Source organism: Peromyscus maniculatus, chromosome 7, assembly GCF_049852395.1.
Source record: "Peromyscus maniculatus bairdii isolate BWxNUB_F1_BW_parent chromosome 7, HU_Pman_BW_mat_3.1, whole genome shotgun sequence".
Taxonomy (NCBI): Eukaryota; Metazoa; Chordata; class Mammalia; order Rodentia; family Cricetidae; genus Peromyscus; species Peromyscus maniculatus.
The window spans coordinates 33,048,488-33,173,412 of NC_134858.1; the positions used below are offsets into that span (position 1 = coordinate 33,048,488).

The following is a 124,925-nucleotide window of genomic DNA, read 5'->3' on the forward strand; positions in this document are numbered from 1 at the left end:
TGAAGTCAGAGTGGGTGAGCTGGGGAATCAAAGGGAGCTACCTAAGGAACTAAATCTAGAGTTGTTTAAAGGCAAAGGGACTTGGTTGAATCACAATCGCAGGGTAAGAGCAAAACTAGGTGGTTCCTCCAAAGGTAGGCGGGCGGGGCGGGGCGGGGCCTGGGCGGGAACGGGGAACGTGCAGTGGGGTGCACCGGCTAGGAATGCCGCCTCTCCCGGGCGAGCGAAGGTGAGGGGAGAGTGAGTGCAGACCCGACGGGTGCCTCCGTGTCTCGCTTCGGCAGCTCGTCCTCACCGGGTCTGCAGCACCCGAGGCTTCCGCCGCACTTGCCCGCGGGGGTGTCGGTGCCGAGCGGGCGGACAGGTGGCGCGCAGGCGCCAGAGCGCGGAGCGTCCCCCCTCGGAGGAGTGGTACGGCCCTGCCCGCCGCTGATCTGGCAGGCTGCGCGCGCACCCCGCGGCGGGGCGCGGGCCGGGGAGTCCCGGCCTCTGCGGCCCGCCTCCGTCTCCGCCGGTGCCCTCCTCCCTCGGCTCTGGTGCCGGGCGTCCGCGCGCTCCGCGGGGGAGGAGCGCGGCCGCGGGGGCGCGCCCCGGGACTCCGCCCCCCAGCTCCCCTCCCGGAGCCCGGGTGCCCGGCTCGCGCGGCTCGGTACGAGACGGGGACCTCGCGCCGCCCCAGCGCCCCCGCCCCGCGTGCGAGGCGCCGCGCCCTCCGGCCGCCCTGCCCGGTGCATGGAGGGGCCCGTTCGGATCGCAGCCGCCGCCGCCGCCGCCAGCGCGCGGGGGGATGACCTGGGGGTGGCTCTCGGAGCCGGCTGCCGCGCAGGAGGTCTGGGGGCTTAGCCAGCCCCGCGGAGAGGTGCGGGGGTCCCGCGGCAGGGTCCCCGAGGGTGGCCCCGGGGTCGCGGGCTCGGAGCCGCACGGCTCGGGAGCGGGAGGTCCTGGGGAAGCGGCGGCCAGCTTGCCCTCAAGATGCAAAGGGTTTGAGGTGGAGGGGTAGCTGAGGGATGCCCGGCCACCGGCTCACCGCCGCGTCCTAGGACGCTTGGAGCCACCTCGCAGGAGGAGGCGGGGTGAGGTGTCAGTGACACGCTGAGGTCTTCTTCGGAGATCTGCCAGGGCAGGTGGGGTGCAGCGTAGCAGAGGGCGCCGGCGCTTTTCCCAGGGGAGCCGTCTCTGTCTCCCCTCTCCATCCCCGCAGAGTGCCGGGGAGAGACAGTGATTTATGTGTAGGGAGAAGCAAGAGAAATTTCCTGCACAATGTATCTTTCTCTGCCTTCACAGACTCAGTGACTTCCCAGCCCCAGGGAGTGTATTTTTTTCCTTCTCTTCTGTAAAGCTTTCTGTGGCTCGCATTATCATTTACTAAATACTTTAAATACATCGCTATTTATTTCAGCCTGCAGCTTCAGACCTTTGTTGCTTTCTCTCCACTTTTAGGAATTTCAGTAATAAATCACCGAGGGGGGATAGATAGACTCCCTTGCCCTTCGCTTCATTGTTCTCCCTAACCCCACCAAATCAGGTGGAAGGCCCTCGAGAAAAGAACTCGCCACAGAATGCCTGCCTTTCCTCACGGGGACCACAGAGGGTGGCAGGTGTTTTAAGGGCAGACTGCTCCCCAGTTGGGCTGTCGAATTTAGGGAACCTCATTAACAGAAAGCTAGCCTTTGTGTCCTTAATCAGACACCTTGGGAAACAGGAGGTTGGACTAAAAGGTAACGTGAGATTTGGTCTCAGGCCAATGCTAGGAATGATGAAGAGGCTAAGTGACTTAATTCAGAGTCCATGCCTCACTGACACCATACCCCTCAGATTCCCACTGAACGTTTGGCATAGCTCAAGGACTGTCTGCCAGGAGGAGGTGGGTAGGGGGCTGGAGAAGAGGTGCCTTATTTTTAATGTAATTCTAGACATTCTGTTACATTTTTATAACTCCTCCTTTCCAGTTTACTTATAGATGAAAATGTGGGATATGGATAGTTTAACTTTTAGGATAAGACGAGAGAAAAATATTCAGACATTTTCTGGGAATTTTAAATTAGTGTTGAACTGGAAAGAATTCTTAGAAACTCAGAGGCACTGAATACTGTAGCCTCTGTTATGCACATGTTGAAATAAATTGCTACATGCTTTAAGTTATATGAGAAGGATGGAGAAAACCTGTTTCATTTTGTAAAGACGTGCCTTGGGTGTATGTTTGGCAGTGTGTAAAGGAGAAACGTTTATATTTCCATAAAGCACACAAATGTATATTGTTTAACTTTCTTGCAAAAACTCGGGTACAGTATTTGGGAAGTCTTTCTTTGAACAGTTTAATCACCTAACCAAATCAGTCACTGGAGGTGCTGTGCTATTGTTTGTGTGTGTAGTAACTCACTTGGGATGCTGTGATTGACTGCTGTGGTTCTCATCAGCCTCTGCCGTGCAAAGTACTTAAACAGCACCGACTTTCAAGCAGAAGTAGGAAGAATCTGAGGACCTGGTGTACACTAGTCCAACTTGTGTAGGCTGGTTCCTGCATCTCCCTTGCTTCTGGCAGGGTTTGCAGGTGGCTTGACGTTTTGTGGAAGGCGTTAACTTCACTTTAAGATAGGACCCTCCCCCGTCATCAAGGCATATATAGAGGAGTGCCCAGGGATAGGAACTTGTGTCATAGGGTGGTGCTCCACAAAGTCAGGTAAAATTTAATAACTGTTTCTTACGATTTCCTCTTATTTTTCCTCTGTGTGCATACTCTTAAGGTTCGCTAGACAGTTTCTTTTTTCTCTCTCTTCTTTCTTTCCTTCTTTCTTCCTTCTTTCCTTCCTTCCTTTCTTTAATGACAGTAGGGTTTTTCTTCTCTGGAGATGTTTCTTTTGTGAACATATAGACAAAAATTTGATGAATGTTTCTAAGTAAAATACTAGGGAAGTGATTTCAGGAATTAACCATTATCTTTGTGAAATCAAGGAAGGAATCAAGATTATAAAAGATAAATGAATTGGAAATTTGTTGTTTTAATCTGTGTTATTAGTTAACATCATGTGATCAGCATCTCTACTGTGTAGAATTGTAGCTAGGACAGTACATTAGACGTGTAGATGAATTGTCTACAGGTAGGCTTTCTTTAGCTTAATGATCTTAATACAAACAAATTAAAATAGGAATCCTGAGTCTGGTTGCTAACTGTACTGCCGTGAAGGAGTTTCTTCTTTTTCTTCTTCTTCTTCTTCTTCTTCTTTTTTTTTTTTTAACATTGTGCTGTTTTATTTGTTTAGTTTTTGACTGGTGCTTTTTTTTCCCCCAAGAGATTTTTACTCACTTAGATTGAGTTAGAAAATGTTACATTGTTTTTTATTTACACTTTTACATTGTGTCCAAACACTCCAGGTGATAAATTTGTATTGTGTAGGTGGCATGCACCGGCTATGTGCAGGAAGGGAGGGGTGTATTTGTTTATTGTTAAAATTAAGGGGTAGTATACAATAATATACTTGTCACTTTTAAAATACTGGGTTACATTGAAATGAAAAGCTGTGGTGTGTTTTTTTTTCTCTCCTTAAAAAAAAAACAAAAAAAAACCCTTCAACTTTTCTCTCATTGTTTGTGCACTTTCCCTCCATTGTCAGGCTTAAAACATACAGTATCATTGTCATCTGGCCCCTGAATAATGGTCCTGAGGTGATATTATTAATGTGGCTTTTTAAAATCAAACTAATTATACTTGCCTAAAAGAGCCACATGTGTGTGATTCTAGATGCCTGGTGCCTTTTGAGAGCCCTGGAGACAAGCTAGTGAATAGAGCTGAAAATTCATTCTGTATTTGATTAAATGGAACAGACTCGCTGCTCCTTACCCCAGCAGGGGCTGTGAGATCTCTTGATCCCCGAAGCGGCTCCTAGACCCTGGGAATTCCATTAGCGAGCACCTGAGGAATTTCTGCCCTGCAGTGCCTTTTTTGTATGTGTGTATGTGTATGTGTGGAGAGGGAGTAGAGCTGAGTAGAGATGGGGAGGGGGAGTGGAGGGGGCGGAGAGCAGGCTGCATTAGAAGGCTCCATATGTTAGTAGATCTAAAATCAAGGCATGACTTAACAGCTTATCTTGTAAGAGAAAAGCCCAACCCAAAGGCGGGCTGCTGGTGGGGACTTAATATAGGCAGGGCTGTGGTGATGTGCTTTTAGCACTGAAGCGAACCCTAGTGTAAGTACAGAGAGCTGCGCTGCTCTCCCTCTGAACACAAGCATATACACGTTTGCAGCCGTGGTGAGTTTTCTTTGAATGATCTTTGGATAAATATGTGAGATTGTATTACAGTGTGCTCTTGCCTGTAAGGGCTGGTATGTTGTGTAATGACTTAAAATTTGAGAGCAGAGTCGGGCTTTTATGGCATGTCGATTGCCTGTGCAAAAATGAAATGCTTGCTTGAATTGGCATATTTTAGTTTATATCTTTGTTTCTATCTGATCTTGTTGTGTTTCTTCTTATTATAGAATTTAAATTCATTTTGTCTCTCTTTTCTGTTAGCATTTTAAGGAATTCTGTTGGCCCTCTAGTATTTTGAGCCATTGCTCGGCAGACTTGCCAGCAGCCCCAAGTAAATGAAAATGTAATTTGCAAAAACATTCTGTACAATTTCTGGAGCAGATTTGTGGAGAAGCATTGGTGTGTGTCTCCTTCTGCTCCTTCTTCCTCTGCCATCCGTATAGCTTGGAAACCTATTTTTTTTTTTTCAGAGTACTAGCCCCGTTCAGTTCTTGTGTACTTTTCACAGAGGACGGGTTGGGGTTTGTGGGTGGTATTGCTAATTGATTTTCATCTTCCGAGAATGTGAATCACAATGTGAGCAGTTTTCAGCTCGCATAGAATGCAACGGGATGTTTGATGGCTGCTGTAATATATTTTAATGTTAGCTAAAATCATGTAGCTAGTGCAGTTCTTTCTTTCCCATTCCCATGAAGTACTGTGCCAGGTTCTCACAATACATGTTTAGAATATAAAGAACCCCCTTTGAGAATATGTTTACTTATTTTCCTCCTTCACCCAGGGCATGTCTTCTAAGAAGTAGATTAAACTCTGAAGCCAGCTTCTGTCTGAATTAACAGTTTAGTTTCTGTGTAATATCTTTTGATGGCCAGAGATAATTAAAAACAAACAAGCAAAAAAACCTTTCTATAACATTTTGTTCTGCTGTATTTGAGTTGGAATATGAGTAGGAACTTCAATTCTTGGATGCCAAGGATGTGTCTTTTAATAGAGAAAAAAAAGTGTATGCTGCTTACATTATTGAACTTGCCTTGCATATTCTGCTCATTCCTTGCTTGAAGCTGTGTGTTGACTTTTATTTTTATGTTACTGTAATAGAAATTGAATTAAGAGGTTGACATAGAATTTGCTTTTCAGCTGCTCTTACTGTTTATGTGAGTTTGAACAATGATCTTGACCTAGCCTTGGATCCTTTATCTGTAAAATGGGGATTAAATGGATAGGATATCTCCCCACTGTGGGATTAAATGAGTTAATGAAAGTAAAACATTTGGCAGATAGTAAAACTTCTATAAATGTTAGCTGCTGTTATTTTTATTGATTCCTCCTGTGCCTGTTAGTGTGTTACTTTGGCTTAAAAGGGATTCCTTTCAAGTTCTAAATAAGGAGGAAGTCTTGGAAGTTTGTAACAATGTGTCCCATGTAATTGCTACAACTTGATCTGTTAAAATTTTCTTAAATTTCCAGTTGAAACTTAGAAAGCATTTGGAAACGATGTGTGGAGCCTTTTCCAATGTAGTTAAAGGTATGCACAAGGGTCCACCCCTGTTTGCAGTGAGCAGCAAATGAACGGTTAGGTAAGCACTCACCTGTGCAGTCATTAGCTAGTCCAGTTGCGTTTCCTTTGCCTGGGAAGGCTCCTTGGTGCTCTTCCTCAGCCTTCCTCTCTTCCTGCAGGCAGCAACTGTGCTGATCAGTCTTGCCATGGGATACTTGCCCCTGTTCTTGAACTTGGAGAAATAGTCATACAATGGCGGTATTCCTGCACAACTCCTTAGGCCCGTGCGGTTTGTCCATGCTATTGTGTGCAGTGCTTAGTCATGCTTTTAAAGTTGCTACAGAGTCTTTTGTGTGTTTTGAAATTTATTTTATTGCCTCTTGGGGTATATGGTCATTGACAGAGAAAAGAAAAAATAACATTTCTTCATGAATTTTTTAGAAAACCAGATCCCAGTGGCTATTTTAGAAAAAATAACCATGATGTCATTTTTTTTAATGTAAAACTGAATTGGAGGTAATTCTTTTACCTTCTTTCCAATTCCTTATGAATCCTCTGATAATACATTTATTTTCTGTTTGTTTTTTAGGAGGTAAAGGAAAGGGCTTCAAGATAGAGAGAAAGGAGGACGTGAGATAGTGTATTATCTTCATGTTCAGGACTAAGCACCTGATCAATACTTAGAATTTGGCAGAAATAACCACCAGCTCATCTATAGTGTCCTGTTTTTTGAGTTGAAAATGTAATTGCAGAATGCTTATATATACATACACATGTGTTTTTGTGGAGATAGTTTTTTTTTTTTTAATTTTAAAAAGGCCTATCAAAAATTGAGGAGCATAGAGCTAAGATGTTATGGTCTGGGTAGACTTTGAAGAACAAGGCCACACACTTTTGTTGTGGAGAGTTTTAGCCACTGTCTGAACAATCGCCGTACATTGAGAAACTGTTTGTGCTTTTTGAAATTCCTTAATATGGGGAATGAAATTTATCTCACAAGCAGTAAAACAAAAAACAAAGTGATAGCGATGGATATGAAGTTTTTCTTTTTCAAAATTTGTAGAAACTATAGTTGAGATGAATAGCTTATACTGTGTTATTAGAAATGTTGACTGAAGGTTTTCTGGATGTTTTGCTTGGACATTAGCCATTGTTTTTTCCTCAGGAGACATTGTATTTTTCAGCATTTGTGAGTTTATTAAATCTTTCTATTCATAGCTTCTTGACACAGGTCATTTTTCACAGACAGTCATGGGTAGGAAAGGGTCCCCCCTGACTCCCAAGGAGCCTGTTATGGCCAATATGTCATTAGATGTGGGGACAGCTGCAGTGGCCATTTGTGACTCATTTTTTAAAAATTATGTTTTAGATTAATTTTTGGGGTTATGAGTGTTCTGCTTGCATATGTGTGTGTGCTCTTAGAAGAGGTGATTAGATCTTTGAACTGGCCATCACCAGTGGTCGTGAACCACCATGTGGGTGCTGGGACAGACCCCGGTCCTCTGCAAGAGCAAGTGTTCTTCCTCCTGAGTGGTCTCTCCAGCCTGCATCTTTTTTTTTTTTTTTTTTCCCTGTAGGGGCACTTGTAGATGTAGATTGTATTCCAAATGAAAGACCTGTCCCATAAATGGATCCACCTCATGCAAGGTCATGCTGTTTGGAAGGCTGTGAGTCCTTCTGGACTATTCTAATGGCGTTTGCCAAGGATGATGTGTAAAGAATTTCATATGTGGGTGAGAGACTGGACCATTGACCTCTGAGGGCCTTTGTGGAAACGCCAAGGTTCCATGAAATAGATTTTCATGCTGTAGCTTGGCCACATACCCATCATAGCATAATTCTAAAGGAAGAAAATATGTCCTATTTCCAAATAAATACATTTTCCCAAACTAACCCTGTCTTAACATTGGAGCCTGCTACCTGAACTGCTCTTTGCATTTTAAGTATGATTCCTAATTTATTAGTAACCATTATGTCAGTTATTTTCTGTCTTTTGGCAATTTTTATTGTAGGGAGAATAGGGACCTGTAAGTAGGCCTAGGCTACATAGTGAACAAACCAAACCAAAATGGAGATACAGTGGGTTTTCTAACAGTTGGATTTATCAGTATCAGAAGTGATTACTTGGTAAGGATAGTGTTTCTGTCAGTCTAGTTAATATTCATTCTCTCCTACAAATTAAATGTAAAGAGTATCAAATATTCATATTGTCTTCCCATCATCCAAACTTTTCTAAACTTCAATTTCAAGAGAGAAAAAAAGGCCAACACCAGTGACTTAACAGCAAAACTAATTGGGATTGGTCTGGGGTCCACTTTTAGCTGTGTGCATAACTCCTCTCTACAAAATGGCATTTTATATTAATAATTGGTATTTAGAATAGTTGGCAGCACTGTGTGATCTTGAATCATCAAAGTAATATTTTTTCTCTCTTATAAAACAGGAAAGTATATTTAGTTTTTAACCATGTTTAAATTTAATTTATTATTATCATTAGTGTGTGTGTGTATGTGTGTGTGTGTATGTGTGTATGTGCGTGTGTACGTGTGTGTGTGTGTGTGTGTGTGTGTGTGTGTGTGTGATGATGTATGCAGCTGTGGATTCTGGGGCAGAACTTTGGTCAGGAGGCTTCCGTTGCCAGCCCTTTGACCTGCTGAGCCATCTCCAGCCCGAGTTCCTACTGTCCAGTATTTATGTTTGCACACAGCTGCCCAGCCCCCTCTCCTGGAAGCAGGTCCTGTTCATTGTCTTTTCTCTATGGCTGTTGCCTTATCCCTCCAGCTTCCATTTCAAAATTCAAGACAGGGGGAATGGGGAATAAAAAAGTGAGGGGACTCTCCTAAAAATTAAACCCCAAAAGAAATAAACTCCATGACCCTTTCCTAAACAGCTACTAGGTCATTCCCATGTTCCTGTCTTCCAAACATCATCATTTGCCTCAGTAATGATGATGTTCCTCAAACCTAAGTCTGATCATGTACCTGCTCCCCATAAAAATCCTCAAGTCTCCAGCATTTTTATAAGTTTTCCTTTGTTTTAATTATGAGTGAGTCTATGCATGTGAGTGCAAGTGGACAGAAGAAAACCTCAGATCTCCTGCAGCTGCAGTTACAGGTAATTGTGAGTTGCCTGACAAGTGCTGGGAACCCAACAGGTCGGTCCCGTGAGTTTTCTTAACTGCTGATCCAGCTCTCCAGCCCCTGAAAATTTTGTTTGTTGTACTAGGGATTGAACCTAGGGCCCCATATGCACTAAGCTAATGTTCTACCACTGAGCTAGGATCCCCAGTGCCTGGATCTTTCCGGGGAGTGCACAAGATCAGTTGCCTACCCAGTGCTTATGCCACCCCCAGATTTGCATTCTGTGAATGCACCATGCTTTAATTTCTTGCTCTCCCCATCTCCCCCCCACTCCCTTTTATGAGCTAGGGTCTCTTGTGGCCTAGGGTGGATTCAAACTCATAAACTTCTGATTTTCCTGCCTCTACCTCCCAGGTGGTAGAATTCCAGGTATGTGCTACTATGCCTGGGTTATGGGGTTCTAAGGATAGAAATTCGGGCTATATGTGTACTAGGTAAGCACTCTTCCAACTGAGCTACATTCCCAGCTTGGTGTTTCTCTCTTTCATGCTGGGAACATGACTCTCTTAACACTTAGGTCATAATTGAATCTACCTTTGTCAGACTTGTACTATTAAGGACAATGTAGGTTCCCCCCACCATCTCCCATTCTTACCCTACTGATTATCTAATAACTAAAATGTCTTGAAAACCCTGATATACATTTGAATGCTTGGGAGAATGTCAAAGTATAAATTCTAGTTTGGTAGGATGGCTGGAAGTCAAAAATTTCCCTTTCTAATAAGCTTACACATGTTGTTTGTTATGGTTGGGATCTAAAGTGTGCCCTCCACCCTAAATTCATGTGTTGAAGGTTTGGATCACGAGGAAGCTAACTTTATCAATGGGTTAATTCATTAATGGGTTCTTACCGATTGGGCTATGAGGAGGCAGGGCCTAGTTGGAGGAAAGTGGGTTGCTAGGACATGCCTTTGAAGAACGGAATTCTTGGGATCTACTTTTCTCTCTCCCTGCTTCCTAGCTGCGAGGAGGTCAGCAGCCTCCTGTGCCATGGGCGTCCACTGTCATGATGTCCTGCCTCACCTCAGGCCTGCGGAGGCTGGGCTGGCCACCATGGTCTGAAGTCAGTGTGCCAAAGTGAATCTTTCTCCCTTGTTTTCTCAAGTGTTTTGTCTTAGTGGTGAGGAACACAAGGTAGAGCGCCAGGAGTAGCGGGGTACTAGGCTCTTCCCTCTAGATCTTTGAGTGATCTCAACCCAGTTTTTCTTATAAGAATCAAGTGAAATCAGATTTTCAGTGTCAAGTCCAGGGAAAAATCACATAGCTGCTAATCATGAAGATGGAAGAGAGTTTCAGAAAAACAACAAAATATAGCTAAATGTTAGGAACTGTGGAATATCAACTCTTGGTACTCTGATGCATGTCAGGTATTTTGAATAGTTTAGCAATTTTATGTATTTAAAATCCGTTTTTGTTCTGTGTAACATCATTAGTGCCTAGGGAGCTGAGGTCATGTTTTGCTTGTTTGTGTGTTAACTGGTTATTATTACAGGGGTTCCCTTGAGTGTGTAAATACCAGGAAATACATCCTGGCTTCTGTCTCTTTGCCAGGGAAATTTCTGACAGTTACTGGGCTTTCGTGGCATCAGAATAACTGTAATTAGTAGTCTCTGTTTTATAATAATTCTGTATCTGTTCAGTGAGTAATTGTACACATTGCCTGGCTGGAGGTAAAATTGGCAAGGGAAATGAATGTTTAATGGATAAAATACTACCTTATCAGGCCATGAGATTACTGTAGTGACATCAGAACTTGGCAGCCCTTTTTAGTCCAGTAAAATGAAAAAAAGGCATCCTGATCTGGGAAGGAGACATTCCCCTGCCCATTTCTTTTGGCTGCTTTTCCTGCTTCTGGCCTCGGGGAGTATGTATAACAAATAACAACATGGTGAGTCACACACATAAGAAAGAACAAGGGGGGTGAACAGTTTTAGCTTGAACAGAAGTACTTATCACTCACCTATGTGTCCGTTGTACCCAGTTCCTGTCACATTGGAGGCCCAGAGGGCAGCCACGAGAAACCCCCACTCACACAAGGGCTTCCTCCTCATGGTTTAACATTCTGGAACTGGGGGTTTGGGAACGTGTGAGACGATGATGAGCTGGTGAAGGCTGAGGCCAGGGACGGAAATGGTTTTCAGTGGTTGGCCTTCTAGCGCCTCACCTTTAGCTTCAGTCAGCCTCGGGACTAGGAAATTCCAAAAAGAAAATGCTAAGTACTTAACAGCTTTAAAAATTAGGATGGAACCACATTGAAGGCTTTACTACTGTGCTGTGCCCATGACTTACCTCATAGGTACATCCTTCTGCAGGATTGCCATTTTATTATTTTTAGTATCAAAATGTTCATTTGGTGTGTGTGTGTGTGTGTGTTCAGGTATGCATGAGCCATGCCTGTGGCATGCATGGAGGCAGAGGGCAACTCAGGAGTCTATTGTCTTCTACCTTGTGGGATCTAGGATTGAACTCAGGTCTTCAGTCCTGTGTACAAACCCCTCCACTGGATGAACTGTTGGTGTCATTTTCCGGACCGGGTCTTGCTGTGTACCAGGTTAGCCTCTGACTTGCATCGGCTCGCCCATCTTCTCCCTGGGGTGGGGCTTCTGGAGGCTTTAGGACTCCATTTTAGAGTAGTTGTTGAGCCTTCCTTTAAGCCTTGGAGGCCATGCAGAAGGAAATGCGCGCTGCTCTGTACTGAAGCACACACATTTGTGCCGAGATGGCACAGATAGGTCAAATGTCTTTCTCACTCAGTTGTACACATGTACATCCCTTAATGTTTTCAAGCTATATTCTGATTGGATTGGCTCTAGTTTCTAAATTGGTGTAGCCTTATTTATATTTATTGAAAAAAAGGACTTTAAAAAGATAATGCAAGTCCTTTTTGAGGTTATAACAAAAATAAACAGATCCTTTTTCTCCCTGGGTCTGATTCCAAGCTCTAGTTGCCATATTTTAAATTATTTTGTAGTTTAGTTGGATTTCTTCCTTAAAATAAATTTTATTAGTCTTGCTTTGAATGTCATTATCTTGAGGACTTTCATATAAATTTCATCATGTGTTTGAGCTAAGTTCCTTTTCCTTCCTCTCCTGGCTAGCTGAAGTTCATTTCGAGTCATCTGAAGACTGGTTGTTACCCCTGGTCTCCTATGAAGCTGGCAAACACAGTTGTCATGATTGGTTATTCCTTTGGTGTTTGAGGATGTATTTTAAAAAGAGCTATTGTCATAGTGGTTAGGTCTTAGAATAATTTCCCATTTGTTGCTATGACAGCAGCCGCAGTGGGGTTTTCAATAATACAATGCAGCTTGTGGAGGTTTGCTATCTGGCCTTTGTGGCATCACATAAATTTTAGCTCAGGGATTTGACTATGTGCATATTACCAACGTTAACAGGAATCTTCCAGTTAACTCCCAAAGTAGGTTTCCTAAATGTGAACTTTGGGGAAGTCCAGACAAATGTGCTCTCCCTCATTCTTGGAAATGATCATAAATATTATTTCAAGGGCTCTCTCAGTGTGGTACTTCTTAGTTTGAGATTTTCTTCCCAATATATAGTAGATTACTAGAGAAAAGATAAGGAGGTGGCCAGCCCCATAAGCAAAGACTATAATATTTGTCTAGGTTCTTTTTTTCTTAGCTAGCTGTGTATATGTACACACACACACACACACACACACACAGAGAGAGAGAGAGAGAGAGAGAGAGAGAGAGAGAGAGAGAGAGAGAGAGAGAGAGAGAGAGCATATTTTACTAGTTCGAAACATTAGAGATGTTAGCAGGCATGGAATCAAACCAGGAGGTCCCACATATAAAATTCTACAGTTCTTCACCAACCGAGAGTGAGAAACTGTTTTGAGCTGTTCATTTGTACAAATGCAGTTCTTTTTTCTCTTCATGTTGAAATGTGAGTTTTCAGGGTGAGCCTGGGGAGGGGGGTGCTTTAACATTTAGTAGGCAAACAAGGTCCCCATTTGCTTGTAAAGGTTCTTTCTCATTCACTGAGAAAGACTAGCGTCTTTTGTGTGTTAATTCACCTAGAGTGAATGCTGCCTGTGCTCTTGGGGACTCCAGCAATAAATAATATGTGACAAAGAGTAAAGTATTGCTTTTGCAGAGCGAGGCTCTTGTCTGTTGGGGTGCCCTGCAGACTTAGGAGAATGGTGCCTCTAGGAGATTGGGAAAGAGAAGTCCTGACCTAGTCTGGGCATTGCATGCACACAGACAGACAGGCCGAGGAGGAGCTACAGACACCCTGTCCTCAGCCCCCCTGCTGAGCAAGTACAAACTCTTGTTTTCTAGTTCTTTTTGTTCCTTATATAGAATACATTTCTCCTGCCCCTTGTTTCTGATACTGATCATTTCTTAAATAACCTCTGCAGAGCCCCTTCTACTATACACAGTATCTCACAGCTGTCCTTTTCTTTTTCATTCTCTACTTCTAAGAAATGCTTGAGATGATAAAGTTTTTGGGAGCAAGGAGTCCTGAAGGCCATCTATGAGCACTGGTATCAGATGCAAAGGTTTTGATCTAGTTCAAAGTCAGGTGGCCTTTCAAAATCTCCCTGTTGAGTGCTGGAAAAGTGTTATTTGAAATTTCTAGCTTTCTTTTCAGACTTAATTTAGGTTGCAAGTGCAAATTTGTATGTGCTTAGTAATAGGTAAAAATTGTTAAATTCTATGCTTCTCTTTTGTCTTTGATAGTTCTAAACCACAATTTCTACATTCTAGAGTTGATTGACCTAATGGAAAACACTGAAATGAGTTTTGCTAAGCTAAAATTGACTCCTGGTGTCTTATATTTCATTTCCTTGCCTAGTTTTTGGATCCTGGCTTTCTAACTTTTTCTTTGAAACAGAGAAAATACTTGGACGCTTAGACACTTTTTTACACTGTTATCTTGGCTGAATGTGCAGCTTGAAAGGCTTTTCCAGTTAGAGTAAAAGCAAAAGCAAAGCGGACATTTTAGAAGTAAAGTTCATTTTTTTTCCTTTATGTTTTTGGTTATGGAACAAACGCAATCTCTAAATTCCTATGTTCTGTCTCTGATCTTACTGGTTATTCTCTGGTATTCCTTGTATCTGAAATGTGACTGGTGATATTGAGACCAAATTTTGCTTTTCATTTCTTGGTTATGTGAGGGGTTTCAAGCTTCGTAGATTTTAAGTAATTCAGTATTACTTTGGCCAGTTGTTAACAATTTCCGTTTTGTTTTTTATCACGGCAATGCTGGCTAAGACAAAAGTCAGTGTTGAAGCATCTCACCATGTCTAATTTGTGTTATTTTGGGGTAGATCATCAAAATACTCATTAACTGCTTAGTGACATGGTTTCGAATGGTTGGTGGCCAAATTGAGAAGAAGGGAAAAGCAGATATCCTTAGGGCTAGAAATTGCCCTTCTCCTCTATTGGAAAAGGCTGGGCTGTATCACAGCCCAGTGCGACTCCCAGAGCGAGGTGTGAGGTTGTTTATTTTCACTCCGGAGATGTATATACTGCAGAAGGAAAACTCTGGCCTGGCTTAACCTAAGCAAGTCATTACTTATCTACGATCTGGCAGGCAATTTGATTAAGGCTGACAGAGCTCATATAATATCAGAACCAGACCCTCCTGATGATTGATGATGCTGGGCTGTGAGGATTTTATGGTTTTTTGTTTTATTTTTTTTAACTTGAAAATAAAAAAAAAAAGCTGAACAAGAACTAATACTAATTCTGATTTGTATTTGCCAAGAATAAATTGTCTGATATAATTTTATCTATAGTAACTTGTATTAATCTGGTTGCTATTTCTTAGGTGGCAGTTAAACGTTTTTAGAATAGTGTCTTAGTTTTTGTCTGCAGGTTAGTGACTTTACACTGTTTCTGGTGCCTTGTGCATGGTAGGGCAGGCTTGTATTCTGCACTTCATGTAGCTTCAGTCTTTTACTTGAGATCCTGCTCCTAGCATAACATCTTTAACATGGATTGCTTTGCTATTATGTATTCCTTAGTGTAATGGGATTAACCTAAAAAAGAAAAAAAAATTCCTTCATTTTCTAATAAAATTAAATCAATTTGGGAGTGTTTAGCTTTAAGGCATTTTCAACTCTTTGCTTTCCAATTACAAGAAACCAACTTGACCTTTGTAATAGCATGTCTGGGCCATGGAGTGTAACTGCTGGATTCTGTGCTGGCCTCTGGGTTCCATGTCTCATTCCCATTGACACTGTGTGACAGGAATGTGCCGAATGTTCTACCTGCCTTCCTCTGCCTAGAGAGTTGGGTCCAGCTAAGGAAGACCCTCCCTCCATCCCCCATCCCCACCACACACAGGAATCCAGGCTTTCAGGGAAGCATAGTAATTTTTGTAGTGGTGTTGAACTTGTACTCTGGAGAAAACATTGTACCACAATCCTACCAATGCACAGGCTTTAAGATATCCCATTTGGGGCCTATAAAGGAGAGGATAAAGCTTGGCTGTATTGCATTTATAGAGTTTTCATAGGGTGGTGGTCTTGTGGCTTTGGAGTTGGGTAGCATTTACAAGATTATTTTAGAGTTTATAATCTCTGGGAATGCACATCTTGCATTTTTGAAAATGTAATTCTTGCTTCATCTCCTAACACCATTCTTAACCCAAATTTGTGAAGATGTGTGTGGTAGCCCTTCCCCCTCCATCAGTAACTTAGAGTTACCACTGGGGATGTGCCATAAAAACCAACCAGGAACTACTGACCAAAACAGTTGAGTCTTTCTTTTCTAACGCTGATCTAAATACAGCATTTTAACATCCTAATTTCATACTTACTAATGAAGATGAAGTTTGTTCATATAAATAGATCATCAGATTGATACTGCCTGTACCTACAGGAAATAACTAAATCTTCTCTTGTAGATGTATGTTAAGTTGGCAATGTGGCAGATTGTTTAATAAATGTACTTGATTTCCCTTAGATATTTACCACATTCAAGACTGAGAAGTAGGTGTTGGCAAGAAATAGACAGATGGACACGATGATTTTAGGATTTATTGTGGTTGGGATTTTACATGCTGAGTCATCTTCCTCCTGGGGGCTGGCATCATTACTCCACAGAGGACTTAACGCATCTTGATGCTTTGTGACTTGGACTACATACAGTTCGTTATTATCAGAAACCTGGCCATCGTGTGTGATCAAATCCTACTAGTTAGCCTGTACTGAACATCTCTGTCATAAATCTCTACACAAAGACAGTCACACCTGCACTGTGGCTACAAGGCCTTGTGGAGCAGTCCTGATGTTGGCGTGTCCATTTATCCGCTGCGGTTCCTTAGCCTCCTGGTGACTCGTTTGTAGACTAGTGATTCAGGTGCCTTATTGTTGAGTCTCTTCCTCAATGCCTTTTGATGACAGTTCCTCTTCAACCTGTTTTCACTCTGGCCTCTGGAATTTCTTCAGTATTATACGCTTCACTAATCAGTCATCTTGGCGCCCGTCTTAAATGATATGTAACGAAAATGTTGGCTATGAATTTTTAGAGATTGATGTAAAATAGACAAGGAAGCACTGGCATAAAAGTCAGTAAAGAGGAAAATATGGCTCCTCCCTGGAAGACAGAGTTCAGTGGTCAGAGCGTGAAGGCCACGGCTCTAAGGTCCCATGATGTTGGACCGTTCTTACTATTTCTTGTTGGCTTAGCAGAATGTTTTAGCATTGGAAATCAGTAGTGTGTCGACTGTGTCGTTTTCAGAGAACACTGCTGCGGGCGGTTCTTGCAGTCTAGGTTTATGCATTTGTCAAGTGTGTGAAGACTCCCTTTGTGACAGCTGCTTCCCTGTGTCGGAGTTCGTGGTGAGCAAAACAGACAGGAACTCCGTAGCGCGGAGCTGACAATGCGGTCAAACTGTGCCCACTAGAAAGTGGCTTTTAAAAGCTCTTTAGTTTTTAGAACAGGTTCATGGACAGGTGAGTGCAAGGGATAAGGACTTTTCACATACTCTCCTCCTCAGCCTTATTTGTGACCTGAAAATTGTCTGCCTAGGTTCTTCATTTCCTTGTAGCAGAGCAGGGCAGGTAAGAGGCCTCTACTTTCCCCTTGCGACGTATGTTCAGCTACATTTTTTTTTTCCCCCGAGACAGGGTTTCTTGGTGTAGCCTTGGCTGTCCTAGAACTTGCTCTGTAGGCCATGATGGCCTCGAACTCACTGAGATCTGCCTGCCTCTGCCTCCCAAGTGCTAGAATTAAAGGCGTGTGCCATCATTGCCCAGCTGTCAGCTACAATTTTTACACATGAAAAGTCAGATTAAAATGTAAGTCAAGGCCATGGTTGAGGAAAGAAAGTTTAAAACCCCCCAATTTTAGAGCAGTGTGTAGGGAGGGCCTTATTTGAGTTGAATGTAGGGTTGGGTGTGGTACATCCCTGCAGGTCCATGTCTGGCCGATTCGCTGGCAAAGGTAATCGTGAAGGTACAGGAGGGGCTTCGGGTATGGCAGGTTCTTCATGAGTGGCAGAGACCTGTCCTATCCAGGAAAGCAGTGGAGCTGACATGGGGCCGAAGGTCTGAGAGTCTAGAGGGAACCAGGGCAACTGGTCCATAAAGATGCTGTCTAGCGGTTCAAAGTGTACTGATTTTAGACAGTGGAAACCCAAGTCTTTAGTTGCTTCTTAACATTCATCTTCAAACCAGCTTGGTTTTTAGTGATAATTTTATACTGATCCGGAGTAAAATGAGGAACAAAGCAAATAGCCAAGACATAAAACGATTGCTTCTGAAGCTACGTTCTTTGTGAAATACTTCCCACTTGCTTTTTTTTTTTTTTTTTTGTCTTGTTTGGATGAAACAATCATAACAGGTAGCAGTTCTTAGTTTAAAAAACTGATACCGCCTGGCAGATTGTGACCCTCAATCACAGGACACAGGTGGTGTAACATTTCTCCCTGCCCCCACACTATCGTCATCTCCCGCAGTGCCCAGGATTGCACCCATGACCATGTTCATGTTAGACGACTGTCCCGAGACAGCCATAGCCTCAACATCCAGGCCTCTCCTTTTTTTTTTTTTTGGTTTTTCGAGACAGGGTTTCTCTGCGTAGCTTTGCGCCTTTCCTGGAGCTCACTTGGTAGCCCAGGCTGGCCTCGAACTCACAGAGATCCGCCTGGCTCTGCCTCCCGAGTGCTGGGATTAAAGGCGTGCGCCACCACCGCCCGGCCAGGCCTCTCCTTTTTAAATGTGATGATCAACATCCCAAACCCTGGGATGCATGGCTGTCATGTACGTTCAGAAGGTCATCGACACAGCTGATGTTAGGATATGGCTTCCTGGCTGGTTTGTAGGCCAGGTGTTTGTCCACGTAGGAGATGCATGTCAAGAATGTATGATGGCTCAGTGTCAAGTTTGATTCTGCTTGGCGCCAGGTTTAAGTTGCTTTTTATCCATTTCCAGCAGGAACTGCTGGAGAACTCGTCTAGTTTTAATGGCATGCTGGTTGTTCTGTATCCTGAGGTTAGGAGGCAAGCTCCTAAAAAGCCCCTCTCTATAAAATAGTTGCTTTTTAGATGTTTTATTAGTACTGCTGCTGGTTATTTTAATTAGCAGTATGTTTTATTTGCACCCCCCGGCCATTTGAGAAAGATTGTAATTCAGATAAACAAAACAATATCTGATGTTCTGGAACACCCACACCTGCCATCTGGGCTTCACCCCTGAGCTGCTTATGTTGGCAATGCAGCCAGCAGAGAGAAGGGAGGTGATGGTGGCGTGATGAGATGCTTCAGATGCTGATTCCTGGAGAGCTTGATCCCTGAGTGTTTTTCTCCCCTGCTCTTCATTCTAAAAAACTAATATCATTTGTTTTGATTTCTTTTATTAGCGTGTATTGGTTGCATATATTAATGTGGTTCTAGGTGTTACTTCCGTATACACATGTGGTGTACATGGATTAAATCCAGTTTGCTTTCTCCCACCTGAGTCGTTTTCAAATGGGTCGTGTTCTTTTATTCAGTAATTCCCTTTCTAAAGATAAGTACTACATCGCGAAAAGAGCTTTGTTTTCACTGTATACACATTTCTGACAGTGTTTGCAGAATTCTGTGAATGCTCATTGATGGTTTGACTGTGTAGGCACGCAGAACAAGGGAATCCTCCACTTAAGTTCTTGCAGTGAAACCAGGAACTTCGTGTCTCTTATTTAAAAAAAAAAAAAAAAAAGCAGAAAAACTATTATTTGTTTTATGAGTAGATACGTATACTCACTCCCTTGTCCGTGGAAGCACGGTGCTTCAGTTTTAGGGTTAATGTTTTGGTGGATTGGGCTTCTCTCCCCTTCTCCTTCTCTCCCCTTTTATAAGTGCAATGTCTGGCATGTGCCAAGGACGAGGCAAGATAGAATGTGAGAGGTGCATGCAGACTTCCGAGTTCTCTCTTCGTTTAAGTAGATGCTTGTTACAGAATTCTAAGGCTGGAAAAATGTGGAGCTTTTTTTTTTTTTTCCTTTGCAGAGAGAACTTAACGCCACACTAAGTTAGGGCATGTTCCCTCTGAAAAGTTTTTTTTTTTTTTTCCAGTAAAAAATCAAATCATTTGTGCCTGTGTGTGATGATGTATGCACATGGATGTGTGGGTGTGGATGTGTGGTTGTTGTCTCCTTCCACCTTTACTTAGGTTCCAGGAGCTGAACTCAGGTGGCCTGGCTGTGTAGCAACTGCCTTTACCCACTGAGGTATGTTACTGGTCCCTGCCTGAACATTTCTTTTGTTGTTTTGTTTAAGAAATTATTTTGCATTTCTCTCTCTCTCTCTCTCTCTCTCTCTCTCTCTCTCTCTCTCTCTCTCTCTCTCTCTCTCTCTCTCGGACAGCCTTTGGGAAGTCAGTTCTCTCCTTCCACTATGTGGGATCTGAGACCTGGGGATTGAATTCAAGTTATCAGGCTTGGTGGCAGATGCCTTTCCCCTCTGAGCCATCTTGCCAATCCCTGCCTGAACATAATTAAGGAAAGGGGAATATATCAGCTTAGATTACCAACCAATAATTTTGTTTTAAAATATTTACAAGTGAAATTCTGTCCTTTTTTTTTTTTTTTTTTTTTGAGACAGCGTTTCTCTGTGTAGCTTTGGTGCCTTTCCTGGATCTCACTCTGTAGCCCAGCTGGCCTCGAACTCACAGAGAACCGCCTGCCTCTGCCTCCTGAGTGCTGGGATTAAAGGTGTGCTCTACTGCCGCCTGGCTGATTTTTTTTTTTTTAAACACTAAAAATGTTTGAAATTCCACTGATTATACGAGTGTTAATGTGAGAGATGTAGCAGTTTAGGAAACAGGGTCTCTATTATGTTCTACTTTATTGCCCCATCCCTTTCCCATCCTTTATTTCTGAGGTCCTTTGACTACTTGATGGGGTTTAAATATGTGCTCAGAGCTCACTTGCTGGGAACCTAGTTTCCAGTGTAGTGGTGTTGAGAGTGGGCTCTCTAATGGGTGGTTGAGCTCTCACTAGTGGTTAGGTGTGTGAAAGCCCTGCCCTCATGGATGGACTAGAGTCACCCGAAGGTATGAGCTCTCACTAGTGGTTAGGTGTGTGAAAGCCCTGCCCTCATGGATGGACTAGGGCCACCCATAGGTGTGAGCTGCCACTAGTTTGGTTTTGGTTGACGCTGCAGAAGGCATCTGTTGCCCCCTGCTGTCTTGCTTTCTGTCACAGAATGATTCAGCACAAAGACCCCACCAGATACCACACTGATCTCTTGAACTTCTAGCCTTCATCACTGTGAGATCCAAATAGATCCCTGCTCTTTATGGCTTACCCAGTCTCAGGTATTTTGTTATAGCAGCAGAAACAGCCTTTTTGTTGTAAAAAAATATTGAAAATTGTTTTTTTGTTAAAAAAAATTTTAAATGTGTTGTGTTGTGTGTATGTGTTTGTGTGTGTCTGCACACATGATGTATTCATGCTGGGGCACACATGTCATGGTGTGCATGTAGAGGTCAGAGGGTGACTTTCTGGAGTCTCTTCTCTCCTTGGACCTTATGTGGGTTCCAGGGACCCATCACACTTAAGTTGTCATGTTTGTGTAGCCACCGCCTCTCCCTGCAGCGCCACCTCCCTTGCCCTGACCCTCTTTGTGGTTGTTAGTCTACAGATTGCTGCCCCATTCATGCCTGCGCTTAAAATAATGGGTTGTATCAAGAGATGTTGGAAAGGTTAAATTAGCAATCAAATCTATGGCTTTCTTGCCATTCTAAAAAACCAACCAAACAAAAAAAACGTTGTAAGTTAAAAAAAACTCACTATAAAACAAAAACCCTTCATGTTATACATGAAAGTCAAGAAAGTCAATGTGCACTGACATGTGAAAGTATATTCTACAAATGCACGGCATGCCTGATCCAGTACAACTGTGGAATACCAGTAGTGGATGATAATTTCAGAATTATATTTACTCTCATAAGTTCTAAGAAACTTAGAGTTTATTTATCATTCACTGGATATAGTATGTTAAAACCTTTTATATTCTTGATTGTGTTTGAAATATCCATTAATGAAAATATTGCATCATGATATCGAAGTTGAGACTTTATGGGGTTAAACACAGGTATAATAATGAGAATGATTTTTGTGCTTCGTTTATACATTGATGCTGAAAACAATAGAGAATTTTTAGAAAAGGTTTGCACCAAGTAGCATCATTGGAATGTTTGTCTTCCATGTTGGCCCCTGTGTCTGTATGTGTCTGTGTGCAACACGTATGTCTTGCCTCTGTATCCAGGCTTACATGCTTTGGCTACCCTGTGTATTGGTCCCCAGTGTAATGTTTCAGTGCAATAGCCCTTGGTTGGTTTAGGTTGAGCCTGACAGAGTTGTTCCAGCAAATTATGCCTCATTTCTTGTATACAGGCTGGTCCTATGTCATTGATGACTTCTCAGGCTTTTCTGGTTGGACCTGGGCTTCGTGGTCTACAGTGCTATATTTACAAAGACACTGTGAACTTTAATTGGCCTGTTTTCCTATTTTCTTGTTCATCAGTACATTATAGCCTGATCATTACTTTGTTTTTAACTGCCTGTGATGATGTAAGGTTTTCTGAAGTGCAGGTTTTCTTGGTATGGACCACTGTAGGCTTTTATTTATGTTTAGACTCATCAGTCACGTTGGGCCCGTTATATACTGACGAGGTGGTAATCTGTGATTGACTTGTATGTCAAGTTTTGAATGAACCTTGAGAGCCCTATTATCAGTGCACAGCTGCTCATCCGTGGTAGAATGGCAGGTTTGATGAAGCAGTGTCTGACCTAATTCTCATCACTAAATGGAGCAAAGAAATCTAGGGTGCTTCAGATGTCTTGCATAGTCAAGTTTAAAGGTGAATAGATAACCTGAAACTAAGATCAGTATGTTCTAGATTTTAGAAGACATATAACTCAACAGGTAGAGAGGCGTAAAAGTCACCGCGGCAGATCCATCATCCGTGGGCACTGATCCAAGTCTGTAAGCAGCCAAGGTACTTTTCTTGGAATTCTGACCCTGCCCCTCATTTGTTCTTTCATCAGTGCTTGTATACACTTCATGGAAAATAGTTTCTCCTTAAGCCCCTCCCCCCAGTTATTAAAATGAAATCTAAACCCAGTGAGGGTCGTGTTTTGTAACTGCCCAGGGAAATTCTTGGCTCAGTGCATCATTTGGTCTAAGTGAAGCTCTGGGCTTTTAAACAGCAATATTAATAATATTACCTAACCATTTCTTTTTCAACCCCTTCCATGTTCCTCCTTCTCATCCCCTACCAAGGAAGGCTAGCCAAGTGTCTGATGGCATCATTACCACAGCAGTCCGATCTAGTTTAGCTAGTTCTTAGCAAACTTAAAAAAGAAAAAAAAATCCCCTGCTCTTTGAGCATTTGTTTTGCGGTTACCATAATTCTGTTATTTTTTCCCACGAAGCCAATGCCAACAATAAACTCAAATCCACTGAGTGGTGCATTTGTGGCAAGTGTTGACTCTGTAGTATTGCACAGTAATTCCTTGGAATCTGCTGTGTTTTATCTTTTCAGCGATCTTTCCCAAGTTGCTTTCTTAGCATTCCACCATTTGTATGCAGCTTTGCTCTTAAATATTCATAACCACCCTGTGCAGTTCTTGGTGGTTGCTGGAATCATCTGCTCTCCATGATTCCTGGATTCCTTTGCTGAAGAGCCGGAAGAAGTCATCTGCTAGAAAGAGTGGAAAGGAACTCTTGATGTGTCTTTTTAAAAAACACACAAATATTGTGAACAGAGCCTAACCCTGCACTCAGAGCTTCTTTTGGTGTCTAATTAGGACCACATTGATGCCTGCTGCAGCTGGCAGCCCCTGGCTGTCGCCTTTTTTTTTTTTTTTATTGTGACCCTTGATCCCTGTGACCTTTCCTGGGGTTAGTCCTAGGCCCTTTCCATTGTGTCAGTGCTGGAGTGGCTCATGTGGAGTTGATTATTTCTTTGCTCACTTGGCCTTTTTGGTGCCACCACTCCCACGTCACTTCCATTTTTCTCCCTCCACTCTTGCTGGTCCTCGGTGAAAGGAAACACTTTGGCAGGCAGCAGGGCCGTTTGTGTGTTTGACTGGCCCTGCTGAAACCTGGGGGAGGTGGAGGGAAGGTTGAAAAACCTGTGGGTGCCAGCCTTTAAGAAGAAGGTGGACCTGAAGGATGGCAAGGTCATTGATAAGTGTGCAAGGATGGCACTGTATTTCATACTTGGGAGGGCTTGAGACTCTCCTCTGAGATTGACAGATTCCTTCTCTACGCTCCAGGCTAGGCAGCAGGTCAGAGGATAAATACATCATTGTGAGTTGCACACGGCTGTTTTAAGGGATGCTTTAGTTTGTAAGCAGACCCCCTCCCGCTCCCCAAGCCAGAACAGCAGACTGTTAGATCATGTATTTGTTGTGGCTAATAATGATGCTATGTTTTTTTGCTTCTTCTTGCCTCACCCTCCTTCAGTCCCTCTTGTAAAACTACTGAAAGATGAAGGCCAGCTGCTTTCTCATTTTGTGAGACCTCATGTACCCAGCAAGGAGACTCACCCATCGAAGCCTTTAGTCATTATGAATGAGTGACAGTTTGGGGATGTGGGACATGTTTGACTACCTAGCTCATAGCACCTTTTTAAAGTACATTAGAGGTTGGAGCCGGGGATTGAGCTTGATTTAGTGACATTTCAGGACTGATTTTTTCTTTTTAAATCAAGCCTGTTCAGTCTCATCCTTGGGTAATCGGTTCTGCCTCCTCTTTTTTAAGTACTCTTCCAGCAGTAGCCTTGCTGGGACTCTTAGTTTTGAAAAGGGAATTCCTGCTTCTTCAAATGTAATGCCCTCTCAGGATTCAGCCTGAGGTACCCTCCTCTATTGGGCCAGCAGTTTGCTGTTGGCCTCCACAGATCCCCGTTCTGCTGGGCCATCAGCTCTCTTTAGAGTCCTGCTTACATCCAACTCAGCATCTCCACAGGTACACCCCATTCCCCGCAGCACCTTCCAGACAGGAAGCACAAAGGCCTGCTGTTTCTCATGGATTTCCTGTCTGAGAGAATGCAGACCATCTCCACAGTCACTTGTCTCCGTCAGAACTGTAGACAGTCACTTCAGGTCCTTCTTTACTGTCTGAGCAGCCAGGAAACAGGAAGTGGATAGATAAATGGTTCCGGGGATGTCTGAGAGGCGCATTTTTTCCCAGGCCTGATCTCTTGTGGACTGTTTCCTATCAGCTTTATCTTTTACATCATTTAAATATGTCCAGGTCTTAGGGATTTTCAAATCCCTAAAATTTCTGACAGTTTCTCGAGTGCAAGTTCCTTTCTCTTTCATACCAGCCTCCCCTAACCCTTCCAGAGGTGCAGGTCTGAGCATGCCCTAACCCTTCCAGAGGTGCGGGTCTGAGCATCCATCCCCTAACCCTTCCAGAGGTGCAGGTCTGAGCATCCATCTCCTAACCCTTCCAGAGGTGCAGGTCTGAGCATCCATCCCCTAACCCTTCCAGAGGTGCAGGTCTGAGCATCCATCCCCTAACCCTTCCAGAGGTGCAGGTCTGAGCATGCCCTAACCCTTCCAGAGGTGCAGGTCTGAGCATGCCCTCTCCTGTAGAAAATACACCTTCTCTGTTGAATACCTTAATGTGATTTTTATATAATATAAAAATTATACATATATATATAATTTTTTGTTTTTTCTCTAGTTTCTGTGTACCTGGGTAACTTCCCTCTCTGGATATAGTACTCCACCCCCATGCTCCAGCCCATGTCTTTCCTTACTCTGTATGTAGATTCTGTACACACACTGTCCGTACTTTCTAGAACCCATCCTTTCATTCCTTCTCCCCACTTGACCGTTCTCTCCCCTGCCTTGCCTAATTTATTAATCTGATTTCATTTAACGTACCTTTTGCTTGTTGCGTGTCCAGCCTTTTTATTCTGGTGCTGTGTTCCTGCTCTTTTCTCAGCTGAGCTGCAGTTTACTTCGGTTCAGGGCTACTCCATCCTGGTCTTTGTGCTTCTCACAGCATCTCACCCAAGACGTCCTGTGTGTGGACTGATCAGTTCAAAGAATGCGGCTACAAGAGACGGCTTCATAGGAAACGATGTTAGTGTCTTCTCTAAGTTATTGAAGTATTTTAAATGAAGAAGACTTGTCAGGAGACTCGGAGTTGTATGTGATTACTATTCAGGTAGTTAATGTGCTCTCTTGGTTTATTTTTGTTTTCTAAATGGCTTCTGTGTGACTTCCCTGATTATAACTGTACTGGATTAAACTTACAGCACTTAACCAAGGTTTTTTTCTCTAAGCATATCCTAGATTTTAGTTACTGCAGAAAAATATTTTTTCTCAACAGTTGCTAAATGGCACGTTTTGAAATTGATTGAAAATAGGAATCAATTCTCTCTTTTTTAAAGGTCACATTTCCTGAAGATTAAGATTCCCTTTAAAATGCAAACCAATTTTAAAAATTTACTATTTTGAAGAACTATTACTGATCCCAAAGCCAAGTTTTTGTTCACAATTAGGGGAACAGAGGAAGGGAGGGCTAGAAAGAGAGCCTTGATCAGCCTTGGGGGAGATGGGGGGTTCTGGGGAGGGGGGTAATTCAGAAAGAGAGCCTTGATCAGCCTTGGGAAAGCAAAATTGATGCTTCAAAAACAAAGTAATCAAATCTAAAAACTCAGGAAGGGCTTTCCCCGAAGGACCATTCTGGCAGCATGTTGAGGAGGGTTATACAAGCAGTGAGTTCACAACCCGAACAATGAGCTAAGCAAGCGTTAGGGAAGTGTTTCCTTTCCGAGCTAAGACGAGACGGACCTTTAGCTCTCCACTGCCAGCAGGACCTCTGCCTAGCCCAGCACCGCCCAGAGAGTAGGCACCCACACAAATCACCTGTGCAGGGAAGGGGGCGGCTTCAATCCTGGTTACTTAGGAAACAGCAGCTCCTCTTTTAACCTCAAGATTCAAGGAGCAGAACTTTGTCAGATGGCATTACAGCTTTCTTCTGTGTGGAGGAAAGAGGCGACCTGATTTGTAGACAGATGGGCCTGTGCCTTGTAGCTGCCTTCCTTTGTTTTTGGTGCTCTGCTGTCTGTGGGAGCCTCTGTTTTACCAGAGCCTTCCCCAGGAGCACGGTGACTATGAAGCATCTTGTCGGGACTGCAGTGGAGGGGTATGATTACCTTGGAATGAATTTCACCTGAACGTATGAAAAATATAGAAGGACTTTCTCATAGTCCATGAGTTCCCTCTGAGACGAGTGAGTTAGAGAAACCTTAGCAGGTGTGTGTGTGTGTGTGTGTGTGTGTGTGTGTGTGTGTGTGTCTGTGTGTGTGTTAACTAACTAATTGAATCTAGTTTATTTCACTACCTCCATAAGTTAGGAAAAGAGGTGTGTGCGTGTATTTCTATTGTATATGTATATGTTTATATGGTAGATGGACCAAAAAAAGTGCCATGGTAGGGATATATCTATATATCTATATATATAATTTTATTGTATTTTATGGTCATTGGTGTTTTGCCTGCATGTATGTCTGTGTGAGGGTGTCAGAAACCCTGGAACTGGAGTTACAGACAGATGTGAGCTGCCATGTGGATGCTGGGAATTGAACCCAGGTCCTCTGGAAGAGCAGCCAGTGCTCTTAACCATTGAGCCATCCCTCTAGCCTGAGAGTATATTCTTGGACAGCAGTTTAAAGTTCTGAATGCCAGCAGACTTTTGCATATAAATTTAGTTTTAGAGAAATACACATTATAAATTAAAACCACATAGTAACTACAGTGTCTCTTTACCCTCCTTTATGATGGATTTAGGGCAAAAAGCAGATTTTTTGTACTTATGATCTTTTTTGTCATTGGAAGGTCAAAGGTAAACAGTGTGGTTAATATAGATGGAGTGTCATGTACTTGAATGAATTGAGCAGTTATACTTTATATCTGTATTTGGCTTACACAGTGCATGGATCTGCACCTTAAATGGAGGGGAGAGTCACCTTCCTGTGCTGATGGTGGTTGTTGGAAATGGTGCTGTACACTGTGGCTTCTTTTTAGAGAGTGCCTTGATGATATGTGTGTAAAAATCTTTAAAATGTTCATATTCTTCATGTAGGAATTCTACTTCCAAGAATATAGACTCAAGACATAAGTAAAAGAGTATCTAAAGATTTATGAATGATACTCATTCATACACATTCATACTTGGGATATATATACACACATATATGTATATATAATGCATGTATATATACATATTATATATATTTATATTAAAAAGTAACTTAAGTATCCCAAAAGGATAATTTAATTAGATTATATCCATATATTATATACATATATTTATGTATATCCACCCAATAGAGTATGTGGTGGTTTGAATGAAAATGGCCCCTAAAGGCTCATCGAGTGACATTATTTGAAAGGATTGGGATCTATGACCTTGTTGGAGGAAGTGTGTCACTGGAGGTGGGCTTTGAGGTTCAGAAGCTCAAGCCAGGCCCGGTCTCTCTCTCTCTTCTTGCTGCCTGCCAAATCCAGATGTAGAACTCTTGGCTCCTTCTCCAGCACCATGTCTGCCTGCACACTGCCATGCTTCACACCATAAGGACAATGGACTAAACTTCTGAACTTGTCAGTCAGCTCCGAATTTAATGTTTTCCTTTATCAGAGTTGCTGTGGTCATGGTGTCTCTTCACAGCAATAGAAACCCTAGCTAAGACAGAGTATCTGCTAGTGTTACATGTGATGGTCATGAAAGGTTTTAATAAGAAGAAAGATTAGTAGATAAGAGATTATTAAAAGGATTTAAAATTATTACACATTCCTATCTTAGTTATGTGTATATACACACATGTGCGGAGGATTGGGAAGACATGTATCAGAATGCTGGTGAGTTTTCACTGGGTGTTGGGACGTTCATCTTTATTTTTCCTCATGTGTTTTCTGCACATCCTATATATTCTGTGCTGAATGGTTGTGGTTTTTTTAAATGAATATTTATAGATGCTTTCTCTTAACCATTTTCTTTTTATAGAACTAACATATTCATTGTCAATTATGTGAGGAAAAGACACGGAACATTTTGTTTGACACAGCATTATGTTAACACTGAGTATTTTTGAAAAGTGTTAAAATGAGATAAATGATAAAGTTAAAAAAAAGTATGATTTTAATCAGAATTCTGTTCCATCTAATGTGATTAAAGTCTGAATTCTGGTTTTACGTTTTACAGGGAAATTCCTGAATGCTGTGTTTGCCACACTAGAGGTCAAAGAACCTCAGGCAGGTGATGTGTCCAGGTGTGTGGTGTAGGGGAGTGCTGCTTCTCTGGACCTTCATTCTGTTGGTCACTGTTTCCACATCAGCAGAGAGGGCGAGAGGAGCGTAGGATGAGCTGTGTTGAGGCAGGGAGGGCTGTTTTCTGCCCACGGTGGTGGTACACGTCTGCGGTGAGAGAGGTGGCATGCCTGGTAAGGCCACCTGTGTGTGACGTGGCAGGAGCCTTGTTTCGCTGGGATAAACTTGGTCAAGCAAAAATGTTCATCACCCAGGGGAACGCAGGGAAAATTGTGTGCATCTGTTTGTGGGCTCGGGGGAGAAAGAGGAGGAGAAATAACGCAAAGAGCAGTAACCCTAACATTAAGGGCATTGTATGTTTGACAAAGGAGATACTTTTGAAATGGACATAGCATTGAGCGACTTATTTCCGGTGTTGCTCATGGGTCTCCTTTGTACCCATCTGGCCTTCTGTGCTGTGAGCGATGTGTAGTGATGAGATTGTGAGATTCCATTGCTGCTGAGTCCAAGTCATCGGACCCATAGACAACACTACCCTTGCAGTCCTCCGACACGGAGCTCTCCTGCACAGAGGTCAAGCCCACAGATACTTAGTGAGTGCCCCTGATGGACATAGGTTCTTTCTAACTTCCAAGATCAGCCGAGATCATGTCTGTAATCCCAGCACCAAGGAGTTAGAGACAGCAGGATCGTTGCAAGTTTGAGGCTAGCCTGGGTTACATAGTTAGAGGCTAGCCACGAGTACTCAGTGAAACCCTGTCTGAAAGTGTCCAAGAGCGGCCCAGGAGGCTTTATCAAGGAGGCCTCTGTGTGGTCCATATTGAGGTAAAAATAATGAGCTGTGAACCTTCAAAGAGCAGCTGTAAAGTAGGTCACAAGTGAAGGTTAAAGTTCACTGTAAAATCCATGTCGCTGCCCTTTAATAAATAAATAGCTGGAGAAAGATTTGGCAAAAGGAAGAAGCAATCCTCCATGTCCATATTTTCTCACAAAGTGTCTCCTGTTACCAGGTCACAGGAATGTTTACTTTGCCTTCCCACCACTGCTGTGTCTGTCCTTAGCCTTAAACTAGGAGAATTCAAATAAATCCAAAGGGTTTTCACACAACTGACCCCTTCTGCCAACAAGTATGTTAGTATATCTACTCCCACTTCTGGAAGGGGTCACCAAGAAAAGAAAAAAAAAAAAAATGGAAAGGTTGACCTGATGTCAGTGACCTAGATAAGCTTAAGTTTGTAAGCTTTCAGACTCTGGAGTAGGAGAACAGACATGAGCACTTTCTGAGTCACAGTTTTGTATTATTATTATTATTATTATTATTATTATTATTATTATATTGTTTTGTTTTATATTACTGCCCAGTTACATTCCTAACATATTGTTAAGATAGCCTGTCATTCTGTTTTGTTTTGTTCCATCGTCATGGAATCTGTTTCCAGCCCTGGCCAAGCAGGAACACAGGGCAGGATCTGCAGAGGTTACTGATAACCTTGCCCAGCATAATACCTAGCATGGTGGGGGTGTTGTTGTTGGTGGTGGTGGTGGTTAATACACTTCTGCTGATTTTTATTTTTTACTTTTTTTTTTTTGAGACAGGGTTTCTCTGTGTAGTCTTGGTGCCTGTCCTGGATCTTGCTCTGTAGACCAGGCTGGCCTCCAACTGACAGAGATCCGCCTGCCTCTGTCTCCAGAGTGCTGGGATTAAAGGCATGCACCACCACCATCCGGCTCTGATTTTTAAAATTAGATGCACGAGTGAATAAATGAAGGAACAAATGGTGTAGCTAGAATATATTAAGTTCAGATGTCAGTTTTTATTAGCTATGATTGCACATATGGGAATTTCATTATATTAAAGTAGTCCTTTCATTTTAAGGGACATTGTAGAATGCTTCTGGAAAATAGAGTTTTACAGCATTGAAAATGCTTGCTCTTAAGGATGCACCATGTTCTGTGGAAAAGTGAGAGCAAAGAAGGATGTCTGGGGGCACTTAGCCAGATCTGGAGGATGCACAGACGTCCTTAAACTTACTCATTTTATTTATCTTGCTCATTGTCTACCACTTCCATTAGAATGTAAGGTTTAAACTTGGGTCTGTGTTATTTACTTTTATTTTTATAATGGAAACTGTCTAGCCTTTAGGATAGTATCTGCTATATAATAAATATTCAAAAATATTTGTTGCATGAATAAATTTTATATATATATAAATTGTCTCTAAAAAGAACTCATTGGTTCTACCCCTACCCATCATATACATGGTGATTTGTCTCCATGTTCTTGCCAGTCCTGGAATTTATGGACTGTCTCTAGCTAAAAACCAAAACCAAAACCAAAACCAAAAATCCAAAGCAAGCCAGAAACAACCTTTCCCTCAGGTGGCATCTGTCGGAGCCGTTCATCTGTCTGCTGCCATTTTCTTGCTGTTTTCCTGCTGCATGGCAAAATTGGAAAGTCTCTACCCTTCTTTCTCCCACTGTTGGCTGCTCTCTGTGATTCCCGTTAAGTTAGCCTTTCTCTGTTGACCCAATCTTGTCAACATCATCAGCGTCTGAGCTGCACCTTTTGGATAGCAGCTGGACTTGCTCTGCTTCTCACCTGGCCCGAGACAGCTGACGACTAGAGAGAGCTTTCTCCTGGATTCCACCCCTTCATTGTGTCTTTCTTACATTCCCATTGATCCTCTGTTCCATCTCTAAAGGTTCTTGGTGGGCACGTCTTGTTCTCTAAGCATACTTTCCACAGAAAAGCCTGAGCTGATGCCCGGCTTTCTTACCTCTGAAATCTGCATTTCCAGCTCTGACTTCTCCCTGTCTCTCCAGACTCATTGGAGCAACTTTGGACCTCATGGTAGCAGCTGGATGTCCAATAGACATCTTCACTGTTCCCCAGGCATGCGGAAGTGCTGACTCTCCCCTTCTTCACTTTGCATCCCCCCCACCCCCACGCTCTGGATTTTTAGAGTCAACAGGCATGCTTTTCTCTTTCCCACCAGCCCCGAGAGTTATCCTTGCCATGTCTCTGCATCTCATCTCCTTGAGTTCTTTGGTTCTGCTGTAGACTGTGTCCTGAGTCCACCTGCATTTCATTGTCACAGCTCACACTCATGTTTGCCACCCATCGTGCCCTCATCTGTCCCCCAAGGGCCCAGTGTTTCCGGATGGCTCTTCTTCTTCCATTCTTGACCCACTCCAGTGTGTTCTCCATCAGCTCGGAGTAGTTCCTAGTAAAAAGCATCCTAGCACCTTGGAAGAAGGAACAGAGCTTCTAAACTCAGTTTAGTGTCTAGATGCATGTGTGGGTTGAGAAGGTAGGGGTCATGAAGAGCCTAGGATAAGGTGTTCAGTTTAAAGATGTTAGCGGTTCTCATGGTTTAGATTCTCTTTCTTTTTTTAATGTTTTCTAGTGATCTGAGGCCTGGGCTTTCTCCGGAAGTCTTCCCTGCCTACTTCTGTAATTGGACGCTATGCATCCAGACCTCGGACCCTTATGGACACTGCTGTATGTTCTTGTTATTCCTTGTTCTTCTGCGAGTTCAGGTAAGAGGAGTATGATGGGGCTTTGGCTGAAGCCTTTCCTCATCTCAGTCTTTTGCTTTATACTTATGTGAAGGTGGATATGTATGTATAGTAATGTGTATTCACTGTGTAGCATTTATTACCTATTAAAAATACTGTGGGGGCCTGGCATAGCGGCACACCTTTAATCCCATCACTTGGGAGGCAGAGGTAGGAGGATCTCTGTGAGTTTGAGACCAAGGTGGGCTTATGAATTTTATGAGCATTAAGAACTAACACATATAGAGATAAGAAACTGCCGTATAGACTCAGATGAAATGTATTTAATGTACTTTCTCTCTCTGCTTTTCCCCCCCTTCCTCCTCCTTTCTTCTTTTGCACACGGGACTGTTCCCTTGCAGACTTGGCACCTTATTTTATTTCTGAGCCACACTCTGCTGTCCAGAAGCTTGGTAGACCCGTGGTCCTACATTGTTCTGCTAAACCCGTTACTGCCCGCATCTCATGGCTGCATAACGGGAAACGATTGGACAGAAACACGGAACAGATTAAGATTCATCGGGGGACTCTGACCATCCTGTCTCTTAACCCTTCCCTTTCTGGTTGCTACCAGTGCATTGCCAACAACAGCATTGGTGCCATTGTGAGCAGCCCTGCAACAGTGTCCGCTGCAGGTGAGTTCAGTTTGAGTCTTGTTTCTGTTGTTTTCTTGAAATCTATGGGTTTTCTATTTGTCCCTGCAATTTTCATAGTGGGATAAAGTTGGGCACTGATATGATCCATGCAGGGGTCTGAGAGTACTTAACCTTGTCTTGACTTCAAATAGCTGAGGAAAGATGTTGGAACCTCTGTAGCCCAGCCTCATAGCTTAATCTCTAGCAATAGTGTGAAAATTATTATTATTATTTTTAATTAGCACAGGACAGTTTTCTAGCGTGAATTCTGGCAATATCCTTGTGAATCTTTTAAAGTCCTTAACATCAGTACAGACAAAAAAAGGTGGCTTTTGACACTCCTTTATTTCATGCAGTCCTTTATCTTTCTTTCACATCTAATTGTTTTATTTCCCTTGATTACCAGGGGATTTTAATTTATGTAATTGAAACCAGGCTAAAGGAGCAGGGGGAAAGAAAAAACTGGCTGTAAAGAAAGGAATGTGAAGAATTGAACTTATGGAAAATCTGGAATGCGTGGTTTTCCTTAGTAAGTTTGAGCCATCTGCCTTTCGAATGGCGATGGCTTCCAGTAATGGAAACCGGCTTTGTGAGGGCACCCCTATTTACAGAACAAATCTGGATGCCCCTGGAGTAGAGTTTGTCATAACTGAGAAGAGTAAATGTTTTTGTAGAGCTCTGACCCATGCACAGCTCCAGGACACACACTGGAGGGTTGATTTCCTGGAGGCAGGCAGCTGGCTTCCTTGGGTGGAGGGGATAATAAAGGGGCTGCTCCGTCCACGGTGAACTGTCTAAACCGAAAGGCATGGGTACCAAGCCGGTGCATCTAGGCTCAGTGGGATGCTGTGTTTTATAATGTCCTAGGTTCATTCCCAGAAGCTGTTTTATTGCAGGGAAAGTGAGTTTTGATGAAGACCCCTCTGAATGGGGAAGAACTTATCTCGACAGAATGGGAGTAATTATGCTGTGCAGTTCTCTTTGGTGTTTCGGAGCAGCTTGTTTTCCTTACAGTTCCCTGGAGGCAGTGAGTGTGGAAACTGTGTGCCCTGACTTAGCTGCCAGCCCTCAACTTCTCGCCTCTGCCCCAGCGCCTCTTTCAGATTAAAAAACTCTTATTGCTGGCTGTGGTGGTACCTGTGATCCTAGCAGTTGGGAGGCTGAGGCAGGAGGATCACGAGTTCAAGGCCAGCTTGAGCTGTCTAATGTTGTATAATGAGACCTGTCAAAAAGCAAGCTTGGCTGGGCGCGTTGGTGCACGCTTTTAGTCCCAGGACTCGGGAAGCAGAGGCAGGTTGATCTCTGCATTTGAGGCCAGCCTGGTCTACAAAGCAGTTCCAGGACAGAGCTACACAGAAACCTTGTCTCAAAACAAATAAACAAATAAACAAAGTCTCCCCACCCCCCCCCCAAAAACAAAACAAAACAAAAAAAAAAACAAAAACCAAAAGATCCCGCTATTTCTGCTATCACTGGGAACTGGGATCCGCTGCCACAAAAGGCCATTCTGTGTGATTCTAAGTTTTAATTTCCTTTCAATTGTTTTGCACCCATTTGTTTACTTTTTTATTCCAGCCCTTGGTGATTTTGATTCATCAACAATGCATGTTATCACTGCCGAAGAGAAGAGCACGGGTTTCATTGGCTGTAGGGTACCAGAGAGCAACCCCAAAGCGGAGGTGCGCTATAAGATCCGGGGAAAGTGGCTGAACTACTCCACGGGTGAGTCCTGTGCTCTCAGAGGGCGGGGAGGGGTTTCATTAGACAACTGACCCCAGGGCTCGCTCCTCACCACTTAGGCCATATTTAAACTTCTTAGAGCAGATGGTCTGCATGGGCGTGTATAAGTAAGATGATCTGTCACACTCTTCCCCTTCCTGTGGCAGACCGTATCACACCTGGAGTGTGCCGTATAGATTTTTGTTTGTTAGGCACCCTTTATCTGCCACCTCATACTTCCGATTGGAATGTTAGGTGCATTAATGCAGGGACTTTGCTTCCTGCATCACCAGGCCGTGTGTGCCACATGTGTGCCAGGCTGTGTGTGCCAGGCCATGTGTGCCAGGTTGTGTGTGCCAGGCCGTGTGTGCCAGGCCATGTGTGCCAGGTTGTATGTGCCAGGCCATGTGTGCCATGTTGTGTGTGCCATGTTGTGTGTGCCATGTGTGTGTGCCAGGCTGTGTGTGCCAGGCCGTGTGTGCCAGGCCATGTGTGCCAGGCTGTGTGTGCCATGTGTGTATGCCAGCCCATGACTGGTGAAGAATAGCTACTCCATGTGTATTTATTGAGAAACGTGGTGAGCAGCCAATGACTAAACACCGCAGTGGCTGCAGGTCAAGACGTGTCCAGAAGGATGTGTGCTCATTTCATCTTGGTCCAGATGATGTTCTTGTGTTTCGCTCTGACCATCTGCTGAAGGTTTTGCTGTGTGAGCACTGCTGGGCTGGAAGCCCCTTTCTCTTGGGCAATAAAGCTTCTTTGCTGCTGGTCTTTGGTGTAAATCTCCGCAGTCTCTGCTAGTTCCAGTTGGGGGGGGGGGGTCTGCACAGCCTGGAACTCTGTGGGCGAGGATGGCCTTGGCCTTCTGGCCCTCCTTCCTCTCCCTCCCTCCTGCTGGGATTACAGACATGTGCCACTAGGCCTGATTTTATGTGGTGGATGCTGGGGCTGAGCCACAGGGCTTCGTGCTAGGCAAGGATTCTACCAACTGAGCTGCATCTCCAGCCCCTGATTACATCCCTCTGCCTTCCCCAGGAAACTACATAATCCTTCCTTCAGGAAATCTTCAGATTTTGAATGTCTCCTCGAAGGATAAAGGGTCATACAAATGTGCTGCTTATAACCCTGTCACCAGCGAACTGAAAGTTGAACCCACTGGCCGGAAGCTCCTTGTGAGTCGTAAGTATTTGGGAGAATGATGGTGGCTAGGGAAGGAAGGGTCCTCACAAGTATGGCTCATGAAGCCTTGGTAAAGGAGAGGTCAGCATGCTTTTCATTCCTGTCTTTATTTTAACATTATTATTATTATTATTATTATTATTATTATTATTATTGTGTTTGCCTGCATGTACATCTGTGCACCATATGCACACTGGTGTCCTCAGAGGCCAGAAGAGGGCATCTGGAAAAAGGGTTACAGATGGTTGTAAGCCTTAATGTGAGTGCTAGGAATAGAACTTGAGACCCCTGGGAAAGCAGCCAGAGCCCTTAACCACCAAGGCTCCTCCCCGTGCATCAGTGTGTTATAGAGTAGTACTGTACTTGTTTTTATTTTACTTTTTAAAGATTTATTTATTTTATGTATATGGGAGTTTTGCCTGCATATATGTATATGTACCGTATGTGCCTAGTGCCCGAGGACTATATCAGATCCCCTGGCACTGTATTTATGGATGGTTGTGGGCTGCCATGTGGGTGTTGAGAACCGAAACTGGATCTTCTGCAAAAATAACAAGTGCTCTTAGCTGCTGAGCCGTCTCTCTAGCCCCAATGAACATATTTTTTAAATGTATCAATTTTACAACAGTGATGTGATCAAGTGATTCTATCAGATATGATACAAATCATGACTGATTTTGGTTTATGACTGATAAGCTGAGGCAGAACATAGTAAAGGTGTGGCTTTAGGCTCGAAATTCTACATTTCCAAAATGCCAATTCAGAAAAAAATCTCAAAAAAAAAAAATCACAAAATATTTGTCTTTTGACTCTCAGAGAAAAATGGTTTTGCTATGCATAGGGCCTTGCCACATGAGGCAGAAATGGAAGCAGGTCCCCAGGTGTTCCCAGATCAGCTAAGGGAGAGGATGGATTTCTAATAGTCCTTTCTAATACTGTTTTGTGTTCCCTTCCTTTTTCAGGCCCTTCCTCAGATGGCTTCCACATTCTTCACCCTGCTCTCTCTCAGGCGTTAGCTGTCCTTCCTCACAGCCCCGTTACCTTGGAGTGTGTGGTTAGTGGGGTCCCGGCCTCACAAGTGTATTGGCTGAAGGACGGGCAGGATGCTGTGTCAGGAAGCAACTGGAGAAGGCTGTACTCTCATCTGGCCACATCTAGCATTGACCCAGCGGACTCTGGAAACTATTCCTGTGTGGTGGGCAACAAGTCTGGAGATGTAAAACATGTCACTTACATAGTTAATGTTTTGGGTAAGGTCTTACTTATTCAATATAAAGATTTCATTTCAAATCAGGTCATTTTCCTGGACTAATTGTTTGAAGGATATCTGTGAGCTAAAAATGAGACACAGAATGTCGAGAAATAACCACACCGATAGCCAGAACAGGGTTCATTTCTGTAAAGAGATGAAGAATGGGATGCATCTCTGGGTGGCATAGAACATTCGATATAATGTATTCTCGGGGCCTTATCCCTGCTACATGCCAAGCGGAGAGAGATTGGTGTGTGTGTGCGTGCACTCATGTGTGCCTGTATGCACGTGTGAGCGTGTGGTCCTTCAGCAGTAACTACGATGGAACTGACTAGAGATATCATCTCACAAAGACATCGAGCTGTTCACTTTTTGCCTTTTTGTTGTGTTTGGCTGACACAATCCACCTACATTTCTATAGATAGTCTTTATTTCAGTCAGGAGCTGGTATTGTTATCCTGTAGCACTGGAAAAATGTTTTCCTTTGTCAAAACAGATTTTTGTGAAAACTAGAAAGAATAGAAAATGGTCTCATTAAATAAGACTTTTGTAAAATTTTTATACATTTGATTTATACTCATAGCCTGATGTAGGTTAGTGATGCTGGGATTAATGTAAGTGAATGACAAGTGAGCTCTAAAAATCATTGGTGGGCCCGGGTGTATAGTTCAGTGTTAACAGTAACCTGCCAGGTGGTGGTGGTGCATGCCTTTAATCCCAGCACTTGGGAGGCAGAGCCAGGCGGATCTCTGTGAGTTCGAGGCCAGCCTGGGCTACAAGAATGAGTTCCAGGAAAGGTGCAAAGCTACACAGCGAAAGCTTGTCTTGAAAAACCAAAAAAAAAAAAAAAAAAAAGAAGAATAACCTAAGATATGCATGGCTCTGGGTTTGATTATCAGCACCAGTAAAAACCTACCAAACAAAAAAATTCCCCCAACTCCAAACCCAGTGATACCCAGAACTGGATTAATATGTATAACCACTTATTTTTGCCAGATACTGAAAGTGTTGGTAAATGAGGTACTTTCAAGAGTAAGAAGCCACTTCTTAAGCCAGGCATGCTGGCACACACCTTTAATCTAGCTGTGGAGCCAGTGACAGGCAGATCTTTGTGAAACCAGCCTAGTCTCCATAGCAAGTGCCAGGACAGAGAGGGACACTGTCTCAAAACAAAGCTTTGTGGAAACTAGAGTGTTTTGCCTGTCACACACATAGCCTCAAAGTTGTCTGTAAACAGAATTGGTTTATTTATGGATTTAGGCAGGATGGGTTCAGTCCTTGCTTAGTGTTTTCTCTCTTTCTTTTTTAAGATTTATTTATATAACAGCGTGTATTCCTGCAGGCCAGAAGAGGGCGCCAGATCTCATTACAGGTGGTTGTGAGCCACCATGTGGTTGCTGGGAATTGAATTCAGGACCTCTAGAAGAGCAACTAGTGCTCTTAACCTCTGAGCCATCTCTCCAGCCCCCAGTGTTTCCTCTTTATGTGGATATGCACCTCTACCCTCCTTTGAATGAACTTGAAAGCCTTGGCTTGTGGACCTTGGACAAGTTCATGGCCAGGCAGCTAATAGGATGTCACACACATCCTGGATAATGTGGGCTACAAAATGGTTGTGTTTGGTGAGGTCCCTGATGCACCAGCTATGGTTCAGCTTGCTGATGTTCTTCATCACCTTCTGGCTCTTTTTGAGGCTCACAACCAGAGGCTAACCTAGAGCCATGGCTACTGTTCTTTAGTGGCCACAACAGGCCTGTAAACAGAATTTAAAACAAACAGAGTATTTGATGCATATAAGATTCTCATTTTGAATAAAACCTTTTTGTCTCCTGTTTACAATAATCCAGAGAAACTATTACTTAATGTTGAATGTTAAAAGAAGAACAGGGTAGAAATATGTACGTGTGTGTGGTGTGTGTGTGTGTGTGTGTGTGTGTGTGTGTGTATGTGTATTCATAGGTGTTGGAGTATAAAATGGGTGGGTCAATATAAAAAGAAAAGACTCTAACTTAGTAGCTGCACATTTATTTCTGCTGGTGAAAGTTAATTATATTTCTCAGTGTTTCTTGATGAGCACACAGATGGAAGAATGGATGTAAGAAAGAACACAGAGAGATTCACTACTCAGTGCTAGAAACAGGTTCTCCCTGACTTGTGAGATAGTTAAATGTGCCTGCTTTCTTTTCAGAGCATGCTTCAATTTCTAAAGGGCTACAAGATCAGAAAGTGTCTCTGGGGGCCACCGTACATTTTACCTGTGACGTTCACGGGAACCCAGCCCCCAACCGCACCTGGTTTCATAATGCACAGCCTATTCACCCCTCCTCACGGCATCTAACGGAAGGAAATGGACTGAAGATCACTGGGGTTACCATGGAAGACGCTGGGCTCTATCAGTGTGTCGCAGACAATGGCATTGGATTTATGCAATCTACTGGAAGACTTCAAATTGAACAAGGTGTGCTTTTAGGTTATGTAATCACAAGAAATTTTACTTCATAGGTAGGCTTTTTCAGTAATTAGAAATGAAGTCATGTTTATTGAAAGAAAATAATCCTATCACCATATAAGAACTGTGTTTCCCATGATCTTTGTAGTGACAGACTGGCATTGCTATGATGAAGCCACTTTATTTAATCAAGCTCATTTAAAAAAATGTTTTGGGACAGAGAGATAGCTTAGTGGTTAACAGCACTGGCTGATCTTCCAGAGGACCCAGACTCAATTCTCAGTTACAAATGGTTATGAGCTGTGATAACCATTCCAGGCTCGGGGATCCAATGCCCTTTTCTGGGCTGTGTGGGCCTCAGGCACACAAGTGGTACACAGACATGCATGTAGACATAACACCCAAAAACATTAAAAAAAAAGTTGTTTCTGCCTGGTGGTGGTGGTGGTGGTGGTGGTGGTGGTGGTGGTGGTGGTGGTGCATGCCTTTAATCCCAGCACTAGGGAGGCAGAGGCAGGTGAGTTCAAGGACAGCCTGGTCTACAGAGTAAGTTTCAGGACAGCCAGGGCTACACAGAGAAACCCTGTCTCAACAAAACAAAACAAAACAAAACAAAACAAAACAAAACAAAACAAAACAAAACAAAACAAAACAAAACAAAACAAAACAACAAAAAAAAGTTGTTTCTAGGATGGAGATTTAGCTCAAGTGGAATAGCATATGTGATTTCCTGGGTTTCCATAGGGCCTAAGTAACAGACTGTTGGGAAACATTCATTTTCAATAGTTGCTACATAGTTTATAAAGGTATATGTTAAAACCCACAGTCTCTCTTGCCCTCCCCATCCATACCAGCATCTGTCAGCCAAGTCTTGTCTTTTGAACCAACTGGTTTTATTAGTTCTTGAATAACCTTCCATGTGCATATGCAAGCAGTTATACACCATAGGTGTGTATACATGTGTATACATGTATTTTTATTCCTTTTTAAAAACAAATGGTGACAGAATTCTTTCCTTTAAAATTTTTTATATAACCTATAGTTTGAATTTATTCTCATATGGTACACCAAAGCATATTTTTATTCTTTAAGAAAAATGGCTGCTTACTGTTGCATTTTTATAGTTGCAATAATTTGAGTGGAATCTGATGGTAGCTGTTTGAGATGTGATGAATGTCTCAAAATAATTGAATAACTGCATATGTGTATCTCTAAAAGAAATTCCTAGAAGTGGACTTGCAGAAAAAAGCTATATATGTATTGGAAATTTTAATATTTATTATCAAATTTATCCTCATAATTATGAATTCATATGTTCATGAGCATTTAGATTTCCTATTTCCTCACATTCTCACCAAGACAGAGTAGTAAGGTCAATGTGTGTGTGTGTGTGTGTGTGTGTGTGTGTGTGTGTGTGTGTGTATGTGTTTGTGTGTACATGTGTGTGTGCACACATGGGCTCATGGAGTCCAGAGATTGAAATTGGGTATCTTCCTGAATTCTTTTATGTTTTGAACCTGAAACTCATTGACTGGGCTAAGCTGGCTGGCCAGTGACCATTGGATCTGCCTCTCTGCCCATTTCCTGCACCAGGCTTGCAGATACTAAATACGTACTTCCATACCCAGCTTTTATGTGGGTGCTGGGAATCCAAAGTCATGCTTGTGTGGCAAGCATTTTACCAACTAGGCCGTCTCCCCAACCCACATATATAAAAATACGTAGTTTTCAGTTTGTATTACTTTTGTTGTGGGTGAAGTTAGGTATCTTTTCATATGCATGTGAGACATTTAGGTTTACTTCTTTATATGTTGGCCATCTTTTGCCTATTTAAAAATTTAAGTTTAGGGTATTTTTCTTATTGATTTATAAGAGGGAAATTGTTTATGATGTGAGTTATAAACATTTCAGTGTTCAGAGCATCAGTGTGAAACAGAACACCTCATTCACCGTGGCATGACAAATTTAAAAGTTAATAATAAAAACACACATTTTAAAGAAAATTGTCATACATTTGGAAACATTAAGTTATACTTTGAAATCATAGTGGAAGTTTAAAATACTTTGAGCTGAATGGCCATAAAAATGCCAAAGATCAATGTCTTAGGGTTATGATTGTTGCACTGGAACACAGTGTCTTAGTTAGGGTTACATATAATTGTTGCATTAAAACACAATGACCAAAAGCTAGTTGGGGAGGAAAGGGTTTATTTCACTCACAGTTCCATATAACAGTTCATCAAAAGCAGTGATGGCAGGAACTCAAGCAGGGCAGGATCCTGGGCATAGGAGCTGATGCAGAGGCCATGGAAGGATGCTGCTTACTGGCTTGCTTCCTATGGCTTGCTCAGGCCACCCTTTTATAGAACCCAGGACCACCAGCCCAGGAATGTCACCATCCCCAATGAGCTGGGCCCTCCCCACCAATCACTAATTAAGAAAATCCCTTACAGCTGGATATTTTGGAGGCATTTTCTCAATTGAGGTTCCCTCCTTTCAGCTAACTCCAGCTTGTGTCAAGTTGACATAAGACTAGCCAGCACAATCCATCATGTCCTGTGGGAAGATGGCCAACATGGAATTTCGGACTTTTATAGCCTCGTGTGCTTACCAAAGAAAGCCAGTAAGGTTGAAAATTATGGAGTAAATCAGAGAAACAGAGTAGGTTCAAAGAAAGCAGAAGATGAGAGAAACAAAGCCCAGAGCAGACAGCATTTAAGAACGGTAAAGCACAAGATTAATAAGCATAGAAATGGGTCCTTTGTAAAGTCTAATAAAGTGAACCAATCATTTGCAAAATTGATTAAGTAAAAAAGTAGATATAAGTGGACAGTTGTAAGGGGGAGGAGGAAGTTGTAAATCTCACTATAGAGATTAAAAGTAATAAAGTAATTGATAAGACAGTAAATTAAAAATATAAACAGAGCTGTGGTGTTAACCTCCTACCACTGTGACAGAATACTTGAGGTGATCAATTTAAAGACAAGGCGGCTCTATTTTAGCTCATAGCTGCAGACATGGTCACTTGGGCCTGTTGCTTTGGGCTTCCGGCAGACAGCACAGTCATGGCTAGAGGAAGTGCTAGACCTGCTTACCTCATGGCCCGGAAGCAGAGAGACAGAAAGGGGGCAGGTTCCCAGTCTTCCCTCAAAGGACACTCCCCAGCAACCTAACTTCTTTTCAACTAGGCCCCATCTTGTTCAGATTTCACTGTCACTCAGGAGCATGGCAGGCTGGTGACTAAGCTTTCAACTCATGGGCTTTTGTGAAGGAACTCCATATTCAAACTGTAAGATGGGTAAATTTTAAGGGAAAATAGAACTTAGCAAGGCTCTGACTTAAAGTAAATAAAAAGCCTGAGTAGTTCTCGAGCTATGACAGAAATTGAATTAGGAGTTAAATTTTTCCCACAAAGAAAACAACAGACCAGATGGTTTTGTAGAGTCTACCAAATTTGCAAGTAATAGACCTTTCCAGATATTACACAACTCTCCCAGAAAAAAGGGGAAATGCAAAGTCTCCAGTCAGTATACTCTTGAGTCCCAAATCACAGAAAGATGGGATAAGAAAGTGAGCTAAAAGCAGGTCTTATTTGTGAACATAGGTATAAGAATCATAACAAAACATCTGCCAGCCAGGAATGTACAAAAAACATGTATCTTGGTGAGGCAGCTTTCTCAGAAGTCTACCATAAAATGTATTGTTCACCCTGTTTACTGTACAAAGGAGAAAAACCGTGATTATTTCATAAGGAGTAGGAAAAACTAGACAAAACTGTGCTAGACAGTCAGAAAAAAAGGAACTAGAACTTGATAAAAGGCATCTAACAAGGACTTAGATGAAACATCTCTTACTAGGAAAATGGCAAAGGTACTCTCCTTAAAACTCACTCTAGGTATCCATGTATGAGAGAATCCAGCCAGTAGAGAAAGATACAAAAGAAATTAGAAGGAAATAATCCAAATAGTTATTAATTTATAACCAATATTGCCATTGTATGCTATCCAAAGTGCTTACTAGCTCTTATTATTGTTTTCTTAATAAAATACTAATATTTAACAAGAAGGTAGGTATAGGCCTAAATGAGCACAACTCATTTGCCTTTCTGTATACCAGCAACAAACAGAAAATACTATTTAAAAATCACTTTTTATATTAGTAACAAAGTTACACACAATGACATTTTAGGTCATGGGTAGCAAAATTTGGAATTATGCAGTTACCTGGTCTTCAAACTTTTTTATGCTATTGCAGTTGAAATCTTATCAGAATATTTTGAAGACTTTAGCTAGGCTTTAATGGCATCTGCCTATAACACTAGTATGTGGAAGGTAGAGGCAGGGGGATCAGGAATTCAAGGTCATCCTTGACTGCATAAGGAATTTGAGTTCAGCCTGGATTACATTAGAGTGTGTGTGTGTGTGTGTGTGTGTGTGTGTGTGTGTGTGTGTGTGTGTGCGTGCGCGCGCGCCCTTGAGAAAATGATTATAAAACATATAATCAGAGGCCCAGGAGTAACTAGAGTACTCTAAAAACATGAGGCACTGGCTATAAGCATAAAAAACTAGTAATATTTTCAAAAGCATTGGATCGCTACAGAAACAAATAGACTCCTGGATATGACAGAGGATGACAAAAATATATTTACATGGAAGGACCTGACTGAACTGGTACTGTACACCCCACAGGGAGGATATTAGTTTCAAGTTTTGACTTGAGATAATTAATTATCAAAATGAAAAAAAAAAAAAGCAAAAATTGAATCTCTAACTCACATGGTACATAAAGATAAATTTACCAGGGAAAGTTTTTGAGGAATATGTTGGAGGGTATTTGTATGATCTATGAGTCAAATGTTTTAGCAAGTCATGTAAAGCATTTATGAATGGCACATAAACCTGCCAGGAGATGTTCAGCTTCATCAGTCCTCAGGGACATGCATGTTACGGCTAGTTAGAGCGTTTTTACTCATTCACTTGGCAAAAATTCAGAAATCTGTGAAGACTGAGTGTCTTTAGTTTTATCAGACATGATAAATAGGTCTAGAGAAAAAGAAACACGCTGAAAATAATGTCTTCTGTGTTGATCAATATATCTTATTGTGGCCTCCCTTAAAAATCCCTTCAGGAAATACCAGAACTAGAAGAGAAGACTTGGTACCATTTTGATTTGGAAATAAAAATGGTGTTCATGTGGATGAACTTAAAATCGGTTTTCTCTAATCAGATTTCACCAGAACTGTCCACTTTCTTAAAGGAATAGTATCTAGTTTTTTTTTTTTTTTTTTTTTTTTTTTTTTTTTTTTTTTTTTTTTTTTTGATTTATTTATTTATTATGTATATACAGAAGCGGGCGCCAGATCTCATTACAGATGGTTGTGAGCCACCATGTGGGAGCTGGGAATTGAACTCAGGACCTCTGGAAGAGCAGTCGGTGCTCTTAACCTCTAAGCCATATCTCCAGGCCCTAGTATCTAGTTTTATACTTCTTTACCTTTTTCATGTTAGGGTCAGGTTCTGGCTTCACTTAGTCTGTATTTACTGCACTCAAGTAGGCACAGGATACCTATTGAAATCTTAGTAGATTTGTTTATGTATACTCCTTTCAGGAGGAACAGAGAACCTGTATAGGGAATTTGAGGAACCTACAATCATGAAAAATTATACTTTTTAAAAATTATATACTGCAAACCGGGTGTGATGGCTCATTCCTTTAATCCCAGCATTCAGAAGGTAGAGACAGGTGGATCCTTAAGTTTGAGGCCAACCTTGTCTACAGAGCAAGTTCCAGGACAGCCAGGGCTTTGCAGAGAAATCTGTCTCAAAACTGCGCCCCCCCGAAAAAAAAATCACACGCAACATCCTGCATGGCATGGTACTGGAAAGGTGATGGGTGATGGAATAAAGGAAGGGCAGATAGACAGACAGAAAAACTATCATTGGATGAGCTGTGTTCGCTCTGATAGAGGACCCCTAAAATGCAATAACCCAGAAACTCAGTGCTTTTATTTCTATAGCACAGGAGGAGGGGTTAGCTGGTCTCAGTAGGGGGATTTGTGGGGAGCAGTCTCAGGTTGCAGTCATACAGGAGGACAAAGCTGCAGTTGTTTGTTTTTTAAATATACTGTCAACCAGAGGAAGGCTTTGCCAGTTCCCTGAGCCTGACCCTCATCTGGGAAGGCTTTGCCAGTGCCTATGGGTTTGAGGCATTGAGGTTCTTGTCACTCAGGATTCCATCCTACCCTTACACATTTACTTGGGGCTTCCTCTGAGCCCCACAATTAAGTTGATGTGTGTGTGTGTGTGTGTGTGTGTGTGTGTGTTTGTGTGTTTGTGTGTGTGTGTGGTGTGTGTGTGTGTGTGTGTGTGTGTGTGTGTAGTTGTGTGTGTGTGGGTATACGTGTGTGGAGGTCAGAGGACAACTTGTGTAAGTTAGTTCTCTTCCTACCATGGGTTCCAGGGATCGAACTCAGGTTGTCAGGCTTGGTGGCAAGTGCCTCTGCTGGCTCTGAAACATTCTACTTTTCGTTGTCCATTTTACGTAGTGGAAGTTGAGAAGGGAGCTGATCAGAGGGGATATCTCTGCAGCATCATTTCTGCAGTCGGATGAAATGACTTCGCAGGGCAGATGTTCTCATGTCCCTGGTTTTGACTCTGTGAATTGTGTTTCTCATAGACAGTAGACTGAAGCCTGTGATAGTCACAGCACCAGCAAATGTAGAGGTGATGGACGGAGACTTTGTGACCTTGTCTTGCAATGCCACCGGAGTGCCTGTCCCAGTCATTCATTGGTATGGCCGCCATGGATTGATAACCAGCCATCCATCTCAGGTCCTTAGGTCCAAATCCCGAAAGTCCCACCTGCTCCGACCTGGGGACCTGGACCTGGAGCCTGTCTACTTCATCATGTCCAGAGCTGGCTCCAGCTCTCTGTCTATCCAGGCAGTTACTCAGGAGCATGCTGGGAAATATACCTGTGAAGCCACAAACAAGCATGGAACCACCCAGTCAGAAGCACTCCTCACAGTGGGTGAGTGGCTTGCAGCATTTTCCTCAGGAGAACACTACCCCGTTATAGTCGGGGAGGAGGTGATTTGAAATGTTATCTTAATGAATGTATATTTTCCCCCTGGCAATGAAATATAGGGCTGTGTTTGGGGGTATTTTGCTGTACAGGAACCAGGTGGGCCCCGGTCTCTGTTTCTTATTTAAGCCTTACTTGGGAATGAGCTCAAAATACAATCTGTCTTTGTGATTAATGGCTTGGGGGTTTGAAGGTACTGAAGAGGTTATTTCACATAGTTTTCAGAGGAGACCTGAGAAGCAAGACTCAAGGTCTGAAGGGTTGGCTTGTGTGTAGACTTGGGGTCCTATCGAATGCCCAGATGTGGCTATGAGGGTCATTTTCCTAGTGGAATGTATAATAGTGTTTATATGCTATTGATTTGTCATGACGATGACTTAACCTACGGTTTTTGAAGTACTCAGATTCTAACCTTACTCCAGTGGGCATGGAGAGCAGTGCTCCCCAGTGTTAAGTCAGCAAATGGCTGAATCGGTTTGTTGAACAGTCAAGTCAGCTGAGTGGATTATTGCTGTGTTCTTCTGAGACTCAGGATATCCAATACTGCTCTAGTAGTGGACACAGAGGTTCCTGCCCTAGGCACACTCCCTTTTTAGGGTTTCTTTTTGTTTTTGTTTTTGTTTTTTGTTTGTTTGTTTGTTTGTTTGAGACAGGGTTTCTCTGTATAGCTTTGTGCCTTTCCTGGAACTCACTCTGTAGCCCAGGCTGGCCTTGAACTCACAGAGATCCACCTGCCTCTGCCTCCCGAGTGCTGGGATTAAAGGCATGTGCCACCACCGCCCGGCCTTTTTAGGGTTGCATGTGATCTTTTTCTGCCTGGATCCTCGGATGTCTTTTCTGGTCATAGAGCCCATGGGATCTAGGTCATGTTTATCCTGGAGTTCATGCTCTTCTCTGTAGATAGCAGCTGTGGGGCTCCAAAGTCCCCGCTTTAATTAGTTCCCAGTCCAGGTTTGGATGGGTGTTCTGGCCTGGCCTGTCCTCCAAGATGTCCTGTAAGCAGAGGAGGAACTTAGGGTGGTCCTGGCAGAAAAGTGCTGGTGCTAGAGTTTGGGAGTTTTCACGTGTAAACAAGGGGTCTCTAGCTCTGGGTGAGCCTGGCGGCCAGAAGAGTAGTGTGGAGAAACTAGGGACTGCACTCCCTCTCACATGTGCTGTTCCATGCATGTTAGAGGTGGGACAGTGTGTGGCTATGACGCTTGTGGGCCAGCTGCTGAACTCTGCCTGCTTCCTGATATATGTCACTGATGTCCTCTTCATAGGATTCATATGCAAGTCTGAGAGGCCAGGAAAGCTGTTACAATGCTGTCTGGTGATAGGAATCATTCCATAAATATAACGTATTTGGTTATGATTATTGCTATTTAATTACTGGTAAATTACAATTATTTATTGTGGTGATGTTTGTGACAGGAAAAGGTAGTTATTGACTTTAATAATCTTAAGCATTTTCTAATTGAGGCAGTTGAATATTACACACACACACAAACACACACACACACACACACACATATGAATGTGCATGTGCACATATGTATATGTATTTGTATACACATATTCCACTAAGCAAAATAAGAGTGGCACAGCTTAGAATTATTAGCTGCTAATAGGTCTACAGAAACTGCCTGGATAGATTGTGGCAGGCATGATTATTTTATGCAATAGACAGCTGGATAAGGAGATATAGATGTTATGACTGTAGCTGCTGGAACTAGATATTTTGTCTTTTTCACTTTAAATATGAGAAATCTGAAACACTTAAATTTCACAACCTAACTTGCTTAGATTAGATCTTTCACAGTCTCCTTAGTTCCAGATCCTGTCTCAGTAAATGCCATTTTAATGAGTAGTAACCCTGTCAGCTACATCCTACCCATCTGGACTTTTCCATGCTCCAGAGAATTATTAAGACCCGACTGAGTTTATTAAAGCTTAGACACTACGTATTAATGCACTTCTTTGCATAGAAACCTGAGCCTCATTAATCTCTAGCGCTAACGGACAGTTACTTGTTTATTGTGGAGAGGGAAAGCTGGATCTGAAATCGAGGTGATACCTCCCTCTCTCCTCTTTCCAGAGACCTGAGCTTTTTGACGTCTTGGATGTACAATATTACAGAGTGAGCTATATCTGTAGCTCTAATGGGGGCTGGCCTGGGTGTCCGGCAGTGTGGTGTGGGAGTGAGTGGTCACCAAGGGGACACCTTCGTCAGGTGTGGCTGTGTTCCACGTTTCATTAGTTCCTGTGCAGACTCACTGAATTCATTAGCATGTCTATATTTTTTCCTTAGAATAAAGCAGTCTACCTTTAAGGTGAGGGAGGGGATTCATGCTTGTAGTCAGTAACTGGGAGACCAAGGCAGGAGTATTGCTATAAGTTCAAGGCTAGTCCAGACGATGGAGTCAGAGCCTGTCTTAAAGGACCCAACCAAAGCAAGTCTGTCCAAAAACAAAACAAAAAAAGGGCATAAAGTTAGGGGACTGAGGTGGGGGTGCTAGGGAGAATTGGAGGGAGGTAATAGTGGACAGATATTATCAAAATACGAAATATGAATGTATGAAATTTAAAAGAAGAAACATTATTTTTAAAATACAGAAATAGAATTCTGCCCACTTTATAGAGTTGTTTTGAAGATATACTGAGATAATAACCATGAGCACTTTCAAGTATCTAGACAGTCCTTAACTCTACGATGATTTCATTTAAAAATTTTCAGTTTAAAACAGTGGTATGAAAGTGATACACTTTCAGTAGAAACAACACTCTGAATTTTGGTCTTTTCCTGGGCTGGCAGGAAGAGCTGTGGTACTCTGACCCCGGGCAGTAGCAGTGAGCCGTTCCTCCCAGGCAGCCATTCCAGCTGAGGGGGACATAATAACTGTAGTGTGCTGTTGCTAAGTGATGGTGTCTGACGGGTTGGGAATATAAATATAAATACCTTTTCAACTTAATATCTTAAATTTATGATGAGTTTATTGAGATAAAATGAAAAGCGTCTGCATTGCTAATCTTCAAACAGTATCTGATATAACCTTTTAATTACCCAAAGTATATTCTTTGCAGCAGTAGAGGTTAGTCAGTTCCCCCCAGTTTGGAAGTTTTGGCAGGCGGCACTGCACCTGGAGTAACAGAAATGGAATTGTGATGCTCTTGCCGTGGACAGGCTGCAGAATAGCGTTTTTTCTTAACCTTCTGTGTAAAGGGAGGCATGTGGTATGGAAACTCTTTTGTGGCCAGATACCACTTCCCAGTGGTCAGCTGCCTGGAGGATCCAGGAAACGACTAATGAAACAAGAGTCCTCCTTCCCCACCACCCAAGCCGCAGCTAATCCCCCCCCAGTCAGAGCCCGCTGCTCTGCACCAGCGGGCACCACATCCACCCTGAATGTCCACTCGGTTCTGACTCACTGGGTAAACATGCTCCTTCCAGGAGCAATATTTTCAAGTTGTCTCAGTGAACTCAATTAGCTTTCTTCTGCAGTGTTTCACACTGCCTCTTATTTCCTTTGATAGAAGATGATTCTAGGACATTCTTTCTCTCTTATACTAACAGGGACCTGACCTTACACTGTTAGTCTGGGTCTTGTTGGTTCTTTGTTCATGTGTGGTTCTAAAATCACTCCCACCTTTTACCAGGAATCTGACTTCGTTGTAGGGGTAACTATTTCCTCTGCTCACTTCCTTCTCGAAGAAGGAGTGAAAAATAGGGGCTCTTTTGTTGGCAGTGTTAACAGCACTGGAGAGGAGCCAAGCTGTCAGTCCTTGGGTTTTATTACACACTGACAGTCATTTGTCTTCTCACTCACACTTTCCCTGTTCTTCTCACAGGACTCTACCACATTCCTCTACAGCTGTTGCTTAGACTTTCAGAACTCAAGCTCCTCACCTCTAAAGCAGGAGGAAGTACTCTTCTCTACCTGAGAAATAAATGAGACGACTCATGTTAAGTGCCTCACACAATTCTTGGCACAAAAATGTTCTCAGTCGTTTTGGATATGTGCCCCTTGTGTGTGTGTGTGTGTGTGTGTGTGTGTGTGTGTGTGTGTGTGTAAATGTATTATTTGTTTACCTTCCTCTATGTATTCTAAATGCTGTTGGTTGTAGGAGCTAAGCTTCAGACTGGCAATTTTTTAATGATATTTTTATTAATTCTTTGAGAATTTCCTACCACTTTTTGGAACACATTCGTCCTCCCTTCTCCACCTGTTCCCATGGCGACCCACTCTACTTTCCCATCACTTCCACCCAACTTGGAGATTTTTTTTCCCCTATGGAGTCCAGTTTGTGTTGCTCGGCTAGTTTTGGGAGTGGGGCGAGCCATGCTGTGTGGTTGACCTACCAGGGGCGACCAAATAAAGAAAACAGAGTCTTCCTCTCCAGCAGCTACCCTGGCAGTAGCTCCTTGGCTAGTGGTGGGCTTTTGTGCCCACCTTACTTCCTCCGTGCTGGGATTTTATCTTTTCACGTTACATCTTCAGTTGGGGGGGGGGATGCTGGGGCCCAGGTGGCATTCTCCTTTTTTCAGCCCAGGGTCCAGCCTATAGAACAGTGCTACCCATTTTGGGGATGGGTCTTCTTACTTTAGTTAACTCAGCCTAGAAACTCCCTCATGAACATGCCCAGAAGTTTGCTTCTGTGGGCCTTCTGGATCTGAAGATTAACCCTCATGAGTGAGATACCTATTAATGAGGACTGACTGCTCTAAAGATTAGGGACACAGCCTTTGCTATGTCTTCTCTTTTCTCTTCTCTTCTCTTCTCTTCTCTTCTCTTCTCTTCTCTTCTCTTCTCTTCTCTTCTCTTCTCTTCTCTTCTCTTCTCTTCTTTCATCCCACCCCACCCCACCCCACCCCACCCCATCCCATCCCATCCCATCCCATTCCACCCCATTTTATTCTGTTAGTTAGCCAGATGCAGCTGGGATATTCCTGCTTTTGCCTTGCTTGGGGTTAGTAATTTGTAACTTGACTATAATAAGAGGATACAGCCAAGGTAGCTTCACTCTCCTGTGGGCTTTTGTGGAAGTAGACCCTCATCTCCATTTCTGTCTGTGAAATCTCTACATGAGGCCAGCTGACACATGTCTGTGGGGCAGCCAAACCATAAGGACAAAAGTAAAAGCAGAACTAGGGCTCCCTAAAGCTTAAGCTGAGATTCAGGGCGGAAGGCACTGCATAAGTGGGAATTCTGGGAAGTAACTTTGGAAACTAATTTTCCAGAGGGTGGGAGAACAATGCTGACTATTAAAAACAAACAAACAAACAAGACCTACCACGTTTATTTATTGTGTATGTGGGCATGGGTGTGCATGCCATGGTGCACATGTAGGGGTCAGAGGGCGACTTGTTGGTTCTCATCCACCCTGTGGGTTCTAGGGATGGAACCCAGGTTGTCAGGCTCTTGCCATTGTCCACTGAGCCATCCCACTGTCCCCAGGTTCTTCCTCTGTCGCTTTGCTCACAGTAGAATGCACTGTCTATTGTGTTGGACTCACCAAGTCTTTTTAAATTCAGTTAGTAAATTGTTATCGCAAAAACTGAGTATTAATACAGAGGTAAGTTAAAAATAAAAGTACTTTTACTAGTCAACTATTACGTCATGCTACTGGTTTTTCCAAACAATCCCTCTGCTTCCCAGTGAGTAGAAAGATTGACAATAGAAGTTAGATGTCACTGTGAATGAAACAGTGAAATGTTACTTGTTTTCATGTCTGGGATTCAAGCTGTGCTCATAATGTCAGCCTGGGCAATGGTATGAACTGGGTAGAAGATGCTGGAAAAGTGAACTCCTTCAACCCGTCTCCCCCTTTTCTTCTCCCCCCTCTATGCAGTTCCTTTCGAAACAAATACAAAAGCAGAGTCAGTCACACCTTCTGAAGCTACTCAGAATGATGAACGAGATCCAAGAGATGGTTCAGAGTCTAGCTTGCTGAACTTATTTCCAATGAAGGTGCATTCCAGTGGAGTGGAACTGCCAGCAGAGAAAAACGCCTCCGTCCCCGATGCTCCTAACATACTGAGCCCCCCACAGACCCACATGCCAGATACATACAACCTGGTGTGGAGGGCAGGGAGGGATGGCGGACTGCCCATCAATGCCTATTTCGTGAAGTACCGAAAGGTAAAGCTTTCCCATTCATTTTTCTTTTCTCATTCCTTAGCCCTGTGTGTGTGTGTGTGTGTGTGTGTGTGTGTGTGTGTGTGTGTGTGTGTGTGTGTGTGTGTAACATTTGCTTATTATGTTTCACATTTTGTGGGAGGGTAGAAAGATGAGTGCTCTAGAATAGGTTTGTCAGAGGTATCTCCATCAGTCATGCTAGATTGACAGATCTTAGAAAACTGTATGAATGAAGTATCTTTTCCCCCCAAATAGAAGTGTGAATCCAAAGTAACCATAAAATTTCCCCTCTCTCATTCCCTCCCTCCCACCCTGTGCTGGGGGTGGAACTCAAGGCTTCAAGCTAGGCTAGAGGTTACCACTGAGTTCTACCTCCAACCCCATCACTTACCGCTTTCTATGAAACCTCTTGTTTTAATCCACTGGGTATCAAATGCTGTAAACTACTTTGAAAACCTAAGTTCTCTCCTTTGCTAAGAAGGTAGAATACTCATCAAATAAAGAGCACCTGTTGGAGCAAGGCCCTCTGGCATTGTCTGTGATCGTCACATTGTAGGCTGGCCTCTTAGTGGTACTAGAGTCTTAAATGGTTTGGTTATTTATTTTCATTGTGCTTGGGCCTCTATCTGTTGATTCTTTGGGTGATATTTTTCCTCTGCAGGTTTGTATTAAAGCAAAACTTAAAAGCTCCTCTTATTTAATGAGAGCAATACATTCCATAAGACAAATGTATCTCTTGCTTACAATAATATATCACTTCTGCAAACTCCTCTAGAATTAAATGAATACTAGATTTTTGTGATTGGGAAGAAAGGTTTCCTGTCCTCCATCTCTCATTATTCTGGCTTTCTCTTGAGCAGCTGGATGATGGTACTGGTGCAGTGGGCAGCTGGCACACGGTTCGTGTCCCAGGAAGTGAAAATGAGCTGCATCTGACTGAGCTGGAGCCGTCCAGTCTGTATGAAGTGTTGATGGTGGCTAGAAGTGCAGCCGGTGAAGGGCAGCCTGCCATGCTTACCTTCCGCACCAGCAAAGGTGAGTGCCACCTTCTGTCAGAGTAAACTGGTTACCTAATGTCAGTTTATCAGTATGAATCCACTGGACAGTAGAAATCCTAAGAGATAAAATCTGTTACACATGCACACTGTAGCACCTTTTGAGGACTACACTTAAGGGTTGTATTATTTATTCCATTGTAATAATCCATATGTATTTTTGCAAGTTCATGATCAGCAGCATTGAGATGGGCAAAGCAGGTGTGTCAGAGGTAGTCAGGTTGAGATCCAGCCCAGTGGAGCTTACACTCTGATGAGGAAGGTAAAGGGCACACTCAGCAATTCCAGACAAAATCCAACTTGATTCTGGGACTTAAGCAATGCTCTCCATGCATTGGCAGTACAGAAAATAGACAAAGCTAGTCCTTGTGGAGTTCATGTTCTAGATGGGAGGAGCATACACCCAAGGTCTAAGCACCTCAGGGGGAGGTGTTAACAAAGAAGTAACTTCAGGGATGGACTCTGAGTTGGAGTTACTGTAAGGAGGTGGCTAGGGATATGGTCAGGATTAGCAGTGAGATGTTTAAAGAAGGGGAAGTAAAAAGCCTTTACACATCGGTGGAAAGAAAGTGCTTGGTGTGCACACTAGAAACACCACAGGGGCTTCTGTGATGTCTGGGTATGTGTGTGTGACAGTGAGGCTGGGTCACACAGCACTCTGTGGAACTTGACAAGGCTTTGCCTGTGACGCCCAGGGAGAAAGGAGGAGCTGAATGTCTGGGCTGGAGTTATGGAGTCAAGTGTAATGCAGGAGGGTAGGACAGACAAAAGACAGACAATGTGAGCAGTATCATGACAGAATTCCAGAAGAATCTTCCTGATGAACAGCTTGTGAGGGGAGTCCAGGTGGAAGACCCTGTGCTGGAGTGGTCTAAATACAGGGACATACTTCAGAGGGGGAGGGGATCCCTGAGGAAGCAGGTTCTACCCCAGTGCTATAGTTGGAATTTTCTTTGGGCCTCCAACCAGCTCCAAATAAAGACATGGAGGCTTATTATTAATTATGAATGCTCAGCCTTCGCTTAGGCTTGTCCCACTAGCTCTTTTCATTTAATTTATCCTGTTTCTCTTCATCTATGTTTTGCCTTGGGACTTTTTACCTTTCTTTCATTCTGTATGTCCTACTTTCCTGCTTCTTCTGTGTCTGTCTGTCTAGCCTCTGGTGTCTCCCTATCATCTCCTTTTCTCTCTTTCTAAACCTAAAGTCCTCCTCCTCCTCCTTACTCTCCCTGCCCGGAAGTTCCACCCATACCTCTTCCCTTGCTATTGGCCATTCAACTTTTCATTAGATCAGTCAGGTACCTTAGGTAGGCCAGGCAAAACAGCAACACATCTTTACAAAATTAAACAAATACAACACATCTTTACATAGTTAAACAAATATTCCACAACACAGTGCTGTAAGAAAAATGGCCTCGGAGGATTGGGAAGGACTCAGCCTTTGGGAAAAGACTTTCATTGACTCACTGTTGGGCAGAAATGAGTACTTCCCATTTTAAATGAATGTTCAGTTAGTTTTCACCACTCCGTCCTAGTTATTTATAGTCTGACCTATAACTGCTGAATAGCTGTTTCTGTTTAAAAACTAAAAAAACAACAAGACCAAATTTCACTTTTGCTTGTTGAAACATGAAAAGTTAGCGTGGTATTTTTCTGTGGGAAAACAACTTAACAGAAGCTCCTTAATTATTAATATTATTTTGGAATGAATGCATACAACAAAAAGGAAAATTAGAATCTTCGCTCAAGTCCTTATTGGCTTTCCTGGTCCTGTTGTTGTGTTAGTCAAGATTCTCTACAGGAACAGAACCAGTACAAGTATGTAGACATAGATATACACACACATATAGACAGATACATACATATATATACACATATGCACACACATGGACAGACATAGACAGACATACACATACATAGACATAAACATGCATATACATATACATATAGACAGACATAGGCCGAGATGTACATAGACATAGACAGACATAGACATAGAGGGGCATAGACATGACTTTAAACTGGCCCACATTAAGTGTACCGACAGTGTCTCACAGCTGAGAGGCTAAGAACCTTGGGAGGCGCTTGGTCTTTGAGGCCTGCAGCCTCAGCCTTCGGAGCAGTCCCACAGTGGCTGTCTCTCGCTGGAGAGCTAACAACCTGCTGCTTACTCAGTCCGGGAGGCTTGGTGCCTCAGCAGTCCCAGCCTGGTGCTGCAGACCTGGAAGGTTCCTGGAGAGCTGTTTGCCCTCAGTCAGCCATGGAGACTGGAAACACTGGAATGAGCAGCAGCAGAGGGGGAACCAGTCAGCAGCAAAAGGGAACCGAAGTGAGCAAGTCTGGTCTGCTGCCATAGGTCTGGGGAGGGTCTTCCACAGCAGTTAAGGCAGGCAGGACAGTTCTTCGCTCAAGGCTCCCCTCTCAGGTGGTTCTAACTTGTGGCAAGCTTACACCCAAACCAACCATCACAGTTGTGTTTTCCATGTGTCAGCTCAAGCAGTACCACAAAGAAAGACACATTTAGCTTTCTTTTAATGATGCTACAGAAAAACCAAGCAACCTTGGTCCTAAAGACCAAGTTAATGTAAGGGGGGTATTGTGTTTAGACACAGACACATGTATCTTTAGAGCTAGTCATGGTTCATGGTCATTTTTTTGTTTTGTTTTTATTTCACATATATAAGCTTATTGTTTTTTAAAAAAACTTTACAGAAAAAATGGCATCGTCAAAAAACACCCAGGCATCCTTTCCACCTGTGGGCATCCCTAAGCGTCCTGTTATTTCCGAGGCTTCCAACAGCAATTTTGGAGTTGTGCTTACGGATTCCTCTAGGCATAGTGGAGGTAAAGAATCTTCATCTTGTTTGTTTATAAATGTCAGTGTCCTGTTTCACTGGGGGAGATAGGACAGAATGGGACATTTGTTATTTAGGTTATGTTCTCCCCTGAAGAGCTACTTTGTGTGTGTGTGTGTATGTGTGTGTGTGTGTGTGTGTGTGTGTGTGTGTGTGTGTGTGTGTATGATTGGTGTACATGTGTACACCTTACAGGACTTCCACTTCAGAGCTACTTTTCAGTTACCTTATGTACACTACTTACATGACTACCAGCTTTATTAGAGTAAAAACGAATACTTGACTAGTTACTTAACCCAACCTGCAGAAGTTACTGACTGCCAGCACAGCAGAGATAAAATAATCCTTGCTCTCAAGGATCTAAAGCATAGTGGGCGATACAGACATCTGAACACACACACACACACACACACACACACACACACACACACACACACACACACACCAGGGAACTGACTGCTGAAAACAGAAGAGGCAGCTAAGCCCATAGCAGGAGGATGGATAGTGTACACAGGCATGCCAGTAACAGCCAGCTTGTCCATTCTGCTCATGCTTATGCTCCTGGTGACGTGGACCCTCAGGAGAGATACTCAACTCACCCTGATACAAAGGAGGGCACACAGTGGTTCCCACGGCTGCTTGGCATCTTGAGCTAAGCCTCAGAAGACAAGATTGATGCCTCCAGATGAAGGAGCAGGAAAGGCAAAGATACCCTTATGCAGATGGACAGATGACATGTTGCCTTCAGTTCTTTAGTGTGACTTATTGTTGTTGGAGATGATGATAGTGTAAGGAAGCAGGTAGGTGCCCATGTCCTATATGACACACTTAGAAGTGTGATCTCGGCCAGTGAGTAGGGACACTTATTGCCTGATAACCCAACTTTGACCCCTGGGACCCACCTGGTGAAAGAAGAGAAAGGGAGTTTGCATATTGTTCTCTGACCTCCACACGTGTGCTGTGTCATATGCCTCTCCACCCATGACAAATACATACCTACATAAATAAATGAATAAATAAAATGAGACATTTTAAAAATGCAATCTTTTCCTGGGAGCTATCAAGAGTCCTAGTACTGAACTTGGAAAGGGAGATTCCAAGATCATGAAGATGGTCTCCCCAGCATGAGATTCCTTTATTATACTTTGGATGTATTGGCCCCTAGGGTTTCCCCAAATTCTAGGAACTTGACTATATAATTTGTGGTAGTGGGGGACTGTATTCATGCTACCCCTTCAAAAGAGCCCTAAAGGATTTTAAAGAGGAAGAAACGCGAAAGACTCACCCAGAGAAATATGAAGAAGGAGGGGAGGGCAGAGCTGAGGCTGGGGTGACTGGATCGATGTTGTTGAACGACAGGGAGGAAGGTCGGGTGTGGGCACGCGGGACCATTTAAAGGATGAGAAAAGACTGGAGGTGAAGATTGTGAGTTTGGAATTCTCCAAACTGAAATACACATAGGAAATGATCTGTTGGCTGTTTACAGCAGCTTCTTGAGGAGGGGAGCCTGTCTGCTTCCCGGATGAGGTAACTGATGATCTGAGGTCTCAGTGGGCTAGACAGTGGTGGAGCCGCTGTAGGAATCTATGTCTTCCCAGTGCAGCTGCTGTGTGAAAGAGACTGAGTGTGCTTTTCTCTGTAGACATATTCTCCTCAGTGACCTTCTTTCTTCTTTGGCCTGTGGCATTTGGTGAGTTTGAACCTTGCACAGTCACCCTGAGAAAGTCGCTTGATTTTCAGTAAAGACCCGCATTAACATTTCTGCTCATTCTGTTTCTTTCCATTGCTTTCTAGTGGAAAGGAATACAGTAAGTATCACCTGCAGTCTGCTAATGCCTTCTTCTGTTTATCCCACAAATCCCATATTTCTTTTGTAAAACACCCTGGTTTTCTGCACACAAGTACCATGTTCAGTGTGACTTCCTTCATATGCCTTAGAAATGAGAGTTAAAATGATGCTGGGGTCAAACAAGCTGCTTGAGAGGCATGGACCCAGGAGAGAGATACAGCTTCTTTTGTGGCTTCACCAATATCGTGGCCCAGGTTGGCCTTCCATGTCCAGCTTTAGCAACTCATTGTCAGCATCCGAAAGACCCCCTGGCTTCCTGGGATGTCCACAGACTTCACAGGAGGCTGATGTGGAAGCAGAGTGGCAGTTTACTGGGGTTCAGTGTAACTATTCCGTGGGCCGTCCTTGTAGGAATCACGAAGGCAGTCAGTTACAACCACCAGCCTGCTTGTTCAGCAAGGGAAGTCAGGTCCCCCATTTAAATGCCAGTGGCCTCACTCCCGATGTTTCCCATCTGCCACAGGGTCTAGTCCTATCCTGTGGCGTAGGACAGCACCTGTGCCCTGTGGTAGTCGGACATGATCTCTCACCCACTTTTCCGTGTTTGTGTCGTTGTCCTTCCGTGGCTCTGTTCCTATCTCCCTCCCATCCTCTCCTTCCCTTGTTACCTTGCTAGTATTGATTTTGCTCTGTTTCATCTGTGCGTGCGCTGACCGTTTTAGTTTCAAAGCAGCAATTCCTGAAGCCTTGAGGCATATTCAAGGAGGGTAATCGTAACAGTTAGTGTAACAATCAGTAGGTCGTTGGCTTTGTTTTATGTAATTCAGAAGACACCTCAAAGAAGAAAACATTTGTGAGAATTGTTTATATATCATAACCAAAATCAAATAATTACTTGCACACGGCTTTAGTCATACATCTAAAATAGAATAGCAGAAACGATCATATTCATTAACTTTCATTCTTTGTGAGTTAATTATCATATCTGTAATCATTCGACTTTCCAGTTTCCTGTATTTCCTTTCCTGTACATTTCATTTCCCATTAGCTTTTAAAGAGGACAGGGAGACAGGCTGTAATATTATTGCTATGACAAAAAAAAATTGATGAGGGACCTTTAACACAGGGTTTGGGATTTACCCCTCATAGTGTTTTGGGGTTATTCCTGCCTCTGGCACCGTGGTGATGGTGGAATAAATGTTCCAATTTTCAGTCCCGGAGGCTCCAGACCGTCCTACCATCTCTACAGCATCAGAGACCTCCGTCTATGTCACCTGGATCCCCCGGGCAAATGGCGGCTCTCCAATCACTGCCTTCAAGGTGGAATATAAACGGATGAGGACTAGTGACTGGCTGGTGGCCGCTGAAGATATCCCTCCTTCCAAACTTTCTGTGGAAGTTCGTAGTTTAGAACCAGGTAATAATACTTTTTTTTTACTTGCTATTTTTTGTGGTAACAAATGCTTATTGTGGAAAAATTTGAAAATAAAGAAAGAGAATAAGTTATCTGAACTATACCCATCCATAGACAGGGTTTATGTTTGGTATATTTCTTTCTAGTCTTTTTTTTTTTCTCTATGACTTTATACGCCCTGGAATTTTGTCATAAATACAGTTTTGCATCCCTCATTTTATATCAAACTTTGTAAATGTATCATACTTTGCTTAACTATTTGTGTTGCTGTTGCTGTTGTTTTAGTAGTGGAGATCGAAGCCAAGGCCTTGTGCATGTTAAACAAGTACTCTACCACTGAGCCACATCACCACCCCTTAACCATTTGATTTCTGGATTTTAAGTTGTTTCTCTAATCCCATTCAGCCCCAAACCTTGAGACTATTAAAAAGGAGGAAAAAGTGTGAATAAATTTATCCTTTTTGGGGGGCTCAGGACCACTTTAGCTCCTGGAATTTTAAATATACACAGATGTAGCAGATGTCTGTGTCTAACTTTGTGTCGTGGGGGAACAGATGCAGTTAGTTGAGAAGAGACAGCAATTTTATGTTGCTGGAGGTCCTCTCTCTAGGTTCCACCAAGCCCCGCAGTCCCACAATCCATGTATAAAATAATCACTCAGACGCTTATATCACTTATAAACTGTATGGCCATGGCAGGCTTCTTGCTAACTGTTCTTTTATCTTAAATTAACCCATTTTTATAAATCTATACCTTGCCACGTGGCTGGTGGCTTACCAGAGTCTTTACATGCTGCTTCTCCTGGCGGTGGCTGCAGTGTCTCCCTCCTCAGCCTTCTGCTTCCCAGAATTCTCCTCTCTCCTTGTCCCACCTACTTCCTGCCTGGCAACCTACTTCCTGCCTGGTCACTGGCCATCAGTGTTTTATTTATATAGAGCAATATCCACAGCAATTTTAGATATGGGTATTGGTACCAAGTGACACTTTCTAGACTGAAAATCTTCCAGTGATTGTGTTTGAGTGACGAGGACACTCACTTCAAGATTTTAACTTATTCTTTAGATGCACCATAACATCATTACAGGTTTTTATAGTTTAAAACGTTTTGGTTTTGCCCCATCTCCTAGGTTCAACATACAAATTTAGGGTCATTGCCATCAACCATTATGGTGAGAGTTTTCGGAGCTCAGCATCCCGTCCTTACCAGGTGGCTGGCTTCCCAAATCGTTTCTCCAACCGCCCAATAACTGGACCTCACATTGCATACACAGAGGCTGTCAGCGACACTCAAATCATGCTAAAGTGGACGGTACGTGAGTGGACATCTTCTCAATCAGGTTTCCTGTCAGCGTAATGTGCTCGTGATGTGATGCTATGAGCAACCAGTTGTTGAACTTTTAATTGTGGGAAGTAGAAGGGCACTGATGTTTGTCTAAAGCACATATTCTAAGAGACAGGGGTAAAATGGAATTATCGTTTATTTTGACCTCATCAAAATGTTGTTAACTTAATTGACACTTTATGATTTATTCTTTTTGAACCAAGTGTACATTTAGTTTTGAAGCTAGTGAAGTGTATACTGTTTTATTTTTGTTTAGTCCTGCAATATGATAAATGATCATATATCTTTGAATATCTCTGAATCAGGTTAGAAAATGGCCACTATACATATTGCAAAATAAAGCTAGAGAAACATTGCCGTACAGATGAGGAAATTTGGAGATTACTCTTATTTTTGCCTTTGACAAGTCTTTGCTTCTGTTTCCTAGTATATTCCATCGAGTAACAATAACACTCCCATTCAAGGATTTTATATTTACTACCGGCCAACAGACAGTGACAATGACAGTGATTACAAGAGGGATGTTGTTGAAGGTGAGTTCCTTGGTAAGCTGGAGCCCCTGAGAAAGTGCTTTTATGGGGAGGGGCTAAACATCAGGAGCCATCATCACAGACTAACACGAGTTAGAAATGAGCTGGCTTATGCTGTTCACTTTGTTCCAGTGAAACCCAATTTCCCCAATTCCCTCTCTCTTGCTGTACATATATACATATATACATACATATATATATATATACATACATATACACACACACACACACACACATACACATATACACATGTAATACATACACACACACATATATATATATATATATTATAGTGTCCTGATTTTGTTGCAGAGTCAGGTGTAAAAGTATGGAGAAGATGACTTGTATCTGAAAAATAAATTGACTTTTTTTTTTTAATGACCAGTGACCTGAATGTATAAATCAGTTACAACTTTTTACTACATTAAAAAATAACTCTCCTTAGTTTGTGGACCTGTTCACTAGGATGATCACATCTTAGTGTATTACCAACCTCTAGTGATGTTGAGAAGTTGGAGTGCTTTATATTGGGAATAAGAAACAGCCCAGGTGTGAAGTGTTACTGCTCCTCTGATGCATTTAAATTTAGAACAATCTAGAATGTGGCCTGATGGCTGCTGTGACCCACTGGGCCCCATCTGCAACCTCAACCATGCCTTTTGCATCTTTTCTCATTGGAGATGTTGACACCAGCCTCAGGTCCTCGGTGCACAACTGTTCCTGCCACCCCACCCCCACCCCCGTTCCCCTTTCCTAACACTGTGCATGGGTATTCTCACTCTTCTCTGTTGGGACTTCACATGTCTCTTCCCCAGACCAGATCTTCCCTGGAGTTCTAACCCAAGTACACCCTTCATGTTTATTTCATAACATTTAATCAAAGTCTAGATATGTGAGTATGAGTGTTTGAAACGGTATGTTTCTCTTACTAAATATCAACTTCCTTTGGACATGGATCTTTGTTTCCTCTGCTGTGTTCTCAGCAGGTTCCTCTTGATTCCTCATCCTGTGATGAGGCATTTGGTATCGGATGGATTGATAGGCTTGTGAATGGAGTCCAAAGTAAGAGCCGTGGAGTGTCTGGTGGTGCTTGCGCTGGAAGCAGGGGCAGCATGAGAGCTGTGTGCAGGCCTTTGTGCAGGAGGGGGGTTGCTTCAGTCGAGACAGGTGGTCCTAAGGACATGATATAGGGAAGAACTGTCTAACATAAATGTCTAGCTTCCCTCACAAGGTGATAGGTCCCTCGAGTCTGGAAGCATCAGGTATAAATCAGGTGCTCTATTCTTGGTAATATCGTACATGGGTTTCTTGGTTTGGGAGGAAAACTTCTTCCAAGCTCTGCTTTTAGTCCAAGATTCTGATCTTTTGAAATAGTGAATGTCTTGGTTGGATGTATAGTAGTTCAGGGATAGAACATGTGCTTAGCATGTGCTAGGCCCTAAGTTATGTATGTCATGCACTCATACATACATCCCTGTATACATAAATACATATACGTACAGCAAATCTTGTCAGAAAATTGCCCTAGGCCTAGGATTTACCATATGACTTTCTGGCATTAAATACATAGGTTTAAAAAAATTAGTTTAGCCGGGTGGCAGTGGCCCACACCTTTAATCCCAGCACTCGGGAGGCAGAGGCAGGCGGATCTCCATGAGTTCGAGGGCAGCCTGGTCCACAGAGCGTTATTCAGGACAGGCTCCAAAACTTCACAGAGAAACCCTGTCTCGAAAACAAAACAAAAATTAGTTTAAGTATGCTATATCATATCAAACATTACAGCATTTTTTTGAGATTTTGTTTTTATCTTATATATATGAATATTTTCCCTGTATGTTTGTGTGTGTACCACGTGTGTGCCTGATGCCTTCAGAGGTCAGAAGAGGGAGTCAGATTCCCTGGAACTGAAGTTCTGGATCAGTTGTAAGCTGCCCTGTAGGCACTGGAACCAAACCAGGTCCTCTACAGAATGAGCAAGTGCTCCTCACTGCTGAGCCGTCTTCCAGCTCCTGTAGGGTTTCTTCTAGTATTTATTCACTGGAATTACTTTTGCAACTTAATAAGATCTTTGCAGTCTGGGTTTTTGTATTTACTAGGGTAGCTGCACTTGACTGTGTTTTGAACAAAGGATGGTTTGTTCTTCTCGGCTATAATTTTTAGTGGCACACTTACTCTGTGCTCTCAGAAGTCATCAGTAGCCATCTTGAGGGAGAGTCGTGAACACAAGGAACATGAGGAGAGAGTGGGAAGCCTTTGGTGGTCTAGACATCCGTGCCTTGGGTGTGTTTGGTGTGTGAACATTCAGTGCACTGCACATAGTGTGTTTGGCTCTTCAGTTTGCATACTTTCCGTCAATCAAAGGACTGTTAGAAAAAAAACAAACCCAGAAAGATAATTATGACTTCTGCATTTTGTTCTGTCCAAGTCTTTGTTTTAGTTTAGATGATGTAGAAGTATGGGGATATCAGATTTTTATTTTTAAAACTTTCGACATTGGTTAAACATTTGGCATAAGATGGCTCTAAACAAAGCCGATGTAAGTGGCATAAGTAGCCTCTGGGTCTGTCCCTCTTCCTCACCTTCCTGCTTGTACTTTCTGGGACTCCCTGTGGGTTAACAGTTTTTCAACTGCGCTCTTCAGAGGAGTCTTTGAACTGTTGCAGACCTCTGCAAACTGAGTGTGAGCCTGGCACTCAGAGAGGTTAGCAGCACTCTGAGTCTAGCAGTTCTCGCAGATGGAGTTTCTCCTGCTTCTTGGCGAGCTTGTTTATAAACGTAGCACACTGAGCAGTTAGATGTTTAAGTGGGATCCACTGTGCTGTGTAATTTGCTTATTCCTTATTTTCAAGTTTATTCATTTGAAATTCTTTCTGTGGCAATTGGAGCTATTGGTCTATTCTCTCAAATCCAGGAACAAAATGCTCATTTAAAACAGATACTTAAAATTTTCTTTAAAGATTTTGGTTACTCATGTGTGTATTGATCGAAAATTTAGGTCTCCCCCACCCCCATTTCTCCCTTTCTCTCTTTATTGAGTCAGTTATAAAGACTACAATAAGAACGCTTACCTTTCTTCTATTATCAGATCTTCTCCTTTCTCTGCCACATTTAGATAAATTACGAGTGTTCTCAGGCTGTCAGTGTTTTTGTGTAGAGTATTTTTGTCTTGTTAAGAGGACTTCCAGATAAATCAGTGTATAAAACTCATGGTGCTCTCTAATTCTAAGCCCGAGGCTTACCTGAGTGTGTACACTCATTGAATGGGTTTAGGTACAACAGTACACATAGCTATCTCACTTACCAAAGATAAAAATTCTTCTGTTTGCCGACCTATAGCTTTTGCTATTGGAAAGATCAGACACAACAGTGAAATACAAATCTAAGAAGGTCTATATTGTAACTGTTTTTCTCCTAAAAACCAATCAGAAGCTTAACCCCGTTACTAGTTCTCTGAAGGGAGTGCCCTGGGTGTAGCAGAGATGTAATAGATGGGTGTAGGACCAGGGAAGCCCAAAAGCTAGAGTGAGCAGTAGTCTTGTGGGGAATCTTTGCATTTTAGAAATAGGCCCATTCCAGCTTCAGCCAGTTCCTTGTTTAAAAAAAATTTCAGAGGCAGGATGGAGTCTCTTTACAAGTCCAAGAGAATTCTAGAACCCACTCCTAGACCTCTCAGAGACATTTGATCTTGGACAAGTGCATTTTCTCTCCTGTAAAATGCACATCTGTGTGAACGAGGGGTTTTGTGCTGGTGACTTGGAAAGGAGCTGAAATCTTTTTTTCTGTGTTGAATTAGAAAGGAGCCTGTGATACTGGTCCTGTCAGCCAAGCAGATTTGACTTATGCCTGTGGTGTGGGTTTTTTGTTTTTTCTATCCCTTTAATTAATTCTTAAATCAGTTGGTGGTGTATGCTTGGATTTCTTGGAAACAGTTTGAAGAGACAATTTCTAAATGGGATTAAGAGTACTTGAAGAGTTAATTAAATCTGGCAGAAGTGTCCCTGTTTATGAAAGTTTGTCACAGATCCATGAAAGTGAAAACGGGGGGTGATTTACACCGGAGTGCTCAGTTTGGGAGTGTTTCTAAATGAAACGTTGGCTGCATGCCACAGATAACAGAATCCTAATGGTGGAGACACTTGTGTAGTTCTGAGGCTGACTCCAAAGGACAGCGGCCTTGGGCACAGCGGCTCAGCGCTCCCACAGCAGTTTGCCTTCTGTGGATCCACGGCCGTTAGAGATATGTCCACGGCAATGGACGAGAGTTCTGTGAGAGCCCTTCCTGCAGCTGGTCACCTCATACACGCACTCTTTGCGATCTCGTTTGCACTATGGCTTTTTAGTGGGTGGGCATAGTGGCCAGACTTGCTGGACTAAAATGAGGATTTGAGATGTTATTTCCCTATGCATGTATATTTATTAAAAACTTGCCACTAATTTTTAATAAAAGTCAGTGTTGCTACCGACACACCAGCTACCCTTTAATGGAGTTTATCTGTTTATCAGTTTATCTGTTTTCCATTGCACTCAGTAGAAAAGCTGTTCATCCATGATGCAGTAGAGATACTCACACGGAGGAGATTTTTATCTCGTAGGCTGTACAAAATGGTGAGGGGTGCTGATAAATCTCATCCCGAAAACACTGACTAAGCACAGTGGTGTCATCAAGGCTGGGTCGTGTCTGCAGCATGCCTCTCATATCTCTTCTCTAGGTTCAAAGCAGTGGCACACAATTGGTCACCTGCAGCCAGAAACCTCCTATGACATTAAGATGCAGTGCTTTAATGAAGGTGGAGAGAGTGAGTTCAGCAACGTGATGATCTGCGAGACCAAAGGTAGGAAAGGTGTGGGGGTCTGGGTTCCTCCCTGGCCACTGTTAGAATCCCAAACACTAGGTCATATCTTGGAATTATTGGTATGTTTCTGTGTGGAAATTTCTGCCTTGGATGAGTTTTTAGATGCATGCATTTAGACTGCCCCATAGAAATACCTTGTGTTGGCTACAAGCACTTATCTAAAATATTGTCTACAAAAGCATTAGTGGTGTCCATTACTTTCCATGTGACCATACATAAATCACTTCTTTTTTCTTATTCTCCACAAAGAGAGTAGAAATATTTGCTAGCCACTTTCTATGAAAATTGAAATGTCATTAGAACTATAGAAGATTAAGGAAAAGTACGACACCTGTGCTACAGTTAGGAAAAGGCAACATCTGAGGCTGGGAACTTTATAAGGAAAAGGTTGTTTAGCTCACAGCTCTTGAGGTCAAGGGCATGATGCTAGCTAGTGTCAGTTTAGCCCTGTGAGGACCAGTGACAGGTGGCATCACAATGATAGGAGTGCACACAAGAGAGCCAGAAAGCCAGGGAGGCCAGACAGGGGCCAGGCCTGTTCTTTTATAACAGCTCCATCATGAGAACTAACTAGGACCTCACAAGAACTCAAGCAGTCCCTTCTGAGTCAGGTCCCCAGGAACTCCCCTCTAGGCTCCTCCTCTTTTAGGTCCCACTACCTCTTAACATGGCCACACTGGGGACCAAGACTGGGGGATACCCTCACGCCACAGCAATCTGCTTAAAGTAGTTTCTTGAAGGACAGATACTTGTACTAGCTACATGCTTAACTATGTGTTATGTTAAGTTTAAAATAGCAGTCATGGATTTTAAATTGTCACTCTCAACTCTGCTGACACACAGAGAATGGCTATAAAGGGATCTGTAAAAGGAGGAGACACCACATGGGAATAGAAGAAACGGTAAATTTGGTGTTCGTAAAGCAGAAGTGAAAGTCCTTATACCTCTCTAGGACTTTTCTCAATGGTCTGTAACACAAAAGTCTCTGCTGGGGATCTCTGTTGTCCCATTGCTTAGTGAGAAGCAGGGAACCAGCCCTGAGCTCACTTAAGGAAGTTCTGTGTCTTCTCCTTTCTCTCTGCCTTCTCCTGGGTGCCAGTGGGGTCCTGAGTGCAGCGCTGCTCATAGCCAGCCAGGGATCTGGCTTTACATGTAGGCATGTAGGCATGCTGAGATCTGGTAATGCCTGTTTTTAAAAGATAATAATTATTAAGAAGTTTATTATCATCATCATCATCATCATCATCATCATCATTTTGCATAAGGTCTCATAGATCCCAGACTAGCCTTGCACTCCCTAGGTAGCCTTGAACTTCTGGCCCTTCTTCCTGAATGTTGAGATAATAGGTGTACAACATGATATTCGGTTTATGTGGTGTTGGGCTCAAACCCAGGGCTTTGTGGTCTGCTCTATCCCTAGTCCTTCCTTTAAAAGGACCTTTTTAAAGAAGGCTTGGGTAGCATGGAAGAAGGAAGTTTTTGAATACTCAGGCTAGCCCTGAGTGTCTGCTGTAATTGTTTTTATTCGATGTTAAGGAAATGAATAAAAAAAGGAAACAGAGATTCAAGATTGAATTGCAAAGCCAGGCTCAGGTTTCCTCTTATAAATTCTCAATCTTGTGTCTTTCTGCTGAAAACTTCTTCCATTAAATCCACATTAACCATCTGTCCACGTGGACCTAATCTGGAATTTCATTTGGTTCCCATATATCTGAGTACCTCCCTGAAGCAGGCATTGTGAGACGTTCAGGAGGACTTCTTGCGTGTTTCTAGAGTGCTGTGATACTCAGAATAATCAAATGAAGTATGTCATCTCTTTACCCGAGACATTAAGAATCTTGCCGGACAGGGCTGGAGAGCATAGCAGTTGGTCCCCAGCACCTATGTTAGGTGGTTCACACTTGTGTAACTCCAGCTCCAGAGGACCCAGTGCTGTTCCGGCTTCTAAGGGCATCTGAACACACACACACACACACATATATATATATATATATATATATATATATATATATATATATATATACAAAATTATGTATATATATATATATATATATATATATATATATATATATATATATATGAATCAGGCACAAGGTGAAACAATACTGGCATAGAGTTGTAGCTCAGAGGGAAGGAACCTGCTTACATGTCCCAAGTGGTCTGTTCTGTCCCCAGCACTGCAAAGAAGGAAGGGACTGAGACAGTATCATAATGCGTTTTATAGTCATGTGGCTGTGTTCAGAAGAGCACCCCTCATTAGCAGCTGCAGTTTACAGCCAGTGGACGTTCATTGACTGGAGGCCGGGAAGTCAGAGCATAGTGCTGACAGTTTGGCACGGGCCTCCAATACTGTGTCGTAGTGCAGTAGAAGAGCAAGTGAAGGAGGCCGGACCAAAAGGATCCATATTCATACCCATTTTCTTAGGACCAACCCACTCTTGTAATAATGACGTTGATCCATTGGTGGGGGTAAGGTCCTTACTACCTAATCACCAATTTCACTTTTTAATGCTGTTATCATGGTGGTTAAATGTCTACATGAGTTGGGAGACAGCCAAATTCAGACCATAGCACTTCCTGTTACAGCCTAAGACGGAGCTCTTTTTTGTCTCCATTTTCTGAACACAGAACAGGTTCGTGGAGGTGAAAGTGATACAAGGAGGTCTGAGTTTAAACCTGGGGATCCTGGCTCCAGAGAATGGGCTGTCAGCCACTGTGCTCTGCTGATGGCAGAATGGGACTTCTTTTCGATGACATGTAGAGCCATTAGAATATTTGACTTGTAGATGGGGACAGTGGGGTTTGTATCAGTCACACTTGTTAAATAGTGCTTGTGATCACAGCTGCCCAGAATCCTCATCAAGTAGGTAAGAGGACCATATTTACATGGACTCTAGTAGGCCTTGTTGGGGATGCTTAAAGGATGCATGAGGTTTTTTGGGATTATAGGTAGTTGCTATAGTAGTTTGCAGTTAATCATCCAATGTTCCTTTTTTTCCTGGTGGAAGAATAAAACACTAGCTCCAAGTTTTATTCAGAGGAAAATATATCACACAGAATGAGTTTTCTTTTCTGTGTTTTTTGTTTTTGTTTTCTGTCCATAAGTTGAAGTATTTTATTTCAACCCAGGGAGTCTTCTGTAAGCACAGTTCAGCAGATCATCAGACCACTGTTTGGGTCAAACCAATTTGTATGTTTCTTGGCTCTTAGAATTGCTCAAAAATTTGTGGACTACAACTCTGGCAGATCAGAATTCAAATTTTGGATCTCTCTTTGTGACTCATTGGTGGTCATATCGTCTCTGTAAGGAGTGTAAACAGACCAGCTGGCATTCCTAGCCAGACCTCCTTCGGAGAGTCCATTTCATAAACTCTGTATTCACTCTGACTTAATTTTTTTTTTAAATATTTCATCCAGTGAAACGTGTTCCTGGCGCTTCAGAGTATCCCATGAAAGACTTGAGTACCCCTCCCAGTTCTTCAGGAAATGGAGGGAACGTGGGGCCTGCAACCAGCCCTGCCAGGAGCAGTGACATGTTGTACCTCATCGTTGGCTGTGTGCTTGGTGTTATGGTCCTCATTCTTATGGTTTTCATTGCGCTGTGTTTGTGGAAGAGTCGCCAACAGAACACTATACAGAGTGAGTCATTTATAAGTATTTCCTTGTATTTTTCTAAAGATGGGTAGAAAAAATATTGTCAGAATAAATATTGATTTCTAACACTTTCGTGTGTGTGTGCCATGGAATGAAAGCCGTTAGATACTCAGAGGGGGTGACTTTAGAACCAGTCAGGCTGCCAGCCAAAGTAAGTGGAGCATCAAATTAAATTGCCCAATAGAAATAAACACCAAAGCCAAAGCTAAGCAGGTCTCGGAGTAAATAACTGTCTTGGTGCTGGGAAAGCCTGGCTTTGTTGGACCACCAAAGAGGATGAGCGCTTGGAGCCTCAGTTCTGGAATCACTGTAGGAATGTCTCCATGCTGCTGCAAGGCTAGTCAACAGGAAACGGCTTGCTGGAAAGGAAGGTAGTGAAGCCTCTAAGTTACTGTCAGTAGGTGTCATGAGCAGGGATGACACGGTCCTGCCTCTAACTGCTGTACCCAGACAACTCTGAAGTGGCATACTGTCATCTCCCAAATGCATCAAGGAAGAGGTGTGATTCTAAGGTTGATGCTGGTACTGTTTCAGTACCAATAGCCTTCCTCTCTTGTCCCCAACCATTTGAAACACTAAAACCAAATCAAGCAGGGTTGTCAGCCATTGGTGAGGAGAAGGTGTTTGGCCTAAGATTAAGAAAATAAAAGAAAAGCAAGAGGAAACCCATAGCGATAAGTATTTCCAGGGGCCATTGTCACATTATCCCCTTTTAAGTTAGTAACTCATGAAAAAGAATCATCTATTTTGATTGGACATTGCCTTCCAAAAGAGGCAGACTGCATTGCTGATGTCAGGCTGCCAAGCTTGTGACCATTTGATTGGGCCTTATTCTAAATGGTTCTAACACTTTACTTTAAATTGTATGTGTGTGTTGAATAGTAAAGCATTGTTCTGGTTATCTGAGCAAGATTGATCTGATAAGAAGCCATTTTCCTTTGTGATGATAACATCTTTATAAAATGGAAAATTATCATGGGAGTGTTTATTCGGCCGTTTATGCCACCAGAAGAAACTCATTGTCTTCTGCCTGTCAGCCACTTTACCAAACAGTGTCCTTCAACTGCTAGGATAATCCTGGCCTGCTCTGAAGGAGCACAGATAAACTAGAACAGGAGTCTGTGCTTCTGTGGGGAAGCACAGGACCCAGAGAAACCTGGAGAGCACTTGGCGAGAACCTGGCACCAGATGGGTCGAGTTTCAATGCTGGGATTCTTTCTAAGTGTACCCGGCAGATGTGCCTCTGGAAATCAGAATTTGCTCAAGTGCTTTTAATATAAGGAATAGATCACCTTTTTGCCTTTGGTACCTCACACCTTGGCATGCACAGTGATGGGAGGAGCTATTGAATAGCCAGCCAATGGACACATGCCATCAACTTTTTTTACCTAAAAGTGCTGCTTATTAATGTTTAAAGGGTTTTTCCTCAGTATTCCGACCATTGTTTGCAGCTCTCTGCAGTGTGTGGGAGTCTAAGCACGCCTGCCTAACTGTTGCCATCACTTGGACGGTTTCCTTTTGCACATTATTCCCTGGGGAGTAATTTCTCCCTGATAAATTTTTCCTTCTATTAACAGAGTCTGAGTTAGCGCAATGTTCCAGACTACTCTTCACTCTAAAGAAATAACAGCATCAACTTCACCAAAGTGCTGTGAGAGCAGTTTAGCCTGTTTTATTTTAGTCTTGTTGCTAGTGTCTTAGTGATTTCATTAATAAAATTTCTCAGCAGGAAGATTTTTTTCCCTTCAGTCTCTGACTTTGCTTTTCCTTCTGGGCTTGTTTTTTTCCTTTCAACAGAATATGATCCTCCAGGATATCTCTATCAAGGGTCAGAGATTAATGGGCAGATGGTGGAGTATACCACTCTCTCAGGAACAGCCCGGATCAATGGGAGTGTTCACGGAGGCTTCCTCAGCAAAGGCAGCCTCAGCAACGGCTGTTCTCATCTCCACCACAAAGGCCCCAGTGGAGTCAACGGGGTCCTGAATGGAAGCATAAATGGAGGGCTTTATTCCGCACACACAAACTCGCTAACCAGGACGCGTGTGGAGTTTGAGCATCCTCACCATCTAGTGAATGTAAGAGACCTCATTCCAAATGGTAGTGTCTCTAGGCCTCTGTGGCAGGGTGTAAGGACTGGTGGTCGCTCAACTCTTTACACTATAGGCCCCTCATATGTTGTGGATGTGGGCATGGCGTGGGTCACCAGCAGCTCCAGATCCAGAGGAGTCTTCATCAGTTTTCTGTCACCAGTAATAGCTGGATTTGTCAGCTTGATCTAGCTTTAAATTATTTAGCACCAAGTGAAATGCAGAAAAGAACACATTGAAAGTTATTCTTGAGACAAAATGGAAATACCGCTGAGCAAAGACCAGGCCAGATGGTTCGCATTTGATTTACTTGGAGCTGAGTCTGAGAACTCAAATGCTGTTAAGTCTGGCAAATGGAGGAACGTCCTGCAGCACATCAGGATGCCCCGGTGAAAGAGGGGGTGGCAGCTGCTCCCCATTGAAGAAGCAGTTCCAGTTCTGCCCAAGCTGTGGTCATGCACAGTGCAGGACCTGGTGTTGCTAAACGGTGACCTTTTGATACATGAGTGAATATAGGTAAAAGTCACCAGATGCTAGGCTTTACTCAGATTTTTTTTTCCTTCTTTGCTGGAGGTGGAACCTGGGGCTTCTCCTAGAGCAGGCAAGTGTTCTGCCGACAAGCAGCACCCCCAGCTTCAGGACGACCATGTAAAAGATCTCCACAGGCTGCCAGGTTATCACCCCTGGCACACCAGGAATTTGTTTTGCCCATTTTTTTTTTCAACCCTGTAGCATATAAACCTTTTGGATTTTAGAATCTCAGCATTTTTCAGCCACAGGAGTTCAGTTGCAAACCCTTGGCACTTCCTTATTTCTGAGGCAGATAACACAGTTTTGTGTTTTGTGACGGGCTAGAATGACTAACACAGTTTTGATAATATTGCTTAAAGTTCTTGTCTGAGCGAGTTTGATTTATTATATTTCTGGCTGGGCATCCATATTACCTTTTAATCAGATAATTTGTTCAGTTGATCAAATTAAACATTCGTTTAGTTTTTACTATTCTTCTGATTACAAAGACATTTGCTACAATCTGGAAAAGTTAGTTTTCTTTTTTCATCTTCAGTTTAGTAAAGATATTGAAATATTAGATTTGCAAAACAAAAACTATAAGGTCATAAAGCTAAAAAAAAAAACCCTAAGGCTTTTGTGTGACTGAGTTTTTGTACATTCTACAAAGTGTATCACCACCAAAAGATAATGATTCCATTATTCTATGGAGCAAGTCATGGCCTGTCACATTCTCAGTTCACTCCTCGCCTGAGCCCAGGAGTGGAGAAAGCTGACAGAGAAAGCATTCCGCTCCGAAAAACCCAGGCTGTTTCTGTAAGAAGGAACCCCATGGCCAATGCTTCCAACTCGGAACTCTGGGTTTTCAGAACTGACTTGTCATTAAATGATATCTATCCTGCTAGGTGCACAGTTTTAGAGGTGGTCAGTGTGATTCTAAACTTTTCATCTTTTTACTCTTCTGAAAGGGAAGACATAAAGAAATTAAAATCTTATTAGTGATCCTGAAAATCACTGATTTGCAGTTCTCATAAACGACATCATTCTTCTGAACTTCTGGAGTTCGCCCACATGGACTGAATGTAGTCTAGGGATATTCTTCCTCTGTTTTCCCAATCATTCCTGTTGTTAGGTGGATCAGGGTTACTGAGAAAAATTTCTAGTCTTGATTTGCTTGGCTGTTGTTATAAGATTAACAAAATGGAAAGGGTTCTAGCAAAAGCAGTTGTCTGAACCTTTTCTAACCTTGAATGCCTGCTTGAGGTTTGGGTGCTCTGTGACAACCCTCTCCACCTTCAAATCCAGCTCTGCTGTTTTTCTCCAGAAAGCAGAACTCTGGTTCTAAGGCCAATCTTTAACTTCCTGTTTGCCATTCTGATGTATGTCAAGTGAACGTTTTACAATGAGGTATGTGTTAATCTGGGCATTTTCCTTAATTGCTGAGCAGTTTTCGCCAAAAGCAACATCAAAATATTAATATTCCCTCCAAGTCATGGCTGGCCGAGAGTTCGCTCCATCTGGAAAAATATGACGTTTTAAAACTGTGCAGTCAAGTGAACAGACCAATTCGAAATAATTACAGGAAAATGAAGATGGGTTGATCTTGTGATGTCATTCAAACAAACTTTACACCCTGTCTCTCTAACTGGCATCCCATAAGCTTTTTCCATGACTGCTAGAAAAGAAAACATGAGTAGGCGCTTATGATGTATAATATATTTTAAGGCATAAATTTGAAATACTAAAAGGAAGTGACTAACCTCCCTCCGTTTATTTGCCTTTTTCCAGTACAGAAGTGCCTGGAAGAATGTGGCAGTCCAGCCTTAGGGGTCTAGTGTAACACTGAGCTGGGCACACTTGTGAATAAGTAACAAGCATTGCATTGCTCAGGCAGTGTGTGAAAATGTACCACATACCCATTTGTTATTGATATGCATTTGTGATTATTTAGCAAATGATCTCTGGCCCCTTCAGCTTCTTCTTTTCTTTCTCCTTGAACGTTGTCCTGACCAGGGCGGAGGAATGTACACAGCAGTCCCTCAGATCGACCCGCTGGAATGCGTTAACTGTCGGAACTGCCGGAACAACAATAGGTATGTTAGCGTGTGCCCAGCCACATTTGCCGTGGCCAACACATTCTATGCCGCCTCCTTGTTTTCCTAAACTTAACACAAAACTCCACCACCCTCAGTTGAAGGCTCAGCTTTGTTTCTTAACGGAGTGTTGCTGAAGGGTAAGGTTCCTCTCTCTATACAGTCCCATTTCTTGTTTGCATGTTGTGTTGGGATGAGGATAAACACAATGGGTCACGTGTAAGCAGGAAACAAAAGCATCTCTTTTCTATAGGGTAGTTTTCCATAATAATATTGCTGGAATTTTCCTATTAGATCATACAGTGTTTCTTTTCTCTTCTCCTTTTTTCTTTAATTCTTAACATCTTAAGATACATAAGAAGATGAATTTTACTTGGACTGTGGTGGTGCATGCCTTTAGTCCCAGTACTCAGCAGGCAGAAGCAGGTGATCTCTGTGAGTTTGAGGCCAGCCTGGTCTACACAGCTAGTTCCAGGCCAGCCAGGATACATGAGAGTCACAAGAACAAAAACCACAAGAAATATTGCATATGTGTGCATGTGTGTGTGTACATGAGTATGGGTACACGTGTGTGTGTGTGTGTGTGTATGTGTGTGTGTGTGTGTGTGTACATGAGTATGGGTACACATGTGCAAGTGTGTGTGTGTGTGTACATGAGTATGGGTACACATGTGCAAGTGTGTGTGTGTGTGTACATGAGTATGGGTACAAGTGTGCGTGTGTGTGTGTGTGTGTGTGTGTGTGTGTGTGTGTGTGTGTGTGTCACTTAAAGGATGACATCAGCAGTCATTCCTTAGGTCTACCTTCTTTTTGGAGACAAGACCTCTCAATTGGCCCGGAGCGCATCCAATAGTCTGTGCCAGCTCTCGAGCCCCAAGGATCTGCCCTCTCTGCCTTCCCAGCACTGGGTTACAAACACAGACCACTAGACCAGGATTCATGGCTATCTCCCCAGCCCAAACCTTGCTTTTTAAATTTACATTTTCAGTTGTAAAAGTGACATATACAAAAGTTCAAATAAGAAAATTATGTAGAGTACTATGTATATTTTTAGTCTTGACACACAGGAAACAGGCATGGTGGCACAACTCTTTAATCTCAGTAACCTGTAACCCCCAAATTTGGGAATATTACAAGTTCAAGACCAGCCTGGGCTATATAGTAAGACCCTGTCTCAAACATAAGCAAACAAAAACTCACCAACTTTGACACGTTTAATATAAGAAAGCTTTCATATTATTTCTGTATATATTAATTACTAATATATTAAATATTAATTGTAAAGAACTAACAGACAGCTTGTTAAGAGTCTTGAATTTTAGCTGGGCCTGATAGTACAAGCCTTTAATCACAGCTGCTTGGGATGATGAGGCAGGACAATCGTAGGTTCAAGGTTAGCCTGGCATGGGGGTGGAGACCCCTAGTTCTTTCTTATACTTCTGTATATATCAATTCCTAAGGATTATTGAAGTTGCCTCAGAAATCTTGGTTCTTTTCCATAATGATAGTATTAAATTACATGCTTAAAAATCCATTCCACCTCTGAAATTCTACAACTAGAAAGCTTAGAACACTAGATAGCTGAAGTGTAGCCTGAAGTTTGGATCATGCATTATCAAGAAGGGTTCAGTTTGTTACTTTTAAATGAAGTAAAAGGTTAAGATTTATCCCTGGGAATCGGTGACACCAGAAAGACCTAGCCAGCCATACAATCAAAAGTGCATCCTTTCAAGGCAGGCGAGCTGGGTTTGCGCTGGAATGAAAGCAAGCCTGGACTACATAGTGAGACCCATCTCAGAAAACAAACAGTACATTGTTTTAGCAATTCTCAGAACAGATAATAAATCATTGCTACTTTTAGTTACTTACTTAACTTGTAAATGCTTACATATTAGCAAGAGCTCTCTGCCTAGTTTGTGTGGTAAGAGTTACATATTTCAATTCTGTGACACTCGTTTTAAAAATGCGTGTATATCAAAGCCACATTTTTGTTCAGAGTTTGTCCCAGGCTATCGGCACAGTTAGTTAAGAAAACATGGGAAAGAACTTGTAGTAGACCTAAGTGTGGTAGCTCTTGCCAGTAACCCCAGCCCTTGAGAGGCTGAGGGGGTCAGCTTGGGCTGCAGAGCAAGACTGTATCTCCAAAAACAATGGAGGGGGAGGAGGAAGTTCATGAAGCGGGCTCACACGCTCGGCAGTAAGCAGGTGGGTTAATTTAACAAGCGGTAATGAGAGGTTTATGCCTTGTGTTGTCCTTATGTGGTTCTTGTGGTCGTCGCGGATCGTGACTATTCGAGTGTTGTAATGAGGGGATCTTTGGTCTAAGAATAAGTAGTCCTGTGCTTTGCCACTGCTTAAACTGGTGATCTTGGGAAATTTACATAGTATCAAAGTTAGCACCCTTATCTGAAAAGTGAAGCATTGTTCTGAGTACTAGAAGACTGATCTGAACACAGTACCATATAGAATTTAATAAAATGTCTTGATGATAAGATTCCATCTTGTGCCCAAAATATATCTCCCTCACTTCTTCCTTCCTTCCTTTCTTTCTTCCTTCCTTCCTTCCTTCCTTCCTTCCTTCCTTCCTTCCTTCCTTCCTTCCTTCCTTCCTTCCTTCCTGCCTGCCTGCCTTTCTTTCTTTTTGTTTTTTTTGAGACAGGATTTCTCTGTGTAGTCTTGGCTTTCCTGGAACTCACTTTGTAGACCAGACTGGCCTCGAACTCATAAAGTTCCACCTGCCTCTGCCTCCCAAATGCTGGGATTAAAGGCATGCACCACCACCGCCCAGTTTAGATCACATTTCTTTAAAAGAATTTAAATGACCTCTGCCAACTTCAGTTTGGCTATTACATGCACATCTGTGTAGAATTAGGTGGTTTTATTATGAATTATAATTATATTTCTCTTAATTCTGAGGTTAGTAGCTTTCTGCATTTCAAATTTGTTTCACTCCTGTCTGGACCAGGTGAATTCTCTTCAGCTGTGTTTCTCCCTGGCTTAAATGTTCTTCCTGCATGAAAACCCAGTTGTTTAGGGAAACACGTCCCCCCCCCCCCCCCACACACACACACACACTCAGTAGTAGCAGCAGCAGTACATTTCACATCTTAGTCTTATGTTTAAAGAGCAGAAGCAAACCTTTGATTCTATAAAGTACAGAAGGAGGCATGTGTTCAATGTTGAGAAACCCAGTGCAAGTTGCATCTTAATTCATACGAAGCCTTTTGAGGAGTGTGGAGTGTTCGAGTGTTCGGGGACATGCTTCTGCTTGACACATAGTAGCGTGCACAGGCTGTGTTGGCGAGGGGGAGACTGTGACACATTGTTGTAAGCAGACTTGGCCTTCATTCCAGCAGTGAGGAAGTAAGGAATGAAACTCGAGATTGTCATCATTCGTTGTCTGACAGAGTCCAAAGCATTGAAATCAGAGCTGGGGAGATGGCTCCCCTGGCTGAGGTGCTTGTTGCCAGGCCTGACTACGTGAGTTCGGTAATGAGGACCCACTTGATGGAAGAAGAGAATGGACTCACACACGTTGTCCTCTGACCTCCACGCGTGTGCCATGTTCCATGTGCACAGACTACACCGACTAAACAAACAAATGGTTTTTTTAATTAAATTTTTTTTTTGAAAAAAAGAAGATTCCAAATATGTAGACCTTATCAAATGTGAATGACATGGTTGGTAATTGCCAGGTGGTGGACATGGAAAGAAGCAACCTAATGAAGTGGTACATTGAGGAAAAGTGATGAATTTGGTCTCAGGTGTCTGAGGTTCTAGTACCGGTTGTTGCCGATCCAGGGAGACAGGCAGGGATACTGTTGTTTGGGTGAAGATACTGGGACTGCAGTACAGATGTGGTAACATCTGTTTTCAAGTTTGCCAGGCCACGCCTATAGTTGCAGTTTGATATCTTCAAAGGAGACAATAGCCTTGGGTGGTTAATTTTAACCCATTACTTGAGCTGCTGATTTGCTTTCATTTATTTTGGAATTCAATTACTCATTCTTTTTATAAGATGTTGCTTTTTCTTTTTTCTCTCACTACCTTGGTAGTATCTTCGAAGAATAACAGAAATGAGGAGAGAGTGAGAAAGCAAAAAGAAGGCATGTTCACTCAGCAGGCATTCGCTGCAGGTCCCCAGTGAGCCATAGGCGTAGGGAATACAGCACAGATCTTCTAAAAGAAAAGACTAGGAGCTATTAGGTCTCCCTAAGCGGATAGCAATTTGTTAACGATGGAGAATTTATAAAATGAGGGGAAAGGGACAGGCTAGGTTTGAAGCTTTCCAGGCAAAGGGTACTACTTATGTGGAATCTCTAAATCAGGATGCCCACAGCCCCCACATAACTTAAGGAAGGTTGATGTTCCCGGAAACTATTAAAAGAAAGGGTCAGAGGTAAAAGGTTAATGAAACTATGTCATCCCAAGCCACAGCAGGCTAGTGAAAGATTTTAAGCAGCTCATCACCAGGTACAACTGTGGTCATCAGGCACACTGTAGGCCCAGTATGGGAACCGAGTGAGAGGTGGAGTGGATGTGATTTATAAATGTCAGGCACTAGCTTGTTGATCTGGGGAAAGGGTGAGTCCCTGTCACCAGGTGCAGTCATCTCCCTGGGAAACAGAATTGACCAAGAGCTCCTTGCCTAGCAGTGTGCTGTAGGACCTCTGGGGTTAGCCTGGAAATCGCTCTTCTGTTCCACAGATGCCTGAGAACCAGGCAGGGCTCATTTGGAGTCTCTGTGCAGCGACTCACCTGCCCTGCAACCTGCTCCTCCTTCTCCTCTGCCTTCTCAGGTTTGAAACCCAGATGCATTTCTTAGAGCTGGGCTTTTAAGAACCAGTTGTTGCTAACCCTTTGGGAATCCCTTTTCTCTTCCCTCCATTTTAGCAGTGACACAGGGGAGCAGGGTTGACACTATTGACGTAACTGGAGTACTGATATATAAACAATTGAGAACAAACCGAGTGTGGTGACACACTTTTTTTTTTTTTTTTTTTTTTTTTTTGGTTTTTCGAGACAGGGTTTCTCTGTGTAGCTTTGCGCCTTTCCTGGAGCTCACTTGGTAGCCCAGGCTGGCCTCGAACTCACAGAGATCCACCTGGCTCTGCCTCCCGAGTGCTGGGATTAAAGGCGTGCGCCACCAACGCCCGGCGAGAACAAACCGAGTGTGGTGACACACTTTTAATCCCAGCACTCAGAGGCAGTGCCAGGAAGATCTCTAGGAGTTTTAAGCCAACATGGTCAACATAGTGAGTTCCAGGACAGCCAGGACTACATAGAGAGATCCTGTATCAAACAAACAAACAAACAAACAACAATTGGAACAAGTAAGCGGGAAGGCACCCTCGCCGGCTGTGGGGAAACTCAAGTCCCAGGGCTTCTGTGGCACGTAGATGACTGCCTGCCCTCTGTGTTCTCTTAACTCTAAACCTTTTCAGGATTTTAGTACTGTATAGCGAGAGGCCTTCCCGGGAACCAGTTCCCTCCATTGAGAATGTAATTGAGAAACCATTGTGCCATTCATATCCCCTCTACTGAAGACATAATTGAGAAACCATTGTGCTGTGCAGCATTTTAAGAGTTAAACAGATTGTAATCAAATAAATCAAATTCTTTCTGCCTTTCTCTTCTCCTCAATTCAGACAGAACAGTGCAGTTCTGGATATGCAATCAAATGTGGTTTGTTAGCTGCTTGGCTGGTTTAATGGGAAGGAATGGACGTTAAATTGGGCCCATTTGCCATCCGTCTTGATAATTTGTAAGAGAGAGTAGAGAAGACACTGATGAAATTCACAGATGAGTGAATAGAGGTCCCATCAGGAAAGAGCGAGAGATTAACTTTAAGGGTCCTTGAGAGACTGGAAATGGGCAGGAAGTAAAAATCAGCATGGAAAAATGTCTATAATTCATCTGGGGAAAGAAAAAGACATCCAGGCTGAATGGCTGATAATCAAGAGAAAGAAAGCCACTGGGGATAATGCCTAGAAAATCAGATATTGCAGATGGCTGCCAAGTTTCTGTGTAGTGATAATCCTAAATGCCTGTGTGTGCTCGGTCTGGGAGTGCCTTACACAGCTGATGTCAGATGTGCTCGGTTGAAAACGAGATGCAGAGATGAAGCAGGGATATTAACTTATAGTAGGAGTCTCTGGTGAGGGTCTGATGGGCCCAGGTGGTTCTTAATTATCTAACATACTTAAACTCTTCTTCTTAGCAGGTAATTTTTTTAATAACCCAATCCCTGTCCTATTTCTGACCACTTAGCAACTTCATAACTATCCATAACACCAAAAGAAGAAAGCACAAAAGTCCAAGATTCAACCTTTCCATCACCTGTGCACTTTGAGGAGAAAATATATATATATTTTAAATAAAATAAATTTTTTAAATTTGCTTTTATTATGTTTTATTCATGTGTATGTGTCCTTGTGAATGTGTGTCACATGTTTCTTTGAAAGCCAGAAGAGGGTGTTGGATTGCCTGGAGCTGGAGTTATAGGCAGATGTGAGCCATCTGATTGGATGCTGGGAATGGAACAGGAGCAATGTTCTTAACCGCTAATACATCTCTAACTGCTCAATACCTTCTTTTTGGAAAGGTTGTTTGTCTCCCCAAATTTACCTCTTCTAACATGGAGACTGAGGGCCTGTCATTATGGACTATTGCTTTTGATCTTTAAATTATAAACTGTTTGTGGGCCTGCTTGCCCTGTTCATACACTCACTCCATCATTTACTGTCTCCCAGCACTTATTGTCACCTTTTGTGTAAAAGGAAGTGATGAATTCACTTCTAAAGGAAAGTCCTACCATGATGGTAGGGTCATCAGAGTGTCCCACAGTGTTGACAGTGAGCATGAAGGACCTTCATGGCCCTGGAGGGAGGGGTCATCAGAGTTCTGTTGTATAGTAACTTATCTGCTCCCCCAGTCAAGGAGGAGAACAGCAAATAAGAGAGCTAGCAGTGACCAGAGGAAACAGCAAGATGAACTAAATATAGAACAAAGTGTCACCAAAATGTGATTGCAGAAGTCTTCAGAGCACATGCATGAAAATAAACGTTGAATATTCAAGGGATTCATGGGCCCTTACTCCTTGCCTTCAAGGATAATCAAGAGAGAGAGCCTGGCTGCCTTAGTGGTAGAATGCTTGTCTAGCATGCATGAGGTCCTGGGTTCAGTTCCCAGTACTGCAAAAACCTTGGGAAAGGGGCTTTATGTAAAACTTGTCCTGGCGTCTGATCAGAGTGACTGTCATAATTATGCTAAATTATATCCAGCCATGTAATCAGAAGTGAAATACTTCTTTAGAAAATATTTGTCTGTATAGTTTTACAGACATAACCAAATTATGTTTAATCAACTACTAACATGCCTTGTCTCCCGAATGCAAACTTAGACTACTATTCAGTTCTCTTTTTCATTCTATTTGTGCTGTTCAGATTGCTGATTACAGAGTTTCATTGTTTCTGTGATTCCTACAATAGTCATTTTTCTTTCTCCTAAACCCACAGAAAAGGTTGTCTTGTAAACTGACGAGTCCTCAACCACCTGGCTGCTTACAGAATAACCCAGACTGTATATGACGGGATGCTCAGAGTTCTGTTTACTTGGTGTTGATAAAATTAAGAGATGAGTTTCTCGGGGCTGGAGACAGCTCTGCAGAAACATCAACTCCACAGTCTGCAACACTACAATTTGAAGGTTATGAAGCCTCAGACTGTAAAAGTTACTGAGTTGTGTGAACTGTAAAGTGTCTTTTAAGAGTCTCAGTGAATGTTCTGTTCTTTTTCACTCGGTGAAGAGTTGGTCTCTTAACTTACCTATTCACAGCTACTCAGTGGTTTTCGATTGCTTTAGAAAATGTCTGAGAGCATTGTCAGTGACAGCCTTGCCTCCTCATGCCGCACCTGGTCACATTCAGAAGAGAGGTCATAACCCTCTATGGCCCATGGCCCCATGCTTCTATCTCCACATGCTCAGCCCAAGTCCGGGCTGTGTCTGTGCCAACACACAGACATCTGGACGTACACTAACGGAAAGGCCATGGAATTGCTTACATTCGGTTAGCTAAGTGGTTAATTGCCGATTCTGAGTTAAGATTCAATGTACTAGAAAATTTTAAATCGGTGTGGTTTATCATGGTGAAATCTGGGTCTCAGCTACTTTACAAATGTAAATTATATGACTTCACCCCCTCTGATGAAGGAGAGACAGAGTTCAGGATGGAGTCTGTGACTTCTGGTCTCCTTACCTGAAAAGCAGATGCTAAAGAATGAGTAAAAGGAAGTTGTAGTTTCTCCTGCTTAGAGTCTCGTCTTTAAGCGTCTGGGTAACACGTGCTCTGTCACATTGACACTGATGACATGACAGTCCCTGTAGAAGCTGGCCCCTCTATCTCGCTGACCCCCGGTCCTGCCTGTGAATGTAACTCCGTGCCACTCCGGCAAATGTTCTTTGGAAATCATGGTGTCGAAAAGCCCTTAGAGTTCACTTAGAAATCCCATCTACAACCTGCTTCAAATTAAAGAAGAGCACAGGAGAAGAGGAAGTCAGAAGAAAGGAAGAAGGCCTCACACTGTCTGGTGAGTCCCTGGCATTTTGTTACTTCAGCATGATGAAACTCATTCACGTTAGCTCTGCGAATTAAATCATATTTGTAATATTTATTTACAGGGAACTGCCTTGGGTTTTTTTGTTTTGTTTTTTTTCAGATTCTGGCAAGTATGGCTTTTCTTTTTCTTTCAGGTTAATTTGACTTCTTTGAAGTGAACTTCTCTTTCTGGTCCTTCTTTGGCCTCTAAGTTCCTGGCACCTTTCATTACCTTCAGATTTCTGCAGAGAAAGGGAAGCAGGAGGTGGAAGTTCATGTAGCACGTGTGACATTGTCAAGGTTGAGGGCCCGGCTGTGCTTTTTGTCTTCTTATCCTTAGCTGTCACCTGTGACACTGAGGACAGTCATTGCCTGACTTCTGGACAACTCTGATGTCAACAGATAGTAGGGAAAGCATCTAGCCAACGAAATAGCTATCTATTGAACAAGGATGGGCAGTTAGTATTGTGATGCAGACAGCCAAGGATAGTGTGCTGGGTTCTCCTGCTTCAGTATCAATGTCTTACCTCATGGGAGAGGTCTGGACTGTGAGCAGCAACTCCTAATGAGCCTAATGCTGTTCCTTAACAGCTGCCTTGCTTGAGAAGAGGTATTTACAAAAGCCCAATTTTCCAATGCTAATAATTGCTTATTTACCTTACATTTCTTAAGTCCTACTGTACATCATTACTATGTGCTTGGCATTGAGCTTTATGACTTTAGCTAGAGTCTAATGTGCCTTAGAATCACACAAGAGGCTGGAAAGATGGGCTCTTAGGTGGTAAAGAGCCTGGCAACCTAAGTTCAGTCCCCAGATTCCACATAGTGGAAGGAGAGAACCAACGCTAACAAGCTGTCTTCTGACCTCCACATGTGCACACTGTAACACATGTGCGCGTGCGTGCATACACACACACACACACACACACACACACACACACTAAACAAGTTAAAATAAATAAGAATCCATCCTACTTCCCAGACAGTACAATACTTTAAAACAGTTTACCTCCATTTCTTCCTGCTTTTTTATGTTCTTTTTATAAGTTTTTGTACTAAAATAGTTAGAAATCCTCTCAGACTCTGTCATTAATGCTTATGTTTATTGGGAGTCAGTGTCTACCCTTCCCTTCTGTTGCTAAGTAGCAACAGTGTTCATCTCTGTATTATTTTCTTTCTTCTGTCTGTTGACTCTCACTTTTCCTTCAGCCTGGAGACCTTCAACACCCCAGCACTGTCCCTGTCTACCAGAGGTCAGAAGGGGTCAGATCCCCTTGAATTGATGTTATGGGTGGTTGTGGGTCACCATGTGGGTGCCGGGAACTGAACGCAAGGCCTCTGCGAGAGTAACAAGGGCTCTTAACTGCTGAGCTGTCTCTCCACCCCAACTTGTTTTCTCTTGTTCTCGTTTAATACTTGGCAATATTTTTTTCCATGTAAGCTATGTAACTGGTATAAAGCTCTAGAAGATGTTTCCTTCCAGAAAGGATTTACTTTAATGTTTGGCCATATAGTTGGATGAGGGTCCAATCACTCGAAGCCCAACTAGAGTTGAACAAATGTGATGCTGAGTTTTAGGTTTTGTACAAACCTAGTCTAAGGGCTGGAGCAGGACTCGGCAAGGAAGAGCGCTCTCCACACACTCAGGAGGACCTGAGTTCAAATCCCGAGCACCCATGTAAAAAGCTGGACACAGCTTCAATGATACTATGACCCCAGTGCTAGGGAAGGTGGAGACAGGAGGATTGCTGTGGTTCCCTGGCTGCCAGCCTAACTCCAGATGTGGTGAGAGACCTTGTCTCAAAGAAAAGGTGGGCAGTGATCGAGCAGATGCTGGGCATCTTCCTCTGGCCTTGCATGCACACAGGGCCATATACACCTGCACAGACATGACAGCATACACCATACATACATATAGCACTCTCTCTCACATATACACGAGTTTTTAAAGGTCCAGTCTATTCCTGTCTCACTCTTACCTGTAGGATGTAGCCCTTTGAGAATCTCATCTAAAAGCCTATGTGTGTTTCCCAGGCCTTTTCTTCTGGTCAGGCTCTGAACTCCAGTATTGTCTTCCTAGCCCCAACGACGCTTTTAAAAGTTCCGTTCAGGTCAGCTTCTTAGCTCAATTCTTGATCTGTAGAGTTTCATCTGCACTCTGTTGAGCAGATGCCTCAAGAGAAAAGGAAGGGCTGAAGATCAGATTCACATTCACCTTCTCTACACCCTTAGCCACACAAGCTTTACTCCTGATGCCTTGAGCAAATTTAAAGTAAAATTCTTTCATCCTTTTAGTGGTTCTTAGCAGGACAGATATTCTGATATAAACTAAGCAGCTAGAGCTGAGAGCCTGGAATTTAAATTTTAAGAAATACTTCCAAGCCAGGCAGCATTCTGGAGGCAGAGGCAGGTGGATCTCTGTGAGTTTGAGGCCAGCCTGGTCTACAGAGTGAGTTCCAAGACAGTCAGGGATATACAGAGAAACCCTGTCTTGAGATAAAACAAAACAAAACCAAGAAAAAAAAATACTTCCAATAAGTCACAGCAGCCATACTGATTCCCCTAACTAGAGATACTTCTGGGTTTTTGAAATGCCCCAGTTCCATAGTTGATACTGATGCCAGGTCCTCGGCTATGAAGTCAGTAGAGTATGATGCAGCCTGGGGAGTACATGCAGCAGCAGCAGCACCACTTCCTTCCACATCCCCACATTTGGTTCTAACTTTTTTTTGCTTGTTTGCCTCCTCTGCTAGCCGGGAACAGGACCACCGCTGTTTTTACCTTGTTATTCACAATGTCTACCACAGTGCTTGACGGTTGGAGGGAATCTTCTTTGGGAGAGTACTTATGGAGACCCTCATACCCATTAAATTTTCTCAAGTAGTTGGAAACTAGAAAGATTTCCCCCTTGATATCACCCCATATTTTAACATATTCAGAATCCGTGGGTACCATATGTTGAATCCACAGGGGGACTTTGGGGTCCACTGAGTATGAGACCCGGAGAGACTAACAACATAATGCAATGTGGAAGGGAGACATTGATTAAAAGACATTGTTAGAAGTTCTGAGTTGCATAAAACAGCCAAAAGAGCAAATCAGAGTTAATACTGGACTCTTTTGAGAGGTGACGTGTCTATGGCAGGGCTCTGGGTCTGACTCCAGGGCATTCCTGTCTGTACCTCTTTATCCTTTACACTAGTTGAAGACCTGCATGGGAAAATGTGGGTCATATTCATAGTTTTGCCATATTATCAAAAGTTAATTAGATCTCTAGTGTCCTTTAACTATGTATTTTTTTTTTTATTTGAAATAGGAGTTGGGTTTAAGTTAATGACTCGAGTTACTGACATGTGTCTGTTCTCTTTCAGGCTTGTCTGCACCATCTTGCTTGAAACTGGTCTCTCCAATGACTTGAGCCAACAGAACTGGACCTCTTTCCTAGTTGGTTGTCCCAGAAGCCTGTCCACCCCCCCACGTGTAAAAGATGGAAATAAAGAATTCTGACCATTATTCTCTCAGATGGCCCATTTCTAGCACCCAGATGCTCTCTTCTGTGTTGTTCCTGCCTGCCTTACGTAAAAGCCCATCATTTTCAAACTTTTCTTAGTCCCGATTGTAGAAATTAAGAAAAATGTACCAGTAACAGGAACAGCTCATTCTTACAGATGGCGATGGTAAACTGTAGACAATTTAACAATATTGGGGAGTAACTGGAGCAGTTGGAAACTGAACTGGAACCCACTCCTGAAGGCTTTCTCCAGTCTTGGGGTGAGGGCCTGAGAAAGAACGTGGCAGAAGACTGAGTCAATGACAGTAAAACACCCAGAAGATTCAATCAGAAATGAAAAAGAATTAGAGTTCATCCAAGGAAACGGGACTGTGGTGCTTCTTGGAGAGAAACATGAGGACGTTAGAAGCTGATCCTGAGATGGCCCAAGCATCACTTTTAGCAAACAGTGGCACCAAGCAGGTATTATAAGTATGTTCAGGGACTTTCGGAAGACAAGTAACTCAAGAAATGAGCACATGAGCGTATCAGCTAAGAAGAATCCAAGTGGAAGCTTCAGGGCTGAAAAGGCCCAGCAGGTTGAATGGGGAGTGTGCAGGGTGGGTGTGACAGCGACCGCAGGAAGCAGCGGAAGAGTCAGAGCTCTAGAAGGCTGGTCAGACACTACCCAGTTTGAGAGCACACTTCTTAGCTGGAGGCAGGGAACAGAAGTAGAATGGAACTGAAGGGAGATGTTCAGTGCAGGTAAATTGCAGCCCATTAATTCTACAGTGGGAAAAACATCTTACAACTCTTGGCTTCTGAATGGCTGGGCTCTGTACGGTTTCCTCCCAGGCTGCGAGGAAAACCACCTGCCGGGGTTAACACTGGCTGTCAGCTTGACAGCGGCTAGCATCCTCTAGGAGACCAACCTCTAGACATGACTGAGGGAGCTCCTGGATTAGGCTAACGGAAGTGGAAGGCTGACTGGCAGCACCGTTGTTCTGTGACTGGGTCCCAGACTGAATAACAGGGGGACAGCCAACGAGACACCAGCTTCTCGACTGCAGATGCAGTGTGACCGGCTGCTGCAGCTCCTGTCCCTAAACCTTCCGCACCATGATGCATCATACCCTTGAACTCAGAGCTGCGGCGAACCTTCCCCTCCTCAACTCACTTTCATCCGGTATTTTCTCACAGCAGCAAGAAAAGGAACGAATGCACCGTCTGATTCAAAGCCGTGTATTTTTATACTGACTGTCTAGAGGTCATTTGTGCGACCATGTGTCTTAGCTTTCTGTCCTCTCTTTCTCTCCCTCGTTCCTTGCAGTAGCTGGTGTTTTCTGCTCCTGAGTGCTGTATTTGGGGACTAGTTGATGAAATGGGAGATGGCCTCTGACAGTGAACTAAAGGGAAGTACATGCGTTGCGACATGCGTTGCGTCACAGAAACCTAAGGTTCTTCCTTAGGTTTGCCTTTGGTGCATTCTCCTGTCCTCACTAATAACTAATTTTCAGGGTTTTGCTATTTCAAATCAGAATGAGCCAATTAATTATTTTTAAGCGTAATTCTTAAGAGTTTGTGAATTTAAAATATTCATTATATTTTTTAAATGAGCTTATTTTAATTATTGGTGCCCCTAAACACTCAGTTCTGTTTCTTTTGGCTTAAACTCTGCAGGTGTTTCACCAAAACCAACAGTCCCCTTCCTTTGGTCCCAGTGGTGGCCTCTTATCCTCAGGATGGTCTGGAAATGAAGCCCCTCAGTACCTTGAAGGTACCTGTGTGTCCAGCTTCCACAGTTCCTGATTGTGGCCAGTTACCTGAGGAGAGCATCAAGGACAATGTGGCACCAACACCAACCCAGCATACCTGCTGTCAGGACAATACAAGTGACATCAATTCTGACTCCACAGAAGATACAGCAGAGTTCAGCAGAGGTACAGGAAGGCATTTTTGCTCCTTAAGTTTCTGGTCTCCAGTGGGCTAAGAACTATATCAGCAAGTTTTCTATGATCAGCTCACTGATTGCTTAGAAGACAGGGTGGGGATGTTGGGTACTTCCAGAAAAGACAAGGATGGATAAGAGATTCTTAGAAATTCTGTTATTACATCCTTCAGCCCACACTATTTATCCCATTCATGTACTAACCAAAGCTGGCCCTGCTTAGCTCTGGATCAGATGAGATCATGCACATTCAGGATGGTATGGCCATAGATGGCTCAGGTTGCTAATCCCATTGCATTAGGGGATGTTATCCAAACAGGCTTGGACTCCTTAGTCCCAGAGCAGGGGACTTTGCGGAATAATGCATTAGCCCTGCTTTCCTTTGAGTCCCTATAGGAACGATAATCTTGCTTTAAGGTACTTTTTTAGGGGCTTTTAAGAGGATCACTTTAATCTCAATGACTTATAGAGTAACTCAAGAGAATTGGGGGGTGTTTAATGTACTTTTCTTCCTCAAATTAAAACCAAACCTAAGTGAGACTTACTTCTGCATATTTCTTTATTATTCAACACACTGTTTTCAGAAACAGCTGTGTGAAGACCATGTTAGTCTACAATGCACCCAATTCTCTGTGTTTTTCAGGAGAGGGCAGTAGCTGTTCGGGAGCAGAGGACAAAGTTTTAAGTTGGAACCCTCTTATTTTGTCGCCTGTCTTGGAGGACTGCACCGAGAAGACAGCATGGTCTCCTGGCCTTCCTCTAGACGGGCTGTCCGTGGTCCTTCAGCAAGCCCAAGAGACCTGAGGAAGTACACAGGCCTGGGGACAAACTGTGTGAAGGACATTAATTCAAACCAGAGAAAAATCATTATTTATTTTTTGTAGTAATAATGTCATGAATGTATCTTAAAATGTGTGCCCTTTTATATTATTTATGCCTTAAGTATTCCCCTTTTCACTTCTTCCTCCCCCTCAGTAGGTCCCCTCCCACCTGTTTTATGTAGTTTTTAATCATCTGGAGAGCAGAGGGATCATTCTGTGTTTTCCAGAACCTTCAATGGCAGCAGGAACTTGTGCTGGGTCCCATCTTCTGGCCTGTTCATTTGTGGGCAGGAGGACTGCCCAAGCCATTTGAAGTCACCCCCAGATAGAAAACTGTCGCTTATCCTGTGTTGTCAGACTTTCTGAGAACATTGAGACATCAACTAGAGTTGTGATCTTATGTTTATCATAGCAAACCCAACTGACAAATTTTATGACTGCCTTCCAGAAAAGTACTGATACTGACTTATTTTCTCTCTATACCTGGGTACAAGTAATGCTCAATCTTTTGGGTAGCAAATTAGCCCGTGTTATGAACATGGAAGCATGTAAGGTCTGCTTGGATTATTGCATTATATAGAAAGGGAACCAGGTTCAGAAAGAAAATGAATGCCTTCATGGTCCACTGCAAAATGGTCACCACGGGCTCTTTGCACTGTTTGCAAGGGTAGGTACAAAATAAGACTTTAAAACTGATAGCAGCTTGAAGAGAAGATGTCATACACCTTAGGAAGAAAGAAGAGGACTGAAGGGACCTATCTAAGTGAAGCTCTGTATTCTGTTCCGTAGTGTGCATAGTGCCACACCATTTGAAGATTGTCATTTTGTCACTTCCAGCATGGGCAATATCCTGGAAGGTATGAGTGAGCGTGTGTGAGTCAGGCTTCTCCCGCCATAGCAAAATACAGTTGCAGGAGTTCCAGTTTGTGATGGAATGGACCTGTAGCTCCGGGCCTGTGCTGAGGGAACACGTTATGGTGGACACACATGGTGAAGCAAGATAGCTTCCACCATAAGCCTGAGGCAAGGGGAGAAAGAGAAGAGGAGCAGGGCGTACAGATCCCCTCTGAGAACATGCCTCTAGATCTGAAACCCTCACCCTCATCCCCTGCTCAAGACTCTACCACCTCTTAAACATGCCACCGGGGGAACTAGGCCTTTATCACATAGGCCTTTGGAAAACAGTATCCACATCGTAGCAGATGTCACAGAAGGCTAAACTTGAAGAAAAGGTTTAGGGACATTTTCTGACAGTTTTTCTGGGTGTCATCATTGTGAACAGTAACTCAATCTTTGGTCAGCAGGGTCTATGCATCACAGTTACTGTTTTCTGAGGGGCAAGAACCTTGCAGCTGCCTTTGGGAGGCTTTTTTTCTCCATGTGTAAAACAGAAACCTCAGGCACTACAAATGCATTTCATAGCTTGAACCAGGCCCTGATGGATCACTGCTCTGGTTTTGAATGGTGTGTCCCTTGGGGAGGAAAAAACCCAGAAAACTATTCTCTTTATGTGGGATCCAACAATTCCAGCATACGTTTTGTTTTAGCTTGCCACAAACTGCAGTGGAAGAGAATAAGATACTGCACACTAATCAGCTCTCTATAAATGTGTCAGTATTCCCTTACATGTCTTTGTATCTTTTATAAATAGACCTGTTAGTGGATATGTGCTGTTTCAGCAGGGCCGCTATGCCCGTTGCTCCTGGTAGAGTGCAGTGAACAGAATCCCGTAGCTGGGGAGTGGGGCTCCTGTAGAAGCAAGCTCTGGGATCTTGGGGTTCACAACTATAGCATAGGAGATCTGCAGTTAGTTTTGGAGGCAGTCAGCTGTAGCCCTTGCATCTGTGACTAGCAAAGGACAGAGTCCTAGTACACATGACATAGAGACAGACTATGTGTTTTGCCAGTCGAGTTAGAACAGAGCTGCCTCGTCCCGGAGAGCAGGAAGCAGACGTCTGTGGGCAGTTCACTGTGACTCATGAAGCGGAGGTGTGCTGGCATGAGCCTTAGGTCAAAAACTGCGTTTAAAGATTGAATTTGACATGGGGCTTGCCCATGATGAAGAGAAAATGACTTTACCTTTAGGGCAATCTCGTTGTGGACTGCTTTATTTATGATAGTAACGCTGTTTTAAGTGTTATCCATGTTATTGTATTTTATTTATAAAAATGGCTTTATATATTGAGATATATAAATATAAATATAAATCTATATAATTGCCTTTATATTTAGGAGTTTGAGGTCTCCTTAGTGTGAATTTCTCTGAACTTTCATGCCCTGCACAGCACCAAAAGTGGTCCTAGCAAGTGTCAGTTCCCCAGGAATTAAGAGGCCATAGGAAAATAGGGGGGTGGCACACATTTGTGGAGGAACTACTGTGTATTAGACTCCGTTTGTTAGTGTTCTCTCATCCCATCCCCACAACAAACAGAGCAGGCATGAAATCCCCCACTCACGCTTGATCTGGAGCCTGCACTGGAGCCTCTTCCTGGTCCATCGCCTGTGTTCCCAGTTACCTGCTTTCTGGAAGTGTCCCGGTTCACTCTCCATGGGACCGACCAGTCCAGAACATGTGCTCTTGTCCGCCCCTGCTGCGCGCTCTCTCTGTGAGGCTCCCGCTGCTGCAGCTAGTGGAGCTCCCCTCTGTCCACCCTCACCCCAAACCGGCAGAGCAGAGCCAAGTCCTTCAGGAGTCTGTCATTGACATCCTGCCCTAGCCCTCACCCCCCTCCTCCCGTCTCCCTCCACCGTGGAGGTTTGATCTTCAACTGGCTCGGATGACTGTGAAGTTGGTAGGGCCTCTTCATGTTTTGGGTGACTGTTTAGCATTAAACTTACCCCAGTCCTAGTGAATCATGTTGCCACTCCTTGGTTGTGTTCTTCAGTTATGTGCTGACTCTGGTAATAGGTGCTGTACAGGGTATGGGCTCATTGCATTATTCTAAACTGTTAGAGTGATCTCATCGGCAAGGTTTTTGCGGGGTTCTCTTTGTATTGACTGAATCTCTGAAGACCAAGGCATCACATCATGCTGATCATGTCACTTTTCTCCACTAGCTTCAGCGCTACCAAGAGACTGTTTGGAAATTGTCCTTACCTGTATTGCTCACTCTTACAGCATTGACCCTGAGATGCATGTTTTGTACTATATTGAAAAATATGTTTTATTTTCCTTAAAGTTGTGATATTATGTTTGGAATTGTACATACTTTAAGTGATGTAGTTTTGACAGGTTTTATTTGGTTGATATGATTTTATATTAAAAGAGAATGCTGCTTTCACACACAGTTGCCTGTGAAGAGGGGTACTCATGCACTCCTGTGGGCACAAAGTGGCCCTGTGGCGTGTGACTAGGGTGTGTAATGTCTTGTTTGGAGACTTCATAATCTCCACCTTGTTGCTTTGCAAATCCCTGGTGAATGCCCAAGGGCCTGACCACCTCTCCCTTGTCCTAACTGTCGGGATTGGGAGGGAGCAGGACCATGGGCAGCTGTTGGGGATAGTCAGGAGGATGGGGGAGAAGCGTGGTGGGAGGAAGCTCTTCCTCATAGTGTCTGTTACCGCAACCTCAGGATCCTTGGAGTGTGAACTCCAGGATGGAATGTAGCACCTTCCAAGAAACTTGCTTTACCACCTTGAATAGTGGAAGTGGTTCATCTTCCCTGACCAGAAAAACAACAGAATCCCTTCAGACGGGTGTGGCCATTTTGTGTTTCATTTCCCACACTTAAATAAACCACGTTTAACTCTTAGACCCAGTCAGTCCTGAGAGCTGTGAGGAAAGCTGAAACCCTTTTCTAATAAAGCCGAAGTGTGAGAACCAAAGAAGCTTGAGTTTCTGTCTGCTGTCAGGCGCCACTTTCCTTGTTGCTGGCAGATCAGCCCTGGCTCCGCAGCTGTTTTTTTTTCTCCTCCGAGTCCTCTGCGGAGGCAGCTCCGATTCTTCCAGTCAGCCAAACAAGCACTCTCTGTGTTTCACCCAGATTTCAGATGCGCGCTCTCTCTCACACACACACACACACACACACACACACACACACACACACACACACACACACACACATACTCGGAGCCAGTGACTCACGCTGGCAGCTATCTGAGTGTGACTTTGGAACAGCCTCCATTCTCTCTCTCGTCAGCCAGCTCCCTAAGGCCTGGTGGCGGGAGTGTTGTTGAATACCTCCGCTGGCACAGGTTCCCGGAGTCTGACCACTGCAGGGTCAGCGATGCTCCTAGGCTGCATTTCAACAAAGGGAACACATAGCTAGGCACCTGCTTCTTCCTGCTGATAAAGCACAGCCCAAGCAACCAGCTCAGAAGTTTGTAATTGAAATAACTCTGCTAGACGTAGATGTAATTGAGTTAGGAAATGGCTCAATCCAGTGCCTCTCCGCACCTCTTCTAGAAAGAGCTTAGCTACCTCTTAGTTCCCTGGTATCAGAGACATTCCCTGTACCATTTCATTCTCAGCTGCTCTCAGATGCCTTCCATGTTGTCTCCGGTTGGTTGTGTGTTTTCCTCTATCTGCCACAGGCTGGATCAGGGCTTCTTCCATCATGTGAGGTGCTGCAGCGGGGCCATGTACCACTTTTCCAGTCTAGATATTGAGTCGGAAGTAGTTAGTATGTGCGTGTTGGATGGGGAAGGGAGAGTTGCCCCCTTGGTTTTAGGACCCAAGTCTGACGGGCTCATTGCTACCCTCCTTGCCTTCCCTCAGCCTGTTTGCACCTTCACTGAACTCCTGGTGTTGCAGTCACTGTGATGGTGACGTTCACTGGAGCATCCGTGGATTCTTCTACAGGGTCTGAAACTGAGGTGGCAGCTGCTGTTTCAGTACCTAGAAAGAGCACAAGTGAGCAGAGAAGAGCAAGAGAGGGTGACGAGGCCGCTCTCAGAGGACAAGACAGACCACATGCACGGAACCCAGCAGGGGTCTCTGTGTAGGCATTGGCACAGGTGGTGCCTACCTGCTGGTGCCTCGGTGCCTTCCCTGGAGACCCCCTGTTGTTGCCTGTGCTCCCTGAGGTAGATAAGGGAGAGAGGATTGTTAGAGGCATCTGCACCTCCCCAGCCTTCCTTTCCGATTCAGAGAAGCCCCAACCCCATAAAGATAAGCTGTACACTCACATGGGAACAAGCAACCGACTGAGGCCTGTGGGAAGACAGGAAAGATCGTAACTGGACCAGTGCAGTGTGGACCCCAGGAAAACGGCCCTCCCCTTCCTAGAGGGCTCCATGCAGTCTCAGGAACCTAAGGGGAATGGCCCCAGAGCTTGAGGCTGGCTGGGGTCTTGATCATCAAAGGATGGCATCTAGCAAAGGAAGAGTCTAGATTCCCGTTTGGGTGGGTCTACACCTGGCCACCCTGTGGGGTCAAGCAGCCATCCTTTCAGATTCGCACTCACAGGGCAGTGTGTGGGGGTGCCGGGCAGCATACTGGAACACCAACAGAGAGGCCACCAATGCCACCGCCATTCCTGTGCCCGCAGCACCCAGTACAGCTGGGTAGACACTGAAGGCAGGGTCCACTAGGAGGCGAGAGCATGCATTGTATCAATTAGCCCCGTCCATGAACTTGGGCAACAGTGACGCACAGATGGTACCCTGCATATCCCAAAGGCTCTGCTGCCTATTGTGAGAGACCCAGGGAATGTGGAGTTCAGCTCTTTCCCATCAAAAGAGGTGTCCTGGCTGCCTGGTGCTGATGGTTTGATTCCCAGCCAAATCCCCATGTCTGGCAGAGATACATAAGGCTACTTATCTTGGCATATCAGGCCTGAAGGAACTAGGCCATAAAATAAGAAATTCCCAGGACAGAGGGAGCAACAGGAAGCTGAGACCTCCTATTCCTTGAGAGGTGAGACTGAGGCACAGGGTGGGCTCCTCTTAAATCCTCAACATCACATGCTTTCTCCAGCTTCTTCAGATTGAAACTGGACTAGGGGTCTGCTCCTAAGCCTGGGGCCTCCTAAGCTGCCCAGAGAGAGAGATAGTAAAGAGCCACAGGAAAGAAGGAATTGACGCATACATAGGCTAAGGGACCCGTCAGGATGGAAGCAAAGTACTGGAGCAGGGTACCCTGTGAAGGGGAGAATGGACCAGGTTTCAGTTCTTGGGGGGTGAGGAGGCGGGGAAAGGCGAGTTCCTCCCTGCTGCCAGCCCAGCACCTGGTGTCTTCACCTCTGAAGGATGTCCTGCAGTGTGGTGATTCATAGCCAGGATGCGGAAGGCGTAAAGGACTCCTGGGTCCAACCCTCCCAGACGCCGGTCCCTGCTCTCTGGCTCGATGTCACGAGCTGCTACCTCCCAAGCACCAGCTTCTGAGCTGGGGACGCTGGCCCTCTGCTGCACCAGAAAGCCCGTCAGGTTTCCAGGGCCGTAGATGGCCCACTGCAGCTGCACCTCTCTCCGCTGTCGCCTGTAGGTCAGGCGGCTGATGGTGACGTTGGGAGGGGCTGGATACCCTGGAGGTGAGTGAAGAAGGGGATACATACAGGCATCTGCCTAGCACCAGCTATGGGGCTTTCTCCTGTGGGCAGTCTGCAGAGAGGAGAGATGGGGTGGCGTGTGTATCCCTGAGCATCTGTAATCTCCATTTTCTCATTGATAAAATGAGCGAGTGTGGAGTTCTATGTGCCCGTACTTAAGAACCCACCAGATTCATATTCCTCTCTAGAAGGTGCCTAAATTTTGGAGAAAGCAATTTTCAAAGCTTTCTGCAAAGACCTCTGCAGCTATTGGTCCCCTATGTCCCTTGCCACAGGAGCACACACATCCTTTACACTCACTCAGGACCTCCAGCAGCACACTCTGGCTGCTATTGCCCAAGGCGTTGCGGGCCACACATTGGTAAGTGCCCCTGTGGTGTGCTGGGTCAGCATCTCGGACTTGAAGGCGCAGGTGGGTACCCTCAGGGTGTAGCACGAATCCATAAGTACTTTGTTCCAACGGCTGTTGCTGGGGTCCTAGCCAGAGAAGCTGAGCAGGTGGTGTGCCCTGCTGGAGAGCACAGCCCAGCCAGGCCTCTTCTCCCTCCAGCACTGACACTCGGGGTTCAGCCACGGCCAGCTGCGGGGCTTCTGAAGAGACAGAAGGTGGTGCTGAAAAAGCGTCTGCCCCCAGCTGTTGGGAAGATGCTGGTCTGAGGGAATAGAGAAGGCAGCTCTTCCTGGACCACTCAGCCCTCCTGCTCAGGCTTCTGATGTGGCCCACTCCAGGGTCTGCTGGTCATTGCAGTGTGCCTGTACGATCCTCCACCTTCCCATCCCAGCCTCTGTTACTTTAGGCAGGGGTGATACTCTCTGCCCCCCTCCACCCCAGCACCGGAGCACCTAGCAGGGGCCGTCTTCCTGCAGCAGCCTACCATCTCCCTGCTGACATGGTGCAGGGCCATGGAAGGTATTCAGCTTCTGAAGGCCCCTGACAGTCAGGTGCCAATGGATCTCTTACATAGAATTTCTGAGACTGAGTAATTGAGAAAGAAAGACTTTGAGTTGATCTCCTTAAAGCCCCCTAAAGCTTGCTAGTCTCAGAGACTTTGGAGAGCAAGTGGGGAATCATTTTGTGAGACCGGTTGCGTGCGATGGCTCCTGTTTGCTTTCCCTGCATTTTCACATCTTTCAGTTTTGAACTCTTTTCTTTTCAGTCGTTCATAGACTGGGAAGGAGTGGGCAGAGACAAAAGGGGGAGCCAAACCGTAGATAAAACAAGGGACACAGGTAGAGAGATCTTTGATACCTGAAACACTGAATGCCCAAGAACATGGTCAGGCACCTCCCTTGTGCAAATGATAAAATGAGAAATGCAGTCAGTGTCCCCACACCATCTCGATCAGTGCTGCCCAATGTTGCCCAATCCCAAACCGTAGCCAGCAGCTGCATGTGTCCACTGAGCACTTGAGACAAGACCAGGATCCATTGAGAGGTGTAGTGAATTACAAGTATGCTGCATTTTCAAGGGAGTGTGAAAAATGCTAAATGGCTATAAATAGCATTATTATATTGGAATGAATTTTAAATATATGAAATGTTTTACCTCTTACTTTTTTTAATATGGCAACTAAAATTATATATAGCTCACATTTATTGGACAATGCTGACCTTGACCAAGCTCTCTCATTTTATGGATTAAAAAGGGCGGCTGACAAAATGGCTCTGTGCAAAGGAGCTTGCCATCAAGCCTGAGAACCTGAGTTCACATGGAATCCCCAGAATCCATATGGGAGAGGGAGAGCATTGACCCCACACATTGTCCTCCGACTTCCACAGGCACAGTGTGGCAAGGGTATATATACACACACAGACACAGACACACACACACACACACACACACACACACACACACACACACACACACACACACGTAAATAGTTTGAGCTCCTAGAGAGAAAGTGAATCATTCCATCTTTTAACTCACTTCCCAGCCCAGCACTGCCCCCCTCCAGAGCCCCTAATCCTGGGGTTCCCCTGCCCAAACCCCAGAACCATGACCAGTCCCTGCTCACCTAGCCTTAGCTGGCAGTGGGAGCTGGGGCCCTTGAGTGGGTGAGAGCCTTGGCAGGTGAACTCTCTGCCTGCCAGGTCACTCTGAGCCTGTAGGAGGTAGACTGCTGGAGAGGAGCTTGGGTCACCTAGGGTCTGCTGTCGGTCCAGCCAGCTCAGCATTGCAGGAGGGTCACCTCCAGGCCACTCACAGCTCAGCATGATGAACTGGTCACCTACTGTGGCTGTGGTCCAACAGGTGGGGCTCCCGGGAGGTTCCCCTGGAAAGGAGTGGTAGGATCAGTGTGGCCTTGCTGGAAGAGGACGGGCCTGGCAGGCCCACCTTTCCCTCCACTCAATCTCATTCTTCATCATTTATCCAGGGCTGACCACGTGACAGTACAAAGGGGAACAGATGCTAAGCAGCTATTATATAAGTCGGTGAGTACTAGGTGCTAGGTAGAAAACAGTCTGGAGCCCTCAAGGTTGGGGAATGGGCTTTGAAGACAGAATCCCATTGTGACCCTGTCATGAACACAGAAGAGAACATTTGGCAAAGAGAGCTTTGAAGTCTATTTCCAGATCAACATGTAATAGGCAGAAGCAGACTGTAAGAGTGAGGGTATCATTGGCCAAAGCTCTGGGCAGACTGAGGAGAGCAGAGTACATGATGGACAGGAAGCTGAGAACTGACTGTTACCATCTCCATGTTTCCTGAAATGCCTGGGAGCCAGAGATCCAGAGCTTAATCCCAGGCCCCAGGTCCTTCTAGATATCCCCTGATTCATACCCACACTGCCTGGAACTAATACCACCAGGGGTCCGGGTGTTACCTGTGTCTACTTACAGAGAGTGACTGTGCAGAGGACGGGCGTAGCCAAGGTTGGGTGCTGTCCCATGCAGGAGAAGATGCTGCCATTCGGAAGTCCGGTGGCTGTATAACTCCAGGTGACATTGCTGGGGGCCGTCGGGCCATTCCCTTGGGGCCCTTCCCAATGAAGTTGGGCCTTTGGGAAACCCCCAGGCCAGGAGCATAGCAGAGTCACACCCCCAAGGGTGGGGAGCACAGCACAGGAGGGCTGCCCCTTGGGGGGATCTAGGCAGAGAGGTGGGTGAGAAGGAGCTAAAGCAGCTCCTCGCCAGTGCCCAGCAGGCCTGGCCCAGGTAGGGGCATAAAGAACTGGCATGACAAAGGAGAAGGAAATGGACAAGAGGGGGTTGGTCAAGGAGCAGGTGGTTAAGGGGTAGGCAGTTCAGAGCTCCTGTGGGATCCCATGTTTGCCCCTGGGAATCTCGCCTGTCACTTTAGTACCCTTCTCTGGGCCTCAGTCCAGGCCTTAGAGTCATGGGAGTAATGCCCTTGGGTGTCTAGGAATGTCCCCTCTCTCAGCCTCTTCCCATGGTTCTCCAGACATGCCTTCCCTGACTCCAACAACTTTGACACCATGTCCCCCAGGGTGGCTGTGGGCAGCCTGAGCATAGGCCTGTGGGTAAGCTCCAGATTTGGGTACCCTCCCCACCCAACACTCACAGTAGATGGTGAGCTGGACAGTGGTCTGGGTGTGGGTATCTAGGTGGCTGTTGTGGGCCAGGCAGGTGTACAGTCCCGTGTGGGTGCGGCTAGCACTGGCAATGAGGTAGGTGGGCCCAGTGTGGACCTGAGCGTCATCACGGAACCACACGTAGTGACTAGGAGGATTGGATGCAGCCTGGCAGCTCAGGGTCACCTCCTCCCTCTCACTGGCCCAGAACCCATCCTCAGCGAATCCCAGTGGCTCCACAGTGATCACAGGCTTGTCTGGACCATCTGGGGGACAAGGAAGGTCCATCATACCTCTCCACCTTTTCATTCACTCACGGTGTTGTTACTGATTCTCTTCACCCATCCCGGGAGCACGTAGTGCGCACTGGCTGTCTGTAAGCCCTGTCTGTGCTGGAGCCTCCAGTAACTCAGACACTGGGGAGAGTGGGTCATTGGCACAGTGCGGTGCAGAGTGGGCAAGGCCACTGGAGGGTGGACCTCATACTGCGGGAACTGAATTTGGACTACAGGGTTGGGCTGAAGCAAGGGGCCTACAAGGCAAATGAGAGATTGGACGACCAGCTTGCTCTAAGTGTCTGGGACTGAGGGATTTCCTGAGGAATGGTTGGCCACTCCAGACTCCAAAAGGAAGAAAACATGGCGGAACAGCATCTGAACATAAACCCTACAGCCAGCGCTATTCACTCATGGAGCACCTGCCTTCCCCTCTCCTGTTTTCCAAAATCGGGATCTCCACTCCCGACATTCTTTCCAACTCCCAGAAGGGATGGAAGTCTTTGCCTGCCTCCTCCACTCTGCTTCCATTTTTTTCCCCCAGAGCTCCTGCTCACTTTGCTGCTCCATGTCTTCAATGTATAATCCCTACACACTGTCTACTTTATGACTGGAAATCCGCCATCAGTCCCTGATCCTTAAAACCTCCAGACCAGTGGGCAAGGTGGCAGACTCTAGAATATCAGTCTTGAGAGGCAGAGGTAGGAGGATCAGGAGCTCAAGTCTAGCCTGGGCTACATAGTGAGTTTGAGGCCAGCCTAGACTAACTAAAACCTTGTCAGAAAAAAAAAAAACAACCATAAGCAAATGAACAGATCTCTCTAGACCACCACTCTGGGGTCACTGTGTGGATTTAAATTTCTGATAATCAAATCTTAGTAAAAATAACCAAATTCAATCAAACAAACCACACAGCAGTTTTTACTTTAATATTTATGTTATCTAGTTATATCTAGAACATAATTTCAATAGCTATTCAATTTAAAAGTTGGTGCTGTGATATTTTATATTTTCTCACTTCAAGTAGGTTTTCAAAATCATGGATGCATTCTACCATTATTAGCAGAGCTCAAACTGGCCACATTCTCAAGTGATCAGAGACACATGTGACCACCGTAACACTGGAGTAGCTTTCTCTTCCTTAAGGCTTCCCTTTCTGGTTTCTGACTGGCAGCTCTCAGGCTCAAACTTTGGACCAGCTTGCTGCCCTCTCTGCTCTATGGCCCTTCTCCCTGCTCCCCCAGGAGTCTGCTGATCAGTTAGAGCCCCACATACTCGACACAAAGACCAAATTTTCAGGCCACTCCCCAAGTTGTAAGTAAGATCATGAATGCAAATAGATGCCACTTTTCCTGGAAAAACGAACTCATAACTTTCAAAGGTTAAAAAACCTTGAAGTGAGAGACATATTTGGCCCTGACGGAAAAAGCACCCTCTAATGTTTGCCTTTTGGAGTCTCTGGAGGGCTGGAGCACTCTGGTGAAAGAATTTGGGAAGCTCTGACATGGGACCAGAGTGGGGCCAGCCGGTGTCCCAAGTTCAACTCACAGATGACATTTAGGAAGGCTCCATCACTGCTCAGCTGGTTGACTGCATTGCTGACACTACACCTGTACCAGCCCAGGTGGGTCCGGTTGACTGGATCTAGCTGGAGCCTTGGCTCGGAAAGACCCACCAGGAACTCCTCAGGGCCTTGGGGTGTGTGATGGTGCCAGGAGAAGGTCAATGGCTCTGTGCCCTCCCTCACAGCACATGTGGCCACCACGGAGACTCCTTCTATTGGGGATGGGTCACTCAGGTGCACCCGAGGCTTGGACACAGGCACTACCAGAGAAAGAGAAGCCATGGGTTTGTTACACAGACCATTGTCCAATGGCCCTTGCCCTGCTGCCATGGGCTTGGTCTGGTCGCTTGATTTGGAACATCCCTGCCTCCAAGTCCCAGGTTTCCTCACTCCCAGGAAGAGTCATTAAATTTGGGATCCACCACATGCAAAGAAGAGCATGCACAGAGATACAAAGCCGCTGGTAGGTCAGCTGAAGGCTGGCAACCCCAGACTTGGTGCCTCACCCAGCACGGCCAGTGTAAGATACAAGTAGGTGGTGTGGATCTGGCCACCGGACACAAGCAGGGTCTGGCATAGGAAGTGGCCCCGGGCACCCTCTCGGAGCTCCTCTATCACCAGGCTGCTGTTCCTCAGACTCACGACGCCCAGAGCTTTCGCCCAGGACTCCACCCTCGAAGAGGCTCCGTTGGTGACTGCCACAGGCTGAAGAACCAGGGAACCCAGCGGGGTGAAGCTCCAGAGCACTGCCACCGGGGCCGGCCCAGGGCGGCAGTCTAGCTCCACAGAGCTGCCCCGCACTCCTTGGATAGACAAGGCCTTCTCCCCAGGGGTGTTGGAGGTTGAGCGGGCTTGGTCTGGGGACACAAGAGACAACCATGATGTCTGCGTCGCCCTAGATTTCAGGGGGCACTCCACCCCATTGCCTGAAGCCTGTTTCTTGCTCTGCAGGCCCAGGGAGCCTCAATGAGACTGAGGGGCTATTTACGTGGTTAATGGGCAAGATACAGTCCCCGAGGGAGCCTGTGGGCTTCCCTGTTTAGATGCTTGGAAGGGAGCTTATCTGACATAGATGGGCGTGAATCCCCCCTCCCACCTCCCTGCCAGCCCGCTTGCCCTCTCATCCATCCATCAAACCATCTGCTAGAAATACAAGTTCATGGGCTCCACCTCAGGCTAATGAGTAGGAATCCCATAATTTGAAAAGGGATCAGGGACCAGGAGCCTGTTCTTTGTTTGCTTGTTTTAAGATTTATTTGTATTTATTTGTGTGTGTGCATGAGTGTCTGTGTGAGTATACGTGCACTTGTGTGTTTGCAGATGCGCATGCAGAAACCAGGAGAAGGAATTGGATCCCTCAGAGCTGGAGAGACAGGAGTTTGCAGAAATGCCCAGTTTTTTTTTTTTTCATGGGCCCCGGGATCCAAGCCAGGCTCCTCATGATCGCTTAACCAGCAACCTGTTTCTTCATCTCCAAGACAGGGTTTTCAACAAGCATCTTAAGGTCAGTCTGATTAGATGGATAAAATGGCAATCCTGGGGACACAGGGTCTGGAAGTTTCTCTGTAAGGATTCCAGACTAGGACTCTAGCTTCCTCAGAGCCTATTGTGGCCCAGGGAAAAGGAGAGCAGCCTTTACCAGTCCACGCAGCAATTGTCAATTAATAATGGAGCAGCACATTACATATTATAGTTAGTGCATGCTAATTAAATGTCTAGCAGATGGATGGTGAATGGACACCATTAAATGACCATGCATGTACAAAAGGGGAAGAAATAATGGGGTGTGAGAAGGGGATGGAGGAGGGTCTGAGTGTCACTCACCTGAGGCCCCTGGATGCAGTAGGCAGAAGAGCATCAGCAGCTGGCAGCGGAATGGTCTGTGATGGGCACACAGACCCACCATGGCCCCATCAGGGCACCCGAGGCTCCTGCCTAACTCTTGAGTCCCTCTCTTCAGGACACAGGTGTCCAGGGAGGATGGGGATCAGGCTCAGGTTGCCAACCTCAGCCCTCCTGATACCCCTGCTCGCTCCTATTACCCTCACTGCCCCGATAACTCATGAATTATTCACCTGATAATTCACTCTATCCATAGTGCAAGGTGAGGGAGGGACAGGCATGGCTGAGAGGACCATGGCCTCTGCCCTTCCAGCTGAATGGTATCAGAGCGTCACTGAACGTGGTGGAACAAGGCCTCCAGCCTCAAAACCTGCCACATGCTTGATACCGGACTTCCGAGAAAGGGCCCCTAAGGTTTAACACATCGATGAATGGCCTGCATCCCTTCTTGGGGTGTCCCCATATTCTGCGGGAACCCCTAGAGGTGTAGGAGGAGGAGTCAAACACAGTGAAGGATTATGGGATTCCAGGAAGTTTCCAGCTTCCTGGAACTTTGGTAACTTCATAGATAAGTGGGGTTGCACTCTAAGTTATAGCATACGGTATACATGACCTGAAATTTATATTAGTGTGTGGTGGATATTTGGATGTTAGTAATGTCCTATCTCTTGATTTGGGTAGGGCCACAGTTCATAAAGCCTTAACATTTTGTGCATGTTATGTTTGTTGTGATTCACACCTGCGGACACAGAACATGTACACATATGTAGGCGAGCACTGCCTAGCATGCAGTAGGTGCACCATTTGTGCGCCCAGCTGGGTTTAACTGGCAACATCTGGCGTCTAGAGCTGGAGCAGAGCTCAGCATTTTGTTTTCTTCTCCAGGGTTCTCTGATTCCTCCCTCATCTTGTGTGTGTGTCTCCTATCACGTCCTGCTACCCTCGTGGTGTTTGGATGACAGTCTGAGATGGGGGTCAGATTTTTCCATCCCCTGTGGCAAGGTAGAGGGGAGGGTGAGATTCCTGGACCCTAGTGAGAAGGGAGATCTGATGTCTGGTGTCAGGTTCTGGTGACAGGATCGCTGTCAGAGGCAAGTGCTAGGCAGACTCTTCCTAGGTCCAGAGATGCTCTGACCCTTGTCATTTTGCCCTAGGACAACAGCCCTATGAACAGACCCTGTCTCTTTCTCCCCTAACCCATGGCCAAGGTCTCCTATCCCCCACCCCCTCAGCTCAGGGGGTGGAGAACAGACTAATGGGTGGCCCTTGAAGCTCTGATTCCAACTATGTAGTGAGGATAGGTGTGCCCGAACCAAGAGACCAGTTCCTATGGATCGCTCGTTTCGATCTCCATGTTTCTCAAAGCAGGAATCTTCAGAACCTCATTAGATGCTGGAGAGATTGCTCAGTGGTTAAGCACTTGCCATGCAAGCCTGGGGACTGGAGTTTGGATCCACAGAACCCATGTAAATGCCACATGGGCATGGCAGCCCATCTGTAATTCCAACCTCAGAAGGCAGAGACAGGGGATCCCCAGTTTGATAGAGAGTTCTGCCTCACTGAATCTAGTTGCAGACCTCAGGCCTCCAATTGCACAGGTATTGCCCCCTACATGTGTGCTCCCACAAATGCAAACATATATGCACACATGCAACCAACATGGAAAAAGAAACACACTTAGACTTGGGGGCATAGAGTGGAGGACCTTGAACTGCCTTCCACCTCATAGTATGCAGTAGGGAGAATGGGGAGAATGTAGAGCTGCGCCAATGTGAATAAGGAAACTTTTACAGCATGCTCCTGTCTGTGAGAAGGGTTTGTTCTGCACCAGAAGTTACTCTATGCTAACTGCAGAATTAGCCCCTGTATCTCTTTCTGATCTAGGGGCAGCAGGATCACAGAAGATTCAGGTGGGCTTCTCAGTTCACATTTTTTTTAAAAAAAAATAAGGGACACCCAAGGAGAGGAAGTCAGGGAAGGAGGCCTATTCATCAGTTTTCTACAGGGAAATAGGACCAACAGGGTGTATGGGTATATATAGCAAGAGGTTTTTAATTTTGTTTTAACTTTTTGTTGTTTACACATGGTAGGCCATCACCTGACCACTGAACCACACCCAAGCCCCTTAGGAAGAGGTGTGTTATAAGGACCCAGTTCCTGTGATTCTGCAGCCCCGATAAGTTGTGGTACCTGAGAGAGCTGGTTTTTCCCTGGGAGTCTGAAGGCAGGGAAAGTTGGATGGCATAGGTATTTTCGACAACCCCATGAGAAAGTTCTGCCAGGCACATTTTTCAAGTGTGCTCAAATTCTCTCCACTTTTGTTCTCCATGCGCCATATTGCTCTCCAGCTCTGGATATCATCGTCCAGTTTGTCCCCGTCCGCTCTAACGGGGACATAGAGTTCCCGCTCTGCCCAGCCAGGGGTCTGCAGAACTGCTAAATTCCTTCTCTTCTGATGGGGCTACGCAAAATCCTTTCCCGGCTGTACACAGTGTCAGGGTGCTCTTGCTCTTCTTCCGTAACATGTTTTGACCATTGGGAAATGATTGCACTGCTCCATCTTGAGCCTTCACTCAGGCCCATGAGGAACGCTGGGAAGACCTTCCTGCATCTGAAAGGGCCTTCCAGCTCTTCACTGTGTCTCTCGGCCATGTATCCATGCGAATAACACAGGCACCCAGGTTCCCTACCACCGCCCCCTATTCCACCTCTGCCCTGCCACAGTTAATAGCTACATCAGACTGGCTGCTAGGTAACTCAGAGCCAGGTAACTCGGGTCCTCCGACCTCTTGTCTCCTCACCTCTCTGCCTCTTAGAGACAACAGCAAACTCACTCTTTTGTGCTCTGCGCTCTAACCCAGCTCTCAGGCCTGTGTAACCATTTTGGAACTTGACTGCAGTATCAGGGCTTTAGAGAGAAGCAGAGTGTGGAAGAATGGACAGCTGGGACAGAGGGAGCAGATGCTTCTGGAAGTTAATAGCTATTCCATGCACACCTTTTGGAGCCCAACACGGGTCCCTGGGGACACCAGCAGGAGATGAGCTGAGGATCTGGAGAGGACACGGGTCAGAGGCTCCACGCTCAGCACATCCTTGGCTGTGCTCAAAACGGAGAGAAGGAAGGGACAGAGGGACAGAGGAGCAGCTAAGGTCACCGATCAGTCACTTTGCAAACTGCACCTTGGGGACTGGAGAGGAAATGAAGGAAGTCTTTGCTGGAAGTGGCTGGGGAAGGGAGATGAGCGTGTCAGGGAGGAAGGAAGGAGCAGAGCAGCTGAGGGTGTGACAGGAGCTAGCACACCTGCTGGGCTGAGGGAAAGGAGGTCTCCGTCCACTGCCAGAAGTCTGGAGATGAACAACCTTCCACGTGCTTGGCCGTTCCAGGGGCCTCTATACATCAGGCCTTTCCTGGGTCCTTTTGTGTAAAGTCTTCCCTCTCTATCCCTGTTTCCTAGGCTAAAAATGTGACTACAGGGTTGGCGGGTAGCTCAGAGAGTATGCTTAGCATATGCAAGGCTTTAGGTTCTGTCCTCAGTCACACACACACACTCACTCATACACACACTCACACTCACACACACTCACACTCACACACACTGTACTTATTCACTTTGAGTCTAGTTTTTCTTCTATAACATGGGATTGATTATTATCAGATAATATCAGAAAACTATTGTTAATTTGATTCTGTAAAGTAAGACTTTCATGAATATGCATTGTGTTTCTATCTTATTTATTTATTTTTATTGTTTTGTGTTTCCATCTTAAAATAAATATTAAAGTATTCATTGATGAAATCTAATAATGTATTTCATATACCTTAAATACATCTGCAAAAATAAAATTGATGGCCCTTCAACCATATGTCCAATTCTACACTGCCACAGGGGTTATGAACAGAAGCTAAATTTTCCCTAATTTTTTAGAAGTCTGAAGTTATGGAACAGGTGTGTGAGGTGTGTTGGGGGAGAGTAAGGATGAAGGCCTGTGGGGGTGGCTAGAGCAGATGAAGAGGTTTTCTTCCTCAAAGGTCAAGAGGCACCCAGAAAGGAATGACCCTAGGGAAGGCAGGCGATGACCCAAGGCAGAGACGTGACTGCCACCCTTGATGCACAGGCCCACCACAGTCAGGGGCAAGGGACATGTCAGCAGCCTGGACTGAGGGGAGCAGAGGCCTGTCCCTGTTTATGGTGTCTTCCAAGTGTCAGTCTGTGGCTTCTGTTATGACAGAAGAACAGAGATGGTAATTTAGAAGGAGCCGCTCCGGAAGCTTTAAGATCAAGATGCTGGAAGGCTTGGCTGTGTGGTGAGGGCTGCTCTCTGCTTCTAGGACTGTGCCTTCATGCGACGACTCTGGAGGGGATGAGTGCCATGTCCTAATGTGGCGGAAGGCAGGAGGGCAAAAAGGAATAAAGTCCCTTCACCAGCCCCTTGATAAGGGCACCCAATTCCATTCCCAGTGAAGGTGTCTAACTGCTTCTTATAAGCCCATCCCGTAATAACATTGCCTCAGAAACATGTAACTTTGGGAGACCTCCTAGATTCTGGTGGACACTGGAAGGGAGAGGAAGCCCCTGCAACCAATTCCGATTTTAATGAAATAAAGAAATGTGTATTTTTGCACACATACGTGTGCAGAGTAAGATTTCCCGTTGCTGTGATTGACACTGCTGTCATTCCTATCAAACAGCTTGGGCTGTGACGTTCGGTCTCAACAGGTGTTAAGTGCCGCTTGGTGCCAACAAAATGTCCAAGTTTCCCTTCCCAGCTTTCGGCTGCCAGGTTCTTTCCTGGATTTTCCCTAGATAGAAGCAGCCGGGGCTTCTCTTAGGCCCGAGGTGACAGTGTGGGGACCGTTTTTTTGTGTCTGTGGTAAAAAGGCCTGTCTAGAAGACACAGTTAACACTTGAGCTGAATCTGATGAGCATCTGTTCACACAGAGCAGAGGGGGCATCCATCAAGGCCAGCCCTTAGCCCTTGACTGCAGGCCAGGCACCTGGGATCTGTGGAGAAAACCAAGAGTCCACAGAAACCTCCAGTCTCTCTCCTTCTTTCAGGACTGGCTGGCTTCCCTCGCCTCCTTCCAAAGCCCTCCACCCCAACCTGGCCCGGTGTTCCAAGTTTTCTGGCTAGGGTTCAGGACGGACTAAGGAGTTCCCAGAATGTCTCTGTAGGCTTCAGGGGGGAGGCTTGGCGACTGGAAATTGTCAGCCGTCTCCTTGGCAACTAGCAGCCAAATAATTCTGGGAATGGGGGAGTGAGGGGGAGCTGCGTGCAGGGCAGCCAAGAGAAGCAACCTTCCGCCCCAGAAAACTTCAACTCCTCATTACGTGTGCCAACTGGGTCCTGTCGAGAGACAGAAACCATGCATTAGCTGAAAAAGAACATTTAACATAAGGAATTGATAACGAGGCCTAAGGTTAATTAGGCAAGGGGAGGGTAACAAGAGAAGGCTGGGGTACAGGGGAGCCACACCTGCCAGCGCACCTCCCAGTCTCAGGGCTGGAAAAACCAGAGGAGAAGGCCTCAAGGAAGGGGCCTCTGAAGAGGGACTCCACTTAGCTGGCAGTGGGGTCCTGGATTGAGAAGGACTGGCTTGCAAGCCCAGACCTCCGAGCAGTGGCCAGCTGATGCTGGGGTCTCTTAGACAGGAGTATAGGGTGGTTGAGGGTGGTAGGGTAGATGATGAAGATACAAATGTGGAAAATCTGCAGACTGGGTTCACCTGACGCTGTAGGGTGGGCCTGCAGCTGCTGGGATGAAGAAGGCGCCATTTGGGTGCTACTTGCCGGGAGCACTAATAGGAACTTGTCCAGCCTTCCGCTCCAGCCTACACACTCCCTCTAGTGGCTGAGACCAATAAGGAGCCGTGGCAAAGCAGAAGGAGGTTTACAGGGCCCAAGTTCTGTGTAGAAGACTATAAGCTTGGGGCTGGGAAACAGGAGCCTCGGGGTATTATTTACCCTGGGCCAGAAAGTTGGGTCTTTCAGCCTTGTTGCTTATAGAAAGAACAATGCTGTGCCATGTAGGCGTTGATTCCTGAAGAAGCACATACGGTGTGGACAGCCCTGCCCGGCCGGGCTTGTTTTGGAGGGTTACTGGCATTCACAGGCTCTGAAAGCTGGAAAGAATTTAAGCTGTCTTTACATTTACTTTTTAAAATTTATTTTCAATTGTGTGTGTCTGTGTGAGCGCTCCCACAGGTGCCCTCAAAGATTAACAGTGTCAGCTTCCACTGGGACTGGAGCTATAAGGACCTGTGAGCTGCCTGCTGTGGGTCCCACTGAACCCGGGTCCCACGGAAAAGCAAGAAGTGCTCTTGACTAACGGCTGAGCCCCACTCATATATATCGTGTGTGTGTGTGTGTGTGTGTGTGTGTGTGTGTGTGTGTGTGTGTCTATACATTCACACATGCCTGCACCATGGCATGTGAACTTTAGAGGAGTTTTGGGAGTCGGGTTATCAGGCTTGGTGGCATCTTATCCTCTGAGCCATCTTGAAGGTCCAAGAATTTTTTTAACAGTAATGATAAAAATAACAGCAGCCAGATGCTCTCTCCTGAGGCAAAAATGGCCTTAGGAAAACAATAAAATCACTTTGAACAAATTATATATTAAAAGTAAAGACAAAGAGAAAAAGACAAGATAAATATCAATGTAGGATAGAAAGAGAACCAAGTCCAGACATGCATGCCAATGCACACAGATTATAGGGAACAATAAAGGTGTCATTTCAATCACAGCTTATTCAAAATTATGCAAGCAAACTATGTCTGCATTTAAAAAATAGTTGAGCTTTCTACCTCACCCTATTTTAGAGAGAAGCAAGATTTAAACATTTAAAACATTTTCATGAGAAAATGATGTTAGGCAACTATATAATCTAGAGTTTGAGATTTTTCTAAACAAACTAGAAAATCTGTAATCTATGGACAGCAGATATAAATAGACCAGAGGAAATATTTCAATATATATCATGAATAAAAGGTTAACATCTGTACTATACAAAGCAGTCCTTGGACTCATCAGTAAGAAAGAACTATAACCTAGCAGAACAAAAAGGCAAAAGACACAAATAGGTCATTTATAGAAAAGAAAACCCAAATGGCCAATGAATTTACGAAAAGATGCTTTACCTCATGAATAGTCAATGACATGCAAATTTAAAACATGTGATACCTCTTCTCATTTGACAGTAGACCGAAATTTCAGAATGGTCACACCTGGTGCTGGGGAAGTTGAGGTTCTTAGAAGTTATGGTTAGTGCCTCAGCCTTTTGAGAAAGGTACCTATCAAAGCATATGAAAACTAAAAATATGAATCTCTTTGGACAATTTATATGAAGTCTGGGAATTAAGCCATATGGAGAAAAAAAAGCAAGATACAGTGTGTGTGTGTGTGTGTGTGTGTGTGTGTGTGTGTGTGTGTGTGTGTGTTTCACAGTATAGTAATGGCAGAATGATATGTGTAAGCAAGTTCACATGGGCACACGTGTGGGCAGGTGTCCATGTGTGAGCACATGTATGTGGATGTCTTAAGTGAGCTCCAGCTTGTTTTTTGAAGCATTGTTTCTCACTGGCCTGGGGCTCACTGTCCAGTCTCAGAGCACCAAGGATCTGTGTCTGCATCCCAAGAGGTGGGATTAAAAGTTTAGCCTTTTACATGAATTCTGGGCATCAAACTTGGGTTCCCATGTTTGTGTTGTGTTTCACTGATTAAGCTGTGCAGCCCCCATATGATAGACTATTATGCAATTATTAAAACAATAAGTCTCAGAAAGGCAAATGCTGTATGATTTCCCTGATATGAGGTCCCTGGAGGAGTCACAATCGCAGAAATGGAAAATAGAGTGGTGCTTGCCAGGGCTGGGAAGGAGAGGCAGTAGGGAATTGTGTAACTGAGAGAGAATTTCAGCTTTGCAAAAATGCAACATCCTAGAGATGGGTTAGACAACCATGTGACTATACTTAAAACAATCCTGTCTCAAAAAAAAGGAAGAAAGCATATGCAAGATGGCAAATTTTACTTTACATGAACAACACAAATTTTTAAAAAGAGCAAACTGAAGTGGGTTTTTTTTTTTTTGTGAGGTGAGAAAACCAACTATGTGGCATTTATAAAATAACTGACAATAAATGTAAGCAAGTGGCTGCTGGGTAATGGAGGCCTGCCAGCCTTGAGGATGTCCTCTGGTTACATGGTGCTTTCCACTTGCCTCTCAGCCCGGGGCTCCAGGTAGAAGCTGAAACTGACTTACACTTGCTAGTTCTGTCAACATCGGTGGCTAAGCACCTTTTAAAACAGTCTCCAGCCCTGGCGTTCCCGCCTCTCAACCCCTCCCCCCACGCTAGGCCCTCACAGGCTCTCCAGGGCCAGTGGAGGCCCACAGCTGTTTCCAATATTCTACACAAACTTTATTGAAATGAGAAGCCCCGTTTATCATCCCTCAGGCCCAGCTCCTCCTGATGAGGTGCAGATGACCTGACAAGCGGTGGGTGGAGCCAGCAATCAAAGAGGAGGACTGTTTTGAGCCTGGAGGTGAGAGGGGCAGAAGTCTGGGGAGCTGAGGAGAACCCCAAAGGGAGTCCCAGGCAACCCGGGAAGGATGGGTGGCATTCTCAAACAGAGGAGAAAGGCATATTGGGGCTGAGGCGGTTCAAGGGCCACTGCATGGTGGCTTCTCCTCTCAGGCCACATCTTCCCTTACTGGCCTCCTAATCTCTTTCAAAAGGCATTTCCTCCGTCAGCAACATCTTCCATTTCAAGACAGCCATTGACTAACTGCCCTTTGCTTTCAGCATGATGCCCTGCTGGAACACCTTTGTGGGTCTATGGAAAAGGACATGTTTCTCTGCTTGGCCTCTCCATGATTCCACTCAAATGCTGAAAATAACCTAGACAATCAAAGGTCTTGGATGTAGGTTCAAGGGGATCCTGGGTGGACTGTTGGGTGTGTAGAGTTCATTAGAAGAGTTATTAATGGCACAGACAGCAGCATGGAAAGGCTCTTAGGGGAGGAAATCAGGGCCCTTATGATTCTGGGGGCAGGGGCGGGGGCGGGGGCGGGGGTGGGGGTTGTTTCTTCTACTTTCTGTGGATGGGGGTAGTTTCCCAGCAGAATCCTGCAGCTAAGCCCTTTGCCTTCCAGGCAGGAAGCAGATAAAGTGGGAACAGGAGAGTGTGGCCACCAAAACCACCTTTAATGTGAACTCACTTCCCCGGGTGAGAAACCTCAGCACGTGGACGTTTGTTAGCCAGAGATTTATGATGGGTGTTTCCGTAGGGTGTCCATCACAGTATCTGCGAAAGGGTAAAGGCTGCTGTGGAGGCACTATGGCCTGAGCAGGAGCCGTAGTCTAACAATGCATCCTTCAGACGGTGGTTCCTATGTCACACCTACATCTTGAAGTGGCTGTTCCCTGAGCAGTGGCCCTGACCAGTGGCAACTCTAGTTTATGCAAGGACATTCCATCCCATTCTGTTGTAACACAGTAGCCCCTCTCCAGATGCAGTCATTTAAAATGAAAATGGAGAATAGAGTTTATAAGTCACTAGCACCACGTTTCAAATGCCCAGTTGTTGCAGTGTAGTGATGACTCAAGAAACAAAAGCAAGCAGGGCATGGTGGCGCACGCCTTTAATCCCAGCACTCTGGAGGCAGAGGCAGGCGGATCTACAGAGTGACTTCCAGGACAGCCAGGACTACACAGGGAGGCCCTGTCTTGAAAAATCAAAACCCACAAACAAAAAGAGAATAAGGACAGGTCTCCTGTTTCACCCTGCTTGCAAGCTAACAAGAGGGAAGATTTGCCTTAAGGCTGCCAGTTACAGTAACTACCCTTCAGGCATTCAGAATATAGTCAAGGCTTCTGCTTAAAAACTATAGGTATGTAAGAGACCTGTAGAAAATTGTTCCTCAACACAGTGCAGGTGTCGAGCTTGTCTGTCATTGTAGAATATTCTTGAGAGCACTGATGTGGGCATGGAGAATGCACTTATTTCCTGGGTTCTCCTCTGTCTCCTGAATTCTGACCCAAGAAGTCAAAGGTAAGAAAGAAATATAAGTAGGTATTTTGCACTGTAGTATGTAGATTGCAAAGTGTTTGCCTTCACGCAGAGGCCCATTCACAGTGTGCTTTCTCTTTCTCAGACAAACCATAAAAGGCTGCATCTGATTTCATGAGCTGTGTCTTCGCAATGACCCCGAGAGAAGGGGCAGGGGTCTGAGTACTGCAGGAAGGGACCGACAGCTTTGGCAAAGACTCAGAGAGAGGATAAGCAGAGCGGTGCTGTGGTTGCTGGGACACACAGAGAAAACAACCAGAACACTCTAAAGTGGTCAGTACTGGCTAAGAGTTCTCAGTAGCTACAACAATCAGTTGGAGGTTTTGAGAGAAAAGATAATTAGGCCTCACCCCAGGGTTTCTGATTTAGGTGGTATGTCCTGGGATCTATGAATTTGTAGTGTGTGTGTGTGTGTGTGTGTGTGTGTGTGTACATGTGGAGGCCAGAAGTTGAATTTAGTGACAACAGCATCTCATCACTGAACCAGCAGCTCACCATTTCAGTTAAGCTGGTGCACACCTACCTAGCTTTCATATGGGTGCTTGGAGATCTCAACTCAGATCTTCATGTCTGTGCAGCAAGTACCTTCACCACCGAGCCAACTTCTGGTTCCGGAATTTCTGTTTCTAGAGCATTCCCAGGTGGTGCTGAGGCTGCTGCTCTGGAGTCCACACAGAGAACCACTGCTGGTGTCTGGTCTGTACCCTGTGTTCATTGACCTGGTCACTCCAAAGAAAAAGTTCTGTCTCTCACGGGATTTAATGCATGCCGATGTGAGGGTGCGTTTCCCCAGACACATAGTAGGAAGACCAGCAAAGATGGCCAAGCAGCTGAGGAGTGATGGAGATTTGGAAAGTCCTGATGCAGGAGAGATCTGAGCAGGCCACAGTCTGCAGGAGGGTTACACATTGCCATTTGTAACTCATTTGTAAAATGGCACGAAGTGGCCATAGTGCTTCTCGGAACTCGCTCATTTTCTTCTAAGCTGGCACCATTGCTTCTTTGGACTTCTCATAGTCATGGGCACACGCTCCGTTACCCAAATGCAAACAACTGTAACAGTTCCAGGGCCCCCAGCCTTCACAGAGGACTCTGCAGGGGGTACCAGGCTCAGTGTGGGGGAAGACTGGAAGGCTATACAGGTGTGTTCTAGGATGGGCAGACACAGGACCTGGGCTCCGGCCTGCCCTTTGTTCTAAGGTGCATGGGTGTTTTGCCTGCAGTATGTCTGTGTACCGTAGACATACCCGATGCCCCCTTATGCCAGAAGAGGGCGTCAGATCCTCCAGGAATTAGAGTTACAGATGGTTGTGAACCACCATGTGGGTGCTGGGAACTCACCCTGGTCCTCTGGAAGAGCAGCCAGTGCTCTTTAGCTGCAGAGTCACCTCTCCAACCCCCTCTCTGTTTTTTCTAGTCCTGCTACCTCAAGATGTCAACAAAGCTGCTTGGTGAACCCTTTTCTGTTTATTTTACTATTTATTTATTTATTTATTTATTTATTTATTTATTTATTTATTTATTTATTTATTTATTTATTTATTGTGTGTGTCGTGTGCACATGAATTCTCCTGTGCCACTGCCAGCAAGTGAGGGTCAGAGGACAACTTGCAGGCGTCATCTCACTCCTACCTTGTAGGTCCCAGGGACTGAACTCAGACTATCAGAATTGGCGACAGGCACCTTCTCCCCCTGAGCCATCTTGCCAACCCACATGAGAGGGATGGGCCTTGGTGAGACCCCAAAAGTCCATCCAGGAGGAATTCATATTTCATTTTTTGGAGTGACCAACATTGTCCCAGGGTTCAGTGATATAATGGTAACAGGTCGAGGGGGAAAGAGGAAAAGATATGACTGACCAAGAAAGCAACATTTACATATTCTAGCAAAGGAAAATTTATATATTCTAGGGATCAGTAACCGAAGAGAACTTTTTTGTTTTCTTCTTGAGATAGGATCACACAGATGAAGACTTGGCCAGCCTGGAGCTTACTATGTAGACCGGGCTGCCCTGAAACTTGTGGCTGTCCCCCTGCCTCTGCATCTCATGTGCTGTCTCTATCAATGTGTGCCACGGTGCTCAGCTAGGAAGAACTTTCTGGAAGGGCTTTCCTGTACCCAAAACTCAGAGCCACCAGCCATACCCCTGCCCTAAAGACTTGTGACTGGGAGAGACAGGGTAGAGGCAGACAGCCTTCTCTGTGACCCCCATATCCTTGCTCCTGGCTCTGTCTCCTTGACTCCAGCTGGAGTTTCCATCTCACCATTCATTCTTAGGTCTCTCTGCCCCCTGCCCACCTCGATTTAATGATCTCAGTAGACATAAAACGGGCTGAGCTCAGAGTAAGTGACTGAGACATGAACATTGCCTCAGGTCCCCATGGACCCCAGCTGGGTACCAAGCCGCCCTGGGCTCCACTTCGACAGGATAAAGTGAACTCATTTATTCAGTTATTTTAAGTGAGCTAACACGAAGCAGTGCCAGAAGACCAAGACATAAATCTTTCCTAGAACCCAGGTTCGTTGCCAAACACCTTGGATAAAACTTTCTGCTTGTTCAAGACAGTTTTCCCACCCCCTAAAAGAGAGGAGGGAAAAAAATACTAAAAAACCAAGGCAGCGGGGATGGGGTGGAGAGGTGGTGCTAGCCAGTACTGGGAATGACAGAGTTGTCAACACTTTAGCCTCATAAAGATTCTTCCAGTAAGAAAGGAAAAACCTTTCTTCTTGTAGTGCTAGGGATAGACTCCGGGGCTTTACGCTTAGCACTCAACCACTGAACCCCACTCCTCAGACGGCTTTCTCTGTCTGACAAGGTCTCTCTATGTAGCCCAGGCTGGCCTCAAACTCATGATCCTCCTGCCTCAGCATCCCAAGTGTTGGGATTAGAAGTGTGTGCTACCATGTTCAACTTAATCAGAGGGGTGCGTGCATGCGTGTGTGTGTGTGTGTGTGTGTGTCTGTGTGTGTGTGTGTGTGTGTACACACACGTGTGCTCTACCCCTGAGCTAATCTCTAGCTCCCCTTTACTTCTTTCTTTCCTGTGGGACAAGCTCTTACTAACTGCCAAGGCTGGCATTGAACTTGTGCTCCTCCTGCCTCAAGCGCTTCAGTAGCTAGGATAGGCCTGCTTGAATGGGTCCAGCAGTCACATTTCTTTTAATTTTAATTTTTTTTATTTTATTGTGTATTGGTGTTTTGCCATAGGTGTCTGGTCCCCTGGAACTGGAATTACAGACAGTTGTGAGCTGCCATGTGGGTGCTGGGAATTGAACCTGGGTCCTCTGGAAGAGCAGTCAGTGCTCTTAACCACTGAGCCATCTCTCCAGCTACCTCTGCCCCCCGCCCCCAGATTTTTTAAAATAATGCTCTTGAAAGGTGTCAAGGCATTACTTGTCAGCTGGTCTGGATATGTTTCTTCTCTCTTCAGGCTTTTTGTACTCGTGGGACAGCTTGTCACATGTCAGCCTCTGGGCTGTAATCATAGTCTGGTTTGTTTTGTTTGAGACAGGGTCTATGTAGCCCTGCCTGGCCTGGATCTCACTTTGTAGATCACGCTGCCCTTGAACTCACAGAGATCCTCCTGCCTCTGTATCCTGCCTGCTGGGATTAAAGGCTTATGCCAGCACACCCGGCTGCAATCATAATCTTAATGCTTCCAGACTATATAAAAGCCAAGCATGCTATCCACAAACATTCTGAAACCCTTCACAGATTGAGAGAATCTTTCCCCCAAGAGCACAGAGCAGCTCAGCACGGGGCTGGTGAGTCCTGTGCCACACAGGCTTCAGGACACTGTAGGACCTACCGCTTTTCTCCCCTTTGACAAAGCCTTTCCTTGAGTTTCTATTCTTCGAAGTAGATAGGAACACACAGGAGTCACCCTCAGCCTTAAACTCCCATAATGTGTCAAGTGCTTCTGTGTCTCCCAGCTTGTTTATACCCAAACATATACAGGATTTAAGTATGGTTGGGACCAATACTGTAGCCCTTCTTCTTTCTGTCTTTCCTAGGTAAGCATGAGGACTCTGAAGTGTGGCCCCGAAGCTAACATGATCCCCAAGAGACCTGTTTTCACACTGAAGTGAGCTGCAGAACACACTGGCCTACATAGACCTCTGCCACACACAAGGGCTACCTGCTCCCCCTTTTCACTCTCCTCCAGTGTCTGGGGAACACATGTTGGGTGCCCAGCCCTGGGTAGGGCACTGGGCCCAAAGAGGAGGAAATACAGTAGACACGGCTCTGCCGTCTCTACGCCAGGGAGGCCAAAGCGGAGGCTGAAGCCCATGGCACAGAGTCATCACTAGTGAAAAGGACTTCTGAGTTGGACAGGACCCGGAAGAGATGCCATGACAGGTAGGGGGCCTTCATCAAGCCTAGAGCTTCTGTTGGGGCCTCTACTTGAGCATGGCCCTCTGAGGACGACCTCACCCCAGCATCCCTCCCATCAACAGCTGGCTTCTTGGCCTTGGTGTCTGTGTGTCTTTACACCTAGTATGGCGCCTGATGTTTTTCTTAAGACAGGACGGACTGATCCAGCACATTAACCATGTAAACAAATCAAGATGTGGTGGTACACGGCCAGAGCAGGAAGACGACGGGTGTGAGACCAACTGTATCTGTGTAATGAGACTTTGTCTCAAAACACAAAACAAAAACCCAGAAGCCACAAGAAGCAGATGATCTGCAAAGTAATATGGACTACATTAATTATTATAGCCAAAGGATACAGGCCAGAGCCAGAGTGCTTGATTAAAAAGTTCTAAAGTTAATCTTGAAGAATAAATAGGTGAGGATTTTCTAAAATAAAAAAAAAGAGAGAGAGACAGTAATCTAGAGGGGAAATACATATTTAAAATACAAATACAGTCTGTAATAGTTATTCTTTCAACTAGTGCTAGAAAAAACAAATGTATCGATCCCAGAATCCTATGTGTGCAGGATAGAGAAATGTATTATGAAAAAAGAGATAGCAGAAGAAAACTCAGATTTCTCAACAGCAGGTGTTAGAGTTACCACTCCCTGCTGGGGATGTCTTTCTTTATAAATAAAACACTGATTGGCCAGTAGCCCAGGCAGGAAGTATAGGCGGGCAAACAGAGGAGAATTTGGGGAACTGGAAGGCTGAGTCAGGAGGTGCTGCCAGCCCACCATCCAGGGAGCAGCATGTAACAGGCACACAGGTAAAACTGTGGAATACGTGGCAACATCTAAATGAACAGAAATGGGCTGAGTTTAAGTGTAAGAGCTAGTTAATGCTAGGCCTGAGCTAATGGCCTAACAGTGTTAAATAATATTAGCCTGTGTGTGTTTATTTGGATCTGAGTGGCTGTGGAGACACAAGGACACAGGAGCTGGGTGGACACAGAAAAACTATACCTCCCGCCCCATGCTGCAGGATATTGAATCAAGGGCTTCAAATATGCTAGGTGAGTATTCTACCACTGAGCTAAATTTGTAGCCTCATAGTCACTATTTCTTAAGGGGAAAATGGGATCAATTTGATATGCCTCACATGGATTAAAGTAGAGTGAAGGCCCTGGCTGCCGAGCTGGTAACACTAGTTTTGATGACTGGATCCCACATGGTTGAAGGAGAGAATTGACTGCTGAAGATTTCCTTCTGACCTCCACCATGGCATGGATGCACCCAAACACTAAATAAATAAATGTAATCAAATATTAAAATCACAAAATAACCTAGCATAAAACTGAAATGATTCTAGAGTAATGTTAACATTTAGAATCAATAGACTAAAAAAATTACAGAATTATGAACATATTTCATAAGATCAAAAGTTATTTTTAATTGTGTGCATATGTGTGTGTGTGTACTTGAGTTTATATACTTGAGTGCAAGTGCCCAAGGAGGCTGGAGGCATTGAAACCCCTGGATTTGAAGTCACAGGCAGTTAGGAGCTGCCTGAGGTGATGTGGGTGCTGAGAATCGAACTCAGGACCTCTGCAAGAGCAGTATATTGCTCTTAAGCTCTCAGCCACATAATTTTATGTGGGATGTAATATGGGGAAAATATATTCTCAATAAAAAGGTTAATATCTTTATTGTATCTGGAAAGAGATCACACATGTATTTCATACAAGTTGATAACATGATCTTACAAATGATACTACAGACGTTTTTCAAATGGTGAATCACACACAAAGAAGTAATACTGTTTGCATGGGAAAAATGTAAATCAAAACAAGTAAGCATGCAACCTGAAAATGGCAATCTCCCCTGATTGTAACATGAGGAGACACTGATATACAGCTTTAGCCTCAGGAAGCAGTTTGCTACTGTCTATCGACAGTCATGAAAATGTCCCAGTTTGGCACTCAAACTTAACATCTTTAATCCTAAGGAAAAAAATTCCCAAATATCGTGCAGCATTACTTATAATGTTGGAAATGATCATAAACAAAGATTTGTGTGCATATTTCCAGACAGGATATTCTAGCCAATTATTATTAAATAATAATCCCAAAGACTGGTAACAACAGGCAAAAACAGTTATTTCACTATCAGACATGCACTATGATGAACTGTGGTTCTATCAAGATGAAAAGGTTTATCAAGACAGCAACTGCTCCAGCTGGGGAGAGTTTTGTTACTAGCACTTTCTGTTTTATTGCTTTTATAATAGAAATATTAAACTAAAAATAACCTATACTTTGCATAAGCTGATGGAGCATGGCATAAACACATGATCATGTGAGGAAGAAGCCAGTGTATCTGAAAGCTATTGGAAGCTAATGCCCACCCATCCCTCTGATTTGTGAGCAACCGTCTGTAAAAACCTCCAAGACTTACATTCTTCATGTGTGTTGTACAGTGGTACCTGTTCCACCTATGACCTTGAGGTACCAGCCCTGCCTCGCCATTGGCCAAACAGCTTTATTTATCAACCAATGAGAGCAACATATTCACAGCGTACAGAAAGACATCCCACAGCAGTGTTGCTTTTTGTGGGGTCACAGAAACATGGTATCTTAGAATGGGCAGAGCCTCAGAGATCATTTTATGCCAAATTCCCATGGATTCTACAAGTAACTGTTCGCTCTCTGACTGGGCACTCCGTGAAGGACAGTGAATGTCACGACTCTACAAAATGGGTTGTTCAACTAAAAGTGTGTAACTCAAGCAACATCAGAGGCTTCTGTACGTGACTGGACCCTGAACTTCACTCATAACTGGCCTTCCTGGTCAAGCACTTCATTCTAACCAAGTTTTCAAGCCACAGACCACCATGAACCAAGAGCCTAGAGTGAGACTATCTATTGATTCTAGCTTAGGAAATTACTAAGTTCAAAATAGGAGAGCATCCATATTCAGTGAAGATATATTCTCAAAACTGAAATAAATACATAATTATTCTGATCAAGAAGAACAGTAAAGACCCTGGGTTGCCATTAAATGGTGGATAGAGTCTCCCTGGAGCTTGTTTTCCTGATAGTAGAGCTTTTGCTTGTTTATAACTTCCCCAGAAGTAGAAGACTGAAACACTGGACCAAGGGGGCTGGGAACGTACAGAGCCAGGCTCTGGGGTGTTGTGTGGGGTGTCTAGACAGTTACTTTTCTCTTTGAGCCCCAGCACACTTCAGGTGCGTTTCCTGTTATTTTACTAGTTCTGTATGAAGCAGATATTCTACATTTAAAATGGAGAATGGGCACATGCCTTAATCCTACTCAGGAGACAGAGGCGGCTGGATCTTCATGAGTCTGAGGCCCAGCCTGGTCTAAATAGCAAGCTCCAGACCAGCCTGGCTGCACAGTGAGACCTTATCTCAAACATAACACACACACATGAGAGAGAGAGAGAGAGAGAGAGAGAGAGAGAGAGAGAGAGAGAGAGAGAGAGAGAGAGAGAGAATGTATGAGGAAGCAAGAGTGTGGGGGAGAGAGGGAATGGGGGTCAGTGAGGCAGCTCATTGGTAAAGGCACTTGCCACTAAGCCTGAGAGCCTGAGTCCCATGCCAGAACCAATATAGTGGTAGGAGAGAACCAACTATGGAACTTGTCCTCTGACCTCCACACATGTGCTGTGGCATGCACGTGGCCCCTCCCACAATAATGTAAAAAAAAATAAATGTAAGAACTGTGGATGGTGCTTCAGCCCCACACATATTATAAACAAGAGTTTGCAAAGCAATCTGGGAAATCAGAACAGTGTCTAGGGATAATGGGTCAGGCCACACTGTGTGAACAGGCCAGAGCACGGCTCAGCTGACCTTCTGGGTGGCCACGGCAAACGAGAAGACACAGTCTGTATTAGAACATTATGCAGGAAACGAGGGGCAGGAGTAGAAGGGGGAAGAAGCCAGCAGACAGGCGTGAGGGGCAGAGTGATAGCTAATTCTCCCAATGGTGGCTTTGGAAAGTTAGTAGTCCTCAAAGCATTGTCACAGGTTGTGGGGCAAAATGACACACAGGTCTTAGATGTTCCTGATTATTCTCTGGAAGTGGCTGAGGGCCGGAGTCAGGATTGAACAGCTCCCTTGGAAGACTAATAGACACGAAGTGCTGGCTCTGGGAGGCCCACTGAGAAGGCCAGTATGCTTGCCTGTTCAATGGTGCCAGTGGAAGGTCCAGTGGAAAGACAGTGCATGGCCAGCCTGGAGGCCCTAGGTCTGGACTTGTCTTTCTGTTACCAGCCCAACAACAGGGATGGCTCTGCTTGGGTTCTTTTTTTTTTTTCGAGACAGGGTTTCTCTGCGTAGCTTTGCACCTTTCCTGGAACTCACTCTGTAGCCCAGGTTGGCCTCGAACTCACAGAGATCTACCTGCCTCTGCCTCCTGAGTGCTGGGATTAAAGGCGTGCGCCGCCACCCCCCGGCTCTGCTTGGGTTCTTTTTCTAATCTGGGAGCCTGCATGAACTAAGAGGCCCAAGAACCAGATGCAGGTTTGGCACAACCAGGCTTTCTCCTGTGTTTGGTCAGGAACTGCTCACTTCCCCACCCCCACCCACTCCTGCAATCCTCTGAGACTTTTCTCATTGCTGATGCGTGCAGACTGCCAGTGGCTTTCGTGGTAACCGAGCTCTACTGAGGAGGAGCCCTTTCTCTAAACACATAATGCCCCCTGAGCTGTCAGACACCCTCCCAGACTGCGGGCAACTCTTCTCAGTTATGAATCGCTGCCTTAGATCCCGCACCTAACATCACAGCCGCAGGCCCGGGCTGATCACTGTGAGGCGATCACTCACAGTTCCCCTGCAAATCACAACCCTACCGCATGTAATCACCAAGTCCGGTATGCTACCAGTACTGAGCTGGCCAATGTAAACCTCCTGGATTTGGTTTAGTCTTTGGTGCCAAGTAACACACAGCTGATTAAACCAGCTCACAGATGGTCTGGAACCATCTGGCTGTTTCTCGCCTCTCCATTTATTCCTTCATCCAGCTAGCACTCAGAGATGACCCCGGCCAGGTCATGGTGGAGCTAGGGAATTTGCTTACATTTCTGAGCAAAGGAACTGGCCCTGCAAAGCAGTCTTAGGATTGCTGACTCACCGCCCTGTGACAGCGGTTTAATACAGCCATGACCTTGCTGTCCCTTGGGTGGTGAGACAAAGGGATGGGAGGAGAGGGACAAGGCAGAAGGATGTCTGGTGTTTGCAGACTCTGTGGGAAGAGCTGCCAGGCGGAGCCGACCGAAGGCTCTTGTGGTGGCAGTGACCCGCTGAGGCCTTGCCAGACATCTGTCCTGGAAATGGTGTGCGTTTGCGGCTTCATGTAGGACACCAAGGCTGAGCTGGGCAGGGTGGAGAGCCCAAGGCATTTCTCAAATAGCTAGACAAAATACCTTACTATGTCTCTCCTTCTTGCTTATCCTATGTCTTACGATCGGGGTTCAAAACCAGGGAAAATGGATGAGGAGAGAGCAAAAGGAGAAAAATACTTACTTCCTACGAGAGTAAATATTCATGGAGTTGCTATTATGGGTACCATGCTGGGCGAGGTCCTGAGGACAAAGACTGATGGTTTCTAGTCACAGAGAGGAAAGCAGATGCAGTGTAAACCATGGAGCAGATATTCCCAAATGGCGGCTCCTTTTGGCAAACTGTCTCAGAGAACGGCTGCCTCAGCATCTTCTTGTTAGACGGGTTTTTCTATCCGCTACTGTGACAACACTTCCGGCTCTGTACCTAAGTACTTCTGGATCCTTAGAGCATCTGGCTTTGTCTACCCAGGACAAGGGACTGGCAGCTTTTCCTAGGCTTTCTAGGTAACGCCCAGGATGAGCTGGTCTGGAACACTGTCCCGGGGGCCCATGTTAGGAGACTGCCATGGTGCTAGGCATGTCCCAGCCCCTTGTAGGAGTCCTGGTATATCCTGGAGGCCATCTGTGTGACACTGGATACATGTGTTCTTCCCCTTTAGCTGTTCTGATGCTGGCTTATACGGGGTCTCTGCCATTATACTCTCTGCCGAGGTGTCTTGAATCTTTTTATCTCCCCTTTCCCTGCTGCTTGGAACAAGGATGCATGATAGACACCTAGTGTTTTGTGAGGGAGCCTGCCCATTCTCCCGTTCTGAGCCCTGGACTTAGGGATCAACATGGGCACAGTGACAGCCACATGGACTATCAAAATAGACAAGCCACGAGCCTCATCTACAGCAGGGTGGCACTCACTCACTGGAGAGGCCGCTGGCGGCTGGGAGTGTGGCAGAGCTGCAGACTTTAGCTTTGTGAGAATCCAGCCATTCACCCCACTTCTTCAGGCTCATGATTTAATTTCTAAGTAGCATTTGTGGTAATTGAGAAAATTTTTGCTTAGAAGATTTAAATTTTTCTTGAAACAAGCTTTTTTTTTTTTTTTTTTTTTTTTTTTTTTTTTAATTCTGGGACGGGTCTTGCTGTGTTGACTAGGCTGGCCTCAAACTTGTGGGAATTTCCCAACTCTGTTTTCTGAATGCTGGGATTGCAGGTACAGACCACCATACTCTGCTACCATGAAGCTTTTACAAGCAACATCATTGACTCCCTGACATGTTATTTCTGGGCTTATTCTGTTTAATTTTTTGGTGGATTTCTGTGATGCATGTTTGTGTGAAGATGTGCATGGGTGAGCGCATATATGTGTGTGTGCATGCAGATGCTTGTGGGCTGACATCACTGCTTTCCACCTGGTTTCCAGGGCAGTGTCTCTCACTGAACCCGGAACTTGCCATTTCAGGTGGACTGACTTGGCCTGTGAGTTCCTGATCTACGTTTCTGGCTCCCAGCTATGTGCTGGGATGTGAACTCAGACCCTCACGATCATACAAGCAGCACTGTCCCCACAGTGCAGCATCTCCTCAGGTCCTAGCTTGCTGTTTTTGGAACCTTCATTGCCCTCTTCTGAGAAACATCTAGAATAAAGCCACATTTTTAAAGACTGTGAAATAACAAAGCTTTTCTGATTTGAAGACCGTAACAAGCAGAAGAGGAAAATATTCAGAAATTCTGGATGTCACCTGAAATATTAAAATTCTGTCTCTTCCAAAA

General features: G+C 44.5%; 2 protein-coding genes across 9 annotated transcripts; one reads left to right on the forward strand and one right to left on the reverse strand.

Moving 5' to 3' along the window:
* Positions 1 to 209: 209 nt before the first annotated feature.
* On the forward strand, positions 210 to 92,948 carry Cdon (cell adhesion associated, oncogene regulated). Of its 8 annotated transcripts, none has more exons than XM_076575987.1 (20): positions 210 to 229; positions 32,044 to 32,176; positions 32,557 to 32,829; positions 34,405 to 34,551; positions 35,584 to 35,727; positions 36,690 to 36,977; positions 39,168 to 39,437; positions 46,104 to 46,457; positions 52,341 to 52,630; positions 53,488 to 53,662; positions 56,395 to 56,526; positions 59,540 to 59,743; positions 60,868 to 61,049; positions 61,510 to 61,615; positions 66,322 to 66,444; positions 69,883 to 70,104; positions 71,917 to 72,197; positions 74,733 to 74,812; positions 88,579 to 88,838; positions 89,490 to 92,948. In XM_076575987.1, the coding sequence occupies exons 2-20, from the start codon at positions 32,104 to 32,106 to the stop codon at positions 89,648 to 89,650; spliced, it is 3,765 nt and encodes a 1,254-aa protein (XP_076432102.1). In that variant the 5' UTR covers positions 210 to 229; positions 32,044 to 32,103; the 3' UTR covers positions 89,651 to 92,948. The 8 variants fall into 8 exon arrangements, with proteins under 8 accessions (XP_076432102.1, XP_076432101.1, XP_006979852.3 ...); XM_076575986.1 differs by lacking the exon at positions 210 to 229 and adding an exon at positions 627 to 649; XM_006979789.4 differs by lacking the exon at positions 210 to 229 and adding an exon at positions 698 to 859.
* A 1,449-nt stretch (positions 92,949 to 94,397) lies between these two features.
* Vsig10l2 (V-set and immunoglobulin domain containing 10 like 2) lies at positions 94,398 to 103,433 on the reverse strand. The gene is made up of 12 exons (XM_042282073.2): positions 103,352 to 103,433; positions 102,034 to 102,384; positions 101,512 to 101,787; positions 99,679 to 99,954; positions 98,995 to 99,243; positions 98,171 to 98,428; positions 96,456 to 96,746; positions 95,835 to 96,131; positions 95,073 to 95,195; positions 94,795 to 94,819; positions 94,635 to 94,687; positions 94,398 to 94,504 (listed from the first exon to the last, which is right to left on the reverse strand). The coding sequence occupies exons 1-12, from the start codon at positions 103,431 to 103,433 to the stop codon at positions 94,398 to 94,400; spliced, it is 2,388 nt and encodes a 795-aa protein (XP_042138007.2).
* Between the last annotated feature and the right edge of the window lie 21,492 nt (positions 103,434 to 124,925).

Bases quoted from the DNA above. Each gene is read 5' to 3' on its own strand.
- Cdon (XM_076575987.1), top strand. From the start codon at position 32,104: ATGCATCCAGACCTCGGACCCTTATGGACACTGCTGTATGTTCTTGTT. The intron at 32,177-32,556 runs GTAAGAGGAGTA...GTTCCCTTGCAG, and splicing joins TTGTTCTTCTGCGAGTTCAG to ACTTGGCACCTTATTTTATT. The intron at 59,744-60,867 runs GTAATAATACTT...CCCATCTCCTAG, and splicing joins AGTTCGTAGTTTAGAACCAG to GTTCAACATACAAATTTAGG.
- Vsig10l2 (XM_042282073.2), bottom strand. From the start codon at position 103,433: ATGGTGGGTCTGTGTGCCCATCACAGACCATTCCGCTGCCAGCTGCTG. The intron at 101,788-102,033 runs GTGAGGCACCAA...TTTCTCTGGTAG, and splicing joins TCTTACACTGGCCGTGCTGG to TGCCTGTGTCCAAGCCTCGG. The intron at 94,505-94,634 runs GTAGGCACCACC...TGCTCTTTCTAG, and splicing joins AGGCACCGAGGCACCAGCAG to GTACTGAAACAGCAGCTGCC.